At 41.0% G+C, this 104,920-nt stretch overlaps 1 protein-coding gene across 1 annotated transcript; it reads left to right on the top strand.

Moving 5' to 3' along the window:
- Positions 1-30,173: 30,173 nt before the first annotated feature.
- On the top strand, positions 30,174-76,809 carry ppap2d (phosphatidic acid phosphatase type 2D). Its single transcript, XM_088932850.1, has 6 exons — positions 30,174-30,850; positions 65,165-65,322; positions 66,674-66,975; positions 67,497-67,554; positions 73,748-73,924; positions 75,019-76,809. Exons 1-6 carry the CDS (start codon positions 30,649-30,651, stop codon positions 75,118-75,120), a joined length of 999 nt encoding a protein of 332 aa, XP_088788976.1. The 5' UTR covers positions 30,174-30,648; the 3' UTR covers positions 75,121-76,809.
- Positions 76,810-104,920: the final 28,111 nt, after the last annotated feature.

Below are 104,920 nucleotides of genomic sequence, written 5' to 3'. Positions count from 1 at the left end.
TCAACAGGCTGACCATCAATTATAGTGGGTTGAGGGACTGTGGTATTTTTCCTAAAATCAATAACCAGTTCCTTTGTTTTTTAACTTTAGGGAGAACTCATTGCACCAATTAGTAAAATAATTTAGAATGGCCCCAATATGGTATTCCGTGTCCTTTAATAAACTGACCAGGGCTGTGTCATCAGCAAACGTAATGAGATGTCTATCTGTGTGTTTGCTTATGCAATCATTGGTGTACAAAATGTACAGCAGAGGGGACAAGACACAGCCCTGTGGTCAGATATGTCAGATAAGCACTCCCCCAATTTGACCTGTTGAGACCTGTTAGTTAGGAAACCTACTGTAGCACCCACCTTAACAAGTTGCCATTCAGATTGAAGAGTACTTTGAGAGTCTCTGTGCAAGCAACAGTGGTTGTATTGTATTGAAAGGAGAGGAGAAGTCAGCAAATAAAATCTTTACAAAGGTCCCCGGTTGGTCCAGAGGTTGATAGACCAGATTTAACAATGTGTGTATTTAATATGTGCACAAATCTAACTTTTTTCGGTCATCTTGAATCAAGAACTCAGACAATTTAATACATCATCATCCCTTTTACAGAGCTTCTAAAGAACAAATAGACATCAGAAGCTAAAATCATTCTTTACATTTTTTCATGTATTTCCTTAGCACTCAATAATAAAAAATAGTTTCTTTCTAGTGTCTCCATTAATTCACAAACTCCTTCCTTCTGCACTTTCTGGAATTTGCTGGCCATATTTCTTTCTCTTTATCGTTGTTCACACCTCCCCCTACCCTCCATCTCATGATCTCAGCCTGCTGCTCTCTCCTTCTCTCTTCCCCATAATACTGTTTTTTCTTTTTGCTCAGCATAGAATTGACCTCCTGTTTCTTTACATAATTATGATACTAAAACAAAGATCAATGTTTATTCCTGAGTCAGGAATAAAAGAAGCTTGTCAGTGTGAGTAGAAATGACTATTAAACCTGCAGTCAAGCTGCTTGAATTATCTGCTAGACCTAGTGTCCTAGAATACCTGCCTGCTTTTACCGAGCTGTGAACGACAATTTGCTCTTACAACGTGGGTTTCGCAAGAAGCTGGAGAGGGGGTCTTGCAAATTCTGGGAGCTGAATGGTTGAATGTGCATGTTGTCACAAACCATCTGTAAGTGTCAGTAATGGCTGCCATTTTGATGTAACCCCGTCATGCTGGGGCTGTGGGAGTTCCGCCACTGACTTTCACATTCACTCACCGCTCTCATTGCCCCACGTCAGGGAGAAGCCTGCCACGCAGGAAATTAATCCGTTTGACACTCTTCCCCTCAACTCTCCCCACTTCCAAGTCAGCTGGGCATGCTTACTCAGTTGTTCACACTGTCAAGGGGAGCCCTGTTGGGCTTGGCTCAGAGTACAACACAAGACAGGAACAGATATAATATTTCACAATAATATGTTTAACACAAATATTTGTCTCTGTTTGCTTCTCTGAAATCTGATTTTTTCAGCTCAGGCTCAGACATATAGAAATATGTCACCAGGAGTACTGGAGATATATTGGATAGTTGGATACAGTATTTAAAGCTTGATGATTTCAATGCACCACAGTGTATTTTTCAAGGAGCACAAGAACGTTTCTGTGTCTCTGTCCAATGACAAGGGCTTAGCAACAGAGCAGGTGGACTAGGAGTAGTTCAAAGAGCAGATAAAACTTATTGCCTGTTATGGAAACATATTGATTGAAGTCGTATGCATAGAACAGACGAGGATCAGACACTGGAACTCTGTCTTTCTTTGCATTTGCCACAAAAGTAAGTGCAATATAGACAGTAGAACAGAGCCAGAATAAATCAGAGCTCTCGTTGTTCACCTAATAAGACTCCTTCCATCCAAAGAGAAGGGACAACAAAATTGACTTGAGGTTTACTGATACTGAGACTGAGATGTTGATTTTCGTGATCTAGTTATGAAATCTGTTTCTACTTTCATAAAAGTTTCAAAGTCTGATACAGCCAAATCTGAAACCTGGTTAGTGTACAGGGTAAAGATTTCTGGTCTTCTCGAAATGAAATAGGTAAGTGGTTCATCGGTAGCTATTCAGTTTTTTTATATACAGTATAATTAAAGCTATCTATCCCATCGGGTGATGCTGAGCAGAGAGGAAGAGGGGAATCCCACAGATGTGCAGATTTTACTCCAACGCTCTTACATCAGTACCAGGAATCCCTTCTATCAGCACAGCATCAGACTTGGGGCTGAAAATGATGCGAAATTGATCAAAGCTCCTGATCTTGCTGCTGAAATGAGTTAAGACACTTGTTCTCACTGTGCTGAGAGCAGATCCGTGTCCGTGTATCTCACATCTCTTCCTCTGCGGTGGTTCTACTGAAAAAAAGTAATACGTGCTTATTTTTCCTGTTTGATTTACCGTCAACTGTCCAAGCTAATTATGGTCAGCGCCAACAGCTATCAAAGTCTAAACTCTCAGGCAATACAGTATGTCGCCTGTACTTTTATCTGACCATACAGTTGTGTTTTTCTGACTAATGTATTATAACTTGTTATAATACAAACCTTAAATGCTTCACAAAAATTGTATGTATTCTGATAATGTTGTCTTTCTGGTATTCAGATATTTTACCCATGGAGAGTCCTTCTGTGCAGATATATTACAGTTTTATATCGAATTCATATTTTTGTTTCCTTGACCAAGTCAGCTCATCATTTCCTTACAAAAGAAAAGGAAGCTCAGTGTCAGCCACCTCTTTGACCTGGGAGGCAGCTGCCACAAAATGGCTTTTGCAGCCATTGTCTCTTGGATCCCACGTGCTGTGGAATGAATCATGTTCAGCATTACAGCTTCTGTCTGCTCACAGCTGTCCGATTGTGCGGAATGTATGGGAGTCTAGGCAGACCTGCCAGGGCACGCGGACGTCTGTGGTGCTGTTTGTTCTACAGGCAGATTAGAGAAGCGTGGACTGGAAAACTAGTGAGAGTACGCTATGGAAATGCATGGGAAGGAAGCAATGAGCTCATAATCTTGTTTCCTCTTGGGCCGGCATTGTCCTACTGTAAGCGTGGCAGTGCTGGCTTCTGTTTTGAAACTGGAAAGTGGTTTAGGAACCCACACTCACTTTATAATAATAATTGCTTACAGTTATATACTGTAGCACTTTTCTGGACACTCCACTCAAAGCGCTTTACAGGTAACAGGGACTCCCCTTGACCACCACAAGTGTGCAGCCCCACCTGGATGATGCGACGACAGCCATAGTGCGCCAGAACGCTCACCACACATCGGCTATCAGTGGGGAGGAGAGCAGAGTAATTAAGCCAATTCATAGATGGGGATTATTAGGAGGCCATGATTGGTAAAGGCCAATGTGAATTTTTTGGCCAGGATGCCGGGGTTATACCCCTACTCTTTTTGAGAAACGCCCTGGGATTTTTAATGACCACAGAGAGTCAGAACCTCGGTTTTACATCTCATCCGAATGACGGCACTTGTTTTACAGTATAGTGTCCCCGTCACTATACTGGGGCATTAAGACCCACATGGACCGCAGGGGGAGCGCCCCCTGCTGGCCCCACTAACACTTCTTCCAGCAGCAACCTTAGTTTTTCCCAGGAGGTCTCCCATCCAGGTACTGACCAGGCTCACACCTGCTTAGCTTCAGTGGACTGCCAATTGTGAGTTGGCTTTAAGGCCTATCCTTTCTTCTCTGATAGTACATGGAGTCATAGTCCACAACACCGTTAGTTAGCTTGTTAGTGTTCTTGCTACTACCAGGGCAAGAGGATCTATACATCTCCATCATACCATTCCCCACACTGCTGCAGACACAGAGCTGGCAGCTGATGTTACAATATGTTCCCTGCTGGGTACTTGGACAGGATGCAGGGAGTTGCTCACTCATTAGCTACATTTCTCTCACTGTCCTAGTCCATTGTGCCACTCATTTGAAGGTTCCTGTTAATAACCTTCAGATAGGCTGCAATCATTATTATGAAGGTCCTCTGCAGTCCTCTACAGTGGTTCTCTATAAAATGTTTTTCGTGGGCTTGAACAGCACAGAGTTCAGAAAAAGGTGGTTCCGCAAGTACTTGATGCAAACACACAACTTAAGAATATCCTGACACACAAACTGTGATGTGTAAAATTGCCTTCTAAACTAAGCAGGAAAGGTTCTTGTGAGAAAAAAAGCAAAGTGGAAATGATTAGTAATCACTAAAAAATGTGTTCTGTTAAAAACCTATTCAGATCAACCCAGATTGTGCTGAAGATCTATAGTGCTTACCATAGTAAACTTATTTCCTAACAGATTGTGTCAGAATAATTCTAGGTCTGTGAGAGGTTAGCAACATAGAAATCCAAACTAAAAATACATTTTAATAAATGTATTACTGGAAATAATGAAGGCTTTTGGGGAGATTTGACAGATGATGTCTGAAGATTGTGAATCTTGATCAGGTAGGAAAAATATCAAACCCTAAGCCACTGCTTTACACAGAAACCCCAATTTGAGGTTAGAAGTGGAACTAAGTATGGGTGGAATTGGGAGGCTTTACAAAGGTACAAAGATCCTTATTTTCCTTTTGCGGTCAAACTCTGGGCAATCTGCCCATACTGCGGTATATATATTATCTGGATACATTACCCACACTGGTAAATTAGCCATAAGAAATTGTAGGACTATGAAAACAAGAGACCTACAGAGAAATAGATTTTAGAGCTTTTTTGATCCGTAATTTACAGGCACACTTGGCTACATAGCTGGGTTTTATCTAATACAATACGTGCAGTGAGTGTTTGCCCATAGTGCTTCACACAGACCGCAGCTACTTTAGCATGAAAAATCAGTGTCAGAGAGATAAAAAGTTTTGATTCTAAGTTTGAGGAGGACTTTTCCTGGACAAAAATGCATAGTGGATTGACTAGGATGTTCTGAAATACACTTTCTGGAATATTTACAGATGAGACAAGATGAGCCTCTTTTCTTAGGTGAGTCTGCAAGCAACTTTCATATGGAAAAAAAACACAAAAGTGGCTGTGTATCACAAGTTCCTGCTCCATTGCGTAAAGACTGGCGTGTTAATTTATTCTTTTAACTAGTCATTAAGAAAACTTGTGCAGTGAAACCTTCTGGTTAAACCAATGACTCTGTAAATACACAAGTTCCTACTTTATTACGTAGAAAATGGGCAAGTTAATTTATTCTATTTCACACTGAAAAAAAATCCTGTGAAATCTTCTGGTAAAGCTATGACATTTTCTTGTCAGTTACGTAAAAGACTCGAGGTGCTATCTATGTGATTTGCTGTGATACGCGACTTAATCTCAGAAGCTAATCAAGGCTGGACAGCAATCGGATGGGAGACATTTAAGGAGAATCAGGTTGCTGATGTAATTGGTGCTGGTGGAGCACACAGTATTTTTGTAATCAATGCTCATGTGTAATTTTAGTGAGGAAGAGTTTTCTCATCCTCAAACACCTCTGCAATACACAGAACTTTAAAAAACACTGTAATGGAAGTAATAGATTGGTAGCACAGTGGCTCAGTGGCAAAGAAAAAGTTCAGATGGGCAAAGGAACAAATAGGGGCAACTTTCCACATTGTGTGAACAGAGAATCTATATTAGTCCTATAGTCCTATATTAAATGCTCACTGCTCAAATAAATTTTAACAAAGTAACGCCTTAAGGAAAGATGCAATGTTTTAACTGAGGAGGACTGCTAAGGTGTGCTCAATTGGTGCAATGAGATAAAAGAGAAAATTAAATATAAATATATATTCATATTTATTCTTAAACCAATGATTTCATGTAGGGATACAATGAATAAGCTGAAAAAGATAAAAATACATAAATCAGATAATTAAATATAATGTAATACAATGCTTGAAGCAAGGAACTTAAAATGATTAAAATACTAGACTCTAAAAATACAGCTTATACAGAATGTAGCAAAATCAGAATAGCCCAAGGCTCTCATTCTTTGCCCCTTACGCATTTGACACAGATATGGGCAGAATTCCAACATCCTTCAACTTTAAGTAAAATACATGAATAATGAAGAATAAAGAAAGCCTATATCTCGTTGTGCTTTGGGGCAGGATTATGGAGAGCCCCAGTCCAGTTAGATCACCCTTAGTTGTGATTCAAAGATTAGGAACACTTAGATATTATTGAACCATTAGTCAAGTAATTTGTCCAATGAAGGAAACTCTGTTCCTTTGGGCTTTAGGGTATTTCAGATGATCACTCAATGTCTTCATGTCCCGCTTAATTGTTCACGGAATTGTTTAGGGTATAAATAATTGCTTTCATGGTTACCTACAGTATAAAACCACCACATAAGGGCCCTCAGGACAAGGGTTAGAGATCTCTGTAGAATAAACCCTGTCTTGTTCTGGGAAGATACCCCCTTTTACCCATTTCAAGACTGAGATTCAGCTCTCTTAACAAGTCTTCATTTAATCCAAGAATTAACCTTGTTTCAGAGCTGTGATGTCCTTTTATGATGTACAAAGTATACTACTACTTCTCCTTCCCTTGAGAGGAATAGAGGAGCCCTGTGAAGAAAATGACATTTCAACATCAACATCAATTTCCTTTTCATGATGCAGTGGGTACAATCACATACAGTAGCACTGTATTCTACAATTACAACATAGCTTCCTTTGAATGACATTTTACACACCCCCTTTCATCTTCATTCTTTATTTAATTGCTTCCTCACATTGTCTGGGCCAGGCCTGGATACCTGCACGCAACCAATCCCGAAACCTTTTTCATAAGCATTGTTTGTTATCTTTCTCATCCTCTTAAAGTTCTTGCTGCTGTTTGGCATGAACGAGTCAGTGGCTTTTATAGGAAAAGAAGCTGAGAATCTGCTGTTCTGGCTGGCATGGGATGCAGCTCAGAGTTGACATTTGAAGTGGGCATTCCTGATGGGGAAAACGGGAGGAAGTGATAATGCACATTAAGGGGAAGGTTTCTCACACCTTTGGCTACAGTTCAGCTTTCAGCCATGTCCTTTGTTTCAGTTTCAAAGTAGAGCCCAATGCATGTGCTACTAGAGCAGCACAGGCGCAGTGGTTAGCACTGCAGTCTAGAGTCCTGGGGTGCTGTCTGTGTGGAGTTTGTATGGTCTCCCTGTATTTGTGTGGGTTTCCTCCCACAGTCTGAAAAAAACTACTGCTAGGCTAATTGGCTTCTGAGAAGATTGGCCCTGCTGTGAGTGTGTGTTTGCATCTGTGTGTGCCCTATAATGGACTGGCGTCCGATCCAGAATGTGTCATACCTATTGCCTATAGCTTGCTGGGTTAGGCTCTGGCTCTCCTGTGACTCTGTACTGTTTGTAAGAAAATGTGGTGCTCTTGTATGATATCCTAGCTTTAATTTTGAAGGATGTACGAATCTAAAATCCAGAGCTGAGAGGATGAGAGGTGTCATATGCCTAATCTTTCTTCAGTACTCTTCATGGCAACGTGCTCAACAGTAGGGATAAATGGATTAAAAATATTAAAAATTGTAACCTGGAAGTCCAAAGGTAAATAGAATGTGCACATTAATCTTTAACATTTTATTAATTGGGTAGCCTGTAAATGATCTGTAGAAGGCTGTGCCTTGAGCATGAAATAACTTGCCATTTCCAATAATTAAAAAAATAAAACAACTTTGTTAACAGTCACTGCATGTGTCATTATAATGACTATTGTTTAAGTAACAATTATAATATCAAGACACTTTAAGATTTTGAGACTTGTAATAATTATCTAATGTACAATAATTGTATGCATTTAATGATAAAACATACAGTACTTTTCCAATTCTGTGTTCCTAACAACTATAAAAATTACAATACTGAACTACTGAACTAAAAATATTTTTAACAGGTGTCAATTTATCAACAATAGATGAAACATTGTTTTCATACAAAAGTTATGTGTTTCTTTTCTTCATCACTGAGGAAATATTAGTTAAAAACCCTAAAATACTTAAAAGGAGTTATAGTCCTTTTTCCTGTCAGCTCTTACATCTGTTATCGGTTAAGTGTATTAATTTGGTACAAGTGAAAAACAATTTGAAAACTAAAGAATTAAAGGTGCATTTTTCAAGTGTTCTGCTCAGCTCTATGATCCTACTAGTACAGTATATAGTCATACACTATACACTATACACTATACACTATATAGGAATTACAGTTTTGTCACACACTTAAGAAACCTGCTTAATGCAAAATTCAGCAATGGAGTAGGTTGGAAAGATCCTGATCCACAATAACATTTCAACAGATTAAGGACTTGTCATTGCTGGGGGTGTGTGAAAAATCCAAAATGTGCTGGTGAATGGACATAAACTTGAACTTGGTCTATGATCTATTTATTTCCTGTGTCACAAGTGATGACGTGTGAGGAATTTTATTGGTACTCACACAATGTGCAGTTTAGCAGAGCTCTGAAATTACACACTTTCACCAGCAGCTGTTTTCTATTTCTGATCTTTGTAGATGAGTGTGTGATCTATGACCATCGTCAATGACATAGGACATTTTCTTGTTTTATAAAATAAAATGAATGATGAATTAAAAATGAAACCCCTTCATTTGTTCTGATTACAGAACTTGGGGCTCCCAATAATGGACAAAACTTTTATCTAGATCTACGTAAGATGTAAAGCAATGCACAGATTAAACATTTTTTTTTAATGTTTGACTTATTTTTAATTCCTTTTTTAGAATAACACCTTCTCACTCGAAATCACACCATAAAAACTGTTTCTCTTGTTTTGATAATCATTGTTATCTTGGCACTGATCTTAAGGAGTCATGCTTTAAGGCACAAACTCAAAATTCAGTAGTACTGTATTTTTGAGACATTCTGCGTTTGAACCCGTCAGGTGCTGTGATCTAGAGTCGGCAGGTATTTTTTCCCAGATTCCACACACAGGTCAAGATTTATAAGTCAGCCAGGGCTCTTTCAGCATAACAGTATTCCTACGACTTCCTGTGTGCCTGCAGGTTTGTTGTGACATAAGAGAGGGATGTGTTGCTCCTCCAATTGACACTGAACTTCCTCTACATGGCCGGGCATCCTGTGACGTGCCCGATAAGAAATGATGCAGGTCTACGAAGCCTGTCTGCATTCCACCCTTCGCCCCTGTGTGCGGTTGCAGTGTTCTTCCCCATGAGCCGAGACATGAAGACGATTAAAAGGGTGGGTAAAATGGAAAAACTCCAAAAGCTCCAAGAAAACCCAATACTTTCTTGTCTGTTCCCTTATTCTGGGAAGTTTTTGCTGATTGTGTCAGCAGCCAGTTTGCGGGTTTATACAGGCAGAATAGATTAACATTTTTCTTGGTGAGAAAAAGGAAAGGCACCCATTCCTTTGTTTCAAACATTTCTTAGACAGTTCCTCACAGTTGTATGTAATGTTTGATGTTAAAGCATGTTTTGCGGATGGGTATTTGTAAATTCATGACAACTAGACATGTACGTCCCCTGTGTGGGGCACATACAGCTGTTCTGGCTTTGAGTGTCCAACTGCAGACACTGCCGTGTTTATCCTGCAGTAAAGCTCTGTATACTGACAGCTCCCAACAACCCAACCTGTGACCTTCATGGCTGGAGGTAAACTCTGGGTCTTACCCAGAGCTCAGTCACGTACTGTAGTCACGTAGTCAGCTTTCAGCCACAAAACTTAGGGAAAAGCACCATCCAATTGAGAATGGGTGTGTATTCAATTCAAATCTCAGAGGAACTGGCAAACTCATTGTTGTAGGAGTGTGGGACAAGTTCCCCAAAACAAAAATTACTGTCAGTAAAGGGCTCTCCTCTCCTCCAATTTGTTATGGGACTGCGGTGTCTGTGACCTGTGGTTCAAAGATAGGCGGGGTCAAAGGAGTCTGTGCCAAAATCTGAAAAACAAAGCAACTGGACATTCCAAATCACATGCATTTATCAAGAGCAATGCTGTAAAATAGTTTAAAACCTGGAATACTTTCAGGAAAGACAAAAGAATAACCATTGCTCCAAGTGCTTAACTGATCACCTACAGTAGTTATCTAGATCTGTACCTTATATTCTTAAAGAAAACAAGCCGTGGGGTCCTTCTCCTGACGCAGTCTGTCTCATGCACATGTTTGCAGCAGAGATGGAACAGCAATGCTTTTAACAATGAGTGAAAATAAAGAACAAGATCATTGATTTTAGATGAGATATTGCAGTCAATCATTCTGTGTGTTACTTGCAGGAAATATTCTGATATTGTGTGTATTGTTTAAATAGTGCCTTTGAATTCTACACTGTACTGCATGAGAGCCTACTGAGGTTTTGACAGCAGGGCAGGTAAGATAATAGACACAGGTGTGTTTTATTTTTTATTTTGTACCTGTTATTAACCTGATCCTGCCATTGATTGCTAGTCCTGTCCTGCCCCTGCACTATTATTGATTTGACACGCCTCGTGCTTCAGCTCTGCAACTGGCAAGTTCTTTTTTGAGCAATCCACAGACACAACAATATAGTTTCAGAGAATCAGCTGACCCAGCTGTGCTTCTCCTCCTGGTTTTCCAGATGAAACTGAAATCGAACAGCTCTTGCAGCGAGCGCTGCGATCTCAAAGCCAACCTGGCCTGCCACAGCGGTTCCCATTGTGCTGCAAGTCCAAGAAACCCTGGCTGACTCAGGATTTGGCTCAGCTCTGGCCACACATGGGCTATTATGTATTGCTGCCCTGGGGAATCCTGGTGACAGTTAGCTAATGGCACTTCCTTACAGGCTGGGGAAAAAGAGCAAGGTCAGCTTGCCTGTGGGATAGGCTCTTATGCTGGCTGAACCAGAATCCAGATCTTTTGGACCTGTTTCTCCAGGATTAGCCCATCGCCTTTTGTTACCTGTGAACATTTAAAAGGGATCTGAAAATGCTATTTATTGCTTACAAAAACATGAAGCAGCATGACACCCACTTCATATCCCCAGCCTTCTAATTCCCTATATATCACCAAGTCTGTTCCTCTTTCCCTGCTCCCAGCATTGGTATCTGACGCATTTGTCCCTTCATGCCCAAACTCTGAAATTTAAAGCTAATATCAGACTTTCAGATATAACAACTTCTACAAGTGGTTTATCTGGTTACACCATGAAATGAATTTACTTTGAAGTTCTTACAATTAAAGTGACTCCTGGGGTGGCAAAGTGGCACAGAGGTTATCACTGGTGTCCCGCAGCTCTCAATTCAATTCTGGACCTGGAGTGCTGTCTGTGTAGAGTTTGTATGTTCTCCCCATGTTTGTGTGGATTTCCTCCACATCCTCCAGTTTCCTCCCACAGTTCAAAAACATACTGGCAGGTTAATTGGCTTCTGGGGGAATTGACCCTGGTATGAGAGTGTGTGTGTCTGTGTTTGTTTGTGTCCAGGGTGTACCTTGCCTTGCACCCTTGCTTTTATAGGCTCTGGCCCCCCACATCCCTGTACTGGATGAAGAGGTTAGAAAATGGATGGATGGAAATTGGCTTTCCATGTAATATATACTCTAGAATGTGTGTAACTGTTTACAGTGTTTTTTGTATTTCACATATTTGTATTTCACATAGAAATACGAATCCCAAATACGCATGAAGTACAAGTCACACTATAAAACCAAGAAAATTCTAATGGTAAGCTGAAACCAGCAAAGACTGGACTCCTGCTCATGATTAGTCATTAAATCCTCTTTTCAGCTGTGACAAAGTGCTGACAACGCTGTCCTGCACCTTCTACCTATTAGACTTTGTGTCTCACTGAAAGCAGGTGGACAGCTGAACATGTACATTTTGACCGACCTGCAAATGCAAACACTCTGTGCTTGCACGAAGAGACTATCGAATGATGTGCAGCATTTCATGGAAGTTTCCATTATTTTCTTTTTGAATTTTACCAGTCTCTACAAAACAAAAGTCTTGTTAGTTTTAAGGCCCTCACTCGGATTGCTCATTTTTTAATTGTACAACCTTATTATAACTAGTTGATAGTGTGTGTATTTCATTAGCCTTTTGAGATTCCTGCTCTCGCACAAATGCTGGTTTGCAGACATAAAGCTCCTCTGTCACTAGACAGCCCTCAACTTAGCCAATCAATTAATCAGTAACCATAACAACAAGATTAGGACACAAGTCTATACCTCCGGGCATTAATAACAATCACTTACAATTCTCACAAGTGAATATTTAAGTCCCGTGAAGACAGTATTCCCTGCTCAGTCATAGAGTCATATTTGGGTCTTAGTTTTTCTCTGGCTTTGTCTCTTGTTTTGTTTTGACCACATCTTCAGATTTCCCACTGTGCTTCTTCAGTTTGTGCTTTGGACTTGGCTTGCTGCCTCCGCATCTCACTGTGTGATCTGTGATCTGTGATCTACACTCTGTGATCTACCGGCTTTGACCCTCACCTGCTTGACTCCAAATTTTGACTTTGTTAAGTTTCACCTGCCTGCAAACTGCCTGCTCACCTGCTTCGTTTGCAGCTGGATTCAGCCTTCTGTCCCATGGACACTGCAGTTCATCAGGTGACCTCTACACCTTCAGCTAATAATGAATGTATTGAAATCTAACTCTGACCTGGGGTCATTACTCCTGTCCTGGTTTGAATGAATTCCACAAGGAATACAGTAACAACACCCAAGAATTAAGTGTAATGAAAGGATCATGGAGTATTTAGACAAAAATTTGGCTTAACTTGCTTGGTTGAGGGCTGACCTCCTGGCCAGGACGAGGTGGCTAGGACTATCATGAAGAGTGAGGAGTGACCAGGGGGCAGCTGCAGAGATGGAGATGGGGTGGAGGTGGGATGCAAAAAAATGTGGAAAGGGGAAACGACACTGGGAGTGATTCCTAATTACTGACAGCCGAATCTGATTGAACTTATTGTATTGTTATTGTAATCCCTCCCAGACTTTCGTTACAAACTTTCAAAACAGACACCTGCTGTTTCATGTGACATCTTAGGAATAACTAAAGGGCAGGGACAGCATTATCAGGAATAGCCTGTACCATAAATTTAAGTATTTTCTATGATTCTAATACATTTGGCAATAGTCAGTCGTAAACACCCCTTTATGGTAAAATCATAGGGTGACCATGACTGGACGTGGACTGCTGGAATTGAGGACACTGTGGAGTATACAACTGCATGTGCCTCCTTCAGTGTCCTCCAGAAATTACCATTTTCCTCGCAAATGAAAACTCATCTCAAACCTTCATTGAACTGCGCTATGACTTACATCCCTACAACTGGATGACAATATGCCCAATACTTTTTCATTAATTTCTGTCCTTGACTGTCCAGCTCTAATTCTCTGCAAAGTCGATCTCAAAGGCCAAATCTGCATTGACAACAGCAATGGTGGCTGTGGAGGACTGGCCACGGACTCATCAGCTTCCTTTTATCACATGGTGAAGTGGAGGCAGTGTGTAGATGTGCAAGAGGAATACGTCTCAGAGGTTATCTTTATTTTTTTACTTTGCCTCATAGTACTCTTTTTCATTTAGTTCTCTGTGATTCTAGATTGCACAGTACATCATTTATTGTTTGTCTGTAACAGTGTCAGCCCAATAAAATAAAACAACAATAATAATAAGCATGGAGGAGGCATGACAGTGAGATCTGGCTTTGGGTGTGGAGTTTGCGTGTTCCCTCTAGAGGGGAAGGGGTTAGCTAGATATTTCAGTTTCTTCCTAGCAACCCAAAGCCCTGTGCTTCCAGGATATGCTCTCTCTTGCTTAGTGTCCCACCAGGCTAAGCGTGTTCATGATGTCTTATGGATGGTTGATGTTAATATTACTAGTAATAAGAAGAATTTAGGGCCATTGCATGCACACTGGGGACACCGAGGACACTAGGAGTACACCGTCAGGACACAGTGCTGTATCTTTTCTGCCCTTTCTTTGGTTTCTGCTTCTGCTGAACTGTGTTTGTCCCTGCAGTCAGTAATCAGCACGTCAGTACTGCGGGGAGTATTGTCCATTGGTCTGTTCATTCTGCACCTGACTGTGACTTTTAACCCCACACTGTAATCATGGCTGCTGACCAATTTACTGTACTCCACAAGCATATTCACTGCATGTGATTTAGCATGTGCGCTCTCATGCCTTCTCACCAGCTGCAAATTACAACACTGGTACTTAAAGACAACGTCTTGTTTCCCTAGGGCTTCTATCCAGTGAGAACCTGCCATAATTCCGTGGGCTTGGAATTTGTAATGAATGGCCTCCACACCGATTTCCTGTGGAGTTCGCGAGGTGGCGCTCTCCATACGGTTGTAAGTCATTCACCAGCGAATGCTAAAGACATCAGAACAATGACTTGGCTGGGGGGGTTCTTGGAATTAGTATACTCTGGTGTGGAAAAAAAAATAAAAACATTAAATAGTGAAATCAAAGTGAAGAAGAAGAGATGATGTCATTCTTCCAGCTGCAATCATGAAAAGGCCTTGAGTGACGCAACTTTCCATTTGCGGATTGTTCATGGGAGCCTCAGCTGTGTGAAGCTGCCGGAAATATTTGAAAACTGCACTATCGCCCCCAGCTGTCCAGACAAACTTTCACAGCTCCTTCGTTTGAACTGATCTCTCACTGATACACAGGAGCAATACTATAGGAATTTAAATAAACTGAACCTTTCACTACCAAAAATACTACCAATACTCTATATCTTTATCTATATATATATTGTATACATTGTACTGTATTGTGGTCATTATTTTGGTTCTTATAATAATAAAGCTTTTTGATCCCACATGATCCTGTATAGGGTCATGTGGGAGCCAGAGCCTATCCCAGCAAACAACAGGTGTAAGGCAGGGTAAACCCTGGACAGGAGACCAGTCCATCCCAGAGCACACAGACACAAGCATACACCAAGGCCAAGTACAGTATGTCTTTGGACTGAGGGAAGAAACCCACATGAACATGAGGAGAACATACAAATTCCACACAGATAGTGCCCCAGGAATTGAACTCGGGGCCACAGCACTACAAGGCAGCAATGCTAACCACTGTGCCACCCACAATGGACATTGTCCAAATTATATATGATCATCTGGCTGTGTGAGAAACATGTCCATCCTTATGGTTTTTCACATCTTACAATTGTTAGAAATCTGTTTTTGCCAGAAAACCTGTAAGGCTTTTCAAAATGAATTAAATAAAGTGCAAGTCTCCCTCTTATGGGTTTTTGGGGAAATACATTTTTTTCCTACTTTTTGTTTCCTTCTTGCATTTGCAACACATTAAAATTGTTTTAATGATACTGTAATGGAACATGGTAGAATTAAGAGTCTGAGCCACATCTGATTTTGAACCTAGGTTCAAAATGCCCTCTATAGACATGGATTTTTTAATTAAATTTAAAACTCTAGATCAGGGAGTGCCACGATGCCCCCTGATACCTGTTCCATCTAGGCTCTCTAATTAGATTAATCTGTTAGTGGGGGTTCAGATGCTTTCTTGATCACTGATCACTGAGCATGTAGTTGACCTGTACATCTGCCTGTAGCTCACCAGGACCATAACAGCACACTGCATCATCATCCAGGATTTCAGAACTGAAGCAGAAGTGTCATGAGGCATGTCTTCCTCCAAAGCTCTTCATTACTTCTTCATTACTTAATCGGTGTTTTCACAGAGTGAGAAGGCCCCTTGTCCATTGTAGTGGAATGAGCAGTTTATATTACTTGTTGTGTTTAGCCTGGTCTTCTGCTGAAAAGAATAGCAGGCATTGTTCCATAAAAGCCGCATATGTTGTTGAATCCATTTCAAATGGCCTCTGATCCATCAAACTGATCAAATCACCTGCTTTATTGTTCAAAACAAAATTGTAGATGAAGCAGTTTATAAAACTCTCCAGGACCATGTGTGGGCATTGCCTTTTCATATTCCAATGTAACAGTACCCAGAAGGTACAGATCAGCAATGGGCAATGTTGATGTTGACATGGCACAAGCCTTACTTTTAATCTGGAAATACTAATTGTTAAAATTGTTCTAAGGCTTTAGAAACCTTCAGATCATTTATAAAACACTGGATAAGAGCAAGTACTAAACTTGCAGAGTTTAGTTTAGTACTAAAGTACTCTGTACTAAACATAATATATCAACTTAATTTGCAGCAGCAATCTTCAATTGTTTAAGAGCTGAAAACAAAGAAGTTTAATTTAGCAACTGAGTTTGAGCGATTGTTTATCCTGATCCTGGAGCACTGTTGTGTTCGCAGCTTTTTGACATCTCTTCTGATGCTGAAAGTCTGAGAGAGGTAAATAGGTCCAATTATTATGCTGTGATAGACAGAGCCAATACCTATGTCTGCGACCTTCAAGTCTTCTGCAGAGCACTGAATGAGCAATCAGCAAACTCAGAAGAGGTAACAGTGGGAAAAAGTGTAGATGACAACATGTATTACTTATTCAGTCTGTAACCTTCTTTCAGATACAGCACATCAGCTTTTGCCAATGCTTTGTTAAGCTCACGCTGGAGGATATCACACAGACAGCTTCCTTTAGCTGGGGAAGAGGAAAGTCTAAAATTATAGACACGCAGTGTATGAGTTCATCTTCTCACTTTTGCAAATATTTTTGTCACTCTGTTTCTTTTGCTTTGTCAAAATTAAGCCCTGGTCCCGTCATCACCACAATTTCACAGGCCTGTTTGTGGTCTGTTAAACACAGCATGTATGTAAACTTAATTTTAGCTTTTTACACCCGTCACTAAACCATGTAAAATGCTATTAGAACCAAAGTTGAAATGCTGTATTGTAAGATGCTGTAAATGACATCACCTTAACAGCAGATCAACTTTTGCCTTTAAATGTTTGAGCAGAACTACCTCCGACTTTCTTCCATCAGTGTTCAGCTTAATAGTCTACCATATCAGCTGTTTTCTAGTTCCTAGAATACCCAGCCTATCTATCCATTTTCTCACCGCTTCATCCAATTCAGGGTCACAGGGGAGCCAGAGCCTATTCTAGCAAGCAACAGGTGCAAGGCAGGATTCACCCTGAATGGGGCACCAGTCCATCACAGGGCCCACACAGCCACAAACACACACACTCACACTGGTGCCAATCTTCCCAGAAGCCAATTAACCTACCAGCTGTCTTTGGGCACCTCAAGGAAACTGATGAGAACATACAAACTCCATGCAGATACAAATAATAAAAATGGTTTAACTGAAAAAATGCAAAAAATTAAAGTGTGAGATACAGTCAATTTCTGCCACTGACCTTTAAGTATTGACATAAGAATTTATCATGTATTAAGCTTGTTTCAAGTTCAGGAGATCAATACTTACAGCTATGTTTCCAAGTTAAAACTGAATGATAACTTCATTCATTGCCTGACATGAGATGTTCAGTATTCTTTTCTCTTTCTGAAGTGAAATAAAACCGAACAAAAAATGAACCAAAGTCTATCTTCATAGTTATTTAGGAATAATACCAATAAGGTATTTTGAAATATATTTTGTAATTAATTTCAACCACAACTGCTTAATAGAACTCCTAAATTGGTGTTTCATTCAAGTCCATTCCAAGCCAGCTGTTAATCAAGTAATTCAGCTAACTGCTGGCTTAAATGGTAACACTAAGTGTTCTCTTTCCTGATTTATACTGAACTTCTGTCCCTTTTGTTTCTTGCATTGTTGAGTTTAAAATTAATGTAGTCATCTCAAAATCAAGAAAAGCAATCAGATGATACTCAGTGGAGTCCTGGTGTTTTCTCAAGTGTTATCACTCTCAGGACACTGTGCAAGGCATCCTGACTGCCTACAAATAGATCACATCTCTCTTCTTCTATAACAAATCTCAGAATCGTGTGTTTAGCTTGAGGAGTCAGAACTGAATCATAATTGTTTGTATTGACTTAAAGGATAGACCACTCAGTTTACGTGTTTGTCATGCTTAATCATCATAGTGCCTGACAGAAAAGATTATAAAAGTGCTTATGGAAGTATAGGACTTAAGAAACGTTACAAGAGGAGGCCTTTCAGTCCTTCTAACCAGTTTGATAATTAGCAGCTAATTGATCTATCAATTTCATCCAGCTGTTCTTTGAAAGAAGCCAGGTGTAGCAGAACAAACATGTCAGAACTGCAGAAACTGGATTGCACCACTAGAGTGCGACATTGCGACAGTCCCAGGGATACATTCCCACATTCACACAAGGAAATCAGGGAATTGGCTGCACCTGGGGACGCCAGCTCCCTATGAAAAGCACTTCGTGTAGAGGCAGAGTTTGCCTGTCAAGACCCTTATGATCACTAGGCAGTGAGTGTGAAAAATTGCAGGGTGAGGCCTTAGGGAAGGATATTCAATACCCAGGTGGATTTAAGTCCGGTAAAAACTCTTTCTATCAAGCAGCAGCTTTGGTCATTTCCGGGTCAGCTCACTGGTAAGAAAGTAGATGGGCAGGAGTAAGAATGACCAACTGGAATCAACAAGGTGAAGAACTTCTCCTGCTACAGGGTTTGTAACAGTGAGCTAAATGGGCAGTGGAAGAAAGAGCACAGGAGAGGCTGGGGAGTGTAACATCGGGGATCTGTTACACCAGCATATATTGGCTTCAACAACATGGCTGGGCAGCTTGTCCCATTCTCCTACAACCCTTTGTGTAAAGAAGTGTCTCCTGTTCTTGGTTTTTAATGGACTTTCATATAGTTTACACTTGTGTCCTCTCATTTGTGTTTTGCTGTTCATTCTGAAAAACTCCACTGAACTAACTTTGTCAATACATTTGAGGATTTTGAAAAGTTGTATGAAATGCCCTTGTAATCTGCTCTGTTAAGGATTAAACAGGTTTGATTCCTTCAGCCTGCCAGGGTAGGTCATTCCCTTAAGCCCTAGAGTGTAGAGTGCTTTGCAGATGTATTCAGACCATTGCCTAGTTTTCAAACTGTGTTGCTTTAAACTTCAAGTTTAAGGAAGCATTTAATATTTGTAATACATTGTACACAATGCACACACATTTAAAAAGATGTATATAATTAATGAAATTATGAAAGAAAAATGGAAATCTCTTGATTGCATAATTATTCAAACTCTTTGCTGTGACAAACTTAAACCAAGTGCACAAAATTACCTTAATGAGCCACACAGTTTCCTCTGTCTGTATGCAAAAACAGTGGTTCTCATGATTTCAGAATTTAAACACCTTTTTGAGGTTTCATGGTCAGATAGCGAATTTCAAGCCAAAATTAAACCAAAAAGATTAAGGAGTTTTCAAGGCAATCATTGTCATTAAAAATACAGATCAGAAAGTTACAAATAATTGATGTCCCTAAATGTCCCTGTGAGTATAGCCTGCTCAATCCTCAAGAAATGGAAGTAGTATCTTACCACCCAGACTTTGTCTAGATCAGGCTGTCCCTCCAAACTGAGCAGCTGGGCAAGGAGAAAACTGATGAGGGTGCCATCAGAGAATTAAATCTTTGAAAAAGTTCAATGGTTGAAATGGAAGAAAATGTGCATGTCAACAATATCGCAGTTGCTCCACCAAGCTGGCCTGTATAGCAGAGTGGGAGCCTGCTTTTTTTCCTCCGTGGAGTTTGCAACAAAGCATCTGAAAGGTGTTGTGGTCATTTCAAACCAAACTGAAAATTTTGTTCTAAATGCCAAGTGCCAATTTTGTTCTAAATTATATTTAGTCACAATTCAACACAACATATGTTCCATTCAACACCATTCTAGCAGTCAAACATGGTGGCAGCAACATGCTTAGGAATGTTCTGCTCTTTAGCAGGCACTGAAAAGCTTGTTAGGATTGAAGAAAAAAAGTCTGAGCAAAGCACTACAGGAATACCTTTTTCAGTCTGCTAAGATTAACAACTGGGGTGAAAATTCACCAGGCAGCTATCCAACACACAAGACCAAAGATGCACTGGAGTGGCTTTAGAATAAGAAACTAACCCCAAAGTTAACATGAATCCTATTGTGAGTCTGTGGATAGACTTGAAAACTGCAGTCCATAAGTGATCCCTAAGCAGAGAGAGCTTGATGTAATGTTGTGGCCGTGGGGCTCAGCTTGAGTCCTGAGTTGGCACCATTGTGGATTTTAAACTTCGCTGCCCAGACACTCATCTGGTTGTTTCCTTCCTGCCACATCATTACAGTCCGCCATGTCTCTCAACAGTTGCATGTATCCATTTGAAAACACTGCTTCTTGCCTATTGCTGTCTGCTCCAGTCCTTCATTTCTCCCTACATCCCAGCACAGCCAGAGCTTTCCACACAGCTCACAAAGAGGCTCATTTTCATGAACCTGCTAATGGTCTGGAATGTAAAACTGTCAACTGTTTGAGAAGATGTGCGTTCTTAAAATCTGTGCATTCCTAAAATCTGGTGTATGCCAAATGAGGATACTAGTTTGAACAAAGAAATTACCTGGATTATTGTATTTTCATCAACCCATTTTCAAACTGCTTCGTTCAATTCAGGTTCTTGGAGGAGCCAGAGCCTATCCCAGCAAGCAATGGGCACAGGACAGAGTGCATCCTGGAAGCCAGTCCATTGCAGGGCAAACAGACACAAACACACACACACTCACACCAGGGTCAATTTTCCCAGAAGCCAATGAACTTATCAATGTTTTTAGACTATGGGAGGAAACCAGAGCACCTGGAGTAAATCTACTGGAACACAGGGAGAGCATAAGAACATACAAACTCCACATAGACAGCACCCCAGGTCTTGAAATGCACCCAGGGCTCCAAAGCCACAAGGCAGTAATACTAACCCCTGCACCATCATGGTATTTAAAATTGCTAATTAAAAATATTCACTGATAAAAATATTCACTAATTCAAACTGTTGTTAGCATGTTATCAACAATTCTGGCTTGAAAATGCTTTCAAAGTGGGTTGCATTGATATTATGTACTTGTCAGTTAAACTATGTAACATTCACTCTGTCCTGCTCCTCAAGTACCTCCAGCACCTAGATATTTGCAAATTAAACCACTGGTTTATCCTTATCCTGAAATGAGAACAGATCTTTTAAACTGCCAGAAATGCATGTTAATTGTTTTCTACTGCAGTATGTCCAAAATTTGGCAGCCAGAATCCTGACCAAGTCTAGTGCTGGAGTCCTGGAGTCCTGGAGTCCTTGCACTGGCTTCCTGTCAAATTCCGTGTGGACTTTAAAATCCTCATGCTCGCCTCTATGGCTCTGCATGGGTTGGCACCTCAGTACCTGTCTGAACTATTATTGCACTACTCCCCACCTCGCAACCTTCGCTCTTCTAATTCTGGTCTCCCTACTGTCCCTCAAGCCTGGCTACATTCTATGGGTGACAGGGCCTTCTCCTGTTATGACCCCAAGCTCTGGAACACTCTGCCCAGGGTTATCAGAGAGTCACCTTCCCTAAACTCCTTCAAATCCAGACTCCCAACCTTCTTCTTTAGAAGAGCCTTTACTGAACTGGTTCCATTTTTTACCCCTCTGCTCCTACTTTTCTTAGTACCACCATCCACGGTCTCCTCTGTGTATTGTAATTGTGTTTTATCTTGTGTATTCTATTTATTTATTGTTGTTGTCATTCTGTAAAGTGCTTTGAGAAACCACCTTTAAAGGTGCTATATAAAATAAATTTTATTATTAGTTTTTATTATTATTATTATTAGTCGAATCCCGAGAAGTGGAGTCAGTTCAGGAAGCAGGGGATGAGAGAGCAGTAAAACTGGTTACAGCGAAGATTTCGCCGAGTTCTCCAGGTGCAGGGCTGTCGCCAGAACAATTAGAACAGGTGGGCATTTGGTTTTAACCGGGGGGGTGGGTTTGAGCACCAGTTTGAGACCTGTGACTCAGTGGACACATAGTAACTATTTTCTCTGAGCTGGTCTGCGTTAAGGAGAGTGGAAATTTCCTTGTCATTTTTAATGCGCATTTCATGCCATGCAGGTTAAATGTTCCTTTGAAGTGGAATGTTTATGAAACCCTTTGTCTCTCTCTGCGGCGTGTTTCCTGTCATGGTACCCCCTAACTGTAAACATTGAGTCAGTTGCGTGGGCACTGTTGAACTCCCTACAAGGGATAGCAAAATGCTGTGTCGGCTCTGACGTTATACTCGAGCCATTCTCGATTATGGTACCACGAAGGTACAAAAGAGAGACTCTTACCCTGAAACAGACAAACAGGGTACTGATGTAGAATGCCCTGTTGTGTTTTTTAATCCCTAGATCATCAGGGGGCTGCGGTAGCGGTTCACAAATGACCGGACTGGAGTCTTTATTGGTTAAACTCCTATTTGTTGCTCCGTCTTTAACAGCAAAATTAGCATGGCTGGAATTAGCATATGCACTTTTGCTGTTGTTGATGTCGAGCACTATATCTCCTTCCCTTACTTCTGCTCCATTTTCTTTTTCCCCACTACTAGCCACCCCTTTGGTGGTGATGGAAGATGGTCCTGTGAACCATTTTCCATTATTTAGACTACTGTTAGCCTCGCTTCCTGATTAACAAAATGAGATTAAACAATTTCTGGCTACAAAACCGCCTTGTGTGTTGCATTATAAATTCCGTACTGAAACCTCTGATGTGACAGGGCCTAGCTACGTTTTTTTTCCGCTTTATTAAAAAAACATTTTTGGGGGGTGCACATTAACCCACGTGGGGGGGGCACTCCCCCCTAATGCCCCCCCTTAGCGATGGCTGTGTCCACGTGTTTCTCTGCGCTGCGGGTGGCTGCAGTGTGGGTTAATGTGCTGCTGCTTAGTCTTTTCCTTCAGCTTAGTGCTCTGGTGAAGTCACATGACTGTAGTATAACTTTCATGTCCATCTCAGTGGCTTCATTTGACTTCATGTGGACTGTAAAGTTAAGAAAGTACAGCCCAAGACCACTGTGAGGGAGGTGCTGTATAAGCCTGCATAGACTGCCAATATATGGGACGAGTACAGGTCTGCTCTGTCCCTGTCGGGATTTGATCCCTGTCTCTCATATTCCAAGCATGCACAGCAGCAAACCCTAGATACCAGATACCTCCTCCATCCCAGAAAACCAGTCCTCTTTCAGATGGGGGTGATGTCACTTCTAGAACTGGCTCAGCCCTGTAAGACATGCTCTGATTTGCCCTTCTGTTTGATCAATGGCAGCATTTAAAACTGCTCTTGTAAGTTGAGCTCTACAATTTGGGAAGTGCACACTGCAATGAATTTGTAAAGAAACTAAATGTCCTGCCAATCAGGGCAAACTTAACATGCAACAGCTCTGAGTTAAATAAGAATAAGACTATAGATGATGATTGATAATGACGGCTGGCATGGTGGAGCAGTAGTGTGCTGCCTCACAGCCCTGCTGCTCCGGGTTCCATTCCAGAGCTGGGGCACTGTCTGTGTGGAGTTTGTATGTTCTCCCCTGATCCACATGCATTTCCTCCAGGTGCTCCAGTTTCCTCCCCCAGTACAAAAACATGCCGGAAGGTTAATTGTCTTCTGGGAAAATTGGCCCTGGTGTGAGTGTGTGTATCTCTGTGTTGGTATCTCTCCCAACCAGGTTTCACCACGTAACCTGCCTTGTGCCCATTGCTCGCTGGGATAGGCTCCAGCTCTCCCATGACCCTGAATTGGATAAAGCGGTTAGAAAATGGATGGTATGAATGTGTTGTTAGTAGCCTATTGATCCAAGGATTTCATCCAGCTGTAAAAGAACCCACCATATAAACTTTGTTAACAAGACTGAACGGTGTGTTACAGACATCCCCAAAACTTTGTGTAAATAATTGCTCCTATTCTCAGTTTTAAGAGCATTTCTCAATAGTTTGCATAGGCTTCCACTTATTTTACCTGCCTTGTGGTTTTACTATACATTATGAAAAAGTCCATTGTGTTGACTTTGTCAATACCCGTGAATATTTTGAACACTGACTATACAGTATCTCAGGTGCTCTCATAGTCTTCTCTGTTGAGGACAAAATGCATTTAAGTCTTTAAGCCTGTGTGAGTAGGACATTCCTTTAAGCCCAAGACTGTACCTGGTTTCTCTTCTTTGGACTGATTCCAGATCAGTAATATGGTTTTTATAATGAGACCAGTGTTGGACTGATTATTCAGAATGATACTGCAATAGTGCACTACTCAATTTTTACAAAACATATCTAAATTTTTTATTGCTTTTCTACAGCTCCCCCACATTTTCTAGAGAATGGAAATGATGTATTTGTGTAAAAAATAGCTTCTTAGGCTCCTTTTTAACACAGTTAATATTTATAGATGTTTTTGCTAATTACCTGTAGCAGTTCCTGATCCCAATCCTCCTACTTTGGTAGAGTAGTAGAGGAAAGGAGTTTATTACTGTATGTACATTATTTGCACCAATCTCTCAGGATTTGCATAGGACAGCAAATGGTACAGTATGACAGACAACACCACACGATGTAGAGAGTACATTTCACAATGGCACATAATAAATAGTAACAACCAGAACAATAAATATCTTGTAGAGAAGAATAATTATTAGTGAAAAAGTGCAGAGTGCAGAGGTGCATTGAGTCTGAGGCATTGCAATTAGTTGTTAAGGATGCATACTTCTGTAGGGTAGAAGCTGTTCTTGAGTCTAGTGGTCCGTGCTTTAATAGTGCGGTGTCACTTGTCAGAGGGTAGGGGGGAGAACAGTTTGTGGCCAGGATAGTTGGGATCCTGAGTGATGGATTGGGCTTTATTGCAATAGTAGATGCTGTGAATCTCATTGATTGATGGTAAATCACATCCTGTAATCACCTATCCCTTTGCCACAACCCTCTATATTTATTGGTATCACCGATAAATGTGTCATGTTTGTTATTTATACCAAAATTGAGATAATTGACATACAGTAAATGATGAAGAGCAATGGTCATAATACAGATAACCCCAGTCTGTACTCTTTCACCACTTATATGTACTCTGTTTTCTAACCCTTGACCCATTCTCAATCCACACACATTCAGCCACTAAAATGTCCAAAGTGACAAATGTGAAGATCATTCACTGATGAGCCAAGGGTGACCCCTCACACTCTGACAGTGTGCTTTGCTTTAGCAGGCAAAGAACAGGGCTGTTTCATTTTTTTAAGCAATTGTTGTTTAGTTTTGTATCAGCCCTTAAAGCTTTTGGGATCGTCATATGTTCAGGAACTCAGCCAAGCACAAGAGACATGAGGACCATGCACCCTCAGAAACATGCACTGTCTAGTCACCTGACTCATTGGTTAATAGGATGCCACAGTACACTCAAGCATGCATCTCCTGGACAGATATTACAGTTCTTGCAGTTGCCTGGCTGGCCACAAGGGGCCACTGCTGCAGAGAAGACAGAGGATACCCTGTCTAATTTCAGTCCCACACCACCAAGCTAATAATAAATCCTTACACTTAAACGGAGGGTTCTCAATTTACGCGAGTGTTGCGTTCCGGAAACCCGCGCGTATTGCAAATTTCGCGTATTTTTTAAAGGATTTTTCCTATTTAAAATAATGGTAAATGCTATAGTTGCGTTCTGCGCCCGTAGGTTTGACCCTACTTACACCCTACAGACGCGAATGATGGGCGTGCCATACACTAAATACCTTCAATACATCAACTTGTAACATGCATAAAATAAAAACACAGTTTACACAGACATGTATTAAGTACATAAAAATACATAAAATATTAGTAAGCATCAGTTACGTTTACTGTAAAGGGAATTTGAGAGAGTGAGAGAAAATGTGAGAGAAAAAGATTCTTAACAACAGCATCACTGTGTACCAGCATTCCCAACGCGCCAACGCGACACTATAGCCCCATGAGCATCGGGCGGCTAAAGGCGTAACTATACGGCGCGCGTTATTTTGACTCGCGCTGCGGTATTTAAACAAAAATATACTTAAGAGTATATGGCGTTATTTTAAAAACGTGCATTTCCAACCCACTGTATAACACTTTTCTGGACATTCCACTCAAAGCATTTTACAGGTAATGAGGACTCCCCTCCACCACCACCAATGTGCAGCATCCATCTGGATGATGCGACAACAGCCATAGTGCACCAGTACACTCACCACACATCAGTTATCAATGGGGAGGAGAGTAGAGTGATGAACCCAGTTCAGAGATTGGGATTGTTAGGAGGCCATGATTGCCAGAGGGAAATTTGACCAGGACACCAGGGTAACACCCCAACTCTTTTCAAGAAAAACCCTGGGATTTTTTCATTACCACAGAGAGTTAGGACCTTGCATCCAGAGATCCACACATCTTGTCCAAAGGATAATGCGGTGTTTTACAGTATAGTGTTTCCTTTACTATACAGGGGTGTTAGGACCCACGCAGGCCGCAGGATGAGTGCCTCCTACTGGCCCCTCTAACATCACTTCCAGCACTCGACACATGCCTCCAAAGTAATTCATCTTTATTACTTTTTCTAATAAAAAATCAATTTAAACTCTTTAGCTTTTATTAAACTTCTTAGTAAACTTTTAAACAGTTGCTGGGTTTCTGTTTCTCTTCCATAATGGCAAACAAGGAAAAAACAAAAATCTAGCCCTATTTTTTTTTCTTCATTTTAACACAACAAAAGTCTTAACATCTGAGGAAAAACTGAAGACATCATAACTTATGATCTGGTGTTCAATCGTAACGTGGTTCTGCCCCGGCCTCCTAGCTGTCAACTGGGTCAGACTGCAATGTATGCAACCCCTCCATGTTTCCTAGCAACGTCTGCTACGCAGTACACACAGTACCAAGCTACATTGCGTGTATGTTCATCTACCGGTAATGCATGGAACGAAGAAAATATGTAGGCCTATGTTTGTTTACACAGTCTGAGTAACTAATGAGCAAAACAAAATCTCGGACAATTTTTGAAATTTTATAAATCCCGGTCGGACTGATATTTTAGGTCTTAAAAAGAAGACATGTCTGGGAAAAAAAGGACATCTGGTCACCCTAGGTTAAGAGCTTTGCTCAGGGGCCCAACACAGTAGGATTCCTCTTCCAGCTGCGGGATACAAACCGGCAACCTTCCAGCCACAGGCACATATCCTCAGCCACAGAGCCACCGCACCGCCTGGCCAGGCTCACACCAACTTAGTTTAAGTGGGTTGCCAGTTTTAAGGTGTAGGGTGATACAGCTGTAGTGTTCAGCTAGTGTCCAACCACTGACCTCTGTGTGGAATACAGGTTACATAGACCAGGGGTAAAACATCTGATTCTGGAGAACCACAGTCCCAAAGGTGTTATAACACACATCCATGTCTAAGGATGGGATCATGTGGGTTTTATTCAATTTAGTGAGTTGATTGTTTCTTTTATGCATTATTTTTTGTCAAGAATGTCCAGTGGTAGTCCTTAGGATTTACTCTTATTATCTGATCGATAATCTGCTTAATTGAACACATCTCATCCAAGGATCACAGCCAAGTAATTCAGAGTATTCTGAAATGAATAATTTAACAGAATTCTGAGTATTCTGAAATGGATAATTTAACAGTGGACCATAAAACCTGTAACTCCTGACAAAAGTGTGCTTAAACAAGTATGGCTTGCCCCTTTATGTTTAGTCAACAGATTTTCCAGGTCACCTGCAGCTTAAAGATGTGCTTTATTCAAGACAGCTGACCATAAATCATTCTGAGAACTGGCCATAAATGTTACATTTGTTTAATTAATCACATAACTAAAAGAAGTTAAAAAAACTCACCTCAGCTTTTTGTGGAAGAAAGATATAAAATACTCCTGCTCACAGGGGGTCCTGGGATTGAAATCTCTACTTTTGAACAAGGTGACATAGAGTAGATGCTGTAAATGGGCGCCAGGGGGCCCTGTTTCCTTGTTCCTTATATTACAGTATTTAAATACCGCCTTCTTATTTTAAGACCAAACCTGATTTTCATGTGTAAATTGAGAAGCAAAATTGGTTTAAAAACCCACTCTGTAGTTAACCAATTAAAGATACAAGTGACTTATACAAGAGAGAAATATAAAAAAAAATAATGCACCGTGTTAACTTAAAACTAGGTTCCCAACCTTTTTTGGTTGATAGTGCTTGTCCAAATAACCTTTCACATCCGGATTTCCCCTAGTTCACACTCACTAAAAGTCAATGAAAGATATCGTATAAAATGGAAATAAACAGGGAGTAAAAGATCCCCAGCACTCTCGATCAAGACACTTGGAGACAAGGCTGATTGTGAAAAGGGAGCGTTCATGTGATTCTCACAAAAGGGGGTCATAAAGTTGCCAAAATGTTCTGGGTGCCTGCTTTCCAGTATGTGAACCCGCTGACATGTGGTTTCAGAATCAGTAATTTACTACTGATATTTTCTGTTTTGTCCTTCATTTTGTCCATCCTGTTCGCTGTTATCGAGGACACTCTGGTCTGTTTTTGCCTCATGTACTGTGTTGATTTTTTTTTGTGTAGTAGCAAAACAGGCATTGTCCTCTTAGTATTGATCGTCAGTGATGTGACTGGAGATTGAGGTTGCTGCTCGGCTGTCCCAATACCTAGGATAGGATGAGACGAAATTCTGACTTTCAAAGCACATCTGATTTATGTTAGGCCACAGTGCGTTCCTCTTAAAAACAGACCTGTTAAAGGCGACTGTAATAATACACATTGAAACAAACCCTCATCCAATAATTGTTGGTTACAAAAAGGTTACAAAATTAGGTCATATTACTGTCATGTTTCTCTGCGTTCTGTTTTATGCACGGGTTTGTGCTTCATTGAATACAGCAAAGCTGTGCTTGGCTATAACTGGTATATCCTAGATTTATCGGCATACGGAGTTTTGCATTTTCTGTTCAACGCTGGAGTGCAAACACATTTTAATGTTACATTCATTTTATGGTGTTAATGTGTGGATGTCGCAGTCCATTATCCCGCCTTAATGCATCTGGCTGCTCATTGATTCTCACCAGTGCCTGCCTGCATGTTTCAGAGCCTAAGAGGTTTAAATTCCTTTTTTTGACGACCTTGTTAAAATACTGCTGTGATACCCTGAGGCTACTTTTTATACAATATGGGTCATTTTCTCTGATGTCCTCTTTTCTGTTGTGGGTTACACGCCCATTAACAGGGCAGAAACTGTAAAATATTTCATGGAGTTATTAATCTCTATCTTTGCAAAACTCGATTTTTTTAACAAACAAATGTATAAGATATTTATACACAAAATGATCACATAGCGCCTTTCTTCTATTAAACGCAATGGTTATGTTTGCTTGCTTCAGAGCATCGTTTCGTGTCATAGCATGCTTCCACTGGAAGTTTAAAAACTTTAAAACTATTCTGTATTGTAATCTATTTTTACTATTGCTCTTCAGTTCATTTGCCTGTGAGAAACTGGAGCTCCGCGCGTTCACGTAGAGCACCCTTTCAGCGTTAGTGGATTTTATTAATAATTGTCGTGGCATGTCACTTACAGTACCTACACGAAGTCCTGGACACCTACTGAGCAACTCGAGCGAGGCAGAGGTGTAGGGTCAGACGTTAAACTGAAGTTAGGTTTTGCAAAGAAGATTGTATTGCTGCAGACAAAAGCCGAATATCGCTGCTTTTCACACATGGTCTTAATTCAAATTGGAAACCTCTGCTAATGACAAAGAGGTGTAAATTCGTCGCGGGAGCGAGTTGAATACAGCAAAAAAGTGGTGGAGAACGACAGGGAGGAAGGGAGAGAGCCGGGAACCGATGAGGTTACATACTCAACGCAGGATACACGCCGAGAGTTACTGTACAACTGTGTCGGGTAAACACTGGTGTTATTAAGATATTGAATAAAAAATCAACGTCGTATGCTGGTTTGACTCGGAACAGATGGTACTGCGCATTAGAAGAATGTTGCAGAAAGATTCACTGAAATACTAGACTGCCCCCACCCCCCTTCCTTTTAAACCATTAGAGGTAAAGAGGGGCACGGGAGGTGGGGTGGGGGTTAATATTAGGACTAGGCTCTTCAGACACTACGCTGTGACGTTCCCCACTCTTTTCATATGGTCAGGCTCGCTATCAGCTGTAGATTATTAACAAGGAGAAAGTTTTCTGAACTAAACAGCGCAGACGTTTTGTTGCAGAGGAAGTTTGGGGCGCGATTCAACAAGTCTGTGCTGGGGTCTGAGCTAAGGAGTTGCGGAGAAGAGCGGAGATAACAAGGTTTAAAAAAGCCACTGTCGAGAGAATGATAAATGTCTGCAGATTGGAGAACTCGCAGGAACGCCAAGCAGAGTGAGCACAAAAGTTCTGGCGAACTTTTAAACCGACAGACACGGCTAATTTAGATCCTTCAGAGTTTCGCAAAACTAGCAGAAACTAATGCTAACATGTTTTCGCAGGGGGCAGCAAGTGGATATTTCAAAACACTTTCTCAAAGTGCGGCATAAGTGAAGTAACAGGGATTATTTTTTGCTTGTGACAGAATTGACTCTCCGGGATTTGTATACGAAGATTTTTAATTTTGTATACGAAGATGAATATCTGAAAAAGATCAATGAAACTGCTCTTGACTTCTTTTAAACATCTGTAAACTACAACACTTGCATTTCTTTTTGGTTTGCTAACTCGTGGGGAAAGTGTTTTATGACATATATGTATATTTTAAGTTCAGGAGAAAACGCCACTAACTGATCCGATAGAAAAAAAAGTCGAAGGTAAACAGAGAACAGTTCTGAAAGAGATGCAGAATTACAAATACGGTCCGACTGCATCTGGAGTCCTGCCGCGGGACGCTGAACTTCACGCCCGGCTGGGAGATCTTGGGGAGTCCGGGAGTCCGAGGGAGAATGGATCGGGTAGGAGTCACACTGACTGCTCAAGCCATGCACAGCAGAAGAGGAGGAAAATGCTGGTGTGCTTGGACGTGCTGTGTCTTTTCGTAGGTAATAAACGTTCCGAATTATTCTGCCACTCGTAACACAGCTAAACACCTTGAGGTCAACCAGGTTGGACTATACACTTTTCTCAATGGCTACGGTTTCGTGATCGTCTTTAATGTTCTTCCACGAATAACAGTTATCTATACAATTAAAAACGAAAAGGGTTCACAATGTGAACACAATGTACACAATGTGTACAGATACAGTATATTTATATATACATACTTTTGTCAAAGTGTTACAGTTTTGAGTTTGTTAAGGCACTGGTTTGCCTTGGAGCGCGTCTGACGTGAGCGCCTTGCTCTGTAGTAATAATAAAACTATTCAATTATTACAGTGGATCTTGATGCCAGGAAAGCGTTGTTCAGACTTGACAAAGCGATAGATCTGGCTAATTTCAAAACTGAAACTCTACAAGAGGGAAAGTAAGGTGCGAACAAGTTTTGAGAGGATATCTGTAGGACCGCTCAGAAATCGCGTAATTTCACGACAGGCGTTATCTCAGAGTAACAGGTTTTAATAAAAGGGTCCAACAGGCTGAAAAACATTGCAAATTGAAACTATAGCGTTGCATCAAGAAATGACTACCTCCCTTTTCTCAATGTTTATTATAGGAGTACCACCAAAGTTGTTAACTCTTACACAACATGTATTTGGTGGCACTGGAAAATAAGAATTAAGTGTGAAAATTTATTAAAGTTTAACAATATATCTTTCTTTAGTAGGGTTTTGTCTATATAATGAGGACAGTATTTTAAGACCATTTGTTTACTTTTATAAAATTACAATCGTAATCCATTTGAGTAACACGTACACCCCATTCTTAAAGTCGACTCATAAACTGTTTAAAATCTTCGTTTACATTTTTTAAAAGCAATGTTTCTTGGTAATCCTAAACCCAGAAAATCGGGCAGGTGGTGTTGGGGCTCTGGCGATCTTACTGTATCTGCAAAGATTCGCAGCAGATCAGAGCCGGACGCACGTGCTTTGTTTACAAGGAGCAGCAGGCTGGTCCAAGGGTTTCTGCAGTTCCCATGGCAACCGTCTTTCTCAAGGAAAAGAGACGCTGGGGGAATTTGTATAATGTATGTGTGTATTTTCCAATGAGCTGACCTTTTGGTCGCTTTTTTTAATTCCTGCCATAATTTCAGCCCCTGCAAAATGCGTTACCGATCTGTAGCAGACAAAGGTGAACTAATAACGCGTCGCAGAGGGAGTTCTCGCAGACACGCGCACCCTGGTTTAATCCTCTAATTGTTGTTTTGTTTAAACAGGGAAATCATATGTCCGTGGGTGTTTGACATACGTAAAATGGGTAGTTTCCCCGGCACCACTTACGTTTTTGTTGTCCCTTGCAATCATTCTACCTTGAAGGTGGAAATGGGCCTGTAGCGTGTACTGGTACAAGTGATAAAGCTAAACAAATAGACGCATATTGCCTTCTAATCACGTAGTATGTTGATCAGGACCTGGTAGTGATGTTAGGTTAATGATAACCAGATTGTATTATTGTAGTTCTCCTTAATAACCTATACATGAATTTTTAAACTACACTCTGTTCAACCACCACAGTGAGCAGTTACATTTTTTAACTTTGCAAATCAATGTTTTAGATAGCCTTTTGATACCGACACCACCTTTTCAATGAACATGTAATGTTTATCTCAAACGTGGGTACCGGTGGTAGAATTTGATGAAAAAGTAAAGCTCTGTCTTAGGGTAATATTCCCCTTTACGGCATTGCAAAAAATAAAATTAATATAATTAATATAATAATTCATTGCTTGAAATAAATTCTATACTTCTGTAGTTTAAACACGTAATGTCAGAAAAAAGCTTCAATATTTAATTTCAACACTAGCTCTAAAAATTGTGTATTTTAAGATGTATTTGTTTTAATATGGATTATAAACAGAAAGGAGTAAAATTTCACTTATTGGACTTTGAGAAGTAGTACACCCCAAATTAAATGTACTCAAGCACACACACTTTTTGGAGTGTATAACAAAACTACAGTACCTTTGCACCCTGTTGTTTAGTCCAGCTCTGTTTTTATTATGGGCTGGTTGGAACACCATGTGTTAGACTTGTCAAAGCAGCTAGACAGGTCTCTGTGCTGTCAGTTATACTGCACTAATTCAATTTAACCAGTTGCTTAAAGAGGACTTATTTTCAGGCATAAAAAAGTTTGCCTCCTTTCCCCCAGGCTAGCCTACATACAGACTGTGCTGTTTTGATGTAATCTGTTGCTCCAGCTGTCACTCTTTCCAAAGCACCTTTTTATAGAGAAACCTTATAGAGTAACCTTAAAATAGGTTCTTGGATTTTAGTTCTCTGACTCACAAGCTGCAGAGAAAAGGCTTGACTTTAACTACATAAGAACATAAAAACGTAACAAAGGAGAAAAGGGAATTTAGCTCATCTAGGCTATTTGATAGTTACTAGGTAAGTAATTCAAGGATGTCAGCCAGCTGTTGCTTCAAAAAAGGGTTACAGCTTTAACAACATGGCTTGGCAGCCTGTTCTGCACTCCCACAGCCCTTTGGGTAAAGTAGTGCCTCCTGTTCTGTTTTTTAAAAGCACTTCCGTGTAGTTTCTGCTTGTGTCCTCTGGGTTCATGTTTCACTGTTGATTCTGAAGCCCACTGGGTTTTCGCTGTAAATGCTTTTGAGGAATTGGAATCCACTCATCAAGGTCCCTTGTAGACAAGCTTTCCATTTCTGAAGGTACAACAAGACAGTGGCTATACCTTGTTTTCAGAGGTTTGAATGGGGATCTGCAAAAGAACAAGGAGAGATTCCCATGGATTTGTCTTTAGAAGGTTTTAAAATTGTCTTTAAAGACCTTCAGCAAATAGTCTCTGCCTCTTAATGTCTGAAGTTGGCCCATCACGTATCAATTTCTACAGCAGCTGCTCTCCAGCGCATAGTTATAAATGAAAACATTACATATAATTTAATCTGTTGGGCTGCAGCTGAGTAACTCATTATTTTATGTTTACAACACAAGTGAACAATTTGATCTGTAACCTTTTCTCATCCAGATGTATTTGTTTTTTTCGTTTTTTTTGCCAAACAAGGGCCATTCCACTGTAGCGCCACTGTTGGAGTATTTGATTTAAACAGCATAAGAAAGGAGAACAGGATGAATTAGACATCCAATCCTTTGCATTCCATTTTTTGGGAACTGTTTTTAAAATCGATTTGAAATTGCTCCAAAACAAAATGAAACAAGGGCAGAATAGTCCAAAATCGCTTTCCCCCCTTCCAAGTTTCAAAAATAGTTAACAGATGTGTAAGGAATTGGGAGACATGGTCTGCAAACAGCAACATACTGTAAACAGCGACATGCAGTATTGAGTACTGTTGACAGAAATAGGGGCAGAAGTAGTCAATTGACTAATAGCCTGAGGTAGAGGCTCTGAAGACTAGGCAAAGCACAGGGAAGGAATGCCTTTTGAGGTAGTAAATTGGGAGGAACTGTTGTTGGTTCCTAACAGTATTACTGAAGGTTTGGTGGATAAAATGCAAACCATATCAATGAAAACCTGAACCCAAACCCATATGATTTAGACCATTAATGTTCTTACATAATGTGGGGTCGAGTTCTTTATCCATGTTCAGTGAAAGGACAGCTCAGTTATCAGACACAAGTGGCTCCATAATAATGTCTGTTTGCTTGTGGTCTCCTAATTATATCATGTAGATCTTCAGTCACTGAGATGGTGTCCTATGCTCCAGGTGGTGTCAGAGCACATCAAATACAGAACTGTTTTGTGTTTTCCAAAAATAGGGCAATGGCAACATCTCAAGTTCAAGTTCAGTACTTTATTGTCATACCAACGAGTTGCATGGAATTTGGTTTGGTGAGCTCAATTAAAATTTAAAGACATAAAATACAGATAAGTAAAATACAGACAGCATCCATCCAACAGATCTTCCCATGTCATCCCAAACACCAGTAATAACTCACAGAGACACCAGTTAAACTAACAATGCAAACATTGCAAAATCATAGTGCAGAGTTCTTACATTTCACAGCCTCCGTGTCGGTCCTGTTACAGAACCTGATAGTCTCTCTTTCTCAATGGCAGTAGGGATGGCATAAGTGCCAGGAGATTTACAATGTGTCATGTCCTGAACTGCCTCCATCATCTGGGATCTGTCTTCAGGACCCATTTTATCTGGTTTGATCAGAGCTGATTGTTGATTTCTGAACCTCTCCTAAACAGTCGTGTTCAAGGCAACTGTAATTAAGGCTCTTTAGTATTCCAGATAGACAGATACAGCCTGCATTCAGTTGAATTCATCTGATTTATTGGTGGACTCCATGTTAATATTATGATGAGATGTTCCCCTTACCTATAATTTTAGGTATAAGAAAATGGCTCAGTCCAAAATTCACTGCCTATTTTATGTCCATTTGTAGTTTGGACCCTTCAGGTCATTGCTGAGTATGGGTATTTTTTTTGGGGTGGGGGGGTATTCCTGGGGAATATGTTTCAAGCTTGTCTGTGTATGACATTCCTGTTCAGCTCCAAGTTGCACAGAAGAGCAGTGCTCTCCTCACATGCATATATGAACCTTCATATCAGAATTGGTAAACTTCACAGAATCATCACATGAGACAATCTTAATAACTAGTTCACTGTCAGCACTTGTCAGGAAGCATACCTGATAGAACAGGCAGATGTGAGTAGTTGTTCCCCTCAGGGCAGGATGCATCATCAGAAGGCAGCAGGAAAAGCTCCAACCTTTGTCCTGTATTGTTTAAATTACTGCAGATTTGATGGTTCAGTGTTCTGATGTCATTAGATGTTGTATTAATTTTTCCAATTATACAGTAATCAAGGTCATGTGGTCAGGCATTATGGCACATGATGAGTCATGATGGAGACTGTTTCCTTCTTTTTTAGGAAAGATTTGCAACAGTTCCTCTTACTGTAATCTACTGTGGTCATCCTTTATTCCATAATACATCATTTTTTACTTGCTTAATTTTTTTCAGTAACAAATTATTAGTCATTTTAGAGTTCAGCTCTACTAGACTGAGTAGTGGCGCAGTCTAAATGTAGATGTACTTCATCTCCTTTTTTTTGAAAGAAATCATGTGCCTCTGTGACATCTTCAGGAAACAGGAAACTCCAGGGTCAGTAGGGTTACATTCATCAGCCAGGGAAAGAGAGAACTGACCCAAGCCTTCAAAGTGATGTGTGATTGAAGCCAGAAATAATAAATAAATAGTGAAATATGACAATCTGGTTGGATTTTGTGCAAATATCAATTAAAATGTTAGATTTTTGTGTGGTGTGGAACAATGTGGGAATATTCACAGGAAACCATAATGTTGTGCAGAATTTATCAGAATTATTTGTTTAATTTTCATCTACATTCTTTGTTTTTCACTGTCGAAATCAATGTACAATAACCTCCCTCATGTCCAAAAGAAATATGAGGAAGGGGTTCCTGATATGAAGATTTTTCAAGATAGATGAGAAAAAAGCAAACTTATACACAGTGACACCTAACCAGGAGCAAAATGTTTAGGGCAACATCACAGTGACCTAACACTGAAATTAAATTAATTACAATATAACAATGTAATGTAAATGTGGTAAACAAATAAGGTACTTACCCCACAAAAAATATGATACTTATACGTTGACGATGCTTCAGTAGCCTTATAAAGTAATCCTGGGCACTTTTAATTTTAGCACCTAACATGAAAGTTACAAAACAATTCTTAACATAACAGTCATTAACACTGAGGTTTCGCACATTTATACTTAAGTGCACTTGGATTCTGCCTTGTCAGGTTGTCAGTAAGGTCTGAGTGTGAAGGCAGAGATGCCGCTGGAGAAGGCTGAGTGGAGATTGAGGGAACTAAGCAAAATGCATGTGAGATTCTAGCTTACACTATTGCTGATATTATTTTTTATTTTAATGTTGGCTTTTGTTTATTATAATTTTTTTTCAGTCCCCTGAGGATTCCCAGATGCATGATTATCGGATATGAGGGAGTTTACTGTATTAAAAATAAGTTGTTGGCCTTGAAACGATAAATTGTGCTGAAACCCGTAAACAATCATCAACAGGAATTTCTCATTTCATTTTAAGTTACTGTATATTCTAGCCTTGTTTTTTTTGTCAGAAGTCTAAGTGACAGTCCAAGTGCTTCAGTTAGTTCAGATTTCCACTGCTGTGAGATTTTGTGATGTTAAGATTTTGTGGAGGCTGCATGTTCAAATCCAGTGCCACTGGCCCACTGTGGGTAGGACTTGCCAAGGGAGGAGGCTGAGAGCCTATCCAGTTCAGCAAAGCAGTCCAGCTCTCACTGCACACACCCGACCTTTGGCAATGGCTGGGCGCCTGTGAGTCTGAGCATTATCAGACCTGGTGTCAGTCCTGTGCCCCAGCATGAATGGCATGCAGTTGGCTCTCTGGGCTCGTGGTGCTAACAAGTCTTCAGATGGCTTGCCAGTATGCAAGTCAGAGGACGCCTACAGTACACAGGGCTCAAATTGAAGGGGGTGGAGATGTTAAAAGAAGCACCAACTATGTGTTCCCCTTGTTACAGGAAGTGGTCATGATAAAATGTTCCCTTCTCGAAACATCCTTGAAAATGTTGTCCCCTCTAAAACAAAAGAATGCCAAGATGAGATTTCCCTGAACTGGCGATGAATTCACAAATCCTCCCCCCCACATACAAATATTGGTATTCCTTTATTTTATTTTAGAGCACAAGCTCTGTGTGCACATTGTACTTGCCTGTCCTGGCCCATCATAGAGGCTGTAGCTGTGAGTTGCATAGAGCAGCAACAGGGAAACACAATCAACAATTAGGATAATGGTATTTGGGATGTATGATACCCTTGGATTGTCTTGTCTGCTCTATCACCTTTATAACACAGTGAAAAGAAAAAGACTATTATCCAAGAGAACTGCTCACCCATTGTGGCTCCAAACAGCTCTTCCCCTTCATTCAGTTTTCAGATGTAATTAGCTCAAAGCAGGAGGCAGATCTCAAGTAAGATAGGCACCAAGTCCGGGCGACATCCGGGCGACCTACAAGAACAATCCAGCTTTATCCCAGAGGATTTAATCACCCGGGAGACCACACACACTTCTAAAACCCATAATAAAATGCAAAGAGAATGCAGAAGGCCATTATAAGATTAAGAATGAGGATAGATAATTAAAATCCATCCATCCTTCCATTTTCTTGCCGCTTTATCCAATTCAGGGTCATGGGAGAGCCAGAGACTATCCTGGCAAGCAGTGGGTGCAAAGTGGGGTACACAGGGGTCACACAGACAAACACACACACTCACACAGGGCTGATTTTCCCAGAAACCAGTTAACCTACCAGTATGTGTTTGCACTGTAGGAGAAAACCGTAGTACCCAGAGAAACAAACTACAAACAAGCAAACATACATACAAACAAATAGTACAAACAAACTTCACACAGATAGCATCCCCGATCCAGAATTGAACCCTGGGCCTTAGCACTGCAAGATGCCAATTCTAACCACTGTGCCAGCATGCCGCCTCCAGATGATTAAAATACCCATGGGAAATGTCGCTTCTCAGTACCATTTCAGAAATCGCCACATTAATTTGCACCACACTTTTAACACAGCACAGGGAAGGAAGTATATTCTTTGGTAAAGTGCTACTGCTGCATGATGTCAATGTTTTTTCTTCTTATTTTATTTCAGTGCTTTTCATTTGCTGTTTTGCAGACCTGTGTTTCTAATTAACCGCATGAGCTTGTGCTATAATTAAAGAACCTGTTGTAGAAGGACATACCGAGGAAAGCAGTCAGAATTGAACAAGATATGTGTCGAGATATGAAATATTTGCCTTTCTTATGCCACTTATGTTTAAGGAATTCGAATTTCGCAAGGCAGCCTAAGAACAAAACATTCAATCTCATTCCTTGTAAATGTGTTCCCTCATTTACAGATGTGGTTTTGAAGGATGGTTTATTTTTCTCTTTTGGTAATGAATATTGTGGGCGGCACAGTAGCACAGTAGTTAGCATTGCTGCCTAGTGCTGTGGCCCTGGATTCAATGGCAGACCTGGGGTGCTATCTGTATGGAATTTGTATTTTCTCCCCCTGTTCACACGGTAAATTCATTGGCTTCACCCACCTTGTCTCCATTGCTTGCCAGGATAGACTGCCTTTTCCTGACTCTGAATTGCATTAAGTGGTTTGAAGATGGTTGGATGAACACATCCTTGGGCTTGTCACGGGAACTACTGTAACTGCTGGAGCCAATGTTAGAAAGCTCTGCACTGGATCTAGTCATTCCCTAAATATCCTTTCCTATCCTGAAATTCCAGGCCAGAGCAGACTTTGAGCTCCGCTGATCGTTGTGAGTAGTGGAACCGCTCAAATCTCAGTTCTTGCGATAGCATAGTTACCAACCATTTGAAACTCATCTTAAACATGCAAAGCTTTTCAAAAGTCTCACAAGATATTAAAACGAATTGAGGAACTGAAATATGAGTAGTGGCATATTTTATATTTATTTAAATATGTATTATTAAACCTGGAATGACAAACTGCTATATGCATATACTGTAACATATGCTGTGTTGAACCAATTACTGTACACTTCAGACTAGAAATTTATGTAAGAACTGTGAGCACACTTCAGTTTTGATTAATACCATGTTCTAAGTTATGTAAATAGTTTCCAGGCCCTAAATTGTAGGGTTACGTTTACATTTCTTAAGCCTGGTAAGGTATGGTGAGTGAATAATGAGTCAGATTAAGTTTACTGCTAAGTGTTGGTTCTCCACAGCAATGTGGTCCTATACTTGTATCTTTTTTACACAGGTTTTAATGTACAGTGTGTGAATTATGCATTGAGTTCATTCCAATGTGCACTGCAAACTAATACAACTGCTTCCTTCTATTCAGGAGATGGATCCATGGGTCCTTAGACTTGCACCTGTGCTTAATAGGTACCTGTAGTTCCAGCAGTGGGGCAGGTCTCATTGGTAGCTGTGCTCAGGTTACAGGGAGGAGAAATGTAAAGGCCGGTCAGGATTCACTGGCTCATTGCGCTGCCCAGGCTGTCTGAATTGATAAATGCAAGACGTACTAGGACAGGACACAGAGCAGAATTTACACTCATCAATGCTCTGACACCTCTTACAGTACATCAGTGTTTTTGTGTTTTTTATGTGTATCAGTACATCAGCACTGGGGATGATTGAAATTCTGAGTTCTATTTGGCATAATAATATGTTAATAGCTGCATTCCAGAAATCAAATAAGATCCATAACCCTAATGACATCCCTTAGCTAGGCTGTATTTCTGCATAGTGTCCTTCAGTTGTAGTGGCTGTACATATTGCATGTTTTCCTGTTTGCTGTCTGGGTTACAAGGCCAAAATTGGCAATGTGGTTTTATCAGATTTGTAAAGTATCTGGGTGGCAGAGCACATAACCAAGGCTGTCTCTGGTGTTTGACTATCTTGTAAGGATGTCATAAAACCCAGGACATGCTTACGGAATAGTGTGCACTCACCTGCTGTGTCTCATGGTGCATTGATAGGTACAGGGCAAGTACTAGCTACTGTCACCAATTCTAATTTTATTTTTCATAGTCTTTCATGGGAGGCATAATGGTGCAGTGGTTAGCATTGCTGCCTTGCAGCACTGGGGCCCTGGGTTCAGTTCCTTGGATGCTGTCTGTGTGGAGTTTGTATGTTCTCCCTGTTTTTACACAGTTTCCTCCCACAGTCCAAAGACTTGCTCGTATGTTATTTGGCTTCTGGGAATATTTGCACTGGTGTGACTGTGTGTTTCAGCCCCTGTGTCGGTGTGTGCCCTGCAATGGACTGGCATCCCATCCAGGGTGTATCCTGCCTTGTGCCCGTGGCTTGCTGAGATATGCTTCAGCTCCCCCGTGACACTGAGTTGGATGAAGCATTTGGCAATTGGATGGATGGATAACCTTTCAATCTGGAACTGCCATGTGCTCGCTAGATAAATACCAGGTCATGCCCCTCTCAGCAGCTCCCAAGACATATGGCCTGAACACACACAGCCTTCTCAAACAGCCCTGACAGAGTCTTCACCTTTTTTATTCTGCAAGTGCTCATCTCTAACAGCAAAGCCAGGCCTGGGATGAGGACAGAAGTTTCTCCCACTGATAACTCTACAATCTAAAAGGCAGGCGGCAAGTCAGCAGGGGATCTGATTTCAGAGCCACTTGGTCATTTGTCAGCCTCATTTGTCAGGCAGTCAGGCACTAACACAGCTTTCAAGATTTGAACCAGCAATCTCTAGAATATTTGTTATGCAGGTAACAAATTGTGTTACTCAGGTGTCTCTCACATTGCTTTATTTAAACCCTTTCCGTCGTGCAGACAAGATGATGGGCTTTCTCAGATTCCTACAGATTGAAAGCAATCTTTATGTCTCCAAAAATGAGTTGAGTGTATGCAACTCTTTTCTTCCCCTTGGAAAGCTTAGAAAACTGGGGTCTTGCTACTTTCTTGTGTGCCAGGAGTGTGTTGAAACGTGTGGAGTACAAAGTGCAATGCTTAAATAAAAAATTCAAATGCACCACTGACTGCCAAAGCAGTGTTGAGTTTCCTCAAAACACTCCTACACCAATATTTGACATTGGAATTGTTAAAAAACCCACATGGAAAAACAAATATTGAATAGTTTTACAAATATATTAAAACAAATATTGAAAGGGTTTGGGTATATGAAACAAGGTTTCCAGCCATGGTGTTGAAGCTGATGCCCTGATTTCTTTGAAGAAATAGCTGGATTTCTTAAAGAGGGTTAATTTGTAATTTCTTTCGTAACCTTTCTTACATTCTCCTTGAGTGAGTGTTGTGCATTCAATGGGCACAAATGCTAATTGGCTTTTGCTGTGTCGAAATTTGTGGCATTATCAGTAGATAATATTCATAATATTAATTATGAGTACTTAATAATCATGCCCATAATTCACGTGTTCTTTAGAAACTTCCCCAACCCCAGAGACTTGTCATTTCTCCCACTGTACAGCCTATTCAAAGTTTGATATCACTGACATAATTGAGAATGGACACCTGACACCCACAAATTGAAATACAGGCAGATGTGCCTAATCTCCGGTGAATGAGGCTGAATCAGGCACAGAAAAAAAAACACTTTTGTAATGCCATGATAGAATGTGAGAACACTCTTTGTGCTCTCACAGGTACGGATGTTGGAAGGATTCTTCTTTTTATACCTCTGCACAGGCCCTGACATTGCTTTATCCCTTCCAATTAGAAACTGGGTGTGGGCATCGGCTTTTCAGAGTCAGTGTGAAACAGATACTTTTCCCAGGAAAATAATGGGAGTTTAGTGACTGTAAATTACAGCCATGCCCCTGTTTTACAAGGTTTGGCAAAGGCTCTCTGCAGCCTCGTTAGACCAGGAAAGACGAGTCCAGCACTGACTACAAAAGGTCAAAGGTCAAAGGTCTCCCATTCTTGAGACGTGAAGCACCTTAGAAAAGCAGGAGGCCACACTGTTGGAATAGAGCCAATATAAGAGAATGGCAGGGTGTGCCAGTCGAGGACAATATGCCTCCAATCCCAGCACAAAGGAGGGCTAGGCTAGAAAAACCAGTGCCCACAGTAGCGTGACATTTGAACACGTGCCTGACTTCACACGCATGCGCCTTGTATGTTAACCCTGTGTCCCTCTGCCACTGGTAATGCCCACATCGGTCATCACTGGACCCGCTGGCTGCCTGCTCAGTAGGGGTGAACGTATCATCCCCTCGGCAGCAAGTCTGCAAGGTTGTCTCATTCTCCAAACTCCAAAGTAGTACCTTTCTCCACTTGGGACCTAATTAAAGAATGAGTACTCAGATTTAAAGGCTTTCACTTTGAACTCTGACATGTTGACATGCCTGCGATTGTGTAGAGGGGTTTCTTCTAAGTGAGTGCTGAAAAAAAAAAAGGTTGTGCTGGCATTTGTTCAGACAGCACCTTGAGAGAAAGCAGAACCCATGGACCACATCAATCTGAGGCCCTGAATGCAAGTCTTCCTCCCCGATGAATCAAACCAACATGAAAGGGCCACGGCCTGCCTTTCCTTTCTCTCCCTCTCTCTTCTCTTTTTCTTCCGCCTAATTGAGTTTGTCCACAAAAGGCGTGCTGACACAGAAAGGCCTTTGTTCCCTGGGCAGGTATTTTAAAGAGCCCTGCGAAAAGCGTCCCGAGATGTGGGAACAGGGAGCATGTAGCAGCGCGCCCAGGCTCCTTGGCAGGAAAAGCAGTCGGGTAGGTTAGCCCAGTCTGGCCTGGACAGGATACAGCAAGCAGGACTGTTCCCTGGAATGTAGCCTGTAGTCCGTGAATGTTCCACGCTGTGGCCAGGCCACTTTCTCTCAGGTTTCCAATAATGCATCAGAGGTTTATTTGTCTATTATAGTAAATGCCCACATAAAGCCAGCCCTCTAGGCCACTGCTCAACAGTGTGGCTCAGAGATACCTATCTGCTCCAGCCTGAGGCGAGGAATAGCATTAACCCAGATAGTTAGATTAACTACCTATTGTTGAAGAGCTAAGTATTGACACAAACCCATTTAGGCCTGTTTATTTTTGTTTTCAGGCCTGTTGTTTTTAATGTTGCTTCTCCCACTTGCTGTATATCTCCAGGAGTGAGATCTAAGAATTGTGACTGCATTCGTATTGAATGTAAACCCTCTCCTTCAGTGAGTCAGTGTTAGAAATACAATTCACCTGTTTGTTATTATGGGTCCTGATTTGTTTTAAAGGTTTCAGCAACATGGACTCATATCCTAGGAGTATAATGTGATTGAGGATAAATTGAAGGTGCTATATGGCACAATAATATAATGACAAGCCCAGTTAAATTTATCAGATTAGATCCATGATCCTTATAAGATTTTTTACTTAGGCTATGTATGCATAGTGTCATTCAGTTGTGGTTGCTGTACATATTGCATATTCTTCTCTGTTTGCTGGCTGGTATACAAGGCCAAGACAGGCAGAGTGAATGGTTTTATCATATTTGTGATGCCAGAGCATACACACAAAAGATTGACTTTGAAAAGCAGAAGGAAACTGGAGCACCATGCAAACTCCACACCCAAGGATCCCCACTTTGAAATGAAACCAAAGTTCTAAGAGCAGAAGCCTGCTGATAGTGATGTGAATAATTTTTGTGTCCAGTGTTCTCTGTTAGGTATGGTCATGGTTAAACTATCAGAAAAGAAGCAGCCTTTTAAATAATTAGTTTTTTTTTTAATTCTTAAATCTTCTTTTGGGTTTAATGCAATTTCTCAGCTTCAACAGTAGTTTTTTTTATTCTTGTGAGATCTTTCATTACTATAGCAAAGGCAATTGGAGATAAGGGCTTCTAAATAATCATCCACAGCACAGTGAAACAACAAGCATTTGCATCTGACATAATGTAATTACAATGTCTTACATAAGTATTCATCCCCTTCCAATGCAGACTCATTTTGTTCTATGAGTTGCATCTGCAATTTTTTCAAATGTTTTGAATCCAAATTTGAATGCTCATACTGAACATTTTTATTGTTTTATTAATACTTGCAGTTATTAAAACTAAAGAAAAGAAAATTCAAAGATTAAAATGTTGATTACCTAAATATTCACCCCTTTTGCCATGGGAAATCTGGATTAGTTCAGATGCACAAATTTATTGTGTCAGGTCACACAATTAAATGAACAACATCTGTGTGCATGTGGTTCATATGATTTCAAAATAAATACACGTCTCTGAAGGTCCTCAGTCAGGAAGTTAATTTCAATCAATGATTCAACTGTAAAGACCAAAGAGCTTCAGAACAATTCAGGGAGAGATACAGATCAGGGGAAGGGTATAAGGATGGTGACAGGTTTGTTATTGAGCTGCTTTTCATAAGGAGGGACTGGAAATCTTGTTAAGATTGAAGGGAAATAACTGCCATATCCATCCAGCCATCCATTTTCCAGCCACATTGTCCAATTCAGGGTCACAGGAGACTTGGAGCCTTTTTGACAAGCAATGGGCGCAAAGCAGGGCACACCCTAGATGAGATGTCAGTCCATGGCAGAGCACACACAGACATATACACACTCACACGAGAGCCGATTTTCCCAGTTTATGGGAGGAAACCAGAGCACCCAGAGTAAACCCATGCAAACGTGGGAGAACCTACAAATTCTGTATAGATAGCACCCCAGTTCCGAAACTGAACTCGGAGTCCCAGCACCCTGAGGCAGCAAGGCTAACCACTGCACCACCACACTGATTACTGTGAAGTTTAAGAGCAAAACCTGCTGTCTAAGTCTGCTAAAGAGCTAAAACTACAAAGATAATTCGACGTTTCTCCTGGACAATGACTCAAAGTACAAGGCCAAAGCTACACTGGAGTGGCTTAATTATTAATTAACAAGAAGAAAGTGAATGCCCCAGAGAGGCCCAGTCAAAGTCCTGACTTGAATCTGATAGAAAATCTGTGTAAAGACTTAAATGCAGTTTCATCAATAATCCCTTACCAACCTGATTGTCTTATCCAAAACGACTTGCGACTGTAACTGCTTCCACCAAGTCTGGACTCTTGTGGATGAATACGTATCCAATCAACATTTTGTTTTTCATTTGATTACTTACATACAATATCAGAAAAGGCTGAAAGTATACATTTTTGGGTTGAGCTTTCATGAGCATTCACTATTTGGTTTAAAAATATGTACTTTAAAAAGGTGTATCTGTCATTTGTAATTCAATGAAGAGAGACATCACTGGTAGGAGGTGAATACTTTTGAAAGACACTGTTTTGTTCACTTGGCTATCATGGCTAAATTTGAGCATTATTGAAGAAAGATAAATTTTACATGTAAATGATAGCAATTTGCATTTTGGTTATTTGATGTGAGCAATTGTCTCATAATAATGAATGATTAAGATTTAATCCCTAGGAATATTCCTAAATGTGTCGTTTTCTAATAGTGGCCACTTTGTGCTGTGATTCACAAGTGATAAATATAGAATAACTAAGAATATCTTGAAATGGTTAAGCAGCATTTTCTGAAACTACTTGTGTAAATGTTCTGCACGTCAAGCTAGTATAATTAAATATCATATAAAATTCCCCATAAATATATTTTGGTTTCCAAAGCATAAATTCCCATGACTTTCTAAATCTGCCTGTAAATTTTTTGCAACTTCTTGTAAATTTATTTTCCAAAAGTGTCAGCTGGTGGGTACGGAAGCTTATTAGCGCCACAGAGAAAAAAACTCGTTTACACAAGAAAAGTATCTCATTTATGCCAGAAAATTATGATGTTTACATGAGAAAAGTATCTGGTCATCGTGAATGTGTTCCATTCAATTTTTAAAGAGGAGGCAAAAACCCATGTACAGGACATGTTTCTGCAGCTTCACAAGAAGAACATATGTTTGGAATGTCATGTCATTTCTACTTGTCAGAGAAACAGTGAGAACAATACGTGTTTAACCTGGGAATTCTTTTTTGACACAGTATTGTAGTTCATGTATACAAAATACAGTACACGTGCTGTTTTAGATTATTTTTTTCAAAAAAGAGGAGTGTGACGATATTCTGCTGTGGTTAAAGTCAATGCTACTTTGCACGGGATAATATTATTGCATGTACAGTACAATGCAATACACAGTATTAATATAGTAGGCAACATTGTTCAGAAATTAACTATTGTGCTTAAATGCAATAATGTTTTCACATAAACGAGATACGAGATACTTTTCTTGTATAAAGTTTTCTCATATAAACAAGTTAATTTTTTTTCTCGGTGGTGCTAATAAGCTTCCGTAGGGGGTGCTGAGCAAACTTTTTTAAAGGAATTCATTTCTAAAATTCTTGTTCATATTAATTTATTTTTTGCACTGCTCATATGGTGACTCCTGTAGGTATTAGTACATCAAGTGGGTTTCTGGGATATAGGAACTGGATAGAGAAACATAAAACTTTTAAGTTACATACAAAAGAAAATAAGCAGAATTTACTTTAAGTAAACTTTAAGTTTTAATGACATTTATCTAGTGCACTTACAATACTCCTGATAACTATATAGGGCAACATGGTGCTTTGCTAGTTTGTGTTGCTGTCTCACAGTTCTTGCGTTTTTGTTTTTGTTCTGTGGTGAGGCACATTCTGTGCGGAGTTTGCATGTTCACTCTGTCTTAATGGGTTTCTCTGAGTGCTCTGGTCTCCTCCTACCTTAAAAAGGAAAATTGTTAAGGTTAATTAGTGTCTCTTATTTGGTGAGCTTGTGAATGTGGAGTCTGGAGTGCAGTCTAAGATTAAGTGACCACTAGTAGGATTATGTGGATTTCTGCTAATGGACATATCCATTATGTATGGATGTATATCTGATGTACAAATCTTTAGACTTTTAAAACTGTTGAATTTCAAAATTGTATTAATGATAGCATGTTGCATTTGTAGAATGTTATTCACCCCAGATGACTCTAGATTGCTATATGGAAGAGGGAACTGACTTTGTCCCCCTCAGAGATGCAACCTTCTCAGGGGTGACACAGCAGCTATTCTGTCCCAGCAGCTCAGTTACGCAGTGGATAAGTTGAAAAACTGAGAAGCCAGTTAGGAGGGAATTAGAGGGGGTATTTGCGTAGGCTAGTTTGAGAAAATCTAATGGAATTTTAGCCAGGGCAGCAGGGTTAGCATCACTTCTTTTATGAAGTGCATCATGGGATCTGTAATAATCACAAGATGTCAAGACCTCAGTTTCATGATTTATCTAAAAAAACAGCATCTCCTGACAGCACAGCATCCCGTTATGAGATTGGTTTGGAATTTGTAACAGTTGGGCAGAGGCCTACTGCGTAACCAACCCCACTTGATTTTCCTAAGAGAACTGTCCTATCAGGCATCAAGGTGGCATAAAGCCTGAGAGAACATTACAGGTACTTTGATAAATTAAGTGGCAAATAAATGCATTTTTCAGAAATGCAATAGGTCATATTGTTAATATCCCATATCCCATAAAATGTAAACCTTGTGCGGAATGTTACCTCGTGTCCAAGATTTACACTTTTTCGGGACAGATGGATAGGTCACATGGTTTGGCTGCCAAGCTGGACTGTGTTCTGAATTAGTCTGGAATGATATTTAGTGTATATTGACTAGGGTGACATTTAAAAACATGGCCTGCATGAGCCAATCAAGATCTGAATAGCATGTATATCTTTTCATCTGTTGCGACATACATCCTATCAATAGTATAACATTGTTGGCTTGTGAATAATCACAGAGGAATAGTGTGATCTATGGGAATTATAGTCTTTAACTGAATAAAACTGTTTGGTCATAAGATATGGAAGCCAAATAAAACCTCTGACTGGCCTCTTTTGCAAAAATGAAAATTTAACTTTTAACTACAGAAAGAGTACAGATATAATTGTGCTTAGTGTGGAATAAAAATAGGAGAATCTTATTTCATAACCTTTAGCCATTCATGAAGGCTAAATGAAGGATTTTATAACTTGTGAAAGTGCAGAAAGGGTCATAGCTACCTGTATAATAGAGCACATGAAGCTATATTGTATGTGCCCTATCAGAAAATGTCCTTACCTGTGACCTTTGAACACTCTTGAAGTGTGGCAAAACTATGTTCTAAAAAAGTGGAATACTTTGGTTTGGCTACCAATGATCACTGCTTTTAGCTGTATTTGTTATTATAATATGAACAGACAATTTGAGGTCTTATTAAGTTGGTCATACTGTATATGAAAAGATCCATCAGCAGTCCTCAACCAGCTTGCCTGAGCTTGAGCAAATTAAATTGCACCATCCTGATATGCAAAACTGGTAGAGACCTATCAAAATAGCAACAATTACAGCTGTGAGTGTAAGGTGATTTCACCAACTATAAACTCGGGGAGATTATGCAATCAGCATATTTTAGTTTTTCCTTTTTTTCAACTATAATAGTTGAAACTATTTGAGCTTTCAGGTCTCACTTAAAAAATATGTAGATCATCGGTGAGCCAATAATATGAATCATCAGTAGGAAGGGGGTGAATACTTTTGCTACAGTGTAGCAAGTTGTAATTTGTAGTAGTAGTTCTACATGAGTGCTGTATACATTTAACTAGTGCAGCTGCAGTTTCAACAGAAAAAAATATTTAGTAAATGCAGTCAGATTAGTGTTTTTATCCAGTAGTTTTGGTAGTTTTTAACCTAGCGATGGATCCGTATATACTGAAAATCTATAACTGTGTACTTTCATCTTTGGCTTATATCATGGGTGCTACAGGAAAAACAGAGGCAAACATTACAGCAAGCATGAAACTATAACACTGCTAAGTACTAATGAATCAACATTAAAACTAGGCCATGTTACTTAGGGTTTTTAAAAAACGCAGCAAGAGTTGAGACATAAATAATTGCCTTGGTGTTACTTTTAAGATGTATTTCAATGGTAAAAATCAAGCTTCCTCCAGACAAAGTGGTTGGCCACTGCAGTTTTTTCCTGTGGGAAACATGACATCTTATTCAACACACCCCCCTGAGAGAACCAGGAGATTCAGCACAAAGCCACCACAAGCGCATAGCTTATCCTGTAACTCACACATGCGGTAATGTCTCTTGTAGTATTACAGCATCTTGTGAAGAGACTGACGTCTCTGGGCTCTTTAACTCCCCTACCCCCCTCCCCTCTTCCTTTCCCGAGTCCGCACACGCAAACTCCATCTCCACTCTGAATAAACTGCAGTTAGTTGCCACATAATGCCTTAATTAAAGAATAACACTGTGGATGGCATTCCTGCAAACAGCTAGCCCATCTCATTAATTAATTTTCCCAAGGAAAACAAAGCTAGCTGGAATCCCTGCTCCTTCATGCATTGTGCGAGGACGGCTCTCATTAGAAATCTGATGGGGACATGTGAGCAGGGGAGCAGGCAGAATCTCAGTGCTCATTAGCCTGCTTGAACACCACATGCATTAGGCGTCAGAACCCTCCTGTCCACATATTGGGAGACCAAAAACTGTGGCCGCGAGTGTGCATCATGAGAAAATTGCTTGCCGAGAGCTGTACGTTTGCCACACAGATCTGCAGGGAAGAGGAGTGGATTGCATTGCTTGAATTTGCTGCAGTGATTTTCTGCAGCAACCTTCTGAAGAAGCCACAGAGCAACTGCGCCCAGTAACAAAGTATGGAAATGTAAAGTACAGCACAGGTGATTGACCCAGGAAGTTCAGTATACAAGTGAACAGTATGTGTAATACATTTCCATTCAAATTAATTTGGGTATGCTTTACCTTACTAAGAAAAATCCTCAGTTCCAGTCTAAATACAAAATACAAAATATAAGGTTCTTGATTTGCACTTCCAAATCACACAATCATTCCTTAAAGCAAGTAGCTAGTTTAGTTAGTGGTATATGATCAACTACCATTTAATGGTTCTACAAATGTGTAAATTATTTATATATATATATTTTCCCTTGGAATAGAAAACTGACAGAGCAGTACAGAGGAAACCAATTCCTCTATTTCCTAGTTTCCTTCCCTTTTAAATGAAATAATGTGATACATTTAATCAATGTGATATGAAATATGAAGATGTGTCTAGACAAACGTTTATTTTTGTGCCTGATCATAAGGTGCTGTGTGATTTTTTTTGTTTCTCTTACTGTATTGTTTACTGAGCTACAATGTAATTGGGACAATAGGACGTACAGTGTACAGTATGTCTATTGCATCATTGTGATTTAATGAAATCACATGCACATTAGTACTATATAGTTAATGCAGTTAGTCTTCACAAATCAGAAGCCTGGTGTCATTTTGTGGTTATTGCCTTCGCCCTGTTTATATGTATAATTGAATGTGTTGTCGGCTGCCTTTGATCTGTTTTTTTGAATGCTTGTCTTAGATAGAATTGGCAGCCTCAGTCCTTGACTGTGCAGTAGCTGCATGTCTGACTCCTGATCGGAACTTTGTCTGTTCAAGTCATATTGAAACCTGGCAGGGTGCTATATGTACTGACAAGAGCATGACAAGAACTAGTGTCAAAAGGCATTTTTAATGGAAAAGCTGCAACACTAAAGATAAGTAGAAAAAAGACAATCAGTTATTTAGTTTTCCTTCTGTTCTTGATGTGACCCAGGGTTACCTCTACTCATTGCTAGATCCCTTGCGCCCTCAGAGGAAAGAGAACGATAATCATGCATGTTTGTTCCAAAAACCTGTGCTTCTGAGCCATCTGGCTGTTTTTCATACAGCAGACATCAGTACCGCTCCCTCAGAAAGACGATCTGTCGGATTCCTCACTGATCCCACTTTCAGGCCCTCTGGTACCTGGCTAAGTGCAGTTGTTGCTGTTTCATAGGGAGCAGAAGAAACCCTGACTGACTTCAGTCCAGCTCAATCAAATCCACTCAACCTTATGTCAAAATGGCAGTCCCAGCCTGCTAGAACATGTTCTAACCCAGTGATCGCTGGACTGAAGGACCCAAGTTGTGCTATGACCAGAGCCTTTGTTAACATTTAAGACACTCAGTAGCAGATAGCAGATGCAGTAAGCTATAAAACCAAAATGAAAGCAAACTGCGAATGATACTCACTGCTCCTTTAATTGATAATTCTCCTATTAGCTGGCTGCTTTCTACAGCTGCTAAGCCTCCCTGTCGCTCCGCCCCCTGTTGGTGAGTCTGTCCTGTCAGGACACGCAGGCCTGGAGCCTATAACACCTGGCAAGCCCTGCATTAAAGACTCCTTTTGTGCAGCTGTCAAAACATGAAAACATAGCACCAGCTCCCCGACAAAAGACCCCACTGCTTCAAACGTGTAATCTTCAGTGATCCTGGAGACAAACGGGGGGCGGAAACATCCTGCAAGCTCTCTTCTCCCAAAGTGTCCGTGGTATTGAAACCTAGAAACATCCCAGCCGAAGTGACAGACCCTCAGGAAGGTGAAAATGATCTCCTGAATGTTACGACCTCGTCAGTACAAAACAAACAGACCTGCTAATAATCTTCTAAGCCCGTCTATTCTGTACATTACTTTTTTTTTTCCTCTCAGCCTGAAAGTCCTCAGGTCGGGATGTCTGGAGGATACTAAGCTTATCAGCTTTCCACGTGTTATCAATTCCCAAATGGACTGAACTGTAGAACATTCCACCAGCAAGGAGGTGTCTTGCCAACCTGAGTCTAAATTCCATTTTCTGCCAGGGAAGTATATTTGAATGTGTGTACCCTTAAGAAAACTGATGCTGTGTTCTACACACTAAAGTCACAGTAGCATATTGAATGTGGTCTCAGGGGTCAGGACTCTGCAGAATGAAAGAACTGAATGGGCACTGAGCAGAACCTCACATTTCCTGTTTGTGATAGATGGCGCTGTGTAATTTCTAGTGGTTTAGCTCCGTTCACTCCCTGCCAGTGTTCCCGGAGAAATCAACAGGATCCGTATGTTTGCAGATGTGTGTAATGGACACTTTTGTGGCCAGAGGGAAGGACTGCAGACAAAGATGGATAACTTGTGTCCTTATCATTGTTGGGTGGCAGGATCAGTGAAGGCTGAGTGTGAGATATGAACATCAAAAGAAAAATATTCATAACTGCCCTACAATGTATTTTTTTCTGCAGCTCTGTTTTTAAATTATCTGAAAGGGTAGGAAAAGCAAAGGGGATATTATATTGGCATGTCGTTGGCACCTTTTTCACCTGTAGAAGGACAAAAAACATAATTTTCATTTTCGTTACCATACAGTGCAAAAGTATTTTTGTCAGGGAATATTCCAGAATTGCAGAGAAGCATGTAAGTTGTACCATACGATTACCTTCTGGAAACAAGCATGTGGAAATCCAGGATTATTGCTAAGTAGGGTTTCAAAGTGAAAACCCCTAGTTAATCCATTACCGCTTGGCCAGGGCATATTATTGGCCTGTGGGAAATGAAAGAATGGCCCTTTTTTTCTTATAGACACATGTTGCTTGTAGTGTCTGATTTATGATCCATAGAGTCAATGCAAAACTTGATGGAGTGAGAAATGATGACCCCTGAGCTTATGAGAAACAACAACTGTAGTAATATTTCATATCGCCGATACGCAGGCAAGACGTTTTCAAGACTCATTGGCTTTTATTCCCCTTCGACAAACTTCTGAGCTCTACGCTGACTGCACACTGTTGTCTTTTTTATTACACATACCCAACAGTAGCTCCTCCAGATGAAAGCCGTCCTCTCTTTTTGCGGAACCTGTGGTAGTGTGAGGAATAAGGGGGCTGACCAGCACATTCATCTCACTCGCGTTGTTTAAAGTCTCCTCCGTCAAACAGCTGAACAAACTCCTTGTCGCACGTTGCAGTGCCTGCTCTGTACTGCACTTCTCTGTTTTCGACGCTTAGAGGGAAAGCCGGGTTGTGGTTCCTCGGGCTTTATTGGGTCAGGGTTATAATTATCTCTGCATGAGCAACCACAAGGCCCCAGAGTGTGAGAGACTAGGACGCCACACATTCCTGCCCGCACGGCATCCTGGGATAGCTCACAGGCCCTGGCTGATGGCTTTCCCAGAGTCGTATCCTTCATGTGACCTCCTGGGGGTTTGGGGAAGTGGGGGGCAGGAGGAGGGGGGATTTGAGAGGGAGGAGGGGGTGAATTGGCTCTAGTGGAATGAAAGCTTCTACATTTACTGTTGTTTTTGTTCTTTCTCTTTTTTTTTCTTTCAAATCTACAGGGTTCTAACCTCATGTTCAGTTTTACATTTCAAGCTGTATTTATCCTGTGCCCAGGCGTTTCTTTCCTCTTGAGCTGTGTAGAAAAGAAAGTTGACTGGTACTGGATTCAACCAACTGTGCTCCTGGATTGCATTAGTAAAAAGCCTGCTAACTGGAGCAGCCCTTGTTCACAACTTATATTGTTTTACATTTTGGTTTTGGCATAGTTGTTTTGCTCTCATTCAGACTGAACACATCAAGGTTCTTCTTCTGTTACAGTGACAAAAAGGATGTCCACAAAACACTCTATTGTGCTTGACCGAAAAGTGAAATAAAAACAGATCACGCGGAAATTATTTTTGTGATGACACCTAATCCATTCTGAGGAAAAGTAGTGATTTTGTTACATTTTTCCAGGTGAGAGCAAACATTTAGGTGGGCTCTTTTCCTCAAGCTGAGCTGTATGATATTTGCAGCAGGTAAAGGTGATGGCTCTTTCAGTACTCGTGTTTTGTGTTTGGGTCTCCTGAGGGTCATGCCCAAGAAACACTTTGGGTTGTGGGAGTGTGGAACCAACTACCCAGCCTTGTGGCAGAAGCCGGTACCCTGGCTACTTTCATGAAATGGCTGGATGAGATTCTCCAGTCAGGACAGATGGCACTCCTTTTACACAATGGATTGCAGGAGAACTGTTTCACAAGCTACCCAGCTGTGTCTTTGAGGCTGGTACTTTGGCTTTATTCAGGAAATGATTGGTGATTGGATGAGGTCATTTACTGCTAAAATTCAATTAAAAAGATTAGATCAATTAACTGCTACCAAATGGGCTAGGTGGGCAAAATGGCCTCCTCTTGTGTGTTACCTTTTTTATGTCCCTTCAGTGAAAAGATTCTGTATCATCGGCATCGCTGGTCTGAGATCAGGGTGTACCGTGGCCCATTGGAGAAGGTTCTCTTCATGGAGGCCCAAAATTAGCTACACCGTGAGGAATGTGGCCTTCAGTGATATGTTCGGCATATTATGTAATCACATGGGCAGACAGCATGCTGGGGCAGTAGTTAGCATTGCTGCCCTACAGTGCTGGGGCCCTGGGTTCAGTTCCAGACCTGAAATCTTTGTGGATTTCCTAAGTTTCCTCCCACAGCCCAAACACATACTGGTAGGCTAATTGGCTTCTGGGTAAATTGGCCCTAGTGTCTTTGTGAGCCCTGTGATGGACAGTCGTCCCACTCAGAGTGTATCTTCCCTTGTGCCTGTTACTTGCCAGGATAGGCTCCGGCTCCCCTGTGTCCCTGTATTTGATAAAGCAGATAGAAAAAGTATTTCTGGGTTATGTAATATCAAGCTCTGTCTTTCACACGGGGTCAAAGAGCATCTTGTCTCACGTCCAAGTGATACCCAGGCCTCAATCTGTTCAGTTTCTCAGATCAAGCAAGGTAAGGAATATGAGGAAGAGTAGGGCTGCTTGGGGACGGGTTCCTTTGTGGTGTGCTGAGCCTACCCCGAGCAGAACTCTATCTTAACTCCAATCTTAAAGTGAGATTGATTATAACTATACATTGGCCTGTCATCACTGTAAGTAGACTGCATGTCTTTATCCTGTTAACATTAAGAGCTCAGTAATCTGTATATGAGCTGAAGGATGCGTATTTTATCTAGAGACTAAATTGTGTTTACTTAAAAAAACCTAACATGTCAAACTCTGTATCTACTATTAACGGGATAATCTGACCTATGCATTCCTGGCCCGTCTCTAATTGCATCGGTTTGTTTTTCTCGAGAGAAAGCATGGCCAGATCTTTTCCAAACCCTCCTGCCCCCCTTTTCCCCCTCCTCTTTTTTCTTTTCCTCTTGTTTTTCTTTCTCCGTTAGATCATTCCGGGCAGTGGCTCCGTAAATTGGAAACAGAGCTTTCGACCTCCCCCCTCCCTCCCAAGCCCGAATGTTTACTGTGAAATGCTTTCTCCCTGCTGGCCAGCACGGAGGATGTTCGCAGCTGGTTACCAGATTTCTGTGCGAGGGGTCGGGTGCATTCCTGCCTGCGTTTCGCATCGTGTCGCGAGCCAGTCTCTTTTGAAACGCGCTGCTCGCATCCAGCTCTTCATTGGACGATAGAAGGTTAGGTTTGTTGGAACAAGGATGTCATGTGTGCTTAGAGGTTTCAGGCGTAGCTAAAAGGCAGGTCTCACATTAGTGTTGTTTTCTGCTCTGCGTTTGTCGGTGAACAGGAGGCACTTTTCACTTTTCTGCGGGTGTGTTTGTGTGTGTGTTAAGAGATCTGCAGTCGATTAATCAAGCCTTGGGCAGAAAAGTATGTTTTTTCAGTTGCACAGGATTTTCTTGTTCTGGTCGACCATGTGTGGTACTCCACGTTAAGCAGGCAATTGTGATTCTAGACAGTCCTCTGTGAATCACCTGAGAAACATGACAGATGTCACACTGAACAGCAGCAATGACAACTGTCTGGAATGTTATTAACCCTTGGTGGGCTGGTGGAGTGCGTTGTTTGAGATCGTAAAGAACAGTGTTTTGCTTCCTTTAACATCTGGAATCAGGAATGTTAGAATCAGAGATTGTTAACCAGTGCAGCTCATGACTAGGCAGATAAGGATTTATAATACATGCACCCATCCTCTGCATTGTAGTCTGGATTTGTGAAGCAGCACTCGGTGAGGGCTCTGTAAGATGATAGACCTTCAGCAAGCTACAAATGTTGGTGTTTTATAGCCCATAAAATCACAGATGAAATTTTACATAGCCCTCTCCGGGGACTGACAGCCTGTTTACAAGTGCTTGAGGAAGCTTATATAAATGCGATCCGTAGGACACAAGTGGAAACTACATGGAAGCAAGACCAAGAGGCTTTTCTTTACAAAAAAGGTTTGTGGAAGTGTGGTACAAACTACCCAGGCATGTTGTTGAAGCTGACACCCTGGCTTGTGTCAAGAAACGACTGGATGAGATCTTCAATTAGCTACTAACTACCAAATGTGCTAGCTGGGGCAGGATGACCTTTCATTTGTAACCTTTCTTATGATTTTATTCCCCATTCCCACAACTCTGTAGCACAGTTAAGAGATCACACTGCATTATTTCCTTGATTTATAGAAAAAGTCACGCTGCGTCTTGCTACAGGGAGCCAAAGTGTGCTGACACTGGCACAGCACTGTGTTGCCCCGAGCGACAGTAGTGTCCGTTATGCTGCCACTAAGCAGTATGGGTAAACAGACAGCTCCATGGGAGGATTGAGAAGTTAAAGCACTGATATAAACAGAGGAGAACATGACACCCAGGAGCAGCCACTTCCTCCCCTTGAAAACATGCATAGCATTTTCAATATTAAGAAGTAGCAGAAAAGCAAGAAATGATTTCCAGTGCCAAACTCCCAAAATTAGAGAAAACAAATTTTCAGTAGTGGGGTTCAGTTTCTGTTACTGATTTTCTCCTGTAAATTTCTTGTGTAAAAGCAAAATCATTGTTAAGAGAAACAAATCGCTTTAAAATCTCCATCTTAAAGCTTCTGAGGTGATAGCTGTTATCGTAGTGGCTGATATCTATATTTTTGGCTGCTTTTTCTTACATTCTGTGTGGTGTATGCCATGCTATAAAAATAAAATAAAATGTGGAAACCTGATGCTAACCAACATCTTCTAGTTTATAGGTCCCAACCTGCCCTCTGAGCCTGTACTGACTGGGCCTTGTGGGAGACTTCCACATAGCCACTATTTCTGTGAATATTAAAAAGCTTTAACATATTACTCACAATTTTGCAAGGCTTCATCCCTATGAGGCAGAAATGCCTCTTGATAGTTTCCCATGATGTGCCTCATCTGTACTTGGAATGAAATATGTGACCATCTGTTGCTGTGCCTCTCCTCTCAGTCTCATCTAACTGGAACAGCGTGAGTCGAGACCCCTCTGGGCTCAGGCTGAGGAAGCTGCGTGCAGGGCCTTTCAACAGTCTGCCAACAATCTTCCTGTCCACGAGGCGTACTGTATATGCCTGAAGGAATGGCCCTTCTTTCAAGAAGAGGAGCTCCTGTGATAAGCGAGTAACTGGCAGCTGTGCTCGTCAGAGCTCTGAAATGCACGGACTCGCTCAGAGAATCTGCTCTGGGTTATCAGTGCCTGCATTCATTATGTTATTCATTTGGCTGTGTTGTGTCTAGAGCAGCTGTTTTGCATTCTAAACGGACATGGCTGCTGCTTTCCTGTAATCTTAAGCGACCCCAGTTCTGAAGGTTAGTGCTGCTTTCCTTCTGACACCAAGATCCTCCAGATTCCACTCTTGCTGTGTTATTCAGAGCCAGAGCTGGGTAAGGATGGCAGTGTACTTGACCACAGATAGGGAGTTACAGATACAGTAGGTGTGCCTTTGTGAGCCCTGATGACTCCACCGGGCAGCAGCAGTCCATGTCTGTGGAGATGGATGGTTTCTCTGCCTCTTTCTGGAGGGCAGATGATGCCCTGTGATGATTGTGCGCATTATTGATTGAGTTTCGGAGCTTGTTTTCCTCCAGCACATTCATTTTTGTTCATTTTGCATGAGAATCGCATAGCGATTAATAATAATAATAATAATTGCTTACACTTATATAGCGCTTTTCTGGACAGTCCACTCAAAGCGCTTTACAGGTAATGGGGACTCCCCTCCACCACCACCAATGAGCAGCATCCACCTGGATGATGCGACGGCAGCCATAGCGCGCCAGAACGCTCACCACACATCTGCTATCAGTGGGGAGGAGAGCAGAGTAATGAAGCCAATTCATAGAGGGGGATTATTAGGAGGCCATGATTGGTAAGGGCCAATGGGAAATTTGGCCAGGACACCCGGGGTTACACCCCTCCTAATAATCCCCATTGATTAATTGGTTTCATTACTGTGCTCTTCTCCCCACTGATAGCTGATGTATGGTGAGCGTTCTGGCGCACTATGGCTGCCATCGCATCATCCAGGTGGATGCTGCACATTGGTGGTGGTGGAGGGGTGTCCCCATTAACTGTAAAGCGCTTTGAGTGGAGTGTCCAGAAAAGCGCTATATATGTGTAAGCAATTATTAATTATTATTATAATCTACCAGCTGTGACAGGATTCCCCTTGTGGCAGCGCATAATTGACGCAGCATCATTGAGTGTGGGGTAGAGTAAGTTAGTGTTAGAAAGAGAGATCTATCTGCTATCCAGAGAAACAGTGATTCCTGAAACTTGCTGAACATCTGCAAGCCTGCAGTGATGTCAGTGAAAGACACACCCCCTGCTCCAATCAGTGCTGTCTCTCCTGTCAGGCGCTGTGGAGCTTGTGTGTCAAAAGATGAAGATCTCTGCAAGGTGGGTGTGTCAGAGTACCATGTCCACACGTCAAACTGCCTCTCATGCAGGTGGAGGAGTCATTGCTGCAGAGCTGAGCCTTGGATTGACTAGTGATTTTAAAACTGAGTGGGTGCATGATGGGAAAAACTGGGTGATTGTAAATCATGGAAAATGAGTGAAAGTAAAGTGCTTTATGATGCAGGATTGAGAACAGTGGTGTCACTGCAGTGATCCAGTGGGGCTACAGTCCATCTGCCCGCTTGGGATGCATTGTGGGTGAGCTATAGATATGTTGGGGGGGTGGCAGGATTGCACTCTCAGGGGATGCTGATGAGCTTTGATCCCCTCCTCCCCAAGGGCAACAGATACACTGACACAGGTGGCAAGTGGTGACAGAGTGTCTCCTGCTGGGATTCATGCTGACTCATACTGCATGGCAGTTTCCTCTTCAATTTCCCTAACCTGTCTGTGTGCAGCAGTCCTTTACAAACACGCAGCACAGCTTTCACAATACAGCATGCACTTCTGTCATCGCTGATGAGAAGACACAATTACCAAATGGATGCTGCACATTTTCTTTGAATCCTTTCTAGCTGGAAAAAATACCCAATACTGTATCAAAGCAGACAGCATCACATTGTCTGTATAAATGCAGACATACCAAGGCTGTTGTCTAGCAAACAGTAACTACAAGGAATGAAGAAATCAACACAGCGTCACCATTCTTGGCACGAGTCTTTTGAATGAAGGTGTGCAAATGTCTTTGTTGTGTAATTTCAAGCATTTATTTGGTATGAAACAAGTATTACAATAATTGCACTTGGGTAAAATGGAACTTATTTTTTTAAGCTATTTCCCTGTTTTTGTAACTAGCAGTCTGCAGTTGATGGTTATTATTATACAGTCATCAAGAGATTTTCTTGTGCATTTCACAAAGGAGTGTAACACTCAGAGATTCATCTGGTCAGGGCTTTGATTGTGAAAGTGTATGTGTTCTTTTTGATGGGCTGCTCACTTCCAGTTCTGTGAAATAATACTTAAACATTGGGTTGCCCAGTATACAGTACCTCTGTTTGTGAGAGGAAGCTTCATGGCCTTGCAAGGAAATCAGATCTGTAACTTTTATCCCGTAGTCTGGTAACAACAGTTTTAATAGAGATCAGCTCAGATTCTCGCATCCAGCCACCTAAATTGTAACTGGGGAGACACTGGCCAAGTAATCTTTGATTGAGGTCACATTGCCCTAGAATTACACAGCTTTGAGACCTTGTGTTGTAACAGTCATTCATTACCTCATGAGCTATCTTCAGACTGCCAAAAGGCATTGTCTTGCTTTAGTGTATTTTGTGAATTTCTGAATGCAGTCTTAGTCTAACTTGTATGGCAATGCATCTAGAAAATAGGAGAGAAGAGGGATCTTTCCAGTGTCAAACTTCATGACAGAATGGGCTTGTAAGGTCAGCCTCTTCCTCTCTCTCCGATATGTCAGGACTATTTCTAAATCAGGAAAGACCCATAACCCTTCCAATATACATGTCATCCTATCTCATACGTGGCACATATGTCTCTTTTATAAGAGACAGCTGCTTTGTAAATGATAGCCACTTTTAGCTGCAGGCAGTTCATGACGCATTAGCACCATGTCAGCTTTGCAATCTACACTTACTAATTAATAGAAAATTGGGAATTAAAAGACACTTTCAGTTTTTTTCCATAGAGCGAGTGACTACTGGGACAACTCAAGTTAGTTACCTGTTAGAAACACACTTTTACTAATAACTAAATAGGATGATCGCTCATGACAGTCTGCTGGAATAGGCAAAGATCTTGTATTTATCTTTGTGGTCAAGTGAATAGTATTCACTTTCAGTATAGTACTAATTAATTAATTAATATGCTGTGTTGAAGCAGGAGCAGCATGGTGGAGCAGTGGTTAGTATTGCTGCTTTGCAGAGCTGGAGCCCTGGGTTCAGTTCTAGACCTGGGGTGGTCTCTGTGGAGTTCATATCTTTTAACCCTCATGTTTACAAGGGTTTCCTCCCACAGTCCAACAACATAGTGATTGATTATTTGGCTTTGGGGAAAATTGGCCCTTGTGTGCCAGTGTGTGTTTGTGTCTGTCCTGTAAAGGACTGGTGTCCTCCTCGAGTCTATTGAATCTTGCGCCCATTGCTTGCTGTGATAGGCTCTGGCTCCTCCACAACCCTGTATTGGATTAAACTGTTAGAAAATAGATTTGTTGCAGCAAGGTAATATTTATAAATGGGTTTCCATTTGTAATTATTCAGATAACTGAGGTTTTGTTAATTTTTTTGCATTTACTCTGCAAAAATATGACGTTTTCACATAATTATCTGAATTTGATGCATAGTACTTGGGACAATTCTTGCTTTTAATTTTCTGACATAACCAGCATCTTTCTTTTAATGAAAGCTTTGTCGTGCTCTGACTATGCAAAGGGTGACCTTATTTCCCAAAGGCTGTGGGCAGAGGGAAAGATGAAAAACACAGATTATTGTGAAATGCTGAAAGTCTGTCAGAGTTTTAAGATTTTTAATATTTTCTTATTGTTCCAGCTCTGTATCTAATTTACAATCCTTCATTTACATCTGTGTTTCTCCGCTAAGTGGTTTTGCAGTTGGCAAGGGTGGATCCCTCTGTGGGTGATTGTTTTTGTTCCTAGTGGGGAAAAGGTTACTATTTATTTTCCAAAATCAACAGAATGAAAGAACCTTTGAACCAGAGGAAAATCTACCTTCCCTCTGGAAAACTATGTTAATGAATGTAAAAACAGTAAGATATTAAGTACCTTCAAGTCAGTGACTTTACAGGTTTAAAGAATAAGTAAATAAATACAACTTTTTACCTAAATTGACTTGGAATCCACTTTTAAGATGAAAGTTGGCATTATCTGAGAATTTTTTCAATTTCACTTGCTGCAGGCCGTCTTCAGTCATTTAAATCAGCATTTGCTGTCTGTGCCAACTACCCTGTGAGACGTCTTCAGAATATAGGAAGCCCTATTCGCTTAAAGGTTGCGTGATCTCAGAAAGTGATGAATCATTCTGTGATTTGAGTGGATCACCGCCACCACATATTCTTCCTCGCAGAGGTGACAGGAGCCCTTAGCCCAGTTTCCTCCAGGTCGGAGAAAGGAATTTCCCTTCTGGTTTTGACGTATTCACCCTGTGTCAACCACAGTCCCACGCCATGATTTCAGCAACGTGTGCTCCCCCGACCACTTGCAAGTCAGAAAATACCAGGCTTCTTTAAAGAAATGATTCAGGCGCGTGTTCAAGAGACATTCACTGGCATTACCAGATGCATACTCTTCTGTCACTGGAAATACATTCTTGTGTTGTTTTTGGCCTTCTGGAACAGAGATCAATATTATGAAAATATCTTCTCTCCTTGGTATAGCACAATGGCTTGTCATATAATGCACAAATATATGAATAAATCAACAGATTCTGAAGTTCACATTGATAAAACACAGAATCTAAATTGTACTGAGTTGGTCATAGCATTAGTTAGGACACAAAAAAATTGACATTTGACATTTGACAGTCTTTTCATTTAATAAGGAATGCCTTGCGCACCAAATGGAAGTCATTGTAACACTCAAATGATGCCTGTGACACAAAATGGAACTGCTCTTGAGCCGTTATCAGGAAACGGAGCTCTGGTCTCATCAGTGAGTTATAGAATCTTGTCATGACTTCATCTACCAAATACAGAAACCCACAACACAGCAACATCCTACCCACAGTGTCTCTGCCACGCGCTTACATATTGAGCTGCATTGATGCTGCGTGTTTTAATGTTAAAAATAGAAGTGATTTAGACCTTTACAACTCACCAGATAGGGTTTTAATCTACAGGGGAAAGAATTTCCCTGTCAATATGGCCAACTGGTTTAACGTCTGGAAAAAGTATAGTGGAAAAACTGTTCAAGAAGGACTTGTGTGTGTGGTTGAATTGTTTCTTCTACTGGTTCCATCACTTCTCAATAGGATTGAGATTTCAAGATCTAGAGGCTCTGGTCTCTCCTAGTCCCACATAGTCCGACTGCCCCTCAAAGGATACTCACTTGATCAAGAGTGTCTAATATATTGGCCATGGACTGCAATATTATTTCTCTTGCACTGATATGTTTATACCACATTAGCAACATCCTGCTATTATGACATCCTGTAGTCTATCTTTGCTTTCCATTTGTGTATTTTATGGCGTCGGGTTAATATATAATCCCAGGAAGGCTTTTATTGCCATATGCTTGCTTTGCTGTGACTGTTCACCAATTTGTACCCACACTTCAGTATGATGGCCAACATTGTCTTTGGCTTTGCCTGTGCTTTATCTAGTCTATATTAACTGCATCTCTGTTATGGGTAACCTGTCATTTTCTCCTTAGTTGTCTTGCTTTTAACTGCAATCTCATCACCATACCTGTCATGTCGATTTTTTAATGAGTAAAATTAAAATGAATTGCTGTGACCCAGCAGTGCCTTTGCCAAAACTGCCTCAAAGTGCGTCACATTTTTATCTTGGTCTTAGATAACTGAAATGTTTTTCTTTTTTCACAATGGGACACAAATGAATTGTACGCATTATAGGTACAAAGGTCCCACACCTCAGTTTGCTCTATGGAAATTTGATTATTCCCATTGTTACTTAAAGATTAGGAATTTAGGTCAAGGTCAAGGCCATACAAGGGCAGACTAGAATCACTGAAGTACCTCACTTAACATACTGTACAGCAGCAGTGTTCGCAGTGAGGACATGAAAACAGAACCAGTCTGTATATAAGCAGAGTATCATCGTCACTGAGAAGAAGTGTAATCCTTTTTATTTGTGAGTCTCCTTAACGCTACAGAAACCAGCAGGAGCTCTGACCTGATTATCCCCTGTGACTTCACCTGTTTTATTTATGTGACAAACTGTGGTAACAAACATGTGGTTTAAATGTACAGGAAAGGCTCATGTACTGTATAAGCATTAGGAAGTGGGAATACAGCTGGGTGAGAGTTCTCTAATTCTGTAACTTTTGCTTCTTGTGCATGTGAAACCAAAATATTGTTAATGAAAATAATGGTGGAAAAGGGCATAATGAGAAAACATGGGCATTGTTAATTTTAAATAAATTAGACAGCTAGAACACACTTATTCAAATGGACTACTTTTTTTGGAGGGGGGTCTTTTGGTGTTAATGTAGGGTTGGACATCTTTATACAACATCTAGAATAATATATGCAATATTATATATTCCAAAACTGGTCAAAATGTGTTTTTAGTTTTAGTTTTGTTTGTGTTACCTGCATTTCCACAAGGTGCCATATTTGTAGTAAAATGATTTGTGTGTCCATGTGGACATGTGAATGTGTGTAGTATGTTGTACACAGAAAAGGATGTAAGGCGTCCTAAAAAATAATTTAAATGAGGCAAGGCTCTGGCACTGCAAGCGCATTATACATACTCCATTACCACCGAAGTTTCCCACCATGGCAACAGTGGAAACACTGTTTTTCTAACATGGCAACTGCTGAAAATCCAGAATATAACACAATACTGTCAATGCAGGGACAACATTTGGGAAAGGTCCTCATAAAAATACTAACTCCAAACAAACAGGTGATATTGGAGAATTGAGGACAATTTAAATCGCTTATTTTAAAAATGTCTTGTATTTGTATGGCTAATGCAGTGAAAAAAAAGTTTTATGTAATTTTTTAGAGTTTCATTGGGGTGGAGTTTGGAATAGTAAATCAAAATAGAACAAGAGTCAATGAACAGGGTCCACCAATTAAGGAATATAAATGTGTGTGCACAAAACTAATGAATAATGATCTTGAGATGTTTAAATAAATGTAGGCAATACTGTAATATAACTGTATAAGACTGGAAGAATCATCATGCCTTTTATCAGCTCTCTTTATTTGCTGTAGTTCTCTCTAATCTATTTGTCTACATTTGTTTTTTTGTCCTCTCCTCATCTCGATCAACAATATGAAAAGGGACCATTTCCACATTTAAACAAAGTCTTTTCTCCTGGTTAACTAATTTGGACAATAAGGCAGGAGGGGGCTCAGTTTAGGCAGCTTAATTTCATGCCTCTGCTCTTTTTTGATTCAAGATCAGACAGTTTATTCCAATTAAGGGAAAATGTTTTGAGCAGGTTACCTTTCAAGAGGATGAACTCTTCCCGAACAGAGTTGATTTCAAATTTTATCTTGCAAGTAAGTCAATGTATGGGTATTCCTTTAACTCTCCCCCACTGTTTTTGTGTTTCAGCCTCAATCCCTTTTTTAGCCTGTGAGCTGAAGACTGTGGAGCCATACAAGCGTGGCTTTTTCTGCAAGGATGAGAGCATTGCCTACCCTTATCTGGATACAGAGTCCATCCCTGATGGACTACTCATCTCTGGGGGCATTATCATCACTGGCCTGAGTGTGAGTCTCCATCTGTCACAACCCTGCGGCTCTTGAGACGTCCAACTCTTAGCTTTTTGAAAATGTTAGAAAGGTTACAATATTTGAGTAATGCTAAATGAGTACAAATGCACCTGTCTTATTCTGTGTCCTATTCTGCTTACTACCTTGCTCACTTTGTCAGGTGCTTACAAGATTTTTACAATCTGATTCGAAGTTCCCCATAAAGCCTTCTTTATTGGCTGTTACCTTAAACAAGAGAGAGACATTACCTGCACAGATCCCTCACCTTCAAATTGGTGAAAATCTGTCTCTTAGAACAACACTACTTTATTTACTGCTGCAGGTTTCTGATTATCATTCAACCCTGTGACTCATTTATTTGAAATTGAATATATCTTATTATATATCCACCCAATCTGGAAGCACAGACGGGCTCCTCTGACCCACCAACCTTTTTAACTACTCATGTTTTTGACACTCAATAGTCTCCACAGCAACCTAAAGGAAGGTGGGTGCTGATTGGTGGAATGGAGTGTCCATCACTAGGTCACTGTCACCGGAGAGCTCTGAAAAACTGATAACTCCACCCCTAACAGCAATCAGTCATCAGTGCATGATTACTAGGGAAATTGCTGTGGCAATGAGGCTCAAACTGACAAAAGCATAAGGCTCAAACTGACAAAAATGGACCATAGAACTCAACCTGTACTTGAAGTGAGTTTCCTTTACAGGTTGAGGCATTTGGCAGCTTCTTAAACTATTTTTGACTTGACCCCATTCATTTCTAATGAATATAGAATGAACAAAATCTCACACTGCTGCAGCTTGTGCTAGGACTGAAGATTGTGACATATCCTGTGACCTCACTGTGCAGGGAGTAGTAATGAATGTGACTGGATATCGTAGACCTAAGAGAGAACGAAAGCTCAGCTCAGGCAATCTCTGTCTGGTCCTGTGTAGGCTCAGGCTTAGTAAATGAAAAGAATCAACTCAGGTTTGGAGACAACAGAATCCAGGGGATGAATTATAAAGGGCAATTCTGATTGATATTTTTTTCAATTTTAAAAGGATTAGATTAGATTCAATTGAGTCAAACTGTTATTTCAAATTAAAGGATAAAATAACTCATTGGGGGTGGTTTCACAACTGATTCTTAGGTCAAAGAAAAGTCAAATATAAAAGCAAACAACATTGCAGTGGCAGAATCACATTTTATACTGTATATAACACAGTGAGCTGTGTTGGGCTGAACGGCCTGTTCTTGGCATAAAATGTAATTTTGTTAGAGCTTGTTTGAAGTTTGTTGTGCTGGGGTTGACAGTGAATGTGCTTAGCTTTATGGCTTTATGGCTGTTTTCTTCTCCCTCAGATCGCTCTGGGTGAGTGTTACCGGGTCCGATACCTCAACGTGAAGTCACGGGCCTTCATCACCAACCTGTATGTGTCTACGCTGTACAAGGAGATTGGCAGCTTCCTATTTGGGTGCTGTGTGGGTCAGTCCCTCACCAACATGGCCAAGCTCAGCGTGGGGCGCCTGCGGCCCAACTTCCTGTCGGTGTGCGGCCTGAACTACAGCAATCTGAACTGCACAGAGGGCAGCTATATTGTTAATTTTGAGTGCCCCTACATTAAAAATAATGAGGAACATGCAAAGCTGGTGACAGAAGCCAGGTCAGCACCTCTTCGCGTAATATATTCTCCTATCCTTATGTCTTGTACTCATGTAAATTTCATTAAATGATGTTTCCCTGTCAGTTTGTCATGCTTTTCACACAGTTAGACTATTAAAGTGATGAAATTAGCATCCTGTGTATAACTTAAAAACACCCACTTGAAATACAACCTCGTTGTTAGTGTTACAGCTGTATCTTCTTAGTTTTCAGAACTGAGCTGATGCTATAGCTACATCTCTTAGCTGATAGATTTCAGCTATCTTTGCATATGTGAGGCTCAGAGACAATTATCGCTATGCATATATAGTGGAGAAAAAATGTAACAACAGCTTTTGACCATTCCTCTTGGCATTCATAACATAGCAGAGTCAGGCTGCAGGTAAAAGTGTAGTTTAGATTTCCACTTCCTGGTCAATGTTACTGTATGGAGTGTTTAGTGGCTGCAAAATCTTGACTGGACAGTTCCTCTTGGGCACTTGTGAGATCATGGAAAAGTCCATCTCCTTTTTTCTCTTGCAGGAAGTCCTTCTACTCTGGACACGCCTCCTTCGCTATGTACACCATGCTTTACCTGGCGGTGAGTGTCTTCTCTGCTCTCATACACCAGCCTCACTGCTTCAATTAGAAAAACCCCTCTGTGATCACAGTCTTCACAGTCCCTTTGTTGCTCAGTCTCTGAATGTATTGATAAATGCATCAACCTTAGTATTGTTTCTCAACAGTGTATCTGAATGCACTCAATGTTTTTAACTGTAGCTCTCAGCTTGGATAGCTCTGTGCTGCCTATTGGGTCTCTCCATGATTTGAATGACGAGATGTTATTGTTCCACCTGATGTGTAAAAATGGTCTTTCTTAGCATTTGGCTATGTTCAGGGCACAGGACAGAAATAATTCCCGATGATGGCAATTTTAATATTCCGAAAACACACAGTGAGCTGCTTTCAGCCAGGTTCTGCTCTGGAACTAAGGAGGAAACCTGTTTGGAGAATTTCACTGCACTAAGTAGTACTACACAACCGAGCTGTCATGGAAGTACTGATGTTCTGGCTATATGAAATCAATTCTTTAGAATCTTTTTCTGATTTGGAATTCATCTACTGGATTGTTTCAGTAGACGTATTGTGTCCAAGCAGTTAGGAACAATGTTGAAGAAGCACACACTAAACAATGTAACTTTTTATTCTTTAAAAAAGTTATTTGAATAGCATTATCTCAGACTTCAATTAGCTGAATAAGCCTCTCATTCTGTGATAGCAACATAAAAAAGTTATAGTGTTGCCCTTGCTCACTATTGAACTCACAACTGTATAGAACAGGGGCCACAGGTCCTGGTCTCCAGGTTTGAATCACTACTGTAGATCATCAACAGTTTCAGCTCTATTGAGAAACTGGGCTCCTTAAGTCTCAACTGGCCTAACTGAACCCACTTCTGGGGTCTTAAGCTTTAAAAGGTTTAGAAAATATGCTGGGTGCAGAACTGTACTAGAAAAGCTTTGAGTTACAGTCATCTTCAGCTGTGCTGCTTTGCAGGTTGTTTAGTAACAGTAAAAATAATTGTTGATTCACATGAAAGCATTAGTAATGCTCAATAAGTTGTGCCTGATTAATTTACTTGCTGCTTTCCAAACACAATAACCGTTTGTGTACATTAACAGCCCTGTGTGTCCACTTTGAGCTCTCCTCTTAAGATGGAAACTTGTTTGTAATTTGTTTGATACACTGGAGATTTCCAAACAACAGTATGAAAGTTTCTGTACTCTTTAGTCTAGAAATGCTCTTTCATCTGTAAACTGCAGCAGTAGTAATGTTAGCGGCTAGCTGAATCACAGTTTGCACCTAACCGTGACTGACGAGGATGTAAGGAGTCTTGGAAGTGTTGCTTGATCGAGTTGAAACACGGCGAGGTGTGTAGAATGCAGGAGACAAAATGCAAGCTAATGGGGCAATGAAAAACTGCAAAGCTACCAAGATGGAATGCAGCAGTGGATTAGTGTGCTTGAAGCTCAATTCTCACATAATCTTGACTTTTAATGAGTTCTCCTTCTTCACGCCAGGGAAAGGAATTTCAGTTTTCTAGGGGGAAGAACTCCTCTGCCAGGCCCTGAAGCTGCCAGAGCTACATTAGGGCTCCAGAATGCCCAGAATGTAGCCTTGACACATCAATGGGTTTAAAAAGAAACTCAACACAATCATCTATAAAGAAGCACTTTCTAAAAAGGCATTTGTTAGTATCCCTGTAAGAGAAAAAGTCTCTCACTTTGGTAGCAAGAACAGCTACCAAACCCCCCCATCCTGGACAAACAGAGCCATCTTTGTTGGGAGACGTGCAGGCTGTTGGCGTGGGGCTGGGATGGGGGATGTCAGCCCCACTGGGAAAGACAGACGGGCCTCTTTCAGAGACTTGCGGCTCTGTCTGTTGGCCATTGTGAGAGAGGGAGGCCATTGCAGGGGTGGGTGGAGGGGATCAACCAGGCTTTAGAGTGACACTTGAGAATAGTGAGGTTGGAGTCATTCACAAAAAGCTGGGTCACCATCTCTACCTCTCCTTTTTTTCCTTTGCAACTCTCTTTCTCCACCTTCCTGTCTTTTCTCCCCTGAATTCCTTTCCTTTTCTGCTCCCTGTGTCCTATTTCTCCAAGTCCGTAAGAAAACCGAATGGTAGGCTCAGCGTGACGCCATGTTTAAAAGCCTTTGAACAAATTGGAGACGATAGTGTGACATTTCACCTACATTTTTCCACCACTTCTCTTAATCTGATGTTTTCTGCTGGATTCTGACATTACTTCAGTCTGCCAACTGTAGCAGATTTTTGGAAGATTTACTACAGGCACTACTGAAGTAGTAGCCAGAAGTAGAATATTATTTCCTTAAAGAGAAAACTCACATATTGAATAGTGGAAGGTGTACCTCAAAAATGTCTCTCCCCTTGTTCCCAGTGCTGTTTTCCCTTAAGGAAACAAAGAGACACAAAACACATTGTTAATCATTATACTGTGATGTGGACTTCGTAATAAAAAAGGGTTCAGATTGTGTTTTAAAATCTCTTGGTTGTTTGAAAGAGTGCATTGTAAAAGCATTATTTATTCATGCTATGATTAAGCTTGCATTAGTCCGGAGTAAAAAGAGGTAGGTCACAAAGAATGACGCAGTCATGCTTTGAAACACCCCAAAATATGTACACGTTCGCATTTTCCTCAAACACAGCTCGGCCATGAATGGCCTATTGTTTCTGGCAAGCCAGTGGCACGCAATGTGAACGAAAGTTACTGTTCGCTGCTCTGTGGGTATCCTGTCTGTGCCAGGGAACCCCATAGGAGAGCTCAGCCACACAACTGGGCCAGAGCTCATGAGGAGTTGGGGCTGTTTTATCATTTGTGGGGTGGAGTGGGCACAACATTTCCTTCTTTCTGGAGATGGCTCCCCACTCGTCAAGGGATGAGGAAGGTTAATCTTTCATGATCTGTGCCCCTTTTCTCGTTTTTGGGTTGTTGTCCTTTGGGGGAGGGGTTGTCAAGCAAGCTCCTCTGGGAGGGATTATGGCGATCCTGCTAGCATAGCCTGTTTCTTTATATCTGTCAGAAACTGGGGGTGGGGGGTGCACTGCATTAAAAGCTAGGCGTCCTATCGTACCCCCCACATCAACTGTGTAAAACAGGATCAGGGATAACATTTTCTAATACACCAGGAATAGATCATATTCACACATGTCTGCACCCCACCTGTGTATGTTTTTCCATAGCAAGACTATGTTTAATGTATTCAGATGCTTTGTTCAATGGTTACAGTGAAAAGTCAACACTTAAAAGGAAAATTAAGTAGTTACATTTAGCTTTAGCTGTGTTTCGCAGCTGTAGCCTTAAAGATTCCTTGAGAGTTAGTTAAGAGACACAGCTGAAAAAGAGCATACAAATTAGAAAAAAAAGATGTGTTTGTCCATCGCCCACTTTATTTGTTCGTGTGGATAATGTGCACCTCTTTTTTTAAAAAGTGTTTTTTTTGTGTAGTAAGTTCGGCTGTGGCTCGACACAAGGAGCATCTTTATTCAAAGGGTTTTGGGAGTGTGGAACACATTCCCCAGCCACATGTTAAAGCTGATAACCCTGGCTACTTTCAAGAAATCAATGGATGGGATCCTGTGAAAAATTCTACTATAATATATTATATAATCCACTATTAACCAAATGATCTACATGGACCCAGTGGCCGCCTCTTTTCTGTTACCATGATCTGCTATCACTCCAGTTCACAGAAGGCTTGTGCAAGACGTTCGCCCTCATGATGACAGTACATTTTTTATAAAGGGACAGACAACCTGCTTCAATACCATATAAATTATAATTCTGTAACTTTATACATAAAGTGATTGTATATTTTTAACATGGCTTTAATTTTTTAAACAGCTGGTGGAAATGACCTTTCTGGCTGTACTCCTTTTGTAAGGTGATTCAAAATGTCTCTTTTCTCGAAATATTGATTTGGAAGTAAAATGAATACTAAAAATCAGCGTTTGTCACTCTTACATTTCCTATGCAAGAGAGAGCAATAGATTACACACAAAGTTAAAAGCAAGTACAAGTGACATTTTGCAGAGCAGCTAGGCCCAAGTCTAGGGTCTGAAAGTTCATGAGGAGGAGTTTTGGAAAACCAAAGTTCACACTTTCAACAGAAAGGGAGACCGCAGAAACACTAACGAGCTAGAGGTTCAGATTGGATGCCTGCCCAGCTAGTTACAGCCAGACACACTTACACTTGCAAAATGTGAGCAATGGAGAAATTGCTTGGAGTGTTCTATACATGTCCTGATTTAGGGACTGAGCCTGAGTAGCCATGCTTACATCAGCAACTCTGTAACTTAACACTCACCAACGCCTCCTGCATTTCCCAATCACAAGGGTGAGCTTTCACTCACATGTCCTTTAACTGAGTCACATTCACTTCCCAACCTCAAGACAGAATATTTACTGTAACTGAGGCAGGTGTGATTTTCTTATCAATCTGGGAAAGTAATTTCAGTGCAACCTTTATTCTCCACGTGAACCTATCGTTTGGAGAACAGTACACTTACAACCACAGTATCCATAAGAATAGATGGAATGTACAGTTGAGTTTAGTGATTTCGTGTCCAAATTGCTTTGTTGGGTGGATGTTAATGTTCCTTGCATTGCTAGCAGATATTTATGTCTGCCTTTACATTGCTTCAGCACTGCCACACACAGATATTTTGGGCTGCCTTGGACAGGAATGATCTGCTTGTGTCATGTTGTGAAATCTCTCAAAGCCCGTTTTGTAATTTTGCTGAGTTATGAATGCGTGACAAGCGGGGAAACCAGAATCATTGCTGATGAGTGCGGTAGTGATAAGAGGCAAGTGTGTAATGCATTCAGGCTGTGTGCTGAACTCTGCCCCAGCCCTCTCTGTGTGTCTTGGCAGCTGTGGAGCTTCTAACGTGACCTAGCTGGGGTTATCAGCACCACACAGGGACGCGGCTAAGTGTGTAATACAGACTCAGTTGGACCCTGCCAGAAAAGCAAGCAAGGGCACAGTCACCCTGCCTTGTTGGGGATGGGTGTGTTCATGTCTGTCTGTGAGGGTGTCCTTGTATGATTGTCTGCACCAAAATTTTCTCATTCGCTTTGTTTAATAAATGACTTCAGCCCCTCCTCTCCCTCCCTCTCTCTCAATCCTAACTATTGTTGTCATGGTCTTCTCTTCGGTACAAGCATGAAGCATGTGCAGGTGTCATTTTTTAACTAAACTCAGTCTCTTCCCTGCCCCTATCTCCAGTCTCACTCAGTGATAAAACTAATCAGTTTTGTCATCTGTGTGATGTAACATGTTTTTAATACCAACAGTCTAAAGAAGTAGACCTGAAGGTTAGAGGAGTAGCAATTACAACTTGTAAAACCTGAAAATATTCAGCTGTTTTGCAGCAGGCTTTATTGTTTTCCCGTAATTTCCAAATAGTTCTTTACTGAGTGACTGATAGAGAAATTTCTTGTTTGTATATAACCTCCTCCACTAGTGTTTACATGTTATTCCACAGAGTAGCTCACCCAGAAAAAGCCCTTTGATGAGCTTGGTGGCCTCGGGTTCAAATCCAGGTTGTGCCTTGGACTGACTAATTGGTGGTCCCAATTACATGCTTCTGCTCAATTGGCAGAGAGCTACAAGATTTAGGCTGGGGTGGAGACACCTGGCAGCTCCAGGATTAGTGTGTGCTGTGATTAGTGTCTTCAATATGAGCTCTGTCAGACCTCTGCTCACTATTTGTGTTCTGGGTCTTGTCATGTTGAGCAATTTTTGCCCACAGTTTCTGCTTGTTTTCTCCTTTCCTGGGCTGGTATGGAGTTTGTATCTTGTTAACACATTTTGTTACCGAGAATTGTGTAAAGGAGGCAAATTAACAGTGCATCTCTCCTTTCTGCCTAGAGTTATCACATTTATCATACAAGACAACACTAATCTACTAACCACAACCTAACTAAGCACAAACAATGCAAAACTGCATTGAAGACATATAACAGGATTCACTGCAAGATGTTCAATAAGCAAACAAATCTAGTCATATGGGAAGTCCCTTTCCAGATATCAGTGCTGAATGCTGAATGCAGAGGACTGCAGGAAGGCTGTGGGCTTGCGTGTCTTCTGCTCCTCACTTCGATCAATGAGTATTTCCATCTCTGCTAGAAGGCAAGCCTTTGCCAAGTATTTAGCATCATGTGGAATTCCTGGACCTGACCCCTGTGTCTTTCCTTTCCCTTTCTTACAGTTTTACCTGCAGGCCCGGTTCACCTGGCACGGCGCCCGCCTCCTGCGCCCCCTCATGCAGTTCCTGCTGGTGCTCCTGGCAGTGTACACAGGGCTGACCCGGGTGTCCGACTACAAACATCACCCTTCCGATGTGCTGACCGGCTTCCTGCAGGGGGCGCTGGTGGCATACTGGGTGGTGAGTGTAGATGGAGGCTAGTTTGGGTGGGGGGGTTCTTTCAGCTTTTTTGCTGTCAAAGGATAGATATCTGGAGGCATGGTAGTGTAGTGGTTAGAACTGCCCCCTCACAGGGCTGGGGCCCTGGGTTCAATTCCCCAGGGTGCTGTCTGTGTGGAGTTTGTATGTTCTCTGTGGGTTTCTTCTGGGTGTTCTGGTTTTCTTCCATAGTTCAAAAAATACTGGTAACATTAATTGGCTTCTGGGAAAATTAGGCTTGCTGTGTGTGTCTGTCCTGTGATGGACTCGTATCCCATCCAGAATGTATCCTGCCTGGAGCCCATTGCTTGCCGGGGTAGGTTCCAGCTCCCCTGCAACCCTGAATTGGAAAATACGGTCAGATAGATGACAGAAATTTTCAAAAATTCTGCCCAACCTATACCAGAGTGTGAGGCACTGCAGAGATCAGTAAAAGAAATGATGTCTTACTGGGTGATTGTCAATGAAACACTTGATTTGAAAGACATGGCAAAATTTAAAAAGTGCAAATTCAGTTCCTGCAGAAAAAAGACAAACATTTTTGTTTTGGAAAACTAGTTGGAATCTATTTGCCAATGTATAAAATGAAGCAAATCCAATTCTACCTGCCTGGATAGGCTCCAGCTCTCTCGCAACTCTATATTAGATAAAACAATTACAAAATGGATGGATCAGTGGATGGGAATCCAATAGTAAAACAAAAAATGTTTTGAATGTCATCCTATAAATATACTTACATTTAGAGGGGCAGATCAATAAGCCTCCAATTAAAAAGCTAGGTCCAATTGTTCGATTGATCAATTGTTCTGGAGCATGATGGGTCTTCCTGCCATCTCCTGATTGCACTCTTAGTAATTGAGAGATCTGTCCCTGCCAGTGGGACTTTTGCATGGGAGATGTGGGCCTTCATGTTGAAAATGAGGTGGGTGGGATGTAACACCTGCCAGGAAGCTCCTGTGCTACAACACTGGAGCATCTCTCTAAGCCCAAGTAGTGTTAGACAAGTGCCAATTTCTGGTTCTGTATTTTAACACGGCCTTCCTCCTAATGCTTTGGACCTTTCTCTGTTGTTTCAGGCCTTTTATATCTCTACCATGTTCAAGCCTCCAAGCCAGGAAACCACTGAGAACGTCAACTCACTGGACAGTCCGGTGTCCAGCCAACAGACTGTATGTTAGTCCTGTGGAGAGACAAAAGGAGAGATGGAGAAAGAGGAAGAGGAGAGTGAGCGCCATAACCACACAACAGACTTGTATGTTAACACTGTAGATAGAGGGAGACAGAGTAAGCCCTAGAAGCTACCGAGCATGTGAGCCCAACTCGGAGAGGGAGGAGAGGAGAGGGGGAGGCAAGACATGAGAGAACAAGAGACTGAAGAGGGGGAGGAAGGAGGAGCAGAAGGAGGAGGAGGCCTTGCATCTATCTAGTGGACATGACTTAGCAGCTGGGAGAAGAAAGAGGGGAGAGAAGAGTCCGTCCATCTCGCTGTGAAAGGGGGGAGAAGAGAAAGTGATGGAGTGTGTGGAGGCGAGGGGGTAATGTTATCTCCCACACTGGGAGAAAAAGGGGCAGGCTGGCCACTCTTCTGCTCCAGAGATAAAGAGTTCTACCTGTTGCCTGATTGCTCAGAGTCAATGGCCCTGTTCACAAAGCAAGAGGACACTGTACTGCCTTTGTAGCAGCTTCTTACTGTTTTCTGCAAAGGAAAGGGGTGTCGGTATCCAATGGCCTCTCAAACAAACAGTGCTGACAGGGTGATGTTACTTTGGGCTCTAGCCATGCTGTGAGCTTGTCATTTTGACTTTTATGTTGAAAGACAGTCAGAACTGCTCACTTTTTTCTCCTTCCAAAAGAGTACCATCAGATAAGTGTGTGCTTTTTGGTGTTCAGAAATCAGCAGACCAATGGAATACCATTTGACAGACAAACTCCCCAAAGATGCCACTCACTGTCAGACTGTTGGACTAGCAGCCTGTAGTGCATTTGATGATGTTTATCTGTCTGTGAGGAAACAAGTGAGACATTCCTGCATTTCCAAGCAAATTTGCCCATCATAAATTAGGGAGGGGCAAACGAACTTATCTGAGCTATTTATTTGAAAAAGAAGAAGAAGTCAAATCATCTTCCTTTTGAAATGTTAATCAGTTGCTAATTTTAGAGCATGATTCCCTGTAGCTGCCCACCTCTGTAATAAAACCCCTCTGCTTGTGGTATATGGCTGAGGTACCACAAGCACTGAAGTGCCTTCCTCTCAAATTTTAAATGTATATTTAAAATGTAGATGTAGATTTTCAAAATAGCTTTCCTTATCCCACCTGTGCCTAGCTTTGTGAACATGACCAAGGGCTTTTTTAATGAACTGAGTTCTAAAGCACTTTTATCCAATGAATGAAAAGATTCAAAACAATGACCAACTGACTCTGCAAGCCTGAGCATGAACTCTGGAGCCTGAAAGTGACGTTGTAAACTTCAAAACTTCATACAAATATATAAATTTATATATAAATGTTCTATTTTTTACAAAAGGGTCTTCTAGCTCACGCTGCTAACTATTATTTTTTTAAATAATCCTATTGTTTTGTAAATAAACTGAGTAAATCAATACATGATAAACAATATTAAATAATTATAATAACCACAAACCTCTCCTAAATAGTTAGGAACTTTTAATTCTATACTTTTAAAAAATAAAATTAGACTACCTACTCTAGACAAATTTCAACCCAGGGCTATTCTTCATCTGAAGTGCTAAAAACCTGCCCTTTTCCAATATTACAAGACCATGAAAATGTGTTTCTTAGATACAGACATGTATAATGTACATGCAGCTCAAAGGTTTTTGAGAAGAAGCTATTCAGAATAGAAAAGAATGTTAGATATCATCATAATAACATTTTAAGCCTTACCCGTTTTTACTTTGCTGCAGGGACATGCAACAGCACTGTTTTCTGAAATGGGACACTGTGGCCTCTGTCCCCAATTTGCTTGCTCACTGATCTAATAAGCAAGGGCAGACAGCGCTTGATCAGCACAGACACTTGTCTCCACTCTATAATTCTGCTTTCCAGTGTTCTTTCCACTGTTGCTTGCATGCACAAGCCCACCAGAACAGTATTAAGTGTTTGTTGCTGATTGCAAATTATGTTACTGTAGCCTGCAGATCCCCACCCCTACTTTTCTTTGTGCAAGGTCTGAAGGGGGCACTCCCAGTCCAAGTCCTTGTCTTTGGAATTTTTTTTGACACTCAGCCTTCCTTGTGTTATACTGCCTAGAGAACTGCTGCATTGTTATATGCTGTTGGTGATGCTTTTGTTGTACTGCTTGTGTTGTAATGATGATACTCTTTTCACAGGACATTTTTTTTGGAATGTGGAATTGAGTTTAGAAGTAGAGGCTGTGTATGTTATTAAAGAGTGGGACCTCCTATTGGCTTGGCCAGTTAAGGGGCTTGCTTACAGTGCAGATTGAACTCAGATGTCACATTTTCTATCTGTGACCACACAATGGCCTGGACACTGCCAGAGCTGACTGGTCTGCACACCTCAACTCCTGGCACCTGCTGGATTAGAGTTGTTAGAGTTAGATTTGGGGGAAAAAAAAGATTTTATTTGTCATTTGCAAGGAGAATCGTTTTTGCATTTTGTGCCCACCTCATTCAGAAACAGTAATTGTGAGCCGGCTCAGTTTACTGGTACATCTTCTGTGCTGCAGGGGGGAGTAAGAACCTGGCACACCCTCTTCTGACACATCTCAAGCTCCATAGTGCCTTATAGGAGAGTCAGCACTGCATCTCCCATTGGGGTCAGTGCGTGTTACCCTAACTACCCCATACTGCAGGAGCACTCTACCATGACAAAGCCTTTTTTTATTGAAGTCCCCTTGAATAGACTGTTGTTTCATATAGCATTTTTGTAAAAAAAAAGATGAGACAATCTTGGACTGTGATCTTCTAATCTGTCACTGATATTTAAACATGCACACATTGGTTTATATATGTTGTGCTTTTCATAGTTTATACACAAACATAAATTACCCCTTGGGCAGTGTATTGGAATCAATCCTGCATTCTCCAGTTTCAGACGCCAATAATGGACCAGTATTGCAAATCTCCTCAGTGTGGAGACTGCTTTTCAGAATAACACATTCAATCCAAGGACATAGAGTGGGGGGGTTTAGTTACTTTCAAAGAAAAATGCATTTCTTTGATATACAAACTGTGTTTCTTTCTTGCACAGGGCTCTTGTATTTATGCTTTCTCAAAGTGCATAATGTCTAAAACGCCATTAACTTTCATTCAGTGATGGAAAGATCTTGCCAAGGGGGTTTTAATGTGAATGTTACAATACATTTTTTGGGTTAGTTTAGCTTGCTGAGTGACTACAAAAGCCAAAGCAATCCTTGCCAGGGCTTGAGAGTGAACGCAAGAGTTTACTGTTACCTAGACTGTGTTTTGTCTCTCTGTGAGCATCACAGCATGGTTGAGTGAGTCTACATTTGTGCCTCCTTCTATATTCAAGCCAGGTGGAAATTTCGGGGAAAATTTCAGCCCTTGTTCCCACCTGGATAGAGGGCAGAGATAGAGGCAGAAACCCAGGTCAGATCCAACTTGGAACTTTCCTCAAACTCACAATGGAAAATAGGATATTATTAGATCCACACAGAGCAGCATAGTGACCCAGGGGTTAGCATTGTTGCCTCGCAGAACTGGGGCTCTATATACAGAATATATTTTATAGAATATATTTCTCAAATCACCTAGCAAAAGCTGTGGCTGAATCTCATTCTGGTCTTTTTCTTTTTGAAATAGGCACACTTGCACCTTGGATTAAACAAGCGCTATGCAGTCAGTAAAATGTGTAAATTCGATGTGATGTGTGTAACTGTCAGTAATGGCACTTGAAAAAAGAAATAGAATTTAAATTCCAGACCTGGGGAACTACATGGAGTTTGCATGGTCTCCTCGAATTTGTGTGGCTTTCCTCAAAGATATACTGCTAGGTTGATTGGCTTCTGGGAAAATTGGTCCTGATGTCAGTGTGTGTATATGTCTGTGTTTGTGTCTGTGTGCGACTTGTGATGGACTGGCATCCCGTCCAAGGTGTACCCTGCCTTATGCCTGTTGCTTGCTGGGATAGGCTCCGGCTCCCCAACCCCGAAATGAATTAAGTGATTAGGAAATGGATGGATGCATAGATCCACATAGTCCAGTTCTGTCTGAGAACTGTTCTGTCACCAGCATAGTTCTTTTAATTGCATTTGAGGGAGGAACACAAAACCACAAAACCACAAAAATATATATATATAGTATAGTGTAAGCAACACGGTACAGTATCTCTGCTCTGGTGCCTATTAAAGTGAATCACAGGTGTGCTGCTGTTTCCCGATTCCCCATTTCTGATAGATACAGAATATATTTTATGGAATATATTTCTCAAATCACCCAGCAAAAACTGTGACTGAATCTCATTCTGGTCTTTTTCTTTTTGAAATAGGCACACTTGCACCTTGGATTACACAAGCAGCAATGCAATCAGTCAAATGTGTAAATGCGACGCGCCATGTGTAACTGTCATTAATGGCACTTGAAAAAAGAAATAGTCTTTTTTCCTCATGTCACCAATCAGTGTTTTTTTTTTTACTGTTTTGTAAAATTTTTTTCTTTAGATTCAATGAATGTAAATAAAGCATTATACACTGCCCGAGCTTTGAAAGTATTAGTCCAATCACAGATATGCTTCAATCAGGTACTGTGCATTTCAGTTGTTAATGAATATAGAGACTGAGCCAGCTATAATAAACTAGAAAAGCTATATTTATCTGTTGTGTTATTTTTTGTTTTGCTCTGTAAAAGAAAGGGAGGAGCAAGCTAACCACTGTATTCTTTATTGTCTATGTAAAACAATAAAATTGAATGTGACAGTTTTTAATCGCTGGGTCTTCTGCTCCTTTTGTTCCTTTGTCTTGTGTGTTTCAGTGGCAGAGACTTGTGTTAAAGAGGTTGCACAGCGAAATCTGTGCATGGCTGTGGGACGCAAACACTGCTCTGCATGTTAATGCCTCTCTAGCTTTCCCAGCGGTGCCCTCAGGCTTCACTGGCAAACTGTGTCACATCAGGTGAGCTGTGTGTGAGAGGATGCTGGAGAGAATCCAGACTGCATTACATTGATAACAACATTTCTGAAGAGAAAGGGAGAGAAAAAAGCTGAAACTGAGCCATTTTAAGCTCACTTTGGGTCCTGACAGCAATGATTTCGAACAACGGGAACAACCATCCCACAACCCTTTGGACCAAATCAGAATGTTTCACTGTGTCTGAGGGGCAACACAAGTTCACTTCTGTCAGAAAAAAACAAGGAGACAACTTTGATGGTCCTGTCAGTTTCGACACACCCAGTGGTTGACATGGTATTACAAGTCATGTGACCTCATTAGGCCACATGAAGGGATCGAAGAATAAGTACTGACTCGAGTCGTTAAGGTAAGATCTACCGCATGTCATAAGATATCTTGAAAGTTCTCTCTCAAATATTAAATGAGGCCTAACTGAGACATCAACTTTGATCAGGAACTCAGTTACACCTCTTGGGGACAGAGGGGGCACCCAACCCAATTCAACCAAAAAAATGAACACATTATGCATTACTATCATCTTCCCATGTTCCACATCAGTGGCTGCATCTCCAGCCAACAGCTGTATGTACAAGCTCTTCATCGAGGAATACAATAGTATATAAAACAGCAAAACAAGGCTGAGCATCTGAACAATCACAGCTGGACATATCAAATTGTGGTGTTTGTTTTTCCAAACATTGCCTTAAGCTTCCCTGAAAATGGGCCCATTTCCCATTTGAAGTTCTCCAGGAGATGAGCTGCAGCTTGGAAAGCTCCATGTGAGAACTGAAGCAAGAAGAAATTGGATTGTTTGGCTGAACTGGCTGTGTTCATCCAAAAAAAAAAGCACACACACGCACACACGGTGCTGAATTTTTGACACGGGTCTCAGCTGAAGGAAATTCCCCCACCAGCTCGGAGATCAGAGCTCTACTGGCGCAGCACAAGGGTTTGCTGAATCGTCTGCAATGGACATGTCAGACTCCCGACTAGCTGATGAGAAATGGTTCAGTTGGTTATCATACTTCCAGGAACACATACTTACAGGAACACATGCCTGGCCTGCGCAGGGAGTCTTTTTTAGATGGTAAATTTTCACAGTTGGAATTTGCTTGTATTACAAAAATGTTCTCCCTGTCTTTAATTGTTTCCAGGTTGCTCCACGTTTGCTGTGCATGAAGCCCTGTAGGAATGTCTCAGTGAAGCAGTCATTTTCAGGAGAATAGGGACAGGAGGGAAGGCAGTGGGAGAGATGACCATCACCTAGTCCTGTTCTCCCACTCCCTACATCGTGTGAGAGCAGACACTTCGCTGGAAATGAGATCTCCTTGTCTGAGAGCAAGGGCCAAAGTCCCTCCTTTTCCTGACAGCCTGTGGAAATTCCCCCGCTCACCCCCACCAGCCCACTCCACCCCTCCTCCTTCTCCTTCAAGCCAAGCCCACCGTCTTGTGTGGCTAAGGGTCAGGGATTGGTATTCCCTGGCTGGAGATGGGAGGTGTGACCCGCAGCGAAGCCAAAAAGCAGTCCGATAAGGAATCTTTCTTTTTTTTCCATGGCAAAACGAAAAAAAAAATGGCCTGTTAAGCAGCAGAAAGAAGAAAAAAGGCCACCGACATGCTAAGGCCTGCGGCTGAGTTGGACTTTTTCCGCAGTGAAGTGTACCTGAGGGAGGCCCAGGGGGCACAGGCAGGCCAGGAATGAAGAGGCCTGCACAACAGTTACCGGCTGCCGGCTGACTTCTCAGAAACACAGGGGCACAGTTGTCTGTAATCCAGCAGTCTGCTTCCCATCATCCCCTTAGCTCAGCTTAGAGGAACTGCTTTGCTTTATATTGAGCATTGGAAAAGCCTTTTGGTCTTCCGACCAGCTAGCACAAACCCAGCACAATTCTAACCATATTTTAAACTCACTAGGCTAACAACAAAGTTCAATTTGCTTTCATATAGCATCACAGGAAATTCTACAATCAAACCAACATACAGCAGGAACAATATTTTCACTGCATTACGTAGATACTGTACCTGGCGTGATCGTGCCAGCAAAACCTCTGGCTTTGGCACTGGTTCACTGAATGAAACTTATCCAGCTCGGAACTAGGGAGCGAGGTGTTACAATAACCCAGCCGTGAAGCCCTAAGAATGTGGAACAACCTTCCCAGAGTCTTTATCAGATGGAGAATAGACCACAGTCTGACGATGCAGAATGCAGCCTTTATGGCGAGCCCTAATGTGGGTGTTCAGACATGCCTGTGAATTGCAAATAATTCCTTCGTTTTCTTACAGGATTTGATGGAGTTGAAGGGTTAAGTACCATCAAAGAAATTTCAGAATGGGATGAATAAACTATACCGTGTTTGTTGTTGAAGGGAATATTGTGACACACAGATTCCTTTTCAGCCTAGATTGGCATTATATTACTACAACTGTGATTAGCTCCATTACTGCACTGTCATGTACTGCCATACTGCTTCTGTGTAGAATCGCCCTATCTACTGTACATTCAGAAATATGCTAGAAAACAAAAACAACCTGTGTTTTTTTGTTTTGACAGGCACTGTTTTTTTTGTTCATTTTTATCTTAATGAGGTTGATATGTAATCGCCTGGTGCAGTTTTTTTTTTTCTTTGGTGAAATATGGATTGTGTGCCACACAGTATACATTGATTATCAGGTTTAGTATGACTTATTTGGAACGTGACAGAAGTTGAAAACCTACCGGAATGGCTTGTATGTTGTAATATGTATTGATAAGCCATAAATGAAGGTGTGCACATACACTGCAGCAAATAAAGCAGATCATGCTCTGTCAAGTGTCCACTTTTTCGGCTTTTCCTATGGTGGGTGAAGGCATCTGAAGGTGTCAGATTTTATGAACGCTGGTGTAGAATTGTTTCTTACTTTTTTGACAGTGTATTGCTAACACCAAAAGGAAAAGGGGAACTCAGAAGGGGGGCATGAAATTCATTACATGAATCCCCAGGGATGTTCGGGGAGTGCAGAGAATTGGAGGTCCCTGGTCTGTGTTTGTCAGAGCAATTGATCTAACTGTTGCTTTTGTTGTTACAATAAGGAGTGCACTTGGCAAGTGATTAAATTAAGAACTGCACTCTCATGCATCAGCAATCCCCATAACTCACTGAAACTATTCCTTTCATCTCAGTATAGTGAATGCCACAAATGGATTTGGAAACAAGTTGGGAACTGTATTAGCGTTACTCCATCTGAATTCTTCTCTGTGTGCAACCCTGATTTGCTTCCCCTCTACCTTTTCCAGGAAACATCTCCTAAAATAGCATGGTCTCTGGGATAATCAGGGACAATGATAAATTGCACCTAAGGAGGAATCAGCAATGCAAAATAATTCCGAACACAATGCTGAGTGACTAGCAGGAAATAAAGTGAGGAATTATGAAGTCTCGACTGCTGTGGATCCTTGGAGAAAAAGGAAACTCTTTCTTTTTTACCAGTCAGGTGTTTCGGTTAAGAAGGTTCCACAGACATTGAGTTTCTCTCTCCAGTTGCGCATTTTTGGAATTTATTTATTGTTTTTCAGCTTTGCAGCCTTCACTTGGGACTCTTAAAGACGTGCTTTATGGCTTCTCTGTGTTGTGATTTTATGGAATGAAGAACACGAAGCTCGTCCCTGCCGCAGCGGCTGACAAAGAACATGAAGCAACACGCCAGTCTCCTTGAAGCAGGCATTGATTTCTCAGTCTAGACTGACTTCCTGCCACAACTGTCAGGACTGTGCAGCAGCACTGGGGCTTGTGTGGGGATGGGGGGTACTGAAGTTTAAGCAGTTTGAATCTTGGTAGCGTCTGCACCACCAGTTGCATCAAACTGTGCTTCAGCCAATTAAGTTTTGCTATTTTTTAAGGATCTGCCCAACAGAATCAATATGTATGGGGTAAAGTTCAGATAAGGGCTCTTCTCTTCAGTTTTCAGCATATTGCAGTCGCTAGCCAGAAAATAGATATTGTATAGACAGTCTCATTGGCTGGCAACGCGTGGTGAGATTCAGGAGACAGATTCCATCACCTTTTGTGGCCAGAGCAACACCGGCAGATCTCAATCTCAGTCCTCAATCTGATTGATGGATATGGGGCAGTTCAGTCCCACCCACCCTGACTATCCACACTGAATAACCTGGAGGTGACCTTGCAGGATGGGACTTGGCTGCAAATATTTTGGGTGTCGTGGAGTGCATGCCATGTCCTGCCCAAGCTGCTCTTCCTGCTTTCTGATTTTTCTTGGAGGTTCTCCCAAAGTTTTGGCCCATGAGCATGTCTGTGACATGAAGGTAGCCTGACTGCACATGAGCTGCCATTGTCTGCTGTCTATGGATGCACAGAGTGTCCCTTGCCTTGTGATGTCTCTGCCATGTGTAGTGAGGTGGTTTCTCCTTTTGATTTGCAGGTAGAAAGATCATCCTGTGGCTGTGCCCACTCAGCAGGCAGAGGTCCTTGATCCCTGTTGTACCATTTCTTTTGCTTGGTCTATATAGCTCCTCTGCCTGCACTGTATCATCTGTATAAATCAGTACAAAATCCTTAGCCTACTCTGTGTTGATGTGAAACTGTTTCATGTGCTGCATTTGTTGTGAGTACATGCAGGAACATATCAAAGGTTACAATTAAAAGGTGACTGGCCGAACTATCTCACTTGGAAATCCTTAATTCACCATTTTATTGTTTTGTTTCCTCTCCTTAGTAAAGTGCTGTTTCAGCTGTAAAAACACAGAATCATTCATCAGTTTTCCTAGTGAGTAATAGCTAGAAGGGCAGCACTGTGGCACAGTGGTTAGCATTGCTGCCTCGCAAGGCTGAGGCCCTGGGGTGCTATCAGTGTGGAGTTTGTATGTTTTCTCCATGTTCATGTGGGTTTCCTCCAGGTGCTCAGGTTTCCTCCCACAGTCCAAAGACATGCTGGAAGATTAACTGGCTTCTAGGAACATTGGCCCTGGTGTGAGTGTTTGTGTGTCTTCCCCGCTACAGTACAGTAGGTTCTGGGAAAATTAGCCTTGGTGTGAGTACGTGCCCTGTAATGGACTGGCATCCTGCCCAAGGTGTATCCGTTGCTTGCTGGAATAGGCTCCGGCTCCCCCATGACTTTGCACTGGATAAAGTAGTTAGAAATTAGATGGATAATAGCTGGAAGTCTGATTTCAATTGAGGAGTTTTTGCTGCTATGATACCTAACTACAGACTGGTAATAACCGTCGCCTTATCTTGCACTGGAAGCACTCCATGGTGTTTGGACCTGCCAATGTTGCTCCAGGAAGTGTCCCTCTATAAATGTGGAAACTCCCACAGTTTAATAAGTAATGTTTACAAGTTACAAGAGTTAAACATTTCATTCTGTCCATAGGAGGCCAAAGTCAATAACCTTGGAATAACCTTACAAAAAAACCCACTCAGGATCCAGATGAATCTTTGAGAGCTCCTGAAAATACTGTGCAGGATAATTCCACAAATCTATTTTTTTTTGGTCTGTGAAAGGTGTTCTACAGGATATCTGCATTTATATAAATGGATAGGAAACATACAACAGAACACTGTGCGTTTGATGTCAGTTATTAGATTGACTGCATAGATTAGGTGCTTACATGATAAAGTTGTTAAGAGCAGGAGTCAGGTTTATTCTCTCTGTTATGCTTTAAATAAGCACATGTATGTAATGAAATACATAGTGAAGTTGCATTAGTTAAAATTGGATGATATATGATATATGATAAACGCACTGAGAAGAAGAGGTCATTCTTTACTCAAAGAGTGGTGGCTGTCTGCAGCACGCTTCCCTGCCTAGTTGTGGAAACTTGCGCTGTTCACAAATACGTTGTTTGCTCACAGTGCAGCGTCCCTGAACATGAAATTCTCTAGCACCAACGCTCTGCTCTCTGAGCTACTATGTTTCTGTTGCAGCAGAAGTTTGCTGTGACTACTCATTACCTCACCTTCAGTAATTATCGTCCACCCCTGTTTCCAATAATCATCAAGACTGCTATTTAAATCGCCCTCCCAGCTCAGTCCCTGTTTGGTCTTGAAGCTTGTTTCAGACTCATCATTCTCTCTGTCTTCTCCAGTTGTGTGCTGTCTTTGGGTTTGCCCCCTCACTTCCTCGGGACTTCGACTGTTTGTCTTTCGAATTTGACCCTCATTTGTTTTTTGGCTACATTTCTTCCTAGGATTTCCTCAACTCGGAACAGTGCCTATCTACTCTGTTGGCAGATCCTGACACAGGATCCCACTGAACCAGCACTGCTTCCTTGAGGTAGCTGAAAAAGAAAAGCTTCTTCCAACCAACATAAGGATGAGCCTGTCTCCTCTTGTTGGTTATCTTCCCTCCATTCTGTTCATGTCATGGAATAAATGCTGTCTGGAGAATCCTTCACTGTAAATTTTATAGAGTTCTCTAACAGCTGGTGCATCTTGTTATTTATCACGATGCAGGTGGGACTGGTCCTTGTCACGATCATGACATTTTACAGACTTAGTGCATAAACTTTTACATAAAATCATGCCACCTGCATCAGTTGAGGCTCCTCTAACATGTGTCAGTGTAGTTTAGAAGTCTGTATGGTGCCTTGTGAGTACTGTATGAATGGTGAACTAGTGTCTACAATAAGTAAATATGTGGGTCACTGGCCTATAAGGATTCCATGGAATGCATAAACAGCTTCTGCAATGAAAAACATTGTCCAAGGAGAAATCCTAGTTTAAGAATTGTTTATTGGTAGAGAAAGTCTCTTTCTATTGTTGTTTGGTGTTATGGAGGCAGCCAAAAAGAATGCTATCTCTCTTTATCAAAGCCATACAAACAGAAAAAAGGGCTTGTGTTCCAAATTGATTTTTGCAGCAATCATTTTCAATGTATTTCTTTTTTCTATTCGTAAGAACAATCAATCTCTGACTGCCATTGCATTTATGCAGCGGTGTACATGTACAGTATATGTAGATTTAAATAGAATTACTGTAAGTGACAAAGGGGCTTGCATTTTGTTCACCAGTGTTCTTAAATATATACAGTATACAGTCGTACTTGTTTTCTCCTGTTTTCTAAAAGAAAGCCAACATATGGAAGAGTTATAAAGGTTTATCCTTATATTATAAATGCCAAGTCAAAAAGCTGTTAATAAGGAAGTATTTCAAGGTTTACTGTATCTTTCCTCTCACACATTGTGGATTATAAAATAGACCTTAAGATTGGGTTTGCAAGAAACACTGGATATCAAAAAGAGTGATAAGTACCTTTTTCTCTATTCGTGTTACCAGTATGGACTGCAAAACTGTTTTCAAGCACAAACAAGTAATTGTATTGGTATTAAGACTCCTTATTATCAGAGCTTGTTATACACCTCTTTTATGATTATCCTACTTGCATCTAATATGTTTTTTTTGCAGTTGTAGCAGAGACAAAAGCTTCAGGTCCAATTTGTCACATTGATAGTAGAAGTAAGAAAAAATCCCTGAACTATTTCAGCAGGCATGTTATGTAGAATATACAAAGAGTAATAAAGGGCAAGTGATGGAAAATTAATCTCTTTAGGCTTTGTAAATGAAGTGCTTGAGCCCATTTGAAACTTTAAGAAAGAATAATGTCGACAGGTCCCAACACGTTTAATAACTTCAGGAAGTAGAACACGGGGACATAAACCAAAAAGTTGTAATAAGTCCCTCACTGATATTTGTACAGAATTATTCTTTGACAGAACAAAATGTCAAATATCATTGAGGTGGCTGCAAAGCTGGGATATGTCAAACTTCAGACTCTCTTGGTGAACAGGAAGGACTTGAAGCAGACTGGGTGACCTGTTCTGGTCACAAATACTCTTAAGGTGAAGTTCATAAAAGGGACAGCAATTCCTGTTTTGGAGAGCTCTTTCTAGTAGAGGATTTATCTTTATTAATAATAATAATAATAATAATAATAATAATAATAATAATAATAATAATAATAATAATTGCTTACACTTATATACATTATATATATATTATACATTATATATATACACTCCACTCAAAGCGCTTTGCAATTGCTAATTGCAATCTTTTTGTACTGAGTTGTTAAAATCGAAAGCTTCCTTTCCTGTATACTGTATATACATTTGTTTCTTAATGGGATATGGCCTTTGCGTAAAAAGAGTAATAGGGTCTGAATATATTATAATGGATAGAGTGAGGTATTAGTGGATGTTCTGTTAACTCACCAAAGTGGTTTTGCATTTTGAAATATATATAGTAAACTACCATGCTTTCTGAAAGGAAGGATTTATATGTTGTCCAGTAAATAAAATGGAAAAATTAAAGGCATTAATGCAACTTTCCAATGCTAATAAACTGGTTTCTGTTTAAAAGATTTCACACAAAAGAACAGGATTAATATTGTACATCTCCCATATCTATTCCTTAGATGCTACCATGTGCAGTGTGACTGATCGGGGCTGGGGAATGAAAATAACCTTGTTAATAAAGCTGCATGAAGCTGGCCCCCCTACAAACAGCACTAACAATGAAACCCACAGCATTCGTTAGACCTCTATTTGTGCCATTGAATGTGGCATTTGTCTTTCTTTCATTCTTGAGTTATAGTGTCTACTTTTTTGGGCCCTACAATGATAATAAGATTCACATGACTCCCCTATACTGGTACTATTTCTATAATAATAATAATAATAATAATAATAGTTATACTTATATAACATTTTTCTGGACACTCCACTGAAAGAGCATTACAGGTAATGGGGACTCCTTTCCGCCACTAACCAATGTGTAGCCCAACCTGGATGATGCAAAGGCAGACAGTGCACCAGTACACTCACCACACATCAGCTGTCAGTGGGAATGAGAATAGAGTAATGAAACCTATTGACTCTATAGATGGGGTTATTGAGAGCAAAGATTGTTAAAATTTAGGGGGAAAATTGGCCAGGTCACCAGGGTAACACCACTACTCATTTAGAATAATGTTCTGGGGTTTGTAATGACCATACTGAGTCAGGAACTTGGTTTTACGTTTCCTCTGAAGGACAGCAACTTTTTTTGTTTTACAGTATAATGTCCACATCACTACACTGGGGGCATCAAGACCCATGTAGACAACAGAGCAAGTGTTCCCTACTGGCCCCACTAACACCTCTTCCAGCAGCAGTTTTCCCAGGAGGTCTCCCATCCAGTTACTGGCCAGGCTCACACCTACTGAGTGTGGGTTGCCAGTTATAAGCTGCAGGGTGAAATAGCTGCTGACATCTTGGAAACGAAAGCACCTCAGATGCAAGTCAACATAAACAAATAAAACCAGTTCAGTTCTCTTGTGCCATTCTGAAGGGGCTGAGTGATGTCACACCCTGAAAAAGAGAATACTATGTCTCAGAAATGAAAGCAGCACTAACAATAATTGCAATAGCACAAACCATCACAATGTTGTGGTGCGTTTCATTGTTTGTGCAGTTTGTAGGGGGGCTGACTTCACAGATTTTGTTTAGAAAGGGAGGTCTGTGATTTACTAATTTCAAGCTGTTTCTGGTTTTGGATAAATATTGACAAGTTTTGTTTTCACGAATCTCTCATTTATTATTAGAAATAAGTTCTCCATTGTCAAAGGGTCTTCGATGATGCCTCTGGTCCTGGGATCCATGTTTAAAGTTGTCCAGCTGTGTGAGGCTGGCTCTATATTTCAGTCCCAGGAGCAGTGGTGCTGGAGTCTGGAATTCTAAGGGGTACACTACACTCCTTTGGAAGCAGCTCCAATAACAAAGAGGATTTTTGTTCCCAAGAGGAGGCACAGCTGGCCACGGCTGTGCACAGCAGCTAGGGGCTGGATGTGAGGTGAGGGGGCACTGCTGTCCATTATGGGGGAGCGTTGGCATTCCCCAAATGTCAGGACTGTATTTGAGACAGGTGGAGGCTGGCTCACCCTGTGGAGTCATTGCCTGTGGGATTAGTCCCTGGCTGAACCGTAGCACACAAATGTGGCAATGTTGTTTAGGCAGAGAAAGAGCCAAGCTGTCAGCATGCTGCTACAGCAGGATTCCTGCTTGAAATCTGTCAGATATCATAACTTTATTTTTATTTTTTATCCACAGGAAAATCAGTGGACCAGTGATCACCAACTGGTGTTTGAGCTCTCCCAGCATGGGGGCGCTTATTACTTCATATAATGGAGGATAAGGGGGGGATTCTTAGGTTTCATACTGATCTTGCAAAACCATTTAAATACAGTAAGTACAGAGGTTTCATATGAATTACAGTAGGTGCCACTTTTTTAGATTTCTCAAATGAAATTACATTAGTTTGAACAAAAAAATAAGGCAACTCCCTACTGATGTTCTGATATGTACCAGGATTCCTAACAACTGTAATGTAGTAACAGACCCAACCTGACCCGTTCTAAACTGGGATGATGTATGGAAAAAGAAGGCTGATGTATGTTGCATGGCTTTAGACCTAGCTACTGTGTCAGTACAAGCAGACATGCTATTCCCATCGCAAGCTGAGGTGCATCAACTGTTACTGGCCAACTGCTCCCATATAACCTGAGACATCTTTGAACATGATCTAGTGGAATTAGTAATGCAGCATGTGATGGTTGTAATTGCTGGCAGATCTCGGTTTCCTATCTCCACGACAGTCCTCACCTAATTTGAAATGATGCCTGAGTACATTAAAACCCACAATGAGATGTCTGATGGGCAAACTCAGCAAACTCTTCTTGGAACACACGCACATCCTGCTCTACTAACAAAAAGTTCGCTCCATGCATGCCAAGCATACCAATTTACACCCATGTGCAAATGTGGCATTCATACAGCTTCACTAATTATTCAAAAACCCGCCTCAAGTGAGACCATTTACAAATATTAGAGGCCTTACCGGCCTCTAGTGGCAGGTCAGTTGTAGTTACAATCCTAACTACAGCTGCCCTGACACAATCTGTTCTTACCCAATGGCTGATTTTTAGCTCTGGCCTTTTTACAGCATACAACTCACATGCCGTGGAGCTGATAGTAAAGTCACCTACATCATAATCACCTCCTGTATCTTCCATGCCATAGGCAGAGTGCAGAATGTGCTACTCATGGGGATAGTGCTTGTTTGTAGGCAATACTCTTGTGACATTCACTGGCTTCTCAGCTTGTACAACTGCCTTGTTTGTTAGGTGGGAGTAAACCTATCCCAGCTTCACGTGAGTGGCTCAGTGCACTAATCTCCTTGAGCACAGGGAATTAACGCGTTCCACAGAACAAAACCATCTGTGTGCGGGTCTGTGTGCTCAAAGTACAACAGGAGGGGCGTTTCTTGAAGAACAATGTGCAGCATTTTACAGCTGAAAAATTAGTCAGAGTTGCTCCCTCGTGTGATATCTGGCCTCGTTTTCTTCAGGGCTAGAATTGTGCTTAGTGTTTTCATTCGGTGTCAGAATTCAGCTGGAGAGGATGCACTTCACCTCCGTTGGTCCTGAACAATCAAACACTGTTAGACTCATTCATCCAATCATTTTCCAACAGCTTCTTCCAATTCAGGGTCATAGGAGAGCTGGGGCCTATCTCAGCAAGCAATGGCTACATGGCAGCGTACACCCATCGCCGGGCAGACAGACACAAACAGAGACATGCACACACATCCACCAGGGCCAATTTTCCCAGAAGCCAATTAACCTACCAGTATGTTTTTGAACTGTAGGTGGGAACCCATAATCATTCTTTAGAGTTCATAATCCCAAAAGCTCATCAGACCTTTTCTTGAAAAAAAGTTTGGAAAAAGAGCATATGAAAGTTTACAAATGCAAAGGACATCACTTGTGCGACCAATCCATTAATCCATTGGTCACAGATGAGTAACTGCTTGATCAAGGGCCTTTATCTTGACATTTCTGAATGGAAGTCAGGATTACACACTCCCACAACCCTTTGTGTAAATAAGTTTCCTTTTTTCCTCCTATGTTTTAAATGTAGTTTTGAAAACATCTGGCTGGTTAACCGTGTCAGAGCCTTTGAGGACTTTGAAAACTTGAATCAGATCCCCGCCTAGTCTTCTCTATTCAAAATTAAAATCATTCTGCTTTCTTAGCTGGTCCTTGTAACCTGGTTATTTTATTAATGTTCATTATCTTGAAGCACACGGTTGTTCAGATTGTATTCTCTGGGTGTGGATTGCTGCTTGCCAAATGGCTCCAGATCAAGCAGATGTTTTGAAACAGGCTGGGTCTTGATTTTGCCTCTAAAATAACACTAATTTCCATGAAACGTGCAGATAATTAAATCACGTGGTGTGTTTTGCTTTTGTCAACCAGAGATTTAATAAACAGCTGATCAATGTTTTTGACCCCTTACGAAAAGTCTGTGAATCAGTGCAACATAAGGAAATTGCAAAACAATAGCAGGGAAATAAAGGAAACAGTGCAAATACAAAACAAGATGACCATGTGAAGGAATCATATGGATTCAGTTTACCAGCTTGAGAAACACAGTGTTTGACATGGAAGAGGTTTGGTATTGATTTTCCTGTTTATTGCTTGTCAGATTGTTCCACTTATGCAATCAGTACTTCAATCTGAAACTGCTTTGCCCATGCTTAGAGCAAATAAAACCTTGCTGTGTGACGTATGCCTGTCCTCTCTCTGAATATGTACCAGTTTCTTATATTTACCCCCAACAGAGTTTGGCTTCTACAATGGAAATTCTTGTTGTGTGTTTTGATTTTCATCTTGCCTGTGTCATGGTCTTCCTACAGATTAGAGGCCAGCAGGAAACGTTTTGGGTAATGGTAGTCTAGAATAAGATACCCAGGCAAATTGTTGAAGCAGATTTTTTTCAAGAAAAGGCAGGATCAGATCTTTGAATGAATAAGCTACTAACTAGCAAATGGGCTAGATGGGCTGTCCGTTGTAACTGCTGACAGGTGCATAGATCTGTCCCCATTGAACACCTCTCCAGCATACTGTAGTTCATCACCTGTGCTGAACTGGTCAAGTGAAACAAATAATCGAGGAAAAGGAAGAAAGGAAAATGCAAAGAAGCACTGGATCAGCTGTCCTGCATTTGAAGATGAACTTGTATAGCAATAGTTACCTCATCAGTGCTCCATCACTCTCACTGCTGAGCTCTCTTCCTGGGTGGTACTCTGAAAAACCTCATTTCAAGATGGGGTACAATGAAACTAGAACATGCAGGAATGGCCTAACACCTAATAGTCCGGGAAAAAACAGGGGCGGGAAAGTTCCAAAGGTTTTATAATGTACTATCCAGGTTTTTGAAGTGCTTCATTTAAACTACACTGGAATGAAATGGATTTATGAACTGTACTGGGTTTTCATTGGGTGCCCAGATGCAGTATCCTGTGAAAACATACACTATCATTAAAATCACTTGCGTGTTTTAAATAATCCAGCTGAATATTTGCAATTGACTTTATGCTTGAAGGTTACACAGAATTAGTTTCTAGTTGTATTGCCAAATAAGTTATGTATGATTTACTTTTTGGCAAGACATACCCTACAGATGCTTTTAATAAAAGTAAAACCTTTTATTGTGCTCATTATGGCTTTGTATATTAGTGGAAGAGACTGGGTATGAGAATCAGGGGACTGCTTCATAATAAACTGAAGCCAGAAAGCAACAAAGTTCAGTTCATATTTATATCACAATAGATGTATTTTTATTTTGTTTTTGGTAGTTTTCTATTTATGCTTTGAGCTTCAATTTCCCATGGTACTTCATCAGATGGCATCTAAATTCTTGCAATCTTATGGGGAAGCTAATTTAAATTATGCAGTGTTCTGAAGCCTATTAGCAACAGCTGTGTCTCACTGATATACTCCTTCACCTTGTTTTCTTACATTCGCTCCTTTCAGAAACTATTTTCATTGCAAACATTGTCACTAGTAAGCACTCTCATTGGAAGACCTCATATGTGCATTAACATCTTATAATTAAGCAAGGCTGGGCCTTGTCAGGACTAGGGATGGGATACCTCCAAGGAAAACCCTGCTACTTCTGTAAGCGTTGTTCAGCTGGTAGGTGGTGCTCTTCTCCCTGTACATGTATTTCCAAACTCTTCCATAATAGGGACCAAGGACAGTGTGTCACTGACACATTTCTTCAAATGAGATGTTTAACCAAGGTCCATTAAAATGTCATTAAAAATATCAGAGTAAAGATGTTAACCTAAATTACACTTTTTGTTTGCACAAACTAGCCACCCTTAAATTCCTCCCCTTAATTCATTAGGAGAAGCAATTTCTCACCTTCTCACATCACCCAGGTGGGGGCTGCACTTCAGTGGCAGGTGAAAAGCTTCTTGAGATGAACAAGGTTTTCTCCATTTGCTCTGGATTCCTCCTACAGTCCAAAGACATACTGTACTGGTAGTCTTGGTTCTGGTGAAAAATGGTTGTCCCATTCAGGGTGTATCCCACCTTATGCCCATATTTTATAGGGATAGGCTCTGGCTCCCTCAAGACCCAGAATTGCACACAGCATTCAGAAAATGGAAAGATGGATTTATCGATTGCCAATCATAATGCCTTTGATTGACCCCTATGTTATTGGCAAGAAAATGCTTCATTTCCTTATTACACCTGGATGCTCTTTACAGCAAACGGGTGTAAATCCCTGACGAGCTCCAGTGCTTCTACATCAGCACCCTCAATCACCACGGTACATTCCACTCCAAGGAGCAAGGAGCTCATCAGGGCCATTGCTAACGAGATCAGGCCAGGCTTATCAACCTCGTTAAGACCCTCGCACACTTTTTAAAACCTGAGGAGCCATTACTCAGGGCTCTGCCATTAAACTGACTAACAAGAGTGTGTGTGTTTATTTTGTTCTTTGTTTCAGGTTTTCTCATTCCCATTGTTCCTGTTTGCAAAGCTACCACTTACTATCATCCCCCTCCTGTCTTCAGCCCAGATTCGACTGCTTCCTCTGAGCATCTGAGCTACCTGCCATTTTCCTTTCTCCTTCCCATTATTGCCTTAATGTCACGATCGCAAACCCCTCCTCTTAAGGGTGCTCCAGCCCTTCCTTGTTTTCTTCCATTACCTGCACCTGTTCCCTATTTCCATTCCCCCTTAAAAGCCAGACGCGGACTTCACTCCTGGTTCCTCATTGAATCCCGTTTCATGAGAGCCCGGGGTCCTGCTGCGTCTGGCTCCGTTATGGTTTTAATCTTCTGTTCCTGATACCCGGTCCCGACCCGGTTCATGCTTTTATTCCCTGGATGGATCTCCTGGCCTTGGACTCTAGTCTTCTGTTTTGGATTCCCCATGTGGACTTTGTCTTTGTTTGTTCGCCCCGGACTCACTTCCCCAGGATACCTGCTCACCTTGGACACGCCCCCCCTGTCTCCAGACTCTCTCCTGCATGACTTTTTCCCCAGTGTATCTTCACTATTCTGGATCGTGTCGTCTGCATAGGGCATGGAAAGAACTGATTTGTGACAATTATCACCCAATCACATAACAAACTCTGTAATCTTCACTGCTAATCCGACTCTCAGGACTCAGGACTCATTACTTTGCCGTGCCCTTTTTCTTTTCATCTACATGCCCGGCGTAACAGGTTTGTAGTGTGAGATGCATCTCCTCAGCAATGAAGCAGCACTTTGCTCTGCCTGGCTGCTCAGACTCTTGGCACATGTTGAGTGTCATTCCACCTCACAGGGAGCAGGGATCTAGCCCACTGCTGAATATTTTAAAGTAACCCTGAACAAAATGTGTGCAAAGAAGCCCAATGTTTACACAGTGAAAGGTAATGCTTACCTTTGTGACAAAAGCAGAATGATGTTGGAAACTTAGGAAAATGTTGATAGAGGAATCCTCTTGCACAGCAGCTCATGGGGTCCTGGTACCTAAAAAAAATAGAGAGCTATTGGGGAAAAAAAGGCACTTTTTGCTAATCCTCACATTGCTGCAACTGCAAAAGACTTTCACATACAGTACCTGCCTCAGACTAGCTGCAGTCACTGCCAGTTTACAAAAGATTGCCCCAGCTTCTGCAACTTGACTGCCATTATTGGAAACACTTTAGATTCTGGTCTTCAATTTCCATTTAGAAACACTTTTGCCATTAACAGTATACAGTAGTTTTGTAAAAAGCACTTAATAGTGTCAGTAACCAGGTGAGCATTAAAACTGAATGAATAAATTAATTATATTGACATAGTTCTTTTCACAGGATTCCACAGGATACTACAATGCCTTGCATATACAGGATTATACTCTGCTCATCCACCACTGAAGAGCAGTTTAAGTTTAGGGGAAATTTAGAAAGGCCTTATTGTGCAATCCTAGAGTGAAATTTATCCCCAACTAACCCCCAACTCTTACCAACAGTGACATGGGATCTTTAATGACCAAATAGTAAGGAAGCAGGTCCAATCTGAAATATACCTTCTCTAACATGGTGGATCATGTTGGGACATGGGATGTGGAAATAAATGCTCCATTAATGCTTGGTTATGACTTGTTTGTTATGCATTTCTAATGCCTTTGTTTCCAGCTCTCAAACTTGCTTATTTCTCAACAGTGTGCTTCAACAGTTCTGTCATCGCACTTCCTCTGTGCTATCTGGGAGCCCCAGCCTTTGGCCCATAGGAGAGAAATGTTATTCTGATAACAACCACTTCACAAACACTTCTGAGTTCTGGTTCTGATACTTGACTGTGTCTGTGCCTTATATGGAAGCAAACAGCACTATGAAGGTTATTGGTGATGGTTGTCTGAGGCTCCGTCCTGGGGATATTGAGGGAAAACTAGGTTTGTTTGTGTGTGATTTAAGCCATAAAAATAAATTCACCAGATACACACCTAATAAATGACACATTTCATAAAAAGAAACAGGGACTAAAAGCTTTATTTTCTACTTTTGTGAATTCCTCTAAATTTAGCACTTCACCCTAACTGAACTATTTTTAAAATTTATTTCTAAAACCTTTATAGTCTCATGATCTCTGGTTCTGATTTACAAAAATGTTAAGAGAGAACACAGCAAATTGCTTCAGTTCTTTTTTTGTATGTTTGGTATGCCTATAAAATCAAACAAAACCTGAAAATGCCAGAACAAAATCGAAACATTAGCAGAATTACAGGCAATCAGATTTTGACATTGACATTGTTATCTCTCACGCAGTTCCTTAAAAACAAAAAGAGGTGTAATTTATTGTTGAGATGTAACTAAGGGTACTGTAAAATGGATCAGTGTTCAAAGACATTTATTTTTCTGAAGAATTTTGAAAGAATTGTTTGTTTCAGCACAATTCTCAATGATTCACTTTACAGGATTACACCCTGTGTACTAACAGCATTGGTTTAACGAGAACAGTTTGTATAGTTTGTTCCAGCTGTTGACTTAAAGAGAATTGTCAAAATCACTTAAAGTATTTTTTTTCTTTATTGTTCTGCTTTATTTTAGCTGTTAAATCAATGGAAATAGTCACTGTAAACTGGGATGACCAATACATAATTTTCAAGGTCAATCAGATTTATGTATTGTCTTATGGCGGGAGAGGGATTCAATCTCTCCTTGACTCACTCAGTTGACAAGCTCCTGTTAGAGATACTGTATTAAGATCTTTCCAGGGATTTGTGTGGACCGGGCCCTCTTCCACAACACTTTGAATATTGTATGCGCAACATTTTACTCAGCATAAAAATGATGGCAGTTCTGATCAATCCAGAAGGAGGATGTGGAGGAAGGAATTGAGAGTTTAAAGAAAGGGAAATCACTGGGAGATGAAAGTGCTCCAGCTGAGCCTTTGAGATGTGGAGGAGAACCGACAGTAAAAAAGATAAAAGTCAAATATAGGAGATCGTCTGGGAGTCTAGACAGCAAATGGAAATAGAATAGATCAATCATATTTTTTATCCTTTCATCCTGGTTCTCCAGCCCGGTCCTAGATAACTCCAGTTTTCTGGTTTTGCTCCAGCCATGTTCATAATCACAAGCTAATTTAATTTTCTTTTTGAAACCTTTTCATTAAGATATGAAATTGATCATCGGTACTAAGACTGGGCAGATTAGCAATTTTCAGGACTGCCCTTCCTCACGTATGCAAGCTGAAATAGATCCAGTCAAACTTAAGCAGAAGGTAAAACTGACTTTACAATATTTGAGTTGAGTTGTCCAATACTGTGTTATTTCTTTTTGTGTCTGTTCACTGGACTGCCTGGTAAGAGCTCTTTTTAATTAGCAAGCTGAGAAGAGACTGCATAAAGTTTTTGAATCCAAGGCCTGAAAGAAGACAAATGTCTAAACCAGCAAACCAATCAGTTACAGGTGCCAATCAGCACTGGTGATTAGGGTTCCAGTTGAAAGAGAAACCAACAGAGACAGGGTTACTCCAGGACTAAAAGTGAGAACCACTGTTCTAAATCGCCATGCTTCAACAAAATAGAGCTACAGAGTTCATCTAAATACACACTAAATCTAGTAAACACATTTATTCTCTCTAAAAAACAGATTTACATCACATAGGGATTCTGAGGTAGTGAGATGTGGCTGTGAGAGAGTGGACCCTGTAAATATAAGGAAAAATAAGGAATGCCAGGGCTGATTGGATACTTGGTACTCAGAAACAGTGAGACTCCCTCTTTCTCTGATGGTACTCAGAGGGAGTGAGGGAGTGAGATGAGGGAAAGATGCTATCTTAAAAGGCCCGAAAGTGAGAGAAAGTAGCTTCTTCTACAACAGGCCTGTAGCATCGGAGGGAAGAAAAGCATCCTATGTTCCTAATGTGTAGCTGTTTGTTTACAAGGATCAACAGGGTTGAAGTATTCTGCTGAGGATCAAGGATGGCCAGCTGAACCACGGCTGACTGGGTGTGATGGTGGAGGAGTGGGGCATCACCTGGCAAGTTGGGCTTCACTTACTGGCAAGGTAGCAGCATGCCTCTCCACATAGCTGAGAGAATAGTCTAGATAACACATGTAGAGTCCTGAGTACTCCCTGACCTTAACATCAGCAGGCAGATGTCCATTCTTGGCAAGAGGGAGAACAACAAACCCGGTATTGCTGCAACAGGGGTGCAAGGGTTGGTTACAGAGAGGTATCCCCGGCCAAAAAGGATCAGCCAGCATAGTCAGTGATGAGAACAGTGAGTGTCCTGAGTTCATGAGCACCTTGTGCTTGGTGAAGACTGAGCAAAACGTTGAAAGAGTAAGAGCAAAGAAGTGGATGAACCATGATTAGTGAATGATTGGTTTTCTGGGTTAAATGGAGTAAATCAGATTGTATAGTCCAGCAATGGATTGCATTAGTAAAGAGTTAATGAGTGGAACACTGAGATTACGATGTAGAACACTAAAGGTGATGCACTAGTAGGGCTGTGATGATGGAGGTGTGCTCTGGTGTCATAGAAAAATTAAGGACATTCAACTTTAGCACATTCCAAGGAAATTGAAAAAGTAAACAGAACAAGTCAACTTAGAAAAGGTTTCTAATGGAGTGAATGTCTAAGAGAACATTTGATTTTTTGTCAAGGAGGACTTGATGGAAAATACTGCTGCAGTTCATCATCAGCTCAAAGATATCTGACGCAAACAGTGCCTCTACAGTAAGGGAAAGAGAGTACATGGATGCACTAATATTCAAGATGATTCGTCCATCCATTTTCTAACCACTTCATCCAATTCAGGGTCTCAGGGAAACTAATTCAAACTCCAAATCTTATCCTCCACTCCAACTCTAACAATTATCCCAATCTTAACATATCTTAACAATATTATTTATTGTTATAGTAACCTACGTACCTGTTCATTGTTTGTGTGGTAAAATCATATGCAGCCTCTATAAACGTGTTGTGCTGGTTACACAAGACTGAAGTAAATCAAAATGTGATGGAAATAAACACTGAAGGATGCAATGCTTACGCAGATACATGATTTACAATTTCCAGATGCCGTAAATGAGCCGTAAAAAGACAGACAAAATATTAGGATTTACAGAATTTAAAACAAATGCTGATGTTAAATGAGATTATGTAAGATTGCATTTAGAATTTTGTGTATGATTCTGGTTGTCAGGATTCAAAAAGATATTAAGATCTTAAGATAAACTGCTTTCAGATCAGTCGAAAAAGACTTACTCAATACCATTGTGAGCTCATAGGAATGATGTATGTGAAAGGGCTTATAGAGCAGAATCCGTTTAGTCTTGTAAAGAGAAGACAAGGAGGGGACATGATTTCAAGTAATTAGGATCCCCAGGGGCATGGACAGAAACAACTCAATGTGTTTCATCCAGAGGCCGCAAATGCTAACCAAGGAGAAGAGCACTTAAGCACTTATAACAAGCAAATTCTGCAAGGGAAACAGGCAATTGTCTACAGAAAGAAAATGTGGCGTTTGGAACATCGGCCCAGGCAAGCTGGGCAGATGTTCTGTAGCTTCTTTCAAGAATTAGCTACAGAAATTCAAGCAAGCGTGATGGGCTACGTGGCTGCTTCTCATCAGTAAATGCTCTTATGAGAGTGCCAGTACACTCTGGACAGAATGTAGGCAGTTAGAATAACATAAGCAGCTACAGAAAGACCCCATGCAATGCACCTCACAGTACCTTGTTGTGTCCCTGACAAGCTGCCATTCCAGTTCTGAAGGTTTATTGCTGACTGGTCTTCATGTCTGGCTGTTTTTTTTTTTCTCTGGTGTTGGCTTGTACTGCATACTAAAGCTGGAGGTATTGAGTGGAGCTGTTATAGGAGGGTCTTTGTTAAACAAGGTAGTGAAAGATACCTGTCTGTTGGGTTTACAACAGACTACAGGAATGCTAACACACAGCTGCAATACTAAAACATGTTTCTTCCTCATTTTATTGGAGCATTTTTTATCATTTCTCAACATCTTAACCGCATTGTCCTCTGAAACAAGAAAAAGTGCTAAGAAAAGGTAAAAAATTATGTAATAAAAGCAAACGGTATGTTCTGAAGCATTTTGTTATCTCTGTTTTTAGCTTAGATCTTTATATGCTGGAGGTGGAAGGTCTCACAGCCAAGATAGATGCAGATCTGTGGTCTGCCTGTCTGCAGTGTAGCTACAGCACAGGGATTACAATGTCATTCTATTAAAAAATCATTAAGAAAATGCACTAAAAATGTCGGATATGACACAGTTGACTGGGCTCCTTCTGTTTATTCAACAGGTGCTACAGAGGCAATGCACATGTTTCAAAGTGTTTTCTGCTATAATATATCCTGATACTGAAATATCACCTCTTCCATGTAAATCGAGGTTGGACTGATTTTGTGACGTTTATTTGCTGATGTTGTGTAGCTCACTTTTTAAATAGATGCAAGCAGGAACATATACTGTACATAACTGTATTTATTCAGTTACATTTTGTGATTCATCTAACTACAGGATAACACATTTTTCACATGAGAACTAGAAACAAAGGAAAACCTTCAATTAACTGCAAGTGAATGACCTAAATCACACTTGCAAAACACAGTCCCAGATTATTCTGTGCAGTAACTGCAAATTTATATACAAATTAATCATGAATACATAGAAGGTATCTGTCCCATATAGAGCAATGCTGCAATTGTCCAAAGATAAGATGTGTTATTACCTAATTGATCAAGGCAGAATATGATGAAGTTAGAAGGTCTCAGACTGATGTAGTCTTATGATCTGCCTGTCCGCAGATTAGCTGCAGCACAGGGAATACAATGTCATTCTAATACAAAAAGTCTTATTAAAGAAAAGCAGTATAAACAAATGTCAGATAAATTAAGAGGATATGGTCTTTATAATTTATAATGCTCTGGGTTCCAGGGTGTAGAACCTGAAGACTTGAATAACTTGAGGTATGAGTAGTGATTCAGGAATGGTTAATCAATCATTGCTTTTGTGATTTTGTTGTACATCTTATACATCAACAGTTCATTACATAACCATCACAAGTGCAATTTCTCTTTTTGGGCAGTATGTGATGGACTGCATTTTCACAGGTATCAAAGATCTCATTGACACTGTCACTGCATAATGCTCGAGCAGCCCCAGGAGAAATGCTGGTACCCCATATAAACAGAATGTCCTGTCACTCAACAGAAGAATGCAAAACACTAAGACCATGAGATGGAGGTTTTCTTTGCTAGAGGACCCTGGAAGATCAAAAGCTCAGTCTGTAATGTGTAGCATCAACAGCACTTGCAGGAAAGAGACCAAACCATCAGCCTCCCTTATCTGGGAAGAGCACTGAGGGACAGGTCAGACACAAAAGGTCCCACACAAAAGGAAGGAAGTACAAACAACCTACCACTGACCTTCAAAAGTCTAAGATATTTAATATTTTCCCTCCTGTATGGAGGAATACAATTCTAGGTAACTGATATTGTTGCTAATTTGGGTTTAGCTAACAATTACGGAAGACAGATGTTGCAAAACAAAAAGATTCCTTTTAGCTTTTACCATCCAGCTTTAAACTGCATCTGTAGAGAGAAACAAGTGATGTTAAAGTTGAGGAACATCTAACGAGTCTGTGACAAAGTGAATTGTCACCAATTAACTTGTTGCTTTCTTTCTTATTGCATGCTTAGGATAACAAACTTTGTGGTTGTTTTGCTTACACAGTTACTTACCCATGGGTGCACAGGCACGTTGGAGAGACAGGCAGAGTAAGGATACTAGATTTAGATGAATACCTTAAGCCAAGTGTAGAGGAAAGGCAGCATATAAACTTTATTTAGTATTGTTTTGCAAGTTGTTTTAACAGGTTAATAAGTGAGGAAACTATTTTCAGGGCTAGCTGCCAACTTCCTCCTACAGAGCCCTAAGGAAGAAAAGGATCCATGCTTTTGGCAGGCCTTTTATGAGCTTGTGGAGATGACAATGGAAATTTACCATTGCAAACAGAGTAGGGGGGTGACGTAACACATACAATGTGTATGGATTATGAAGGATTTGATATATGTTTATATTAAGTGTGTAACAATCTAGATTGTTAATGTACTGTATGTTTGATATTTGTCTGTTTTATTAGTTATGTTAGTCCATTGATAATGGAATGGCACAATAAATATACTGTAATGTGATGCTGGGATGCTTAGTCAGTCAGCAATAGTGACTAAGAGAGAAGAGCTCTAGGAATATTGAGCTATGTAATGTGTAGAGCCCATGATTACTGATACATTTTTTGTGGTTACTGTACGTTGTCTATAAAGTATATTTTTGTTATCTTTCAAATAGATTGGCAAAGTCATTTTTTTAACCTAACTGTCATCTTGCCATTGTGAGCCTCTTTCACTAACACTTGGATCAACATGCCCGGTGGCCAATGCTACCCACACAGGATCATGTGTGACAAAGTCAATTAAATCTGATCGGTAAATGCAATGAAATAGCTACTGCATTGTATTGGCTGCTCCGAAGTAGTTTACTCTGAGTTATGATCAATCTGATTTCAAGTTTGTAAATGACAAACTTGGTTTCTTCTCACCTGAACTAAGCTGTCTGAGGAATGCTCATTGCTGATACTCATAACATACTGTATATATATATTGTGACTGCCTGTGGCAGCTCAGATGTTTATGACTTTTGCACAGTAGTGTTTGGAATTACTTACCACAGGTCAGAAGAGGTAAATGATACAGCTATTTCAAGTCCTATTTAAATTTTGGAGGAAAATTAAAAATTGGATATCTGAGTGCAATGTCTTTAGAGCATAAAAGTGACGTTTGCATTGATGCCACATAAACCCCATCAGCAGTAATATTTACAATGGCTCCCCTGCCCTCACAGAAATCACATCAACTCTATCACCCACTCTGACTTTTGCTCTTGACATACTGTAGGTCTGGCAAAGGATACCCACTTATGGCAAAAACGTCAAACACAGGAACATGGGAGATACAGAAGAAGGCAGGCCATTGAGTTGAGTTGGCAGTCATTAATTGATCCCAACAGTTCATTTTCTCGAGGGATCCCTGTGAGCTTGTCACACCCTCTGTAGCCAGAGGGCGCTCCTACTCTATCCTGTCCCTAGTTTCCTGTGCTTTGCTGTTCTTTGCTGTCTCTCTCTCTGGGGCTATATATTTCTGGGTCTCTCATTCACCTTCACTCAGCATTGACATTCGGATGCCCTGAGACCCGCCTAGCACCAGGTCGCCCCACATCCGCTACCTGAGGGCATAGGTTTCTATACGGCATTTCCTGAACAGCTGAGCCCGGGCAAACCCCCGTCTCGCCTCCACGCATAGGGTCTTTTTCACTCTCCTGCCATTCCACGGTTCGTCCCTTCCGACATCCGTGACAGAGCTGGCTAGATAGTTTGTTCCAGACGCATCGTAACTGTCTGAGCCAACTTTTTTTTCTGTTCAGCTCCAAGGTGTTCTAAGGCCTGAAAAGGTTCTTTGAATTAACTTTGTCAGCATCCTAATGGATTTTAAGTTCTTTAGGCAACTCCCACTGCAACCTTCTCTATTTAAGAAAAGAAAAATTAGTTCCTGTATGCGGCATGTTAGTACAGTGTTTAACACTGCTGCCTTGCAGTGCTGGGGCCCTGGGTTAGGTTGTGGACCTGGGATGCTATCTGTGTGGAGTTTGCATGCTCTCCCCATGTTTGCATGGGTTTCCTCCAGATGCTCTAGTTTCCTCTCACAGGTCAACATCATACTGTTAGGTTAAATGGCTGCTGGGAAAATTCACCCTGGTGTCTGTGTGTGTCCGCCCTGCAATGGACTGGTGTTCTTTCCTGCCTTCTGTGTATCCTGCCTTCTGCCTGTTGCTTGCTGGGATAGACCCAGGGCTCCTGAATTGGAGGAAGTGGTTAGAAAATGGATGGCTGGAGATTTAGTTCCTTAAAGGTGATTTTGTATTACTTTTCATCTCCTTCTAGGGTTTCATTCTTTTTATGTTATATTTAGACATAAATGCTGT

Source organism: Atractosteus spatula, chromosome 14 (assembly GCF_055471065.1).
Source record: "Atractosteus spatula isolate fAtrSpa1 chromosome 14, fAtrSpa1.hap1, whole genome shotgun sequence".
In the NCBI taxonomy this organism is placed as follows: domain Eukaryota; kingdom Metazoa; phylum Chordata; class Actinopteri; order Semionotiformes; family Lepisosteidae; genus Atractosteus; species Atractosteus spatula.
This window is presented reverse-complemented; position numbering and strand designations above follow the sequence as displayed.

Coding starts and splice junctions, on each gene's coding strand:
- ppap2d (XM_088932850.1), top strand. CDS start 30,649: ATGCAGAATTACAAATACGGTCCGACTGCATCTGGAGTCCTGCCGCGG. Junction 66,976..67,496: donor AAGCTGGTGACAGAAGCCAG/GTCAGCACCTCT, acceptor TTTCTCTTGCAG/GAAGTCCTTCTACTCTGGAC. Junction 67,555..73,747: donor ACACCATGCTTTACCTGGCG/GTGAGTGTCTTC, acceptor CCTTTCTTACAG/TTTTACCTGCAGGCCCGGTT.